The 142,463-nt window shown below is 42.6% G+C and overlaps 6 protein-coding genes across 13 annotated transcripts; 5 read left to right on the top strand and 1 right to left on the bottom strand.

Moving 5' to 3' along the window:
- The first annotated feature begins 29,222 nt into the window (after nucleotides 1-29,222).
- On the top strand, nucleotides 29,223-34,123 carry fgf8b (fibroblast growth factor 8 b). Of its 3 annotated transcripts, none has more exons than XM_020049666.2 (5): nucleotides 29,223-29,393; nucleotides 30,063-30,099; nucleotides 30,890-31,079; nucleotides 32,803-32,909; nucleotides 33,352-34,123. In XM_020049666.2, exons 1-5 carry the CDS (start codon nucleotides 29,386-29,388, stop codon nucleotides 33,643-33,645), a joined length of 636 nt encoding a protein of 211 aa, XP_019905225.1. In that variant the 5' UTR covers nucleotides 29,223-29,385; the 3' UTR covers nucleotides 33,646-34,123. The 3 variants fall into 3 exon arrangements, with proteins under 3 accessions (XP_019905225.1, XP_010871229.2, XP_019905226.1); XM_010872927.3 differs by having other exon boundaries at nucleotides 29,223-29,966; XM_020049667.2 differs by lacking the exons at nucleotides 29,223-29,393; nucleotides 30,063-30,099 and adding an exon at nucleotides 30,160-30,557.
- A 2,229-nt stretch (nucleotides 34,124-36,352) lies between these two features.
- On the bottom strand, nucleotides 36,353-38,476 carry dpcd (deleted in primary ciliary dyskinesia homolog (mouse)). Its single transcript, NM_001303671.1, is given in 6 exon segments — nucleotides 36,353-36,790; nucleotides 37,284-37,386; nucleotides 37,553-37,686; nucleotides 37,817-37,941; nucleotides 38,042-38,122; nucleotides 38,387-38,476. Coding segments are annotated over 6 exon segments (612 nt in total). The 5' UTR covers nucleotides 38,451-38,476; the 3' UTR covers nucleotides 36,353-36,685.
- A 642-nt stretch (nucleotides 38,477-39,118) lies between these two features.
- Nucleotides 39,119-44,053, top strand: poll (polymerase (DNA directed), lambda). Its single transcript, XM_010872925.2, has 7 exons — nucleotides 39,119-39,484; nucleotides 40,002-40,420; nucleotides 40,534-40,869; nucleotides 41,131-41,304; nucleotides 41,448-41,576; nucleotides 43,268-43,436; nucleotides 43,574-44,053. Exons 1-7 carry the CDS (start codon nucleotides 39,370-39,372, stop codon nucleotides 43,933-43,935), a joined length of 1,704 nt encoding a protein of 567 aa, XP_010871227.2. The 5' UTR covers nucleotides 39,119-39,369; the 3' UTR covers nucleotides 43,936-44,053.
- A 3,703-nt stretch (nucleotides 44,054-47,756) lies between these two features.
- wbp1lb (WW domain binding protein 1-like b) lies at nucleotides 47,757-70,896 on the top strand. 3 transcript variants are annotated; one of them, XM_010872923.5, is made up of 4 exons: nucleotides 47,759-48,215; nucleotides 60,129-60,231; nucleotides 63,180-63,341; nucleotides 64,203-70,896. In XM_010872923.5, exons 1-4 carry the CDS (start codon nucleotides 48,129-48,131, stop codon nucleotides 64,988-64,990), a joined length of 1,140 nt encoding a protein of 379 aa, XP_010871225.1. In that variant the 5' UTR covers nucleotides 47,759-48,128; the 3' UTR covers nucleotides 64,991-70,896. The 3 variants fall into 3 exon arrangements, with proteins under 3 accessions (XP_019905379.1, XP_010871225.1, XP_010871226.1); XM_010872924.5 differs by lacking the exon at nucleotides 47,759-48,215 and adding an exon at nucleotides 57,610-57,937; XM_020049820.2 differs by lacking the exon at nucleotides 63,180-63,341 and having other exon boundaries at nucleotides 47,757-48,215.
- A 3,039-nt stretch (nucleotides 70,897-73,935) lies between these two features.
- as3mt (arsenite methyltransferase) lies at nucleotides 73,936-80,535 on the top strand. Its single transcript, XM_010872921.3, has 11 exons — nucleotides 73,936-74,053; nucleotides 75,725-75,776; nucleotides 76,156-76,283; nucleotides 76,489-76,639; nucleotides 77,032-77,168; nucleotides 77,278-77,347; nucleotides 77,550-77,631; nucleotides 77,742-77,873; nucleotides 78,050-78,189; nucleotides 78,418-78,540; nucleotides 79,975-80,535. Exons 1-11 carry the CDS (start codon nucleotides 74,028-74,030, stop codon nucleotides 80,083-80,085), a joined length of 1,152 nt encoding a protein of 383 aa, XP_010871223.2. The 5' UTR covers nucleotides 73,936-74,027; the 3' UTR covers nucleotides 80,086-80,535.
- A 492-nt stretch (nucleotides 80,536-81,027) lies between these two features.
- On the top strand, nucleotides 81,028-139,591 carry cnnm2b (cyclin and CBS domain divalent metal cation transport mediator 2b). 4 transcript variants are annotated; one of them, XM_010872920.4, is made up of 9 exons: nucleotides 82,076-82,260; nucleotides 82,466-82,705; nucleotides 127,198-127,341; nucleotides 129,075-129,212; nucleotides 131,249-131,418; nucleotides 133,419-133,512; nucleotides 134,289-134,351; nucleotides 135,797-135,975; nucleotides 137,794-139,591. In XM_010872920.4, exons 1-9 carry the CDS (start codon nucleotides 82,173-82,175, stop codon nucleotides 138,040-138,042), a joined length of 1,365 nt encoding a protein of 454 aa, XP_010871222.1. In that variant the 5' UTR covers nucleotides 82,076-82,172; the 3' UTR covers nucleotides 138,043-139,591. The 4 variants fall into 4 exon arrangements, with proteins under 4 accessions (XP_010871220.1, XP_010871221.1, XP_034150185.1 ...); XM_010872918.4 differs by having other exon boundaries at nucleotides 81,028-82,705; XM_010872919.4 differs by lacking the exon at nucleotides 134,289-134,351 and having other exon boundaries at nucleotides 81,028-82,705.
- Nucleotides 139,592-142,463: the final 2,872 nt, after the last annotated feature.

The raw sequence follows: 142,463 nt of genomic DNA, 5'->3' as shown, positions 1-142,463 counted from the left end.
CAAACGCACGAACCCAATTAACCAACCGCGGGCAGAACGTGCTTACAATGCAAATCTTTTGAACCTTTCTAGGAGGCCATGTATGAGGACCGTGGGGAGACAGCCCCCTGGGAGCAATTAGGGTTAAGTGCCTTGCTCAAGGGTAGGGGGGACAGGTTGCCCGGCCGGATCCGACATTCGATCCAGCAACCTTTTCAGTTAACGCTCAGATGCTGTAACCACATGGCTATCTGCCAAGACGACCGCGATCAACATATGCTGAAGGGACCAAACTCCAGAACATGGGGGGGGGATCCAGGGACCCATGTCTTTAAAAAATGATTTATTATGTTATAAAGGCCGGAGTGTTCAACGCCTCTTTCTAAAGCTCCATGTTATTTTATGAGTGGGTGGGTTTGATGTGTTCATCATTTCAACATTATATTGTTCTCCATCAGACACGTGGAAATATAACTTTTCACACCGTGCAACTCAACCTCGATCTGTAAACCTGTGGTTTTTCAACTGGCCTCGTTCCACAGCATAATGCAAGGAACAAGCTCCGTTTTTCTGCCTGTAACACCTGTTTGCATTTCACACTTTTCGCAATGCAGCAAGTGATTCTAGGGTCGTTGAATGGCTTTGATATAGAAAACCATGACGATGCTATGAGCATAATGAGTAAAACAAACCTTGAGTAAATAAGCTTGATGACAATATGAAAAAGCATTATGACCACACTGTGTAACTGAACTTTAAAGGGCTTTAAATGACACTTCCGGGAAACATTACAACCAACAGGATAATATAAGCCTCAGTCATCAGTCTCAAATAGGCCATATTATTCTGCCTCTGAAACCGGCCCCAGCATTCATCCCTGTCATCAGAAAGACTATTGTGGCAAGTGCGTGTATGACATTATTGTCTGCACAATTACAGGGATAACAATATGGTAATTACTGGATGAAAATGTGATTTTAAAGTACACTCACCTAAAGGATTATTAGGAACACCATACTAATACTGTGTTTGACCCCCTTTCTCCTTCAGAACTGCCTTAATTCTATGTGGCATTGATTCAACAAGGTGCTGAAAGCATTCTTTAGAAATGTTGGCCCATATTGATAGGATATCATCTTGCAGTTGATGGAGATTTGTGGGATGCACATCCAGGGCACGAAGCTCCCGTTCCACCACATCCCAAAGATGCTCTATTGGATTGAGATCTGGTGACTGTGGGGGCCATTTCAGTACAGTGAACTCATTGTCATGTTCAAGAAACCAATTTGAAATGATTCGAGCTTTGTGACATGGTGCATTATCCTGCTGGAAGTAGCCATTAGAGGATGCGTACATGGTGGTCATAAAGGGATGGACATGGTCAGAAACAATGCTCAGGTAGGCAGTGGCATTTAAACGATGCCCAATTGGCACTAAGGGGCCTAAAGTGTGCCAAGAAAACACCCCCCACACCATTATACCACCACCACCAGCCTGCACAGTGGTAACAAGGCGTGATGGATCCATGTTCTCATTCTGTTTACGCCAAATTCTGACTCTACCATCTGAAGTTCTCAACAGAAATCGAGTCTCATCAGACCAGGCAACATTCTTCCAGTCTTCAACTGTCCAATTTTGGTGAGCTCGTGCAAATTGTACCCTCTTTTTCCTCTTTGTAGTGGAGATGAGTGGTACCCGGTGGGGTCTTCTGCTGTTGTAGCCCATCCGCCTCAAGGTTGTGCGTGTTGTGGCTTCACAAATGCTTTGCTGCATACCTCGGTTGTAACGAGTGGTTATTTCAGTCAAAGTTGCTCTTCTATCAGCTTGAATCAGTCGGCCCATTCTCCTCTGACCTCTAGCATCAACAAGGCATTTTTGCCCACAGGACTGCTGCATACTGGATGTTTTTCCCTTTTCACACCATTCTTTGTAAACCCTAGAAATGGTTGTGCGTGAAAATCCCAGTAACTGAGCAGATTGTAAAATACTCAGACCGGCCCGTCTGGCACCAACAACCATGCCACGCTCAAAATTGCTTAAATCACCTTTCTTTCCCATTCTGACATTCAGTTTGGAGTTCAGGAGATTGTCTTGACCAGGACCACACCCCTAAATGCATTGAAGCAACTGCCAAGTGATTGGTTGATTAGATAATTGCATTAATGAGAAATTGAACAGGTGTTCCCATCTTTCCAACTGAAACATTTGTAGCAAAAAAGTGTGAGATTGTCCACGCCATTCGTAAACTACTTTGTAAACTGCATGACATAACACATGACTGTGTACATGAAATACATGACGGTACCTCTTCAGGATTTAAGATGGAATTGAATATTTGTGAATGCCTTTCGCTGTGTGCCACTGAAAACCCTCAGCACTCTAAGGTTAGTCAGCAGGGCAGGCGTCCCTTAGATAGAGGTGCATTCTTCTAAATAGGTCACCAGGGTCTGCTGATTAAACAAAGGAGAACCTCAACACGGAACATGAGACAACACTAACCCTTGTAAAGTCATTTTCAAATGGCTCATTTTGGAATATTTGGAGTATTTCATAAATCTCTCAACTTGTTCATTTCTTCGTTCGGACTCTTTTCTTGCATCTACCTTGCACAGTCACCGAGGGTGTCAGTTTGCTTTTTGCAATTGGTTTCTTACAACATTTATTTGAATGTTTTTTGTTTATTGTCATTCATATAAACCTGGACGACACATTACAATTCAGAGGAGGATCAGGAGCCCAGCTTAGGAAGAGGAGGATCAGGAGCCGGAGGCCGCGCCTCAGGAGCAGGAAGAGGCGGAGGCCCTGCCTCAGGAGCAGGAAGAGGCGGAGGCCCTGCCTCAGGAGCAGGAAGAGATGGAGGCCTTGCCTCAGAAACTAGAACAAAAACATGCAGAACATAGAAACGACACAGGCCGTGGCCAGCCGTTACACTCCAAAAGCATACACGTGTATATAACCCATCTTACATTGATTAGATTCAACTTTATTATCATTGAAAAGTACAAGTACAGTACAACGAAATGCAGTTAGCATCTAAAAGAGCAGAAAATGTAAAAGTATTTACAAGTATATGTATATTATGTGAAATGTGTAAATGTGCAATCAAGGCAAATGCTGTACAAATGGCAATACTAAATGTGCAATTAAGGCAAATAGTGGATGACAGAACATTTACAAGTATTAAGTATAGTGAATGTTACAAGTGGGATGATAGTTGGCAATTGGCTATTCTAAATGGCATTCTAGATGTGCAATTGAGGCATATCGAAGGATCAAGGTAGCATGTGCAACCGGGATGCAGAGATAGCAGCATTGAGGTCACAGAGGTAGACGTGTAAATAACAACTGTATAACAACTGTAAAAACAACTGTAAAAAAAGTATGATGGCAATTCTCAATGCGCAAAGAGGCAAATTGAATGTACAAGATGCATGCAGGGACAGCAGCAATGAGGTACAAGGTCGACATGAACCTGTAACAACTGAAAACCTCCATTATCAGACTTTGCAAGGCAGTGTCAGAGTAGTACAAAGGAAGTAGCCCAACAAGCTCCCTGGGAGGCGGGGGCGTATGGCTAGTGATGGGTCATACAGGTCACAGAGTTCAGCAGGGTTACAGTAGATGGGAAGAAACTGTTCCTGAGCCTGCTGGTGTGGGAACGAAGAAACCTGTACCGCCTGCCAGGTGGGAGGAGGGCAAACAGTTGGTGGCATGGATGTGAAGTGTCCCTGGTGATGCCGCGCACCCTGCGCAGACATCGCTGGCGCTGGAGGTCTATGTTGGCTGGAAGCTGGGCACCAGTGATGTGCTGGGCGGTTTTCACCACCCGTTGCAGGGCCTTCCGGTCGGCTAAGGTGCATCCGCCAAACCACACTGTGGCACAGTTAGTCAGAATGCTCCCAGTTGTGCTGAGGCTCCTCGAAAAGTACAGATGCTGCTGCGCCTTTTTGACCAGGGCTGAGGTGTTGGGGGTCGATATGAACTTAAACATATCGTTGATATTTGTCATTTTCCCTCTTTAAACAAGTTTTTTCTTTAAGAAAGTTTTTTTTCTACTTTCCATAGTAATTAGCCTAATTTGCATAATTGCCGTTAATTAAGCATAAAAGTGTCTCTTGAACCATTCAACGTACAGACACCAAACCAACTTTGTTTCACATTTTTAGGCAATCTCAACTTAAAATGTATAAACGTTTATTGACCATGACTATACGAATTATTGTAATTGGCATGATTAGCATTAATTGAACCTCCAACAGTCTCTCTTGAACCATACAAAGCTGGAGACCAAAACAACTTTGTTTCTAATGTTTAGGCTATCCCATCCCAAATTTTGGACCATATTAAATTGCCAAATTGGCAAAATGACAGTTAATTAACACTAAAACAGTATCTCCTAAACCGCTGAAGGAATAAATAAAAAATAAAAAAGAGCAATGTTTTAGAATTACCAATTTCAAAGTTGTTTTAAAATATAAAAAATTGTCTAGCACACCTATTTTAATATTTTTAGTAGTGAACCATTTGTCCCTATGTAAAGTCTTTGAAATGTGAGTGACCTTGAAGAAGAGTAGGCTTTGGTTGTTGATTAATTTCTGGATGAGGCAATACTTGCAGGAAATCCGTTCATCGCTGCACTGCGGCTATATTTATTCCGCATGTGGCTGTAGTTCAGATTAGGTAAACCTGGCTAAAACCACTGAAATGGTTTTGTTCGCAGCCTTTTACATTTTTTGGCATGTCTGCCATGTGATTTGTTGCTGGAGGTTATTTTTTCCAAAGCTGAAGAATAAAATGTCAAAATAGTCCAATGTTGAACCTAGTAACTATTGCCTATGGTCAGGTTTTCAATACTAGACCTCCAAGCAACTTACAAAGCACATTACCCTTTCCAAAATTCCTATTTGGACTCCGGGCAAATCTTCCAGTCCTGTGACAATTTTTTTATGCAAATAAACTGTATCCAGGAGACATAGAGAGAGCTTGCACAACCTCACAAACTGTTCATGTGCAAACCATGCAGCTAGCCAAATAAAGTTCATTAATGACAATACGCTATTCACATAAGATAGAGTATGAGTGGATAACCAACAGGAAACAGAAACACAGACAGAAAGGCAGATGATTAGACAGAAACACACAGACACACAGACAGATGAATGGTTCATCTATCTGTCAATGTGTGTTTCAGTCCATTCATCTGCCTGTCTGTGTGTTTCTGTCTGTTCATCTGTCTGTCTGTGTGTGTGTTTCTGTCTGTTCATCTGTCTCTGTGTGTGTGTGTTTCTGTTGGTTCATCTGTTTGTCTGTCTGTGTGATTCTGTCTGTTCATCTGCCTGTCTGTCTGTGTTTCTGCTTCCTGTCAGTTATAAACTCATACTGTATCTAACATGAATAGCATATTGTCATTAAGGAACTTTGGGGTGGGTATGGATGCAGACAGATGATTGGACAGAAAGACACAGACAGACAGACAGATGATTGGACAGAAACACACACACAGACAAATGATTGGACAGATACACACACACAGACAGACAGATGATTGGATAGAAACACACAGATAGACAGACAGACAGATGAAAGGACCGAAACACACAGACAGACAGACAGATGAACGGACAGAAACACACAGACAGACAGACAGATGAACGGACAGAAACACACAGACAGACAGATGAAAGGACAGAAACACACAGACAGACAGATGAAAGGACAGAAACACACAGACAGACTCAGTCCAGTTGTGGGTGTTAAAAATACAGCCTACATCCAATTTCCTTCATTCTTCCAATACCCCCTCTCTTTCTCTGTCATTCTCTTTCTCTGTCCCTCCACAGACTTGAGTCTCTCCCCACCTCTGTCATTCTGTCTGTGTTTCTCCCTCCCACGCTCTCTCTTTGTCTCTCTCCCCTACTCGCTGGCTTGGTCTCCCTCTCGCTCTCGCTCTCTCTCTCTCACTCAGGTCAAATGGTTTGTGTCATATGACTTCAATCTCCATACATTGTCTGTGGCATCATGCTGCTTTTTGGTGAAAAATCAATTACACTGTTCAACATAGGGACACTGTTAACGGCGCAGATGGGGGGGTGAAGTGAAATGTGTGTGTGTGTGTGTGTTAGCGGGGTCTGTGTCTCCCCTGCTGGGACATAATGACTGATGACTGACTGATGGCCATAGGGATGTGGAACAAGTATAGGGATGACACTTTGTTTGAATTGTGCCTGGTGACAGCTGTCCCCTGACTCGATCTTGATTGCCTGCCTGGTCCCTTACGTGATTATAATACACTGAACAAAATTAGAAACACTTTGGTTTTTGCCCCCATTGATCATGAGCTGAACTCAAAGATCTGAGACTTTCTCTATGTACACGAAAGGCCTATTTCTCTCAAATATTGTTCACAATTCTGTCTAAATCTGTGTTAGTGAGCACTTCTCCTTTGCCAAGATAATCCATCCACCTCACAGGTGTGGCATATCAAGATGCTAATAAGACAGCATGATTATTGGACAGGTGTGTCTTAGGCTGGCCACAATAAAAGGCCACTCTAAAATGTGCAGTTCCATCACACAGCACAATGCCACAGATGTCACAAGTTTTGAGGGAGAGTGCAATTGGCATGCTGACTGCAGGAATGTCCACCAGAGCTGTTGCCCGTGAATTTAATGTTAATTTCCCTACCAAAAGCTGTCTCCAACCAGCCTCACAACCGCAGACCACGTGTAACCATACCAGCCCAGGACCTCCATATCCAGCATCTCCACCTCCAAGATCGTCTGAGACCAGCCACCCGGACGGCTGCTGCAACAATCGGTTTGTAGAACCAAATAATTTCTGCACAAACTGTCAGAAACTGTCTCAGGGAAGCTCATCTGCACGCTCGTCGTCCTCATCAACTGCAATTCGTCGTCGTAACCGACTTGAGTGGGCAAATACTCACATTCGATGGCGTCTGGCACTTTGGAGAGGTGTTCTCTTCACGGATGAATCCCGGTTTTCACTGTACAGGGCAGATGGCAGACAGCGTGTATGACTTTGTGTGGGTGAGCGGTTTGCTGATGTCAACGTTGTGGATCGAGTGGCCCATGGTTGTGGTGGGGTTATGGTATGGGCAGGCGTGTGTTATGGACAACAAACACAGGTGCATTTTATTGATGGCATTTTGAATGCACAGAGATACCGTGACGAGATCCTGAGGCCCATTGTTGTGCCATTCATCCACGACCATCACCTCATGTTGCAGCATGATAATGCACATCCCCATGTTGTAAGGATCTGTATACAATTCCTGGAAGCTGGAAACATCCCAGTTCTTGCATGGTCAGCATACTCACTGGACATGTCACCCATTGAGCATGTTTGGGATGCTCTGGATCGGCATATACGACAGCATGTTCCAGGTCCTGCCCATATCCAGCAACTTTGCACAGCCATTGAAGAGGAGTGGACCAACATTCCACAGGCCACAATCAACAACCTGATCAACTCAATGCGAAGGAGATGTGTTGCACTGCGTGAGGCAAATGGTGGCCACACCAGATACTGACTGGTTTTCGGACCCCCCCGGGCACACCTGTGCAGTAATCATGCTATATAATCAGCATCTTGAGGTGGATGGATTATCTCGGCGAAGGAGAAATGCTCAGTAACACAGATTTAGCCAGATTTGTGAACAAAATTTGAGAGAAATTGGTATTTTGTATACATAGAGAAAGTCCTAGATCTTTGAGTTCAGCTCATGATCAATGGGGGCAAAAACCAAAGTGCTGCGTTTCTAATTTTGTTCAGTGTACATACAGAAGCGCACCCCGTTTTATGAAGTCGGGTGAAGTTGGGAAGCTTTACACTACAGGTCACATGCATCCATACCCACCCCAGGATTAACAAGGAATGGGAAAAGCATTGGCTTACTCCAACGGATTAGCTTCTGCTCAGCCTTTCGAAGAAAACTTAAAATGAGGCCCCTTTTTCGCACAGAAAATATTCCTGAAGTCAAAGGTACTTACTCCACAGTGAAAAAGAATCCAATGTAAATAAGCAACACGGTCAGCTGCCGACGAATTGATTAAGGCCTGTGGTCAAAGGAACGAAAGCCATTCAATGCGCCGACTCTGCCCGCTCCCAGGTCGGGCAGGCGGTGTGAAGAGAAGCGGCGCGGCTTTGCGGGGTACGTACTGGGTCACGCGTGTCCCCACCCTCATCTCACGTAAGCCAGTCAGAGGAGGAAGAGTGAGGCATTGGCGGGTAAGAATGCTAATCAGAAATGACATGCTGCTGTCTATACCCGGTCTACTAACCAGTGACTATACAGGAAGGGGAGTGGTCTCACCTCTGATAGACTGTCATCCGTCAGGATTAGCACTTAGTTTCCCCGGATCTAGGGAGTAGGCTCGTTTAGTACCTGTACCAAATAGGGAAAGGCTCACTTTGGGGCCGGATCGGGGATGTCAGCCGCTGCCTTCGTAGGTGACCGCAGTGGATCTCCAAGAACCTGTAGGAACGGGTCGTTGGAGGCAGAGCCGGGAGAGGTGCCGGCGAGGACCGTGAAGATTTGGGTCGCGCGTCTGTAGGTCCCGTGACCTAGGTGCCATGGTCACAGTTTCCAGATAAGAAATGGATCTTCGTTATTGCTTGAACTGAGTGTTTCTCGATGACAATATTGACAGAAAGGACAGAAAAGGACAACCTGGGGTTTATCAGGCCATTTCCCTACAATGTCATTATTCTCGTCAGGGTCTGAACAAGCTCCCCCCTCTGATGAATTAGCCATCAATACCGGGCAACTGGGGAGGGGGGGGGGGTTGTAGTAGTGTGCGTCCGTGCCTGTGTTGTAGAAGAACCCCAAATCCCCTCATTTGTATCCTCGTTGGCGGATCTCCTCTCTCATCTCCTCCTATCCCCGGTCTCTAATCAGTCTCCCCTCGGAGCATCGGTCTTGCCCCAGTCCCTTGTGCAGTATTTAAATTCCTCATTGACTCTGTTAGTTCGGGGGAAGCGACTGTCCCCCATTGTTCTGCACTGAACAAACGGGGAGCTAATCGTGTTAAGTGCGGCCATGATGGATGACAAGAGAGGAAACCTAATATCTTCGCCCCATGCCATCGTTTAGCAGAGATATGATTAGAGAGAGAGTGTGTGAGAATGACTGATAGAGGGAAGATTTGGTCTTTTTTTCCCCCCTCTGTGTAAAAACTCTGACGCTAGGGTTGAGATGATAGGAAATCTTGTGTGTGTTTTTTTTTTTTTTCCTTTTTACTTTCAGTGGTGGTAACTGAGGAGTTGGGCAATGACTCAGTGACTAGACAGACTCCACCAGGGAGCGCTGGTGTTAACTGTTGACTGATGGACTGTCTGCTGAAAGTGATCAAAGGAAGGAGCGTGTGCACGTACGCGCGCGTGTGTGTTTGCGTGTGTCGGTGATTGAGTGTGTGTGTGTGTGTGTGTGGGTGTGTACATGTGTGAGCACGTGTGTGTGGCTGAGGTCATTGCACCGCAGACAATTCGCTCTTTTATTAACTGCGATGGAGCAACAGCGAATCGGCGGACAATGCAGCTGGTTCACTTACACGAGGCCACACTCATAGGGACAGTAGCACATGTATTACTCCACTTACACCAAAGTGTAAGACTATGTTATTATTGTTAGACACACATAGGTATATGAGACATTAAATGTGCGTTGCGGGATAGAGCTCTTCGACGGACACATATAAAAGTAGCATTTTAGTGACCCCTTGTGGCAAATGTGAGTAACTTCATTATGAATGGGTAGTGTTGTTACAGACCTCGCTGTGTTAGCAAACCTCTCTTTCACAAAAAAGCACCTAACGTTGGATGGACAGGCATCTGTGGGTGGCGTGGTTGATGAATATATGTTTAATTAAGTTGAGCCGTTGTTACGCTGTTGTGAAACGGAAATGAAGGATTATAATGCGGTTTACAGGGAGGCTAGGGTAAAAAAAAAACTCATTATTAAACATAGGCATTCATTCCAAGGGGTTATGTTAAGCGCAACAATATAAAAGAAAAGGCTACCTTTAAACATTCATTCAGAGTGGTCAGTGCCGGCCCTAGGCATAAGCGACTAAGGCGGTCGCTTGGGGCCCCTGAGCTCTAGGTGGCCCCAGTCCGCTAGTGAGTCCCGGACCAATAGGGAAGAGGGGCCCCCAAATCAAATTTAGCTTAGGGCCCCCAAAAGATTAAGGCCAGCCTTGAGAGTGGTTAAGGCAAGGTTTAGGAAAAGCTTTAAACAAAATCCTAATTCCTGATATTGATGCCGTGGGCCTTGGGGACGGTGAGGGCGTTTTTCACCCAGCCGCCACATCCCATTAGGCCCCCCCAAAGACCAAAGTCACCTGTCTCTTCCATGAGACCAGCCGGCTGGCCCTGAAGATGGCATTCCTACAAACTGCACCGCGGGCCATTTCTGAACGCTGGTTTAGGGGCGGCCTGAAAACGGAGATGAGGGTAAGGTCAAGTATGCGGCGAAAAGGGCGATTGCGGTGCGGGTGCTTGGAGGCAAAAGACGTGCGTAACCGGGTCCGAGTGACGCAGTTCTCCCGGTGTTGTCATGCAGAGCCCTTTTTATACAGTAGATAATGTCCCGCACACACAGACGCACGGCGCTCGCGCCGACGTGCACACACACTGGCATGACATAAATCAAACAAACGGCATCACAGCCCTGAAAGGGGAAACACTCCAGCAGATATACTGCTCTCCCACACAACACAGCCACATTCACAGCATAATTAATTGCAACAAATTACCTCCTCTTCCCATCCCTGTCTCACCTCCCTCACACACACACGCAGACGCGCACACACACACACACACACGCACACACGTAATGTACATAAATGCACGCGCAGGCATAGACACAATCCACACACATCCTTTCGCCACCCTTCATAAGGGCTTTAATGTGGCTTATTGCCGCGGCAGAGACGGGTCCCGGGTCCCCTTGGCCGTGGAAATATTCAGTTGACGGATGTGCTGCTGTCGCCGGGCGGATTCTATACCCCCCCCTCCCCAGACAGATCCAGCTGTCACCGGGAGATGATAACATTAACAGTGCATGTGTGTGTGCGTGCGTGTGTGTGTGTGTGTGGCATGTGCAGGGGGAACATTCGCCGATGACTAATGCCCGTTATCAGCGAACGAGGCCGGTGACAAATCGAACGACGGCACCCGGGCAGCCCCGGCGCGGCGTAATAAAAAAGAAGATGGATGGCCTCGCTCAGGCTAGGGCCCGCGTTAATGCGATTTTCCAACGCTCTCCGTGGCTCCCAATTAAGACATGGGGGAGGGAGGGAGGGAGGGAGGGGGGATACAAGGTGGGGTGGGGTGGTCGGGAAATGAGGATGGAGAGAAGAGAGAGCGAACGAGGAACGGCAGAGCGGGAACAGAGAAGAGGAGAGAGATTAGATTGAGGGAGAGAGAGAGGAAAAGAGGAGAGAGATTAGATGGAGGGAGTGAGGAAAAGAGGAGAGAGATTAGATGGAGGGAGAGAGGAAAAGAGGAGAGAGCTGAGGAAAGAGGGGAGGAGTGGTGATGGATGAAGAGAGAGCCTGGATGAGGGTGGGAACGAGGGAAATGCAGAGAAAGAGAGAGAAAATATGACACAAGCTTCACTAATTGTATTTGTAGCGCCGTAGGCAACTGTTTTCTCTCTCTCTCTCTCTTCCACATACACACACAGGCATTTTATCTTCCACTCCCTCTCTCTCGTCCTCCCTCCTCTCCCTTCTCTTTCTCTCGCCCCGTTACCGCTCAGGGGTTTAAAGTTATGATGCACGGCACCAGACGAAGCCCAGTTAAAACTGTCAGTGGTGATGAACACAGCCCACTCTCACACCCCGACAGACTGATGAGGACACACCCGGGTGGGAGGGAGCAGTGGCGCGTGGCGGGCGGGGCCGTGGCGTCGTGCCGCGCGGGGACCGACAGCCGCGGCCAGGGAGAAGACAGAGGCCTCTGCAATCGATTTTGTTGATGCAAAAGTGGGATGACCGGCACCTGTTCTCAGAAGGAGAGCGGCAAATCCACAGACAAGCTGCAGCACCGCCGAGACCAAAACACCTGCAGAAAGACCAAATTGCGATTCACCATCTGGTAAACACCGCGCAAACAACCGGGAGGATGTTCCTAAGACTTTCTGCAGTGTTCCTTTCAGGTCCATTAAAGGGTTTAGGTACCACATCATCTGAAGGATCTTCCGTGATGCTCAATAGGACTCTGCATGATGACCTCTGCATGATGACCTCTGCGCCGTGAAGTTCACCGTGTATTCCCAGGAAGCCGCCGAAGAGAATATCAGAAGGTCGTCAGGACATTCTCAAGACGTGCTACACTGGTCCTTAGGTCATCACGTGACAATCATGAGGTTCAATCGTTCTCTGGGTGACCTTTACAAGGATTCACGTGAGGACCTCTTTAAGATGTCATCCATAGTTCGTTGTATCATCGAAGGTTTTATGTAGCTCCCCCAAAACATGTGTAGGATATTCTTCGGATGTTGGATCATTGTTTGTTAAAGGTTCATGTCACAAGATTGTTCCTGGTGTTACTAATTAGATTGAAGTAAATATAATAGACTTATTATAATCAATCAATATAATAATTGACATGATCACTTTATACTGATGTTTTCATATGCCACCATCTGGGATTCGAACTAACAACTTCTGGATATACAGTGGGTGAATTATATAATAAATACACAGGGAACTTCTACAGAGTAGATGACAGATTCTTCCCACAATGGAAAGCTCGGCCAGTCCGTAGAATTCCAGGATCGTGCACGCAGGGTCAAACCGCCTTCCCTCCCAAATCTCACCTTAAAAACGCTGGTGACTGAGAAAGAGCCTGTGGGCTCGAACCTTTGTCGGTGAGATGTGTGTCTACCCAGGCTGAAGGTTTCACGTCCTCCTGTTCACGGGGACCGGTGTTGAGGCCCGTGTGGTGTAGTCGGACCAGAGAGGAAGAGGCAAGCAGTGCCACGTCCTGTGTGTGTGTGTGTGTGTGTGTGTGTGAATATATTTCTGTGCGACCGCGCACGCGTTTGTGTGTGCGTTTGCGCGTGCCTGCGTGTGGAGGTAGTCACGTACAGGGTGTGTATTCGAAAAATCACCCCAGCTGCTAGACTGAACAGGAGGATCAGTCCTAGACAGATTGCATTTCGGGAAAAAGAGAGCACATCCTATCTGTTGTTACCCAACGGCTGCTTTTCTGTCAATCTGACACTGTGTTAAAGCCCTGGTCCTCTCTGCAGCCAGAATGCTATCTATCTCTCACCATTATATTCACCTAAGGAGAAGGTGAAATGACAATGAAATATGGCTCCCTCTCACCCAAGAAAAAGCACGGGGCCTAAAGAGGATGAGTCTCCTAGGAACTGAGGCAGCCCGCTTCTAAATTGGAGACAGATGGGTCTCGGACAACACCAGCTCTATCTTCCCATGATCCCTTGCATCGTGTCTCCTTGCTTCCTTCTCGGCAGTATGGAAGGGGATGGTTGAAGGTGCCTACCCCTCGAACGTTCTTCTCCAGCGTGGCTGAAGGAAATTAGGGGAGAGCATGCAAGGAAACTGAGCGGTCCGGACAACTGGAAATACACCGCTCGGATAAGTAACTAGTTAACTCCTGAGAGAGCACACGACTGTCTCAGTCCGTGATGTACAGATATTGCTATGGAGGGGCGGTAGGAACCAGGAGGAATTATTAGAGCACTTGGGAGCGGCCCCAAAATCAAGTCCAAGGCTGCCGCGTCGTTAATTTGTCACCCGGAAGGTACATGGGGATATGACGTGAAGTTATTGCTGTAGGGCCACACCGACACACACACACGCACACACGCAAAAAAAAACACACACACACACACACACTCACACACATCCTGGTGGTGATGATCTAAGAATTACTGTACATGGATCACTCTTGGATCGATATGGTGGAGAAAGTCATTATGGTGGAGCCAGAGTTCAATGCCTCCCTCAGGCCTGGAAGATGGGAGCTGGTCACTGTATTTATCACCATGGCAATGATATAAGGTGTGTGTGTATCCGAGCACAACAAACTGCCTGGTTATATTCCGCTTGTTCCCCTTATTTCTCCTGCTGTCTAATCCACCTCTATTGATTGGTAAGGCCAGCTATATTAATGCAGATCTAAGAGACACGCGCGCTATGGTAAAATGTCCTGTTTCAGTGTGATGTGGTAGGTATGATTACTGGGTCAATTGACGAAGGCGGAGGTAATGGGTGTGAGAGCAATGGTTTTGTCAAATGTGTGTCTCTCGTGTGTGTGCCTGCATGTGTGTGTGTGCGCGCGCGTGTGCGCACGCACATAATGTTTGTGTATCTTGATCAGGGTTAAGATCGATAACATAGGACACCTAGAGAAATTAGCCATGGAATTAAATTTGGTTGTTGAAAGGCCAACGCCACAAATGTAAGACAGCTCCATCAGTGTTCGGAAATGATGCCTCCTTTTTATGGAAAGAGAGAGTTTGACAGAAAGAGAGAGAGAGACAGACAGAGAGAGAGAGAGAGAGAGAGAGACAAAGAGAGAGAAGACAGAGAGAGAGACAGACAGACAAAAAGAGAAACAGACCAACAGACACCAAGAGAAATAAACCAGACAGATGTGAGGTAGAGTATAAAGTGATACTAAAAATAGGAGAGTAGGAAAGAGTGAGATAAAGTGAGACGTACTAACAACGCGCTGTAGTGTCCTGTCGTCTTCCCCAGCTCCTCTTCTTTCTCCTGTCTCCTCTTCTTCCTGTCCCTCCATCTTCAGTGGTTTATACAGCCAGTCATCAGGGCCCTAGTGGAAGGCTGGCCCAGGGCTGAGCCCCAATCAATCAGCTCTATCTCCGCCCGACGGAGGGACGGTTGGAGAGAGAAGGCCAGGGTCAGCACCACTGATGAGAGACTATTTATAGATGACAAGGTGGATAGGAGGAGGTAGAGGGGACCGTGTGATATACCATACTGTAATTGGTGTCTGTGTGTGTGTGTATGTGTGTGTGTGCCTTTTGGGTACACCTGAAACATTTCTATCATGCAGAATGTGGATGTCAATGTAAATGAAATGTGATAAATAATAGTAGGATCAGTCCTGTCAATATATGCAGTCATAATTAGTGGCCTAAATATATTTCTATATCGTTTGGAAATATCACCATTAATAGAAGGATAGTAGGACACTAATGATCACACGCAGTTAAATGAGAATTTAGCTACTTGCCACATCAAAGCAAATAACCTGTAGATTACTTATTAAACAGCAGAGGGAGCTGACTAACCAGAAAAACTGAACAACCAGATCCAACAACTGTGTGTCTTGTCTAAGGAACTCGACGTTACCACCGTTCGACTGCTTGAAAAGACATGATACAATAAAAGAAAGGCAGAATGACAGATGTAGTGAATGATAGTTATAGAGATATAAAAGCAATACATCAATGTCACCAAGTTTCTGGAAAGGAAACTCTCGCAGCACATCGACACGGTCCTCCTTCAGCGACTGTATCCGAGCGCACTGTCGTACCCGCCTCACATTGGTGTTAAGGGGATGGCTACTGGTCGTTGAGGCTTTGGCGCTTGGCCTAACTGGCTCTGGGTACATGGTAGGCCGCAAGATAGCGGGTTGTCTTTCTCCCCGTGTCTTCTTTCTGAATCACAGCTGTTGCTTTTATGGTTTTCTGACGCTATGCACAAATGCCTCGGTTTGCAAAAGTAGAGCACCGCACGAATTCATTCATTCACCCCCCCCTCCCCCCCCCTTTTTTTCTTTTGTTGAGAATGCACAATTGTGTTTTGTCTGTAACCAAAGTTTACTTACGGATTTTCTGGGAATGTTAGACATTGCAAAAAAAAAATTGTGGATAGACTAGATCCTATGCAATTTTTCAATTAAAAACGATTATGATTGGGTTAAAAGGGACCGGGTGTAAAACTGGGGGAAAGAATAGAATAGGCTATATATGTATATATATATTGTTCCTGGTGTTACTAATTAGATTGAAGTAATATAATGGTATAATATAATAGACTTAAGCTAAGAAATATACCTATAATCAATCAATATAATAATTGACATGATCCCTTTATACTGATGTTTTCATATGCCACCATCTGGGATATATAAATATATATACTATATACAGTGGATATAAAAAGTCGACACACCCCTGTAAAGATGCCAGGTTTTTGTGATGTAAAAGAATGAGATGAAGATAAATCATGTCAGAACTTTCTCCACTTTTAATGTGACATATAATATGAACAATAACAAAAATAAAAAATAAAAACCTTACAATAAACTGGTTGCATAACACACTCTTATAATTGGGGATGTGGCTGTGTTCAGAATTAACCAATCACATTCAAACTCATGTTAAATAGAAGTCATACACACCTGCCAACATTTAAAGTGTCACAAATAATCACAAATAAAGTTCAGCTGTTCTAGTAGGATTTTTCTGACATTTTCTTAGTTGCATATCAGAAAAAAGCCATGGTCCGCAGAGAGCTTCCAAAGCATCAGAGGGATCTCATTGTTGAAAGATATCAGTCAGGAAAAGGGTATAAAATAATTTCCAAAGCATTAGATATACCATGGAACACAATGAAGACAGTCATCATCAAGTGGAGAAAATATGGCACAACAGAGACACTACCAAGAACTGGACGTGCCTAAAAAAATTATGAAAAGATGATGATGGTCAGGGAGGCTTCCAAGAGGCCTACAGCAACATTAAAGGAACTGCAGACATTTCAGGCATGTGCTGGCTGTGTGCTAGATGTGACAACAATCTCCTGTATTCTTCATATGAATGGGCTATGGGGTAGGGTGGCAAGACAGAAGCCTTTTCTTACAAAGAAAAACATCTAAGCCCAGCTGAAGTTTGCAAAAACAAATATCAAGTCTCCCAAAAGCATGTGTGAAAATGTGTTATGGTCTGATGAAACCAAGGTTGAACTTTTTAGCTATAATTCCAAAAGGTTTGTTTGGCACACAAACAACACTGCACATCACCCAATGAACACCATACCCAAAGTGAAGCATGGTGTTGGCAGCATCATGCTTTGGGGCTGTTTTTCTTCAGCTGGAACCGGGGCCTTAGTCAGGGTGGAGGGAATTATGAACAGTTCCAAATACCAGGCAAATTTGGCACAAAACCTTCAGGCATCCATTAGAAAGATGAAGATGAAGAGGAAGTTCACCTTTCAGCATGACAATGACCCAAATCACACATCCAAATCCACAAAAGCATGGCTTCACCAGAAGAAGATTAGCGTTTTGGAATGGCCCAGCCAGTGCCCAGACCTGAATCCAATTGAACATCTGTGGGGTGATCTGAAGAGGGCTGTGCATTCTGACAGATTTGGTGTGCTTTTGCAAAGAAGAGTGGGCAAATATTGCCATGTCAAGATGTGCCATGCTAATAGACTCCTACCCCAAAATACTGAGTGCTGCAATAAAATCAAGAGGTTCTTCGAAAAAGTATTAGTTTAAGGGTGTGCAACCTGGTTATTTTGAGTTTTTTATTTTATTTTTTTCACCCTCAACAGTTTCAGTTGGTTTTTCAATTGAATTGTTCACATTATAGGTTACGTTCTGACATGACTTTCTTTGTCTCATTCTTTTACATCACAAGAACATAGCATTTAACAGGGGTGTGTAGACTTTTTATATCCACTGTATATCCACTCTAGAGATCATATATATATGATCTCTAGTTGACTTGAAAAAGCAGATTGCTTTATGTTGACTAATACATCTGTGTGGGGATGTCTACATGAAGTCCTTATACTGAGGTCATAAGTGCAACTAGCCGATGTTAAAGGTCCCTCCAGTTTAATTTGTTCCCTCTGATGTTCCCCTGCGTCCCCACCCCCCTGCCCCCTGGGCCGTTAGACCATGGTAACATGAACCAAGGTGCCGTGTCCTGACCACGCACACCAGACAGCAGAGGTGTTGTGAAGACACACACACACACACACACAGACGTAGACACGCACACACACACAGTCCAGAACCACCCCTGCGTCCTATCCAAACACGACCCCCCGGGATTTGACGGACAGGGCGGCAGATAGGGACGGGTGTTTGATCGATAAGCGCCCCGCTCCGCCCCCCCCCCCCGCCATTCGCCTCTCCCTCCCTCCACTCCAACGACAGCTCCTGTCAGGGTGACCAGTGAAAACCCGTATCAAATGGATCCCTCTGACCTCGCTACCCCCCACCCACCTCACCGAAACCCCTACCTGCCCCCCTCTGAAGGGGAACTGTCAGTGAGTCACACTGTGACAGACTGTCACATAGCAGTCAGGTGCTTTCAACGCACTGATAATGTGCCATGTGGAATCCCCCCCGCCCCCCCCCCCCGCCCGCTGTTATCCAGACTGTAAGGGGGAGAGATGGAGAGACTGATGGAGAGAGATGGAGAGTGAGAGAGAGATGGAGGGAAAGAGATGAGAGATGGTTGACGTAGCTGTGATGACAGCCTGTTCCATTTTCTCCAGCCTCCTGAACTGACCACCCTGTTAGTTTATGTACACGGCAAATCACACGCGCTCACAGACCTCAGATACAGATGCACATGCACACAGACACGCGCACAACCGTGCACGTATGTGCAAGTGCGCAGAACGCCAAATGCACACGCACGGGCACAGCCAGACTGTCTAAGGCACTCCCAGACGATGTTGGAGGTTGTGTGTGATTGGGTTACGTGCCCTGTCAGCTCCTGGAGAAAATACATCTCGAGGAAAGGAGAGAGGAATCACAGATGTCCAAATAATGTTACCGAAGAGGTCAGGAGGATTCCCAAAGCACAACAGAATACTGTAAATCTGCCATAACCGCAACACAGTATTTACGTAAAAGCATGTGATGATTCCCAAGGCACGACGGAATTGTAACATTCCAGATTTACTGCTGTCACATGACCAACATTGAATTGGCCATTGAAACATACAAGGTGAATCCCAAATCATTCCCATCCCTTCAGTCCCAAAGCTCAGGGAGGAAAAAGGATCAGGGGTGTGGGGGTCATTTGACCTCCAGCAGCACTTTGCCTGAACCTGCACGGATAAAGACTTCACAAGTGAAGTGTTAACCAACAAGAAATGTTAGGCACTAGGAAGTGGAGATGTGCCTAATTACATGTCATGTCCACATGTGTAGGACTGATTGAGACCTGACATTAGTAACAGTATTCGACAATACATTGATATGAGCATTCTGACAGGAATTACCCATCGCTTCGCAGGCCAGTGCCCCTAAATGTAGGGTTGAACAACTCTGGGAAGAGGTCTGACGTCCAAGGCAGGGGGTGAAGTGTGTGTCCATGTGTGTGTGTGTGTGTGCCTGTCTCTGTTTGTGTTTGGGTGCCCGTCAGTGTGCATTCTTAGGCGATTAACACATCGACGCCTCGGCCGGCTCCCAAACTGGGCCGTAGAGCCCGGGACCCTGGGCGGGGAAGGGACATGGGGGGGGGGGTGTGGGGGGCACGTGGAAGGGCAAGAATGAGATAGTGCCGTTGACTGAGGTCTGAAGAGCGACAAAAATGCCCCCCTGGAATGTGCCAATCTATGGAGGTCTCGTGTTCCAATGTGTCCGACAGCAAATTGTTAAAAGCATTCCTCCCAGCCAGGAAGAATTCTGTCCTGAGTGTCTTCTCACGCTAAAAGAAGACTTGATTTGTTTGTGTACCTTTTAAAGAGGATGAACCGTATCCTGTCAACTAAAATTCACTAATAACCCTTGTTCTCTAGATGAAAGGAAGACTTAGACAAACTACAAAAGAAGATAGTGTTTTTTAATGTGTTGTTGTGACCTGGTGCTAGAACATTCCATTGGGATTCCATGGTGAGTTGAACCATGGCGATAGGGAGGGCCATATTTGGAAATTATATACAGACCACCATACAGAGTTATCACAACTTGATACACACAGCACCTTGCCTTTGTCTGTCTACGTCTTATTACAGAGTGTATAACTTGCTTCAGTCTTTACCCATTACTTTATCACAAGCCTTGAACAAGGCCAATTGAGAGTTTAAGGGCGGAGCACAAGTTCCAGGTTCCCTGAGGCCTTGGTGGTCCCTGAACTTTCCTGGTCGTATCCCACCGTCCCCCACCTAGGCAGCGGTCGTGCTGTGAGCCAAGGTCGTTCAAAGCCGGAGGTCAAACCGCACGTCACGGTCCAAACGGGCCCTGGTCACACGCGGCGTGATTGGTTCCCCAGGCTGTGTGGGGGGACCATCCGGAGGGGAAGACAGAGAGGGAGGAGGACAGGGACGGAACAGGCACGGAAAGTGAGTTCTGTTTCCATGGCGCATCCATCAAATTTCAATCAAACAATAAAGCCCTTTTTCCATCAGCTGTTGTCACCCAGTGCTTTTACAAAAAACACCCAGTCTGAAACCCCAAGGAGCAAGCAACAACGGTGTTGATGCAGTGTCTAGGAAAAACTCCCTAAGAGGGGCAATGTCTCAAACAGGGCAGCGACTGATTGGGGGTGTTGGAACATTATAATTAGTTCTCAGCCAGTTGATCCCCACTAAGCCCAAAACGTTCCCCTAATTCGTTTTGACTCTTGGACGTGGTTTCTGGGTAAAAAGCAACAGTGTGCGGTAGTGAAGGTTCTGGGGAGGCCGTCATCTGTATGGCTCTCACAGGATTATAATTATGAACTGGTCCTGGGTCAGTGATGCTTGTCCATCTGTGGTTTTACACTGCAGTCAGTTTAGACCGTGAGTGTAGATGTGCTGTATGCAGAGCGCACAGGGGTGGACTAGCAATCTGGCATTTCAGGTAAAAGCTGTATGGACCGATACAGATTTTAGTGGTTTTCATTTTTATATTTGGATTAACAGTTATCATCATCTGTCTAGCAACAGGAGGCTTCTGGGAAAACAATGGTCCTGTGTACAGCCCCAAGAGTAGAAATAGGCCAGAGTGGGGCCCTAAGAATAATGGGCCAGAATGGGGCCCCAATAAAAATGGGCCAGTGAGGGGCCCCAAACATGTAAAGTGGGACAGTGGGTTAGAAATGCATGAGAGTATGGCTAGCCAAGAGGACACGGCTTAAACTTCAACTCTCCTGAACCTGCCGTGGAATGAGGCAAGACCATGAACGCAAATGTGATGTCACAAAAGAGGGAGATCAGAAGCATGTCAAAATTGTCAATTCTGTCAGAGCCTTTCTACTGCACAATACTTGAAGTGAAATAATGAGCTTGGGCTATTGCCATCCAACAGTCCTGTAACTCTACAGCAAAAAACTAAACTCATTTTAATCACAGTTTAATGACTTACTGTTGTTCAAGCCCTGATACGTGCATCACTGCCACATTATACAAACAGAACGTTTTTCTGGGCATGTTACGTGCATCATAGCGTCCTCACTTTAGGTTAATCTCCCAGCCGTGTTAGCCGTCTTTCAGCGAGGCTATTCAATATAAAACACATTCAAATGTAATGACACATTTGGCATGATGGTATGTGCCTGTGGCAAAAGAAGCTTGTCAAAAACTGTCACGCGGCCAGGACAATAGCCTGGGATTCAGGAACCCAAAATTACGAAATTTGGCAGCCTACTTTAGCCATACAGCCGAGAAAGTTGTTTTAAAAGGCCCTGGGATCACCACAAAACATACCCAGAAAGTGAAACATGTATTAACATGTATGGCAAGAGCTTAGCAGCTTGGTTGCGGTTAAGCTTGGGGTTAGATTAGATTCAATTCATTAAATTAGAAATAACCGTATTTGAACTCCTCGAAACAGTGTTGAGGCTGATTCTTCAGAGGTGATTCCATGAGAGCTGAACTGCATCCTCACCAAAGTAGTTGAGAGACAGATAAGTCAAAAGAGAGGTGGAGAAGTCAAGAGAGAGGTGGAGAGTGAAAGAGAGAACATTTGGTTAAGAGACAGAGACCTGGAGTGGGTCATGAATCATGCAGTCGGTCCGTTGGTCAGCCGGTCAGACAGTCAGTTGGCCAGTCGGTTGGTCAGTCACTCGGTCAGTTAGTCAGACAGCCAGTCAGTTAGCCAGTCGGTCAGACAGTCAGTCACTCAGTCAGTTTTAGCATGGTAAAATAATTAAGCTCGGCCTTTGAAGGAGACTAAGCAAACACAACAGCACTCAACACTGGGCTGCCCCCTTTCTCTCGCTCTCTCTTGGTCTCCCAGTGCAGCTCCGAGGCTCTCCTCTGAATTCCAGCCTCAGAGCAAGGTCTCCCTTCCTCTGCTTTCTCACTTTGTTTTGCTCCCTTTCTCTCTCGTTCTCTCTCTCTCTTGCTGCTTCTCTGTCTCTCTCGTCCTCTCTCATCCTCCGTATCTCTTGCTGTCTGTATTATCCTCCTCTCTCCAGGCCCCCCGCCCCTTTTCTTCCTTCTCTCATTTTATATCTTGGACTCCCAAAGCCGGGACCCCTTGGGAAGGGAGTGTGGGGCTAGGTGAGTCACAGGTCAGTTTTTTACATCTTCTAATGTTCGCTTCAAATTGGAGGGAGGGGAAGGACTGTTGGATTACTTTGCCAGTAATCCATAACTGTTATTACACCATTAAATACCCCATCGTTAAGTGGGGTTTTAAACATGGACCAATAAACAATTTGGAAAAACTGCTATATTAGTCTTTATAGATTGTTTGGTGGGTGTTTAGCACTGGAGAGAACATAATTTGTAATCATACAGTAAAACATGGGAAAGATGGCTCGCCAGCATTTTTTTTTTTTTAAGGGCACTGTGTCAGACATTTAACTAAAATCCTGCCTCTAACGTTTACAGGAACGAATAAAAACAATGACACAACTTAGAATTAGCTAGCCCAGGGTTGTGGGGAGGATGGTAACTGTGAGTGTCGAAAAGTGAGGATGAAGAGATTACAAGTCACTGCAAATTGAAAGACAGACCGGCAAGAAGGTTAGAAATGGAAAATATTTCAGGAACAGTTTAATAGTAGAGACATTTGAAACATTAAATTAAAAACATTATTTGCAGATTTCTTCTGGTTATGTATGCTTGTATTCATGCTAGTAGTAAAAATCCTACATAAAGCCCCTTGAAGTACAAGGCCACCACGTGGTCCTGACAACAAATGTCTAGTTAAATATCAGAGGCACATTTGCCCATCTGAACTTCTGTCACACTTTTCAAGCTTTGCGAACACTGGTGAATACACTGAAGTCAATGTTTGGCTTGCTGGCGTAAAGAAAATCCCATCCTTAATGAGAACAATACAAGGTCATACAAGGCCTCTATCAACAGAGATCCTCCTCCTCACGTTTCAGTGTTGAGGAAAATAAGCAAAATTGAGTTATGGGCCAATTAGTATTTCTGGAAACCCACGGCTGCAGTAGTGTATTAGGTTCGTCAAGGGATGAAGACAATAGAGTTTTCACCTCTCCAATTTCCAGGCAAGGAAAGCTTATAGCAGCCATGGCTGCTGAACAAGACTCTGCGAAAATCCCCCAGTGACGGTCCTTCTGTCCAACACAAACAGTCCAAATGCAAGACAACCCACCCCCAGAACCGAACAGCCCCTACGTAAAGGGTAACCAGTACGGACAGGGACAGAACAATAGGATTATAAAGCCACAAGAAGTGATTTGAGTGGCGCCCAAGTCTGTGTGGATTGTGGGATTCTCACCGATTGTTTCCTTTTAAATATCCACCTCTTGGACGTGTGTGAGGAAGCCGCAGCGTGAGCTCACCGGGGGGACGGGGGGGACGGGGGGGGGGGGCCAGAGTCGATGATGGTGATGACGCCTCGGGGACATGACGTGGGGACCCAAAAACGGCGGCCTTGAAGACCTCTTTCTCATCTTTCAAGAGCTCCAAGGCGCCGAGGGCTCTAGCTGACGAAGAGGAGTACAGGGTCTGGGCTGAGGCTGTTAGCACGGCGGAGGGATCTGTAAAAGGTGCCGTCGCCGCGCCCCACTTAGGACCTGCGCAGTTAATTCGGGTAAGGGACGATTAGGGAGAAAGTGTGGGAGAAGAACAAGGGGACCGAAGGAGGAAGAGGGCGAGTGACACGAAGAAACGGAGCACGATGGAGAGGGATAACAGTGACGGGCGGAGAGAGTGTGAGAGTGAGGGAGTAGGAAATTGCAAGAGGAAGACGGGAAAAGACGTATCAGGGGAGAGGGGCGGAGCCAGGAGCCGAGAGAGGAAAGCAAGTCAAGGTTCCCTGAGGCCCATTGAATTTCCTCTTTCTTCTTTCACCCATTTCCATGGTCCTCTCCTCCCCACCAGGCCCGCACAGCTGTTCGGAGGGATGTGTGCGGCGGGGGTTGGGGAGTGGGGGGCGTTGGGGGGGGGGGTGCGCCGAGGGCCAGGGGCCACTTCTTCTCCTGTACCGAGATGAAACGCTGTGCCGCTCTAAGCAACCCTGCAGGTAGGCCTGCTAAAGCCATCGGGCCGGCTCGCTCTCCCAACGCTAAGAAATAAAGGGAGGAGGGGAGGGACAGAGAACGGAGGGGAGCGGGGTGGGGGGGGGGGGGTGGCGGAGAAGACTGAGAGAGGGACAAGAGGCAGGGAGGGGATGAGGGGGGGATGAAGGAAAAAGGGAGTGAAGGGGGAAGAGAAAGATGTGACCCCCCCCTCACCACCCACCCCCCCGTACCAGGAATTATGTCTGCTTTTATTGACTTTGTTAAACCGTTTGCAATGCTACTTCCTATGTGTTTACAAGACTGTAAATCACAGTGCCCGCTGGGAAGGGTGGGGGGGCGGGGCGGGGAGCTGCCCTGACGTCAAAGGAAACCTCACTGTCACTCCGGAGGAGAGAGTGTCCGGGCCGACGGCTACTTTCTGCCTCCACCTTGCCACCCCTTCGTCTTCAGTGAGAGGGGCTGCGTTCTAGATCCACGCGCTCCTGGTCCCTGACCGGGGAAGGACACCCGGCGCTGCAACACCAACACAATCCCTCCTGACTCATCTGCGCTGCCCTTTGCAGCTGAGTCAGTAGCTCGTTTCGAAGCGGTCGAACCGCAGAAGCAAACAGATTTGTTTCATGAAACGGCCAAGCGGGTTATTTACACTTGCACACCCTCATCACTTGTGAAGGGGCAGAGTCAGATATTTCAGGCAGTCCAAAATCCTTTCAAACTCTCAACTCCTGGGAAACCCAAATAAATGTGTCAGTGCGAAACCTGGAGTGGTTTGGTGAAAAAGTTGACCATATGTTTTCCTCGGTGTACCAGTTTTCTCAGGCTGAGGGCCGCCTAGCCCCCCCCCCCCCCCTACCCACCCCTCGCCCGGCTAGCCAGACTGCTTGCCAAACACAATGCCACACCTACAGAACTTGGTTTGTTCTCCGGAAAGCTTCTGGCCATGACCACCGCCCCCACCCCTCCCAGAGTGCAAACACATTCGGGCCCCGTCCGATTGGTCCAGGAAATCAATGGGTTGGACCAGAGCCAAGGGCGCCCATGGGTGAAACGACAGCATAACAGGACGTTATTGGCTTTGACAGTGTTTGTGGTTGGAGACAACACGACCTCGCTTACTTATTTTTGTACAGCTCCTCTCATAACGACAGAGCTTTAATTATGGCGTATTCAGACTTAAGTATGCGGCAAGTGACCGAGCACTAACTGAAGAATTGAATGTGCGTCGTCCCACCCCTAATGCTAAATGGCCACTGTGTGTGTGTGTGTTTGCTGGTGTGTCTGAATGGTCTTCTATCCAAGAGATTACCTCACTCTAATACACCCTCAGAGCAACGACCCTACCAGCAATGCTATTAGTCTCTCCTCTCTCTCCCTCTCTCTCACTTTCATTCCATTTCTCTTTCCCTTTCTCTCTCTCTCTCAGCCCCCCCCCCCCCCCGCACTCACCATTTGAGCCGGTTAATTGAGTGGCAAGCGAAGGTCAAATATTTATTGGTCGCTCTTAATGCTTCTCCTTCATGGCTGATATAGGCTTGGAGCAGTCATTTAGCAAAGGGGTGACGGCATTGTCACAGTTTTTTTTCAATTCTCTGTGACGGCTTTCAAAAGTGCTGCGGCAACAGTGCCTCATTTCGGTCGGCCGGCCGGCCCTGACACAACAGGCTGCCGTGGCAATAGCGGTGACTAGCCATCACCCTGGTCCGCGGTGTTACCGTGCAGAGTTGATATCAGGTGAGAACAGCTGGCCAGTCACAGGCATATCTGCGGTTCACACCGTTGAAACAACAGACGGCTGCAACATAATTAGAACACCACTTCGGAGCGGTGAAATCGTTTTCATTTCTTTTCCCAGTATGGTTCAGGAAACCACAGCGGGCTGGTGGCGAATGACAGTTCAGACCAGCAGATGACACTTCCCCAAAACCCCACATTTTCTTCCTTTTCCACATTGGGAAACTCTCTCTCTCACACACACACACAGACACACACACACAGTTTTTTTTCTCTGTCTCTATGGTGTCTGCCTTTCCACTGCCCCTGCCTCATGGCACTGTGTGTGCTCTATGTCTCACATTAGGCGCTGGGAATAATACCTTGGAGTGAATGGGAGCCTGCAGGCAGCAGTCTTCGGGCCTTTTCAGACATTCAGTCACTCCTCTTCTAAGAATAACCAACTGCTTTCTGGCCAAAATTTGTCACTCTTTTTTTTTCTCCTCCTTTCTTCTTCCTCACGGCCTCTGGTGATGCCGCGCTGATACCGAGGCTTTGTGTTAGAAGGCCGACGAAGCCGGGGTCCAAATGCGAAAAGCAGCTCAGACAACGGAGACTGAGCGGACTGAGGAAAACACAACTAAGTCTAGTCGAGGCAGAAGGGGTATGGTTTGGAGCCGTTTCAGCTCCTAGCCTTCTACAGCTCCTCTCAAACTCGTTATAGGCCACAACCCTTGGTCACTGGAGACTACGAGAAGTATTAGGTGAAGGCTGGATCGCCTGCAACATTTTTTGAATAAAAACTATAGCTTTTGCATGGGTTTTTAGAGAATTGAATATGTTTCGGGGTGGAGGCTGGAGGCTGGAGGAGAAGTCTGGAGAAGTTTTACCCAAAAATATCCGCCAGACCTACTCTCCTAAATGACATTCGGGTTAAATTTGTCCTTGGAGGGGAAATTGTTTCAAAATTGCAGGTAGCGATTGGATGATGATGTTATGAGAACCAGAGTCGAAGAAGCCTGTGCACTGCATTTGAGTAGACAACCATTCCATTTAAAGCAGGAAAAAACTACGAGAGAGAAACGGGGAGCGATGTGGGGGAAGGAATAACTCTAACTTTACACACTTTAGTAGAACAAGCTAGGCTGGGTAAAATCTACATTATATTGCAGGCAGTGCCAACATTCCTGGGCCTCCGGCAGAGCAGTGTAGGAGGCAGACAATGGAAGACGGAGGATTATTCATCTACTTCACAGTACACAGACCCACCTACTAAAACTCTCAGGAGGTTCTAAGGCAGTCAAGCTCCTTCCGCCCCTTGTCAAGTTGTCAAGTGCATTTTTTTGCGATTTGTCCATGAACGTAACCTGGCCACAGATCCGTTGGTGCTGCGTCCCAGGTCACTGGCAGAGAAGTTGACAAGACGGGCCAAACAGATCTGCACGCGAAATTTGGATGAACGAGGTAACATTAAACACCTGGTCCCCCACGAATTGGCCAATCAGTGTCGTTTTATAAACGACGAAATTTCTCCAGCAAGATGCGTCATTCAACCGCGTTTTTTCTAAATAATCCCGGCGGTGTCTGAGATATCTCGTATGACTAACAACTAACGGACAGAGACTGATTGGCCATAGGCCACACTCTCCACAGTATACTCCCGTGCCACAATTAGCCAATCATCATGTGGATTTCGTACATACTGGTCCATCAGTGTTTCATAGGTTACAATCCCAAATCGCACCCTATTTCCAACGTAGCGCACTACTTTTGACCAGAGCCCTATAAAAATTAATTGAAGGTAGTACATTCTATAGGGAATAGGGTGCTGTTTAGGATCACAGCCATATAGGTGGAAATACAACCCAGAGAACAAAGTTGTTGAATCATTCCAGGTGGCCAAATCACTTGTTGCGGAATCCCTCTGGAACTAATAAGGCAGGTACATTTTCACCCTCTAAATCCCTAACATTGGGCGGAATGACTGATTTACTGCAAAGAATTTGACTGAAATTCAGATAATTATATGTTTTACACTTGAACAGCTGTTGAGCTTGCTGAGCTGTTGAGGGTACAAAGTTTCCCACATTATTCACATGTTTAAGGAGAAAGCAGTTTTAAAAGCAGTAGTATTCATCTCTGTTGCTTTGCTGAAACCGGAGCATGTTTTCGTACGAATTTTAATATGCATGGCAGGGCGCAAACAGGGTAAATGAGTGTCTCTGAATCCAGATTATTAAAGTTAGGATGGGATAATATATCATAAGATGTTACAATACGAATTCGCTTCAGAGTTCATTGATTCCATTACCTTATAATGACACATGCTGAAGTTATGTTCATTGCACACACACACACACACACTCACAAATTTACAAAGAATGCAGCACAGTGAAAACATGTCGCAAAAAGGATTTTGAGTGAGAAAGATACAGTAGACAGAGAAGGCAAAGAATGTTAAGTATAAAAACCATTCCATGTCATGCGTTCACGTGGAACACATATTACTTACATAGGCTAAGCAAAAAAAGGAAAAAAGCCAGATCAAGGTTGGTCCAATGGGTCCAGGAAACGACCACTAACCTGTACAAGGGGAATACGTTAATCTAGCGGTATAGTTTTATAAGTAGATGCCAGGGAACAACATTTTTCCGTGAGATTTTTCTAAAGAAACAGATGATTACTGGGTCGAAGTTCGTTTTTGTAGTTCTGTTGGAGGATGCAGTAGAGCTTGCATCTAATATTGCGCATATATACCTGATTGATTCGCTGGTAAATACTGTAACTAATCGATGGATGCTTCATGACCGCTCATGTGTTTTGTACTGTACATTTTAGACCTGGACTGAAACATAAATCCTGCATAAACATATGAAATATTGGTAGCAATTCCAATATGTAAATATTAAAGCACGTTTACAAAAGGCCAATATTAAAAAAGTCATAATATTTTTCTGGAGTGATGAAATTGAAACCCTTCATTTGGTCAGATGTCAATCAATGCAGGCTACTGTATGCCAATCTCACACTCCAGTCTACTAGGCTGCCATCTCCCACCACCCCAGGCTCCGCCTGTTTGGTGAGGATATTGCCTTTCTCGCAAGTGAAGGTATTTAAATGTTGAGGGCAGGAGACGCAGAATTCTGGAGTTAACGGGACCACAAGAAACACGTGTGGGACGGAGGTTGACTTTGGAGTTCCGCTATACAGAACATCTAACTGCGTTTCTTTGAGAGGACAACAACACCAGTCGCTACAATTTGAGTTGTATTTTTTAATCCATGTCCATGTAAGATTCTTGTTTCTGTTATTTATTTATTTTAATGGAAACTGCACCTCATCACAGTGTGTAAAATTTACGTCAAAATAAGCTGATCTCCATGCGCGTTGTTATTCCATCCCATCAGTGCATATGGATTTATTAAAATTCCACGAAAGCAACTGGGAAATACATTATCTCTACTAAGCAACATTAAACAAGACCTTGAATTCTGCAGAGGAATGATTGACACGAGAGGGAATTGACGGATTTGTGGAATAACGGTGGTCGCTTTCCCTGGGACTTTTAATGCTGGATGGCCCCCTGAACGTCTTTAAATCGTCCCGGAACGTTTTTATTGTCAGACTGTCAATGAGTGAATGTGAATCCTACCTGGAACCGTGAATCCGACCATTGTATCGGGGTCTCAATCGCTATCAATTTCTACCTGTTACAAGAGGGGGATAAACTCCATGCTAAATTTCCTGCTGGGAAGGACTGCCGTTTCCAATAGAAATCCTGTGGAATTGGAATAGTGGAATTCATGAAGAAATATTTGACTTATTTCAAGATGAGGCTTAGAACATCGAGATTAGGCTACCTGTAAGTGAATGATCTGGCCTGCTGTCAAGATAAGTGGTTATGCTTATTTGAAAAGTCATGACATTTCAATATTTTAACGTTTCCTTTATTTTTCAGGTTACTGCAATTTGTAGCCTTGTGCTTTTACACACAGGTAGGAAGTTGCATGTATTTTTTTAGTTTGCAAAGAAAAAGGCATAGACTACTAAAACAGCTCATATACATACAGCCCCTTATAAAAGGTTTGAGTGTATCAATGCAAAATTGCGTGTATTGATTTAGCCTAAGCCAAACCCGTTCGTTTGTAGATATCTGCAGTAGGCCTAATGTCTAACATCAATATTTTATTATGAGTCCTAAGCAGTTGGCAACTAGTCAAACATCTTGAAAAGACGTAAACGCGGGCCTTAAAGGTAATAGTTAAAACATATGGAGATGGCGTATGGCTGAATTGAAAAAGAATCGTTAAGGGATATAGCCCAGGGAGATGGGGGTGAAAGATCATTCGTGGTTAAACAACCTATCGGAGGCATGTCATCTCGAATGAGGACAGCGGACTCAGTGCGTGCATCTCCCCCAAACACGCACAGCGCATAACTTCATTCTTCTTCAGTAAGCCATGTGCCCGCAATTCCCTTAACAATTTACAAAGCCATGAATTGAAGACATTTTTTTTTATAAAAAATGTGAGTATTGTTAAATAAACAAAACTAAACATCTTAGAAATGTGTTTAACTAACATTCTTGTTGTTAGTATAAGCTAAGGCCAGATTGATAATCCATTTACCATTGTGAGGCACTTTAAGTTGCGATGATACTTGATGCTTTTATAATTAAATGCGTTTACTTTTACATTGCTAATATATATATATATATATATATATATATATATATATATATTAATTTAATTTTTTTAAATGTTTTTGTCTTTTCTTCTTCGACAGAACTCTGTGCAATCACACTCTCCACCTCCTAATTTCAAGCACCATGTGAACGAGCAGTGCAGGTTGTCTGACCGAATGAGCCGCCGATTGATTCGGACATATCAGCTCTACAGCCGGACCAGCGGCAAACATGTCCAGGTTCTGGGCAATAAAAAAGTAAATGCCATGGGCGACGACGGAGCTGTGCACGGTAAAACATTTTTTTTTTAAACACACAAAAAACAAACACTATAATCTGCCTGAATTTAAAGGGGGACACTTTCAGGCCTTATGCCAAGTCTAATCCATATTTTAAATGACCTAGTCTACTTGATGGCCAGACCGACGTCAATTTACAAGTCATAGGCCCTTCTTAAAACTAGGCCAGGTCTATTATATAATTTTACCATTTAAAATGTAAACAGTTCTTATATGGGCCATGAAGAAGTTTAGGTTTGAGTAGGCGGCAGGAGGGAGCACATTCGTTCGAAATGGATTCTATATTGTTCTTGAGTGCGTGATACTCGGGAGACACCCATGAATATCTGGAAAACACATCAGAACTCATCTTACTTTCTACCTTCTCAACATTTCCAGAGTAGTTTACCCTCTTAGAAGTGGTTGAAAGATAGAAATATGACTTGCAATTATCATAACCTTGAGGCACAAGTGCTTAAATTCTAGGCCCCGTTGACCCTTGATGAACATGTGTCAAATGTATGTGTTTAAAAACTTGTAACGAGTATTGCGCTCCATTCTGTGAACAAAAACGTAACTAATGCATTAATGCACATCTGCTTGAAAAGGATAAAATTTTAAAGTGTTTTGACATGGGTTGTGGTGGTTTTAAAGACCAGTTACTTATTACAATTTTCCATGAGAATAATATCAATGGGATACATTTGACCTGAAAAAAATTAATACATTAGTTCTAAATCAATGGCTTTTAAAGTCTCAGTCACCAAATGTTTTTATCAGTGTGTCCAACCGTCTTTTTACCACCACCACCACCATCCATTTCCCTCCATGCCTCTGCCACTGTTATTCAAGGGTCCTTTTATGAGGAATTTTCATAGCTTCGCGACTTAATGTATGACTCAGTTCATAAAGAGCAGTGAAGTCAGCATCTTCATTTCATCCCTTCTGTTCTTCCTTCCCCAGTGTGCGCTCTCTCCTTTTCTTCCTCTCGCTCTCGTGCAAACGCACATACATGCGGGCAGACATACACACACACACACACACACACATGCACACACCTCGCCTTGGCCCGAGCGTGCATGTCCTAAGTGGGTGTCACTCTTGTAGCGGACCCAAATCTGACCACTGCTCAGTGCTTTGTGGCTGTGTCGCTGACCGCACTGTACTTTCACCCCTTCCCAGTTAACCAATGTCGCTGAACGGCATTTATCATCCCTTTAATGACTACGGGCCTGTGGGAAGTCAAAGCCACTCGCTGCTTTTCTAAAACACACTAGGTTTTTTCACCAGTGTTTTCAATTTCATTCATACTTGAATGTTTTGCCCTATATATAATGATTACCTTTGCCTCCTCATAGTATGAATGCATGTTGGATGTCATAATCATGATAATCACCACTGTTCTAAAATCATTATAATCTAATGCCAATCAGCTGAAGGTTATTACACCGACAGGAAGGGTAGGCCTCTGAAATAGTCTTTACAATGACTTGACACCCCTCCATCATATCACTCAAACTTGGCCTGCATGATCTGTATGGTAGCTATAAGTAGCTCAAGTCTCAAATTATGCAATTACATAGATATTACGTAAGAGTTATGTCTCAAAGTTATGAATGTATCTATATAATGTATGTTTGCATATGATCCTAAACTCATGAGCTCAAAAATATGTGCACTGTGTCTCTCCAAGATTTTTTAGCCTCAACATAAATACCTGTTTTCTGTTTTTCCAGCCAAACTTGTCGTGGAGACAGACACGTTCGGAAGCCGTATTCGGATTAAAGGGGCAAAAACCGGCTACTATATCTGTATGAACAAGAGAGGGAAACTGACTGGCAAAGTGAATACCTTTTATTTATTTATTCACTAATAATTATCTATGTTACCAGGGAAGTGTTTTTCCAAAGTGAGCCCTGTAGGTGGGTTGAGCTCAATATGTTCTGTAATTGTTTTGACCTTGACCAGGAATACAACATTTAGATATATGCACGTCCTGTTCAGCGTTCCCGTCTTGAATTATTTCTAGGAAATTCCCGGTAGGGCGCCGGGACATTTGGAGGAAACCGTTGACAGGGAGTTACCCTGAACATTCCCACTGAAGGATTGACAGGACATTAACTTGTCAAAACAATACTCTAACATCTTTAGAGACTGACCCTCTGCCACCCCTTCTGCCTCTTTCTCACTCTCATTCTCCACCTCTTTGCCTCTCGATCGTTCACTCTCTCTCAAACTCTTCCCCTCCCTGTTTCGATCTGTTTCTCCCTCTGTCTTCTTTAAAGCGAAAGGGCCGCGGCAAAGATTGTATCTTCACCGAGATCGTCCTGGAAAACAACTACACCGCGCTCCAGAATGCTAAATACGAAGGCTGGTACATGGCCTTCACGCGCAAAGGAAGACCACGCAAAGCCTCCAGAACCAAGCAGCACCAGAGGGAGGCTCACTTCATGAAACGCCAGCCCAGGGGCCACCTCCTGGGCGACACCCAGCCCTTTGATGTCCTTCCCCTTCCTGTGGTCCCCTTTCACCCCCGGAGGACTAAACACGCCCATCACCACCGCTCAGGGGCCCACTGAGGAAAAAAAGTAGAAGAAGATGAATAATAGGGATGGAAGCAAGCACACTGAGCTAAGACCATTATGGGCCCTGTGGCCAATACCACTATTACATTTCTGCTCTTTGCAAGGACATCTTTTGTAATGATTTGTACTGGACTGTATCTAAAACAATAAGGAGACTATCTAATCTGCTAGTTGTTCTACATCAGATGGAGATTTATCAGTAGGAAATACTTTTTTTGTACCAGAGGACGATTTTAGTTCAAGTACTCAATGAGATTTAAATGAATGAAAGGACATTGCGGGTTTAGTGAAAATCTTACTCAGCTATAAGGAGTGTCATGAGAAAGAAATAGTGATTACAAATGACATGGCAGCTATCTTTGGATCATGTGGCTGCATCAACTGATTGACAGTGAATACCAGTAAAAATGTTTAATTTAGGATCTCAATTTTGGTGCATTTTTGTTTTCTACTTATTGAATATATTTTTTATTGGAAGATTTGTAAAATACTTTTAAATGATGAAAATATTTATTGTAGAGTGTATATTAAAATCACTAAAGAATGTTTGGTGACTGGGGGAGAGTTAATGCACTGTTTGGTCACCGCAGGGACGAAAATGTTTCCAAAGGATCTTACGTTGCCTAAAAAACATGTTTGTTTTTTCCTTCTCTCTGGAGACCCAGATAACTGAGGGGCAATATCTGTGACAGGCTACTGCCATTCAATGTGCTTAGCAAGTGAGACTTGGGCCTGAATAGATGGGGCTATGCATTAAAAGCCGATGAGGTCAGCCCACCATTTTGGCTTGAGACAAAGGTTACCACCATGTAGTTGCATTTCTCACAATCGCACACCGTAACCCACTGATCAAATGGGCCCTTTGTGGCCCTCATATAAAAGGGCATGTTATACAATAGTTGGTTCGAATAATAACACGAGGAGGGGTCAGTTATCAAAAAGAAGCTAGTCTCACAGGGGAGGGAGGAGAGCGAGGAAGGTTGGGTTGGGGGGGTGGGGGGGGGTGGGGGGGGGGGCAAAAGAGCACCGGGGCTCTATGTGGCAAAATGTGGCACCGGCTGAAAGAGGGGGAATGGCTGGGAAGAGGCATTCGGAATGAATGGACAGGGCTGAAAGAAACCCTCCTCCCTCTCACAGGAGCAACTGAGCATGACCGGCAGAGGCCAAACTACAGGGGGAAGAAGACCCAGTCAGACTGGCTGCTCCACAGAATCAGAGGCTCTCTCTACTCCCCCACCCGCCCTCACTGTTTGATGTCTGGACGTCCAATCTGTTGTGTGTGTTTGCTAAGGGTCGGATTCCAAGTATAAGGCAGGGTTTTTCAGTAGCTAAGCTACCGACAACTCAAGCTTTGAGAAGTTGCAAATTAACAAGAGAAAACGGGGTATGAATAGGTTAATAAATCCAAAAGCATGTGAACTCTGTATAATTTTCGTAGTATTCAATGTACTCTTATTGAAAAACAAATGGATATTATTGTGGCTAAATGGCTATTAGGACAAACAGCATCATTTAAGGGTTACCTAACAGCCAAGTGGTGTTGCAGTGCACACATATCTTGCCCAAATGGTAATGGAATTCTGGGTTCAAGATTTTATTTGGACAGCAGAACATCAGCACAACCCAGTACCAACTCTCGCTTTGAGAAACAAGTTGAGAATACTTTTCAGATGTTATGCTTTGTTTGGATCCATGTCCAAAATCCCATGAAGTATCTCTTTCACTTCTGGAAAAATGGAGCACAATAGTGAGTGGCCTGTGGGTTTTTATCGCTTCTCTTAGCTGTGTTGCTCACTTGGTTTGGCACACGGTCCCAGAAATGCAAGGAATCATCGCAAGGCAGGAGGATTCTATATTTAAACGACATCGTTCATTTTTACTGCCATTGTTTTTTAACAGGCAGCATCTATTTGATGAACAGTGTTTACAGTGTAGTGGCTGTAGGTAAGCAGTTACACAGCCTACTGGGTGTCATTGATTCACTTCTATTCTTATTGTTCATTTCTCTTCTATTAAACATGTGTTGGTCAAACTCAATTATTCTTAAGTAAAAACTGTTGATGGTAAAACATAAGTCCACCACCGTGTCCGGATTTAAAATGTTCCCCCAAAGAATAAGGACGTTTTCTCACCCCTTCCACCAGTATCCAATATTGCTGTCACGCGATACCATTTATCTCCAAAGCATACAACTTGGTCACGTCCCAGAAATACTGTCCTACGGCCACCCGAGCCCCATACCTGTCCTAGGCTCTCCGAAGGGCTCATCCCTGGACAAGTCTTAGGGTTTGCGAGGCGTTTGTTGGAGGTCTCCGGGCCAATAAAATGACCCCCTAGAGGACAGGGCCAGACTCGGGAGACCTGTAAGACCTGCTAGTACTGGCTAGGTCGGCCATAATGGCTTTCAGGGTGGCCCAATCTGGCCTGCACAGTCGGAGCATAAGGGTATTCAGTTAACACAAATGGGACATGCTTGTTAGGGTGACCTCGACAAGAAATAGCGTGCGTCTGCGTGTGTAGACAGAAAACAGTGAAAAGGCATTTTGTGTTTGAGTGTTTTACAAGGACAGGGCACCAAGAATAGTGTGTGTGTGTGTGTGTGTGGGGGGGGGGGGGGGGGGGGGCACCTCTGCAATAGGAGCACTTTAACAACTAATAGTTTGCATTGTTCTGTGTAAGGGGAAATGTAGAAACAGTCGACCACGTTATGGAATTTTATTCATCTTCAAAAGACAGACACGTGTTCAATCAAAAAAAAATATTTGCAGCTCAACAACACGGATTCAGAACATTTTACAAAACAGCAGTAATACATTTTTTAATACCTTTCAATGGGACACTTGGGAGTTTACACTAGCAAAAGAACCAGTTAAAACAATGACAACCACTGAATTCACAAACTGACCGTAAAAGTGTAGACAAGGCACTGCTCAATATTCCAAGGAAGGAACCGCACTTATTCCAACAGAAATCTAGAGCAAGAGTATGGGTCGGTAAACAACTTGTTTGAGTGACATCAACGTAGATACACACTTCACTGAGTTTTGCAGTCCACGTCCCCTTCATTGGTTCCCTTCAGTTTCTTCACCTCACAGAGTAGCTCATGCTCAAGGGTTAATATCTCTTTGGGCTTCTTGTACTAGTGAGGAAAAAGACCAAATAGGTAATTACTTCTACAGGAGCCCCCATTCCCTTCCATGAACATCCTTTACTGTAATCATACTTGGGTTGGAGTGAGATAACACAGAGGCAGCCTATTCCCACTGAAGTGCATTACTTTGGACCAGATTCGGGTTCAAAAGCAGTCCACTGATGGAAGAGGGTGCTATTTTGAACATACAACAAATAAGAAACCCAATAGCACAGAAAGACTTATTATGATAGGTCTTCATTAAAGAACTAAATCTCTTTGTCAGATACTCAGTAGGGTATCCTAGTGTTTATTTTAACTAATTCAATGATTGATCCCCTGAGCATACAGGTCTGCATGAAAACTGTTTTTATATAGCTGTGGGGCTATGCGTACTTTAGTGAGTTTAAAGAAAAAATTCAGATCCAAAATAGTGTACAATACTTGAGGTGTAAAAGTCTTCCAGAGTGGGACTTCATTTATTGTCTTAAGGAAAACTCACGCTGACGATTAACGTGTTGTTGACATGGGTAAAGCTGAGAGCAGAACTATCCAAAGGCAGCTGGCTTCGATCTAGATCCGGAATATTGAACTTTTTGTAATACCTGAAAGGTAGCAAGGGACAAGAGATCAATATTTTGTCAACAGTGCCACCTAAAGGAAAGCAAACTTTATTACATGGGCATGATGAGCACTGAATGAACTCAAAAATATAGACCTTTTACAGAAGCATTACTTTATGTACAATGTTACAAATATAAAGACATATACTTTTTATTAGTTGTACGTATGACGCAGCATCGTTGATCAGGCTCCACTGAGAGGTTGTAGACCTGTTTGGGGTACGGAAGGTTCCGGACTCTCCACTGAAAACTGGTCTTTGTATCTTTACGCAAGAAGATGGGCTAAGGAAATATTAACAAGCCATAAAATGATTACATTCCAATGAAATTATTGTAGGGAGTAGATTAATATGTGGTCTATTTGAAATCAGGGCTAGAGAATACTAACGTGAGATGTAAGAATACAACTCACATTTGAACAGTTTTCCTTGATAACATCTGATTCCAAAGAGGCCACAGTAGATGACACTGGCTCTCCAACTTCTATCTCCCATGGGCCATGCCCTTTAAAAGTGCTTTTTGAACGCCATTTTCGTACTGCAAAGTAAACATAATGTAAACAACAACACAAATGGGAAAAAGGATACTTAAATTCAATTACACCTTGAATGCATTTCAGATCTTAAACCAACTTTACCAGTGAGCTCATCTGTTGTCAAGTCATATTCCTCTGCCATTTCTTTTCCGTCTGTAAATAGATAGTGTATCTTCCTTTTTCCTGGAAATAGGTTTCGAAAGCACAAACAGAAATGCATTTACATGTAAGCTACATTAGCTAACGTTTTCTAGTTATGTATCAACTTCATTTGCTAAACAGGTTTGCTAATCTAACCCACGCTAAGCAATGTGATGGTATTTAGATAGCAACTAATGCTAGCTAACCCGCCTGCTTTTTGTTGACATCTAGGCTAATTATTTTGTGGTTATTTTGATAGAAAACATATATATTGTAAGAAATTGCATATGACTATGTTTCACTTACCATCGTGTATTAAAGCTGTTTTCTTTGATGATTTTAAGAGATCTGACCAGCTTTGTACAGCCATGTTGCCAAAACAGGACGTGTAGCCATGGCAACATAGGTCATCGACCTACCAACGTCTTATAAACAACATAGAATACTTCCGTGTCACGAATTGTAGGAACATTTCCAAAATAAAAGTCCGCGACGTTTCAGCAGAACAGTGTTATAAATCTATATATTTTCATTATTTCTTTAGAATAAATGTCTAAACATTAACAATTAATCATATTCATGTGACATTTGCATAAAATACAGGTTACAAAACATGTTCCAAGATCAAATAAAAGCAACCAAATCGCTGTATTTTGGATACATATTGCCATATAGTGGAAAGGAAATTACACACCACAGCATTTGTATTCTAGCAAATTCGCAGGAGTGTATTTAGAGTAAAAAATGTTTTCACTTAATGGCCTCATAGCTCAAAAAACGATGTGCCACAGTGATTGTATTCTAGAATAGACTCTTAGAATACATTTCACTGCATGTATAATCGTATTTCATATACAGGGATATGAATAGGTAGCATTTTTTGGCCTTGGAACGTTGTAACGAATTTTTAACGTTTTTTTCAAATGTTAATTCAGTATGTTAATGCTTAGACAGTGGTATACAGGATATGACAGGTTTCTATGTCGGTGACATTTATTTTGAATTTTTCCACAATTTAGTGACCCGGGAGTACTTTTTCAAATGTTTCTCCCAATAAGCGCTACCAGGACATAAGGGGTATGAAAGTTATATTTATACAGTTTTAAATAGATTTTTTAAACCAATGATCACGAACTTAGCTAAAAATATACACAATGTAACCTATTTTAGTGGAGTGAATTTATCACAGCTATTCGAAGGGCAAATGGTTGTAACGTTCATTGGACCTTGATCAGTTTCACATTTCAAATTTTGTGTTGTTTTGTGGGGGCTTCCCTTTCGCTGGCAAAATGTCTGGCCACGGCATTATGAAAGCTTTTCCCAAAGTAAAAAGAGCAAGGGCACGTGAGGAAAAGGATGCCCCTCAAACAAAGCGGACATCTAATGAAACTCTACCAGTTGTAGGTGAGAGCCATGAATGTATGCTTCTGATTTGTTTTACATCGTGTGCAAGTTGAGAGCTACACTTATTTATTTATTAATTGTTTATATTTCAACCTAATTTTACCACGTAAGTCAGTTGAGAACCAATTTTGGAAGACGACACAGCCAAATGCCTACGATTGACTCGTGCTGTATACTGAAAATTAGTAATATAAGTAATGAATAAAGGGAAATAAACACATTAAACACAACAGATTGGTTTCAGGTTAACGTAGGCTCTGACTAAAGAACATTCATCTATTTATTTGACTTATAATAATGAGTATCAGTAGTTGTTTTTTATTATGGAAGATTAGTTATAGTAAAGCACAGCAGATGATGTTGAACAAACACAGATTTAGCTACCAGACACCTATGTGAGTGTTTGTGTCTGAGTCTTTCTCTCTGTGTGTGGGTGTGTGTGTCTGTGCATGCGCCTGTTGAGCTATCTGCAGATGGTACAGACACATAACTCTACTCTTCCCATAACCCATTCCAGGGACCACTTTCCAAGGTGTCACCGTTCACATACTACCGGCTGGTGTCGGAAATGCCAGATGTCAGATCTTCCAGAGACAGATTGTCCTGAATGGAGGAAGGACTGAGAGCTCCTTCTGTCCCAGTGTCACCCACGTTGTAGTGGATGACTGTATGGACAGTGACAGGGCTCTCAGGCTGCTGAAAGTGGACACACTCCCCCCTGGAGTTCATCTGGTGAAGTGCACCTGGCTCAGTAACTGCATTACTGAGAAAAGGTTGCTGGAAACCGATAACTATAGCCTGCTAAACCAAGAAGCAGAAACAACAAAGGAGGATGTCAAAGAAGACTTTCTCAACAGTATCCCACTGATAGCCACACAGAACATTATTCAGCCAATCCCTGATGCAACAAAACCAGATGAGGCAGAGAGCCAACAGGTTGGTTGATGATCACATGACCATGACCGACAATAACTCTGTCAGTACATTCTAACTTATTCGGTCTCTAAGGATAAACTTTTCTTCCTTTTTTGTCTTTCACGTATCCGAAGGTCTTAGACAATAAAGACAGCTTCAGAGACGAATACGGGGTTTCCCAGAGCGACCTGGAGGCTCTGATCAGTGGCCTGCACCCTAAAGACGAGACCCCTGGTCCTAGTAGCACTGCTTCCCCCCCAACAGACCCCCAGTGGAAACCCCTCCCTGGGAAGTGGGTTTGTGCCCAGTCGTCCAAGTCTAAGGTGGACAACCACAACAAACACATAACCGACAAGCTGGAGGTGCTGGCTAAGGCCTATACGCACCAAGGAGACAGGTGGAGGGCGCTGGGCTACTCGAAAGCCATCAATGCCCTCAAGAGCTACCACAAGCCGGTAACGTCTTACGAGGTACGCCGATTATGTTTCAGGTGCATGGGGCGGGGGACAACGTTCTGCCGTTTTGTATAAGCCAATTTTTCTCTCTGTTCTCACAGATTTGTTGGTCTGTTAACCACATTCAGTTATTGACTAGTTAGATTCGTGAATCGCGAGTAAGCCACAGTTCAGGTGTGTCGTTCCGATGGCCCGCGTGGAGTAATTCACCCCTTGATAGCTACTAGGCCCAAACCAATGCATGAACGAAGAACAATGCGGTCTGTACTGTTTCAGGAGGCTTGTAAGATCCAGGGGATTGGGAAGAAGATGGCCGACAAAGTCGTGGAGATCATGGAGAGCGGGCACCTCCGTAAGATAGACCACTTGGGGGAGGCGGTGCAGGTCCTGGAGATGTTCACCAACATCTGGGGGGCTGGGGCTAAGACTGCCCAGCTGTGGTACACTCAGGTGCGATGTTAGTGGCGGTATATCTTTTTTTCCATTCTCCTTCTTTCTCTCTCTCTCTCTATCGCTCATTATTTTTCATTGTGGAATGTTTTGATATGATATGAATTAATTTGACTCGAGCTAACAGTCATTTTCAACGCTAGGGGTTCCGCACTTTGGATGACATCCGCACCAAGGCCAAACTGAACCCCAATCAGATAATTGGCCTCAAATACTATGATGACTTTTTGGACCGGATGCCCAGAGAAGAGGCGGCAGCCATTGAGCAAATGGTAAAATTGTCTCAAGAACTTTTTGAAAGACATACATTAAATGTCAGTCGACGTTAACGTGTAACATTCTGCTAGCTGTAGACTAAACCGGCCTTTTTTCTGCTTTTGCGGTAAATCTTGCAGGGTTAAGAGGGTTTCTTTTGAAGAGAGTCTCTGGTCCAGTTGTTTAACCCCCTTGTGAACAAGGGATCTTGTTAAGTGAAGTGCTGTGGCACCTCAAAGCCAAGTTCTGATTTAGGTGTGCCTTGGCCCCTAAGCGGTCTGAGTCCAGTCTTTCCTTGCCTGGGTGTGTGATGGACAAAGCAGATAGACTTTTCTTTCACAGATACCTGCCGGTGGAGTGTGTGTGTGTGTGTGGGGGGGGGGGGTCCCGGGGGATGGGTACGCTCCGAGAAACTTAGCGCATAATAAGTCAGTCGACGCATTTGCTGCATTTTATTCCCAAAAGATGTTTCTCTTTTTGCCCTACTTCACTCTCCTTCCTGGATTGAACACGACTGGGTGGGTATGAAGCAACAGCTCAACCTAGATTCTGCCATACTGCTCACTTTATCCAGCCCTGATAGATCTGCAAAGGGGAGTGAACCAGACCAAAGGGGAGGGGAACATGATACTGGAATGAAATTCAGTCTTGGTCATTGGGTACAAAGCCAGTTGTTTTCATATAGTAATACTTGGATTTCCCTGTTCCTTTTGCGTCTGCCAGATAGAAAGATGACTATAGCATGTGTCCTTCTGACTTGTGGCATGTCAAAATAATATGTAGTGCTTTCAGAATGGATCTGGCTTGAATGAGGTTAAACGCTTACTTGTTGACTTGTAAGGATTTACGAGGGGGGAAAAAAGCTTTTCTTTGCTTATTGCAAGTAGGTTTGATGGCAGGACTTGCCTTGAGGACTTGCCTTGAAGACTCAACACAATTGTATGCCATTTTGAATCCAAATAACAGACAAGAAACAAAACAAAGTTTGTGATGATAGACAGCACTGAACTTTTGAATACTGTTGACAAACCAAAACTATTTTGAATCAGATTTGTCAGTGCTGATGAAGTGAACATTGCAAACCAAAAATGTTATACTAAAACAGCAGTGCATCAGGAAAACATTAGTAAAAAAGCGATTCAGTTTTGATTGTCAGGCAAACCTAGGCTTAACAGTATATTTTCATACTGTTGAACCTATGTGTAACAGTATAAAAATCTGCTGTCTAAGGGGGTTTGGTAAGAGCTCCTAAACTCGGCCTTAAAGTTAATATCTTTTTGTTTTTGAAATCAGCGAGGGGGGAAAAAACATTCAAATACAAAGCATACACTTACTGTAGGCTAGGCAGTTTTAACAGGGGCAAATGACTGTATAATAAATACCACTGACTTCAACTAGAAATAAGGAATGGAATGGTCCAGTGGAAAAGAGAGGGGTTTGTGAAAGGATGGGTCGTTTGTTGGCAGCGTGCAAGAACTGTGTGATTAAGTGAGAGACCCCCCGCCATTTTTAGTGAGAACAAGCTGTGTGGTCACATCCTAATACCACATGCCTTTGTCCACTTTTGACCTGTCCGGTGGTAAATCGGCGAGGGAGTCCCCACCATATTTTTCATGCTTAACTGTAACATTGCTCTTGTCTGGTTGCGGTAAAATGAATCCACATTGTATGTGATGCCAGCACTATCTCTCTGGACCATGTACTGTAGGTCAGGGAGGCAGCTCAGTGTCTGGACTCGGGCCTCTTGGCGATGGCCTGTGGCTCGTACCGCCGCGGGAAGGCCACATGCGGAGATGTCGACGTCCTCATCTCTCAACCTGACGGGAAGTCCCACCAGGGTGTCTTCACCAAACTGTTGCAGAGCCTCCGTCAGACAGGTGGGGTGACTGGATGGTCCGCTCACTGCACGTCTGCGAAAGGCCAAACGGTTCTAGCCACGTTGATAGTCTTTCAGGCATTGAAACACTCAACCTCTGACGATTGAAACCCGGTCCTTGTTATTATTTCCATCTAGGTTTTCTGACTGATGACCTGGTAAGTCACGAGGAGAACGGCGATCAGAAGAAATATATGGGTGTGTGTCTTCTGCCAGGACCCGGTCGGCGCCACCGCCGTCTCGATATCATCGTGGTGCCCTACAGCGAGTTCGCCTGCGCCCTTATCTACTTTACCGGCTCGGCACACTTCAACCGCTCTCTGAGGGCGTTGGCCAAAACCAAACGAATGAGCCTGTCGGAGCACTCGTTGAACAGAGATGTGCTGAGACAAGGAAGTCTGAAGCTGTATGGGGGAACTCCACTACCCACAAACACTGAGAAGGATGTCTTCACCCATCTGGAAATACCTTTCAGGGAACCGCAGGAAAGAGACTGGTGAGGTTGTGGTTGACGCTGTGGTTGAGTCAATTTATGAGATGTATTTGACAAGTATTTGATACACTGACGATTTTGCAGGTTTTCCTACTTACAAAGCATGTAGAGGTCTGTAATTATTATCATAGGTACACTTCAACTGTGAGAAACGGAATCTAAAACAAAAATCCAGATAATCACAGTGTATGATTTTTAAATAATTAATTTGCATTGTATTGCATGACATAAGTATTTGATCACCTACCAACCAGTATGAATTCCGGCTCTCACAGACCTGTTTGTTTTTCTTTAAGAAGCCCTCCTGTTCTCCACTCATTACCTGTATTAACTGCACCTGTTTGAACTCATTACCTGTATAAAAGACACCTGTCCACACACTCAATCAAACAGACTCCAACCTCTCCACAATGGCCAAGACCAAAGATCCCTGATGTCCTTACACAGCTAAAATTGTAGACCTGCACAAGGCTGGGATGGGCTACAGGACAATAGGCAAGCAGCTTGGTGAGAAGGCAACAACTGTTGGCCCAATTATTTGAAAATGGAAGAAGTTCAAGATGATGGTCAATCTCCCTCGGTCTGGGGCTCCATGCAAGATCTCACCTCGTGGGGCATCAATGATCATGAGGAAGGTGAGGGATCAGCCCAGAACTACACGGCAGGACTTGGTCAATGACCTGAAGAGAGATGGGATCACAGTCTCATAGAAAACCATTAGCAACACACTACGCCGTCATGGATTAAAATCCTTCAGCGCACGCAAGGTCCCCATGCTCAAGCCAGCGCATTTCCAGGCCCGTCTGAAGTTTGCCAATGACCATCTGGATGATCCAGAGGAGGAATGGGAGAGGGTTGTGTGGTCTGATGAGACAAAAATAGAGCTTTTTGGTCTAAACTCCACTCACCGTGTTTGGAGGAAGAAGACTGATAAGTACAACCCCAACACCATCCCAACCGTGAAGCATGGAGGTGGAAACATCATTCTTTGGGGATGCTTTTCTGCAAAGGGGACAGGACGACTGCACCCTATTGAGGGGAGGATGGATGGGGCCATGTATCGCAAGATCTTGGCCAATAACCTCCTTCCCTCAGTAAGAGCATTGAAGATGGGTCGTGGCTGGGTCTTCCAGCATGACAACGACCCAAAACACACAGCCAGGGCAACTAAGGAGTGGCTCCGTAAGAAGCATCTCAAGGTCCTGGAGTGGCCTAGCCAGTCTCCAGACCTGAACCCAATAGAAAATCTTTGGAGGGAGCTGAAAGTCCATATTGCCCAGTGACAGCCCCGAAACCTGAAGGATCTGGAGAAGGTCTGTATGGAGGAGTGGGCCAAAATCCTTGCTGCAGTGTGTGCAAACCTGGTCAAGAACTACAGGAAACGTATGATCTCTTTAATTGCAAACAAAGGTTTCTGTACCAAATATTAAGTTCTGCTTTTCTGATGTATCAAATACTTATGTAATGCAATAAAATGCAAATGAATTACTTAAAAATCATACAATATGATTTTCTGGATTTTAGATTCCGTCACTCACAGTTGAAGAGTACCTATTACAGACAACTACATGCTTTGTAAGTGGGAAAACCTGCAAAATCGGCAGTGTATCAAATACTTGTAATATTTATAATGAGTATGATAATGGTTTAGATTTTAGATTGTCATGTCAGCCATGATTTTAACCCTTGAATTGTATGATTGTACTTCACAAAATGAAAACACGTAATGCATGCTTGGTATGTTTTCATTGAGATAACGATGATACTGTAAAAATAAACACTATTTATGACTATCATTTCCATGGTAGTGTGTTGTTTGTTGTTGGTTTATTACTCTAAAGAACTGAAAATGAAACATATTTTATTCATGTCCTTGCTCTACAGGCGCTCAGGAATGTTTTTGGCCGAGTTTAGAGTCAGGCTGCTGAGTGGTGAGCAACAAAATTGCACCATCACATGCGCGCTGGAGGATAACTAAGAACAGGATACATAGAATAAGAAAGATTAAAGATCTTACTCCTGGTATTTTGGCCATTAACTGTACGCTCTCGTAACTTATTAGATCTTCATACTTCATCTACATTACCGATGAACATGCCATTATTGATGCATTTAGTCGGCGCTGTGTTTTGGCTGACTAACTGAACCTCTATTTCGGTTCTGTGTGAGGTGCACTGAAATAGACTTGCTGGCTATAGGTACTAGGAAGTACCTATAGCCAGCAAGTGTGGCAAGAATAAGCCTAGCACCCCCAGGAACGATTCAGGAAACACATCGAAGCACATTAATTGAGCCAACGGCTGTCCATCAACCAACTGCCTGGGAAGGGGTGCGATGAACAGAGCAACCATTTTTGATGAAACCCTCAATTGTTAATCGAACCCTCAATTGTTGATGCATCAGATACTGAAGGCTAATTTTATTGCTTCCCTCTTCTTTAATCAGCACAGCAGTTCTCAGCCATGCTAACATAATTGCAAAAGGGTTTTCTAATGATCACACAGACTTTTAAAATGATAAACTTTGATTAGCAAACACATTGTGCTATTGGAACTCAGGACTGATGGTTGCTTATAATGGGCCTCTGTACGCCTATGTATATATTCCATTAAACATCAGCCATTTCCAGCTAAAATCATCATTTACAACATAAAAAATGTCTACTCTGTATGTCTGATAACTTAGATGTTATTTTAATGGACAAAAAGCAAACTTTTCTTTCAGAAATAAGAACATGTATAAGTGATCCCAAACTTGAATGGTAGTGTATATGTCAACAGACACTGATAGTTATTTCATTGTCCCATACCTAGACTGTTATTGATGTATTGTTTGTATTAGGTATGTAGCATTTACATTATTATTGGGTAGGCCAGACCCTCACCAAAATTCTTTGGAGAGTCTCCTGGACATGCAGAACTTTACCCCATTAAATTCTTAGTATCTGGCTCAGAGAAATTACCACTAAAATACTGTGATAGGTCCAATCTACCAGCTTGTGTTTACAGGGACATTACCAAGAAGTTATCACTCGTACAAGTTATAACTTAAGTGTATTTTTCATACAAGCAAGTTTTAAATATAAACGGATAAACAGCATACTAAAAAAATGAAATTCTTGTTTTGACATGAATTGAGGGTTGATGTTTTTCTCTGATAAAATGTAAATACTGTAGTTACTACTGTAGGTCGTTGTGCAACTCCTATGTTGATGTATTATTCCACACCTACTCATATTCTGACATGAACCTGTCTAAGGTTGACATTGGGGGATGTCTGAGGTGAGCATTTGCCCACTGAACTAGATAATTACATAAAACTGCTGTCAGGAAAAGACCCTGGTAATGAGAACGAGTACCTACATGAGCTTCCCTGAGACTGTTAGGGAGTTCCCCCCCCCCAGCACAAGATGAACCAGTGTAATGATCATGCTGGTTTATCATCTTCTTGATATTCTACACTTGTCAGGTTGATTATATTTGCAAAGGAATTCTACACTTAGCTACAGGTATGCAAACATTGGTGTGCACACATTTGAGTTAAGAAAGCTCTTTTGGTATGGGTTATTTCTGGAATCTTTTAATTCAGCTGATACTATATGGGATCCACATATTACACGTCAGTTTATATTTTACCCCAAATACAATACATTGGGTAAATCGACTAGAAAACATTTGCTGAAAGTGCATTATGCCGTACTTTAACACATGCCGCCGTCAAGTGCAAGCAGGTAGCGCCTCCACTTGACAACCAACTGTATGAAGCTCCAGTCCTCACAAAATTGGCCTTATTATTGTATTGAGTTCACAAGCTAACCACTTCCCAGTTCCTTTCCAGCACGTCTCCAAGTACCCTAGCTTGCGTAACAGTTCTATCAGCCGGTGGCACCCAGACAACCACTTGTACCAGTGTTGTTGTCAATGTCGACATTTCAAATTAAAGCGAGAAAATTCAAGTACGTTTCTTCCATCCGTTATTGTCAAAGCTGTCTCCGTAGGTGTCGTACGTTAACGGTCAACGGAGATGACGCTTTTATAACCATTTCAGTTCGGTCGCGCAGTAGCAACGAGGCAGCGCATGCGGCGGCCTTTCGTTTCGTACAGGAAAGTTGTAGCTTAACTATTTAGATTTTTTGGTAAGATTTGTGACGTGAACAACAAACACTTACGCCTATGTTTTTACTCGAGTTCGGTAGGATCAATGAACGAAATTTTAGTTTCGGCTCTTAAAATGGGATTGTTTTTGCCCGTCGTCGCTGTCAGCCCCTCCGACGCGATATCTGACGAGGTAAGATTTGTCTGAACGGTGACAAGATTCTGTTTGTATCATGCATGATAAGGTAAATAGCTAACTAGAAATCAAAATAACTATCTACCGTATTATTAGCTAGCTACATTGTTAGCTAGACTTGGGTAAAACGGTTCAAACGTTCTTCTAGATGTTCTGCTAACTACAGGTTAACATTAGCTGTTTTAGTTACTAACGTTATCTAGCTAACTAACTTATTTATGATATATTGCTATATTTAGCTTCATATCATTTCAACAGAACTGAACTTCTGTTAAGTTATGTACAGGTAGCGTTAGCTACTATAGCTAAATACTAGCTAGATTACGTTACAGCCAGCTGACGAATTAATAGATGTTTACGGAAGTCGACATTTTATGTACTGCTTCAAGTTCAGTAGTTAACGTTACTAGCTATACAACTTTTCAAGCTATTGCAACCAATGTCAGCTGTCAAATAACGTTAGTTAGCAACATTAGTGACATGTAGCTAGGAACCAATAATATTTAAATGTTTTTATGTCAAGCCACCATAGCTACAATAAGTTATGTACTTATTTTCATGATTGTACAGTAATGTATCTCGCTAACGATAACTGCATGTAATGATTTCTGTCAATTATGTTATTCTTTGGCTTGATTAACAGTAAGACGGGGGTTACGAAACTCAAATTCCACCGGTGACAGTTTTAAGCAACTTTTCTCACACACGAATCAACTCAAACGCATTCAAGTTCAGTTATCAAATTGAAGCAGTATTTCCATATTATGCAATCTATGTATGGGGTATAAAGTTACACTGGTGTTTTTTAACACAGAGGCACAACATTGCGAGAGTTTTTAGAACTCATGCAGACACAATATACCAGGGTAACATGGTTGTTGACATGTTTATGACACCAATGATATTCGGTGAACTGCGATCATCAGTTCTCTCCATAGATATTCAATGCGGTTCAAGTCCGGGCATTGGCTGGGCTATTCAAGGACATTCACAGACTTGTCCTGAAGCCACTCCAGCATTGTTTTGGGTGTGTGGTTTGGGTCATCGTGTTTCTGAAAGAGAAATCGACACCAAAGTCTTCTTCAAGGAACTCGTTGTACAACTCCGTTTCCAAAAAGTTGGGACGCTGTGTAAATAAAAAATAAGAACAGAATGCAATTATGTGCAAATCATTTATCCCCGTATTTAATTGAAAATAGTACAATGACAACATATCAAATGTTGAAACTGAGAAATGTTGTTGTTTTTGGGAAAATACATGCCCATTTTGAATTTATTGCCAGCAGCACGTTTCAAAAATGTTTTGGACAGGGGCATGTTTACCAGTGTGTTTCACCTCTTATTTTAACAATACCCTGTAAGCGTTTGGGAACTGAAGAGACCAATTGCTGTAGTTTGGAAAGTAACATTTATTCCCATTCTTGCTTGATATAGGATTTCAGCTGCTAAACAGTTCAGTGTCTCCTTGTTGTATGTCCTGTGGTTTGGCATTGTTTTACTGAAATAAGAAAGAACTTCCCTGAAAAAGACATTGTCTGGATGGCAGCATATGTTGCTCCAAAACCTGTATATATTTTTCAGCATTAATGGTGCCTTCATAGGCACCCTAACCCCCATACCATCATGGATGTTGGCTTTTGAACTGTGCGCTGATAAGAAGCCCTCTCCTCTTTAGTCCTGAGGACGCAGCGTCCCTGATTCCCAAAAATTCTTTCATATTTTGATTCATCAGACCACAGGACAGTTTTCCACTTCACCTCAGTCCATCTCTAATGACCTTGGACCCAGAGAAGGCAGTGCCAGTTCAGGATCTTGTTTCTATATGGGTTCTTTGCATGGTATAGTTTTAACTTGTGTTTGTTGGTGCAGCGACGTACTGTGCTCACAGAATCTTCTCTGTTTTTAATGCAGTGCCGTCTGAGGGCCCAAATATCACGGCCATCCAATATTGGTTTTCGGCCTTGTCCCTTTTTCTGGATTCTCTGTTTCTTTTAATTATATTTTGTACCATAGATGATGAGATCATCAAACACTTTGCAATTTAATGTTGAGAAACGTTATTCTTAAATTGTTGCACTATTTGCCCGGGCAGTCTTTCACAGAGTGGTGAACCCCTTCCCATCCATTCTGGAATGGTCTTTTAAAACCCAGTCAAGTTACTGACCTGTTGCCGATTGATCTAATTACTTGTGTGATATTCCACCAGGTTTAGTTTTATTTAGCATTAGACAACCTTTCCAGTCTTCATTGGCCTCAGTCCCATATATTTTTCAAACGTGTTGCTGGCATCAAATTTAATGAGGGCATTTTTTTTCAAGAAACAATAAAATGTCACAGTTTCAACATTTGATACGTTGTCTTTGTACTATTTTCTATTGAGTATAGTGGTTAAATTATTTGCACATCATTGCATTCTGTTTTTATTTACATTTTACGCAGCGTCCAGACATTTTTGTTCAGTTCATCTTTCCTTCAGTCCTGACCAGTCTCCCAGTCCCTGCTGCTGAGAAGCATCCCTATATCATGATGGTCCCACCACTACGGTATGCCTCACGCTATTTACCAGGTGATGAGTGGTACCTTGTTCTCCCCAGACATAGCTCTTTGGTTAGACCACAGTATCTTTTTACCCATATTTGTTTACCCATGAGTCCTTTAGGCAGCATGCCTTTTACTCAGTAGTGGCTTTTGTCTAGCCACTCTACCATGAAGGCCTGATTGATGGAGTGCTGCAGAAATGGTTGTGCAGAAATTATTCTGTGTTTCTACCATAATTTGCTTAAAATGTAACATACCTCTTTGCCATGCATTTGAATGTCTGCTGTTCTGTACCCCCACAGTAGAGATTACTATTTTGATAAAAACTATATTATCTGGAAAGCAGCGTGATAAGGATATCTCATCTAACCATAAGACATGTCATAAGTATTTTTTTTTTTTTTTAACTAAGCCATTTGATAACAGAAAAGGCAGTGGAAGTCCCAGGAAGCTGTCATCCAACCAACCATATTTAAAGGTTACTGTTGACGGGAGTGAAGGACATCCAGTGAAGTGCTCAGTCAGCATCTGACAGAGTCATCTGGCATTGAAGTAAACATTTTGACAGTGAGAAGTGTTTGAAATAGTGGAAGAAATTGCCATCTTTGACTTTTTGGCAACTTTGTGCATGATAATGACCTCAAACTCTCTGCAAAGTTGATTGGAGTGGAAGTCTGCAGATGAAAAACTCACAGTATTAGCTTGGCCACCTCAGAGCCTTGACATCAACCTAACGGAAGCTGTGTGTGATTACTTCAACAGGGAAAAGAACAATTAAACAGCTCAAAAGTATATTTTTGTAAAGACGATTATAATTGTTTGCAAACGAGATTAACTGAACCTAAACTACGGGTTTTCATGTAAATTAACTTTAACGTCAACATGGGCATTGCCCATATCTCTAGGAACAATATTTACCAGTTGGCAGGTTGATAGGCTAAGTTTTAAATCCAGGGTTTCAAATACACCCAGACTCCTGTTTGACTGAGCATTTCTTCGTCATATAATTGTGTAGCCCAACATCTGTCTGTAGACGTGCCTGCAAATCTCCTACAAGCTGGCTCATCATAGGGGATTCTGGTGTGGTTAACCTTTTAACCATGAAACTGATTGTTTCCCTTGTCCTCTGTTACCTTTAAGAGTTTTCAAGCACTTTTTGTGGTTGTCACTGATGTGGAGTCATCGCTGTTTTGTTCAGCACTGGCTGTCCAATATTAGTTTCTTGTCAGAACATACTAGGAAAGCATTCTCAACAATCATTGGATTATTTGCAGTATGATTGTCATAAGAATCCAGAACATGTACTGCAGGGGTTAACACTTCCCGCTTCTTACGCCTTGCCTTTTTTATGTGTACGTGTCACCGGGAAGACTAAGATAAATAGTGGATCCTGGCAATGTATATTCCGAAATCCAATAAATTAAGTATTTGTAATTGTTTTTAGATAATGGAATAAGTGCTCCCATTAAGTAACTGAGAAGAACAAGCAGTGCCATAGTGACTCTATTGTTATTAAATTATATAAGTAATGAGTAATTTAAATTATGCAAGGAAATCCCAAATCTTCACATGGTTACGTACCAGCCTTCTTCTGTGTATATAGTTCTATAGCCTAACTATAATACTGTAGTAACTGTACACCACCACTTAGATTGTTTCAAGAACAGAATTGTAATTTTCTGTTTATCTTACCTACAGACTGCTTGTAAACTCCCCTTGGGTGCCAAAATAGGAATTCCTTCACTTTAGCCAACACAATGAAAGCAAAAGACTGGCACTCACACCTTGTAAAGAATTACAATTAATACAATATCAATACCACTTTCATTGGTTTTGCTGTCCGTCTGACATTCAACAATAAAGGATGATCCATAGTATTTACAGCAAAATGATACATTTTGGAGAACTCATCTGTTTAATGGGAAGCAGAGAAAGATCAGTATCAGCAATGGAGCTTGTCTTGTCTGAAGAGCTTGTCTAAGAGCGTCTAAATGACTAAAATATCAATGTTGTACTATGCTCTACTGCTACTGTGGTTTGATTATTTGTAAGTATTGCTAATGATTTATTTTGTCTAAATATGCATTTTGCCCAAAGCAAAAATGCATCACTTTTGTTAAAATTTCCCGTACGATTTGTCTGTCTTGCAGCTTATTGTTCTTTGCCATTATTCTCATAGCCATCTACGTTTTTTTTTTTAGGCAATTCACAAAAAACCTTCTGTGATGAAACTTGGTAAAATAATCGGATTAAGAAAGATCAGGATATGCTTTGGCGATGAAGGGACAATCAAATTGGGGAGAGAATAAAAGAGACTAAGATTTTGAAACAAGCCAGATTCATTTTCGGCTGTTGTGCTATGAAAGGCCCAGGACTCAAGATTGTCTGACATTGGAGAGTAGAGGGTAAGAAAACACGCTCGTTCCCAGCTGACATTTGGCACTGCTTTTGTTGCTCTAGGCTTCTATCTACAATGTACCTTTTCTCTCAAATGTTAACAGTCTATCTACCACTTACGGCATGCGTTGAACATGTAGGCTAGGTTGACTAGATAATAGGCCATGTGGTATGTTGCCCTGCTGGTCTCTTATGTGGAGTTGGCTCACACTGCCGGATTTGGACATGGCACCGTAGCGCGGCTGTGTGAGCTAACGTCAGATATGCTAAACCATTGATGTGACATTAATGTTATCACCAATGGTGGCTGTCAGTCATCGTCCCTAGGTGGTAACGTCGCCCAACCCCAGTTTGGTCTTAACCATGCATGTGTGTGGTTGGTAACAATTTGACCAATTCAAAATCTATTATTCCCACTGTCTGATAATTTATCTACGAATGGACAAAATACTGTCCTGCTCTCAATCTTTCTATGGCACTCGGTCTCCCCGGCCCAAGAGCTGACAAAAAGACGGCCAAAGAAATGTCAAAAACATCCCAGGACAACAATAAGGAATCTACGGTCTTATCCTGCCTTCATCAAGGTCAAGCTGCCTGTATCCAGTGTCAGAAAGTGGCTGCACACACTTGAAGAAGCCTCTGCTCCAAAAACAACATATCACCCAGGAAACACCTTGGTAATGAGCAAGGTTACTGGAACAATGTGCTCTGGATGCCAGTCAAAGGTGGAGTTGTTTGGCTGCAATGCAAAACGTCTGGTTTGACAAAATCACAACTCTGCTTTTGGATAGATGATAATACACTACCAGTGTTTGGGAATGTAACTTTTAAAAGTAACTAGGCTAATTACAGTTAGTAGTTACTTTATGGGAACTGTAACTAGTTATGTTACTTAGTAGTCTGACTACAGTTACCCCCAACACTGTACTCTACCAGTCAAATGTCACTTGAATACGTGTCCAAACTTTTGACTAGACACACTTACCAACCATAAAGCATGGATCGAGGGATATTATGGTTTGGGGCTGCTTTTGAAACTGAGTGGCAGAGTGAAATATAAGAGTTGACTTGCTTCCTCGTTTTACTATATATAAATATATGCAAGAGTCTAAGACCTGATGGCGTTTCATTAACTCAATTAATACAAACAAGGTAGGTGAAACATTCAAATTGATAGTGAAATAAGTCTCCGGTGGCATTTTGGACGCACTGGACTTGTCCCGTCTATTTGTCCAGCTCTCCTGTTCTACCATCCGCAACACATAAGACAGGCTGTTAGCACTCAACTCAACTCGTCCATTCTGCCTCACCTGTATAGCCCCCCTTAGCTATTATGAAAGGCAGGTTTGGAGTGGTGCAGAGTGTTTCTTCAATCTGCTTCAAAGTTTCACCCTTTGTGCATTTCGAGATGCCCTTCTGCATGCAACTGTGAAGAGTGGTTATTTGCCACTATTTTTGGCCTTTCTGTCTCCTTGAATGAGTCTGGCCATTGTCCTTTGACCTTTCTAATTGCTCACTGATGTTTTTTGTATATGCATTCTATGTAAACTCAAAAGAGTGTGGAGTGGAAAAATCCCTGGAGGTCAGCTGTTTCTTAGATGCTGGTATTTGGTTAGATTAGATTCAAGTACAGTACAACGAAATGCAGTTAGCATCTAACCAGCTGTACCGATAGAGGAGGGCAGAAAATTTGAAGTATTTACAAGTATTAAGTATATGTATATTACCAGTGTAATGTGTAGATGTGCAATGAAGGCAAATGCAGTACAAATGGCAATACTAAATATGCAATAAGGCAAATGGAGGAGGGCAGAACATTTGCAAGTATTAAGTATATGTATATTACCAGTGGAATGTGTAGATTAGCAGTAATAAATGTGCAATAAGGCAAATAGAGGAGGGCAGACATTTTACAGGTGTTGGGTATAGCATATGTTACAACTGGGATAATAGTTCAGTTCCAAAAGCAATTTCAGAATGGCATTCTAGTTGTGCAAATGAGGCAACTGAAGGAGGGATGTATTCAGGTAGCATGTGCACCCGAGACGGCGATAGCAGCAATGAGGTCCTGAAGTAGACATGCGTGTGTAACAACTGTAAAATTGCAGGCACAATGGCAAATTGAATGTACAAAGTGGTGGGGCAGGAGACATTTTGGTGTAATTTGGGAAAAACTGTTTTCAGATTTAAATGGTTGAAATCCCCTGCAATCACCAAAACACCCTCTGGGTGTTCTGTTTGCTAATGGCAGCCTGCAATTCTTTCCTTGCAAGCTTAGCATTAGCATCTGGGGGTATGTAGACTGCCATAACAACAATAGATGTAAACTCTATTATAGGCTGGGGGAGGCGTATAACTACATCTGGCACCAACAATAATACCACTTTCAAAGTAGCTTTGATCACTGTCCTTCCTCATTCTAATGTTTAGTCAAACAAAAACAAAATATCTTAAACTTGTTTGCCTGCTTTACATGTTGCATTTCTGCCACGTTATTTGCTATTTCCTTTAACAAGTTGGTCTACCTAATAGTGACTGTGTGCGTGTATATACATATACACACACCTATAAAGACAGACAGACGGGTGGCAAATTAAATGAAATCCCTGAATGAATGAGTGGAGGAACATAGAGAATGCAAATGCTTCCATACTGCATGATACAGTTAAGCAATTAGCATCCCATCATGCTCTGTGGCATGTATAAAAATGCTTAGCAGGCCCAGTTGACCTTGGTTTTGGATCAAGATGGCTGGAGGAAAGAATGTAAGTGACTTTGAAAGAGGGTTCATTACTAAGTGTCTTCCAGGATGACAATGCCCCCATTCACTCTCCATGAGGGGGTCACTGAATGGTTCATTATATTGATTGATTTATAGATATAGTTAAATAATGCAGTCTCAGAAGGTTCTACATTCCAGATTCACTGGCCCTATCATATGTATACAGTTGAAAATCTGCTTAGCTGCTTTTAAACCACGGTCCAATAGAACCATGTTTTGATGGCAAAGTGGTGATGCCGGACTGTTCTTGTGTCAGGTGGTTTCAACAGCTTCTCATTATGGCCGATTCGTTTTAATTAATTTCTCATACGCCAATGGACTCAGGCACAGTAATACAATCCACTAATCCTTTAGACTCACGTTATTGTAGTGGGAAATTGAGCTGTTGTTCCATCAAACTAGCAGCCTCCTGATGAAAGTAGAGAGAACGAAAAGAATCCCGTTGGGTCACTCGTGACCCAATTGTCTGATTTTAGCACGGCCGTTGTCTTGCGTGACGTCATTGTGATGGAAAATGGAGATTCACTAAAACTTTATTAGGCCTTACCCTAATATTTTCACGTGTTGGTAGGCTATGTTTCTGTTCAATGTAGGCTTACTCCATTCACACGGTATGGCTGTGGTTTGTTCCCTTTCGTGTGTGGTGGACTGGCTTGCCTGTATTCCGCTTATTGGTCTGGATTGGATCCAACATCAGCCTCCACATACCCTGAGGAGGCTACGATGATAACTGAACTTTGTATGATATACTCAAAGGCCAGGGCCAAAGTGTTTTAAGAACTGTGTTTTTCAACAACAGCCCAAGGCCATCTGAGGATAGAGGTCTATGACCTAGACCTCAAGTCTCAACATTGGTTTCTCTGCAGTTTGAAAATTATCATCCCGAATTGGTTATGCTATTTAATGTTGGTGATGTCATGCAGCCTAGTTGTATGGTGTAAACAGTTTGTGGGTGGTTGTTTAAAAAAACTGTATGCTTAGACCTTGCCAAGAGAATGCATAAGCTAGTGCTGAGAACCGTGAGTCAGTTGAAAACAACCATGGAGATCTGATCTCGACAGAAGGGAATGGGACATCATGTTTTCCTGACATCAGGAATTCATTGTTGATGTAATGAAGGGGTTATGAACAACCGCTGAAAGAAATAGGTAAGTCATCCTAGAAGAGGTTTGGGAGAGGCGTGGAGGAATTTGGAGTAGATGTAGGATGGGAGGGGCGTGGATGGGTTTGGAGTAGATGTAGGATGGGAGGGGCGTGGATGGGTTTGGAGTAGACGTAGGCTGGGAGGGGCGTGGATGGGTTTGGAGTAGAGGTAGGCTGGGAGGGGTGTGGATGGGTTTGGAGTAGAGGTAGGCTGGGAGGGGTGTGGATGGGTTTGGAGTAGAGGTAGGCTGGGAGGGGCGTGGATGGGTTTGGAGTTGAGGTAGGATGGGAGGGGCGTGGATGGGTTTGGAGTTGAGGTAGGATGGGAGGGGCGTGGATGGGTTTGGAGTTGAGGTAGGATGGGAGGGGCGTGGATGGGTTTGGAGTAGAGGTAGGATGGGAGGGGCGTGGATGGGTTTGGAGTAGAGGTAGGATGGGAGGGGCTTGGATGGGTTTGGAGTAGAAGTAGGCTGGGAGGGGTGTGGATGGGTTTGGAGTAGAGGTAGGATGGGAGGGGCGTGGATGGGTTTGGAGTAGAGGTACGATGGGAGGGGCGTGGATGTGTGAGGTCTGTGTGACTAACGTTGACCTGTTGCTGTGCACAGCCTCTGTCCGTCCTGGGGCGTAGGTTTTGAATACAGAGGGAGCACAACTTCTTATTACCATGCCGTCCTTTTTCTCTTGCTGGCAGCTCCTACTCTGCTGATGCTTGGAAACTTCCATAGAGCAATCCCTGTCCCCGATTTGGGCTTGGTGTGTTTGTGTGAATCCTTCTGGGGACCGGACATTGACCCTTGAGCTGAAAGGACTTGCCTTCTTTGGGATTTAGAAATTCTGGACCATGATGTTTCCAAAGCGGGTAAATTAACTTTTAATCTGTGGGAATGTCTTACCTTTTCTCCTCACAACTTCAGCTAGAATGTCATATTTTCAGCAGAAACTCCATGACCTTGTTATTAAGAGCTGGGTGATTTTAGGAAATATATTATATTGTTTATATTATACTGATAATTTGCCTTAGTTGATGCAAAACAGGATTAAGCAAAATACATCTATACATTTCTAACTTTAACGTGCATGTGCGTCGCCTTATTTCGGATGTTATGACCCTTGTAACTTCTACTGTAGCTATCTATTGTCATAATAACAGTCAGCTAACAAATTAAATTTGAAACCTCATGGTTCTGTAGAATCTGCCACTTAGTGTGTCTTAATGAACAGTAAAAGCCTGCCGCAAGAGGTCTGAATGGCCACTGTTGAGCTTTTTGGTTGTTGTCCCAGCTGTATAATTAAATTACTATAATTGATCCACAATAACGCTACCATAATTACACGTTAATGTACAGTTATACATAAGATGTAACATACTGTTAATGAAAGGGTAAAGTATGCTACTTTATCTCTAATCTTATGTTGGAGAAAACATGTAGGGTTTCCTGATGAACACTTGGGATGAACCTGATTACTTTTTAACCATGATAAAGAGGATATTTGACATAGGTTGAAGCCTTCTGAATCTGTAGGGGCCAGTCTGTTAAAACTAGTGGAGAAACGTTTTAGGCTACATCATGGATATCCTTTTTGTATTGCGCTACATTTAACTGTTGCTAACACAAGGAATAAGAAATGAATACTTTGGGACAATTTGAACAGAACAGTTTGAAAAGGTTAGGGAAAGTATGAGACCAATGGTGAGGACATAATCACCCGACATGCCTAAATCCAAACATTAGCTTTCAAAAGGCAATGTGAAATGGGATGGTTATTTTCGTGCTCATAGATAGGAGTCTTGATCGCATTCAGGTGTGTGTTCTGTTGTTACTTTTATTCACAACAGACACAATTCTGTTCGGTTCAACCCAGGGAATGTTGCCATTCTGGCCTGGACTTCCTGGTCAAGCAAGCACTGTGATAATAACCAGAAAGGCATCGTATGTGACTTGGAATGCAAAAGTTGGGCAATCAGCGGGAAAGCTCCTTCTTGTACACTGTTCTCAATTTTCAGAACAGCTGTCAGTGACACCCGCACATTTTAGTGCCTCTGGTCGTCAGCTTGTGGTGGTGCACACTGTACAAGGCTTCTGCCTTAAAATCATATTAAGTATTGATATGTGGTGAGGACATTTGACCCATGAGCAGGTCAATTTAAAAGCATTACACCTTTGGTTTGCGCAAGACACCCAGATACAACTAGGCTGTGTCTAATGTAACTAGAATATTGTTACTACTCATTATATTTGTTATGCAATTTGAGGCAGGTAATAACACAGAAATACTCCTAATGGAAATGACTGGTATTTAATGACAGGTTGTGCATTTTTACAATTGTTTTTATATCCTAGCCTTTAAATCAGTGGACTGTGGTTGTTTCTTCACTGGTTCTTCACTGGTTTTAAAGGTTTGTGGATGATGGTGTGGTTGTTGCATGGAGCCCGGGATGAGTCACATTTGGATGAGTGGCTAACATCTACGTTGTCATTTGGTATACTTGTTCTCTGAACTTGCGAATGTACCCATGATTAACGTTTTAAATCAGCCAAGTGTTTTTCTACGATGTGAGTTTTTGATATCGTTATTGGAGACATCGAAGAAAAAAAAAAAGAAAAAACGTATTTATAGGAATCAAGTCATGTGAATGCAGACGTGTTCTAATGATCCAAATGTGATTTTCTTTTATACATTTTGGTATATAGATTGACCAAACCACTATGTAGTGTAGTAGTCTAGAGCCAGTCTACCTGCTGTATGTGTCTGAACGCCTTATCTTCTGTTACCGTGGGTCATTGATTCATAAAGCTATTATTCTTTCATATGAGATGTTGTTTCAATATTTGTTCTGTTATGTCGATGGTCTGAGGCTCAGGTGTCTGTGCAGCTGGCGACGGACCTGCGCCGGCATCAAAGACATTTACCGGGCAGAGCAGGACAACCCACACCGGGTCATTCCCGGAGACGCACCTTCTAATGAACTCTTGCCAAATGCTCGGCCACACTGTGCCCCCAATGTGTACGAGCCGGGTCGCTACTGACATGTTTCTTCCTGTTTCCAGAGCCTTCTGCGCTGTGAGGGGCTGAACAACCAGAGCTACGTCTGTGAGTCCGGGCACTGCTGCGGGGAGTCCCAGTGTTGCAGCTACTACTATGAGCTTTGGTGTAAGGCGTCTTCACCCACATCACACTGACACACCGTTTGTGCGGTCTGCTCCACTGCTCCGTTGTTTGGCTGATACTGTAGACCTAACTGGTCGACCCAGGTCTTAAAAGCAAACCAGTCAACTTATGTGTCCTCCTGTCCATATGTATTTGGACAGTGACGAGTTTTGGCGTTTTGGCTCTACTCCAGCATGTTGGATTTGATTTGTAGCAATGTTTGTAGCAAGGTTAAAATGCCGCCTGCTGTCATTTGAGCTTATTTAGATGTGGAACCGTGAAACCATGCAGGAATTAAAGCTTGTTTTCTACTTAGTCCCCCATTTTAATTGACCAAATGTAATTGGACAAATGAACATTATCTTAAATAAATTGATCATAGTGAGTTTTTTGCAAACCTTTTGCATTTGATGACGGCCTGAGATCGGCGACGCAAACATCACCAGACACTGGATGTCTTCCCTGTTGATGCTCTGCAAGGTCTGTACTGCAGCCATCTTCTGTTCTTGTTTTGTTTTTGGGGAATCTTTGCCGTCAGTCTCATCTTCGACAAGTGAAACACATGCTCAATTGGAGTTAGGTGAGATTGGCCTTTCAAAAACATTTCCAATGTCTGGCCCATTGTCCTGCTGTACCGTCCAGTGAGTTTTGGGATTGGATCCAAGCGGTTAAGACGTTCCTGCGCCCTTCAGAATTCATCCTACTGTTGCCGTCAGCATTCACATTATCAATGAAGTCAAGTGAGGCAGTTCCAGTGACAGCCGCACATGGCCAAAACCACTACCCCTCCACCTTATGTCATAATTGGTAGGTCAGGTACATTGTTCTCATCTCTCCACAGACCCTTTTGCAGAACTCTGCTGGCACTTACTGTGTTTTTAAGCCATCCTGTTGTTGGGGTAGCCTTGTGTTTTTGCACCTTGCAGTCCAACCTAAATAGTTTGGCCGACGATGATGTCTTCTGCCAATGGTTGTGGCTGACATCCACGCCTACCTCCTGGAGAATGTTCCGGATCTGTCAATTATTATTATTTTTTTTATTAAAATTCCCATTCTTTGGTCATTCACTGTAGAAGTCTTCTTCAATCTACCAAGTAATTTGCCATTGCTGAGATTCTTCTTCTGGCATGCCTTATGTTTTGGCCATGTCTGTGATTGACCTCTTCTGATTCATCTTCATCATGATGGCCAGCTTGACTTGTTGACAACTTCTTTGTTCCTCATGTTGTCAGATACAAGCAGCCGACTCCAAAGACTAAACCTAGAATCAGGACTAGACATAAGCAGCTCTCTTGTACATGCACTGATATTGCAAAAAAAACACCCATGTGAGACAGCTGTGAATCTTATTTTCCCCCAAAAAATGTTTACCCTTAAATAGTTCAGCCAGTATAACATGCTCTTTTTTTCAAATTGGTTTTCCCTATATGGATGAAACGTAGCTTCGGATTGAAGCTGACAGTATGTACTTTAACCCCATCGTCATTGTGTCATTTAAATCCAAGATGCTGGAGTAAAGAGCCAAAATAACATTGTGTCACAGTCGAAATAGTTGAGGACCCCAATGTACGTTCCTCAGAGGAGTCTGTTTCGTGCCTGTATCAGTGGACCTATTCATTGTGGAGGCCAGATTCTTGGCCCGGGGTTCCTAAAACGGGGAGGTCCTAAATCACAAGACTGTTTTCAGCGGTCACTCGCAAATGTGATACTGAAGGAAAAATCTAAAACGTAACACATTTTTAATAGGATATATATGACTTTAATAAGACAACTATGAAAAAATACTGTCTGTGCTTTGCTCAGAAACAGAATGTTGCGCATCTTAACTAGACGTTAGCGTTGAGGTGCGTATCTAGACTAGTGACCAGAAAGCATAGCAGGACAAAACCACATTAGACCTTGTTTTATAAATGCAGTCTACTACGGACAAATCTTTGGCAGAACAATAATATACTTTGAGTTAATGGATCCTTTTCTTTCCATGTCTGTGGAGAATTATACTGCCTTCAATATTCAGAAAACATGAAAGATATTCTACAGTCTCTTAAGATGTTTGTGAGGCAGAAAGGAAGCCTACCTGTTGGTGACAAGCACTGCTTTTCAAAGTAAAAGTGTGTGGCGAAATGCTGTTTCCATCTGATCTTTAAAATCTCAGCTGTGATTCTACTAATTCTCGAACATGATATCCCTAAATAATATCCTCAGAAAATGCAGCACCCAAACATTCCTGTGTTATAAAAATGCAAACCTATTTTTGCAAACCAATAATAGGTAAAATTTGAGCTGAGAGTTTTTTATTTTCAAAGCAGTGTGTCCGCTAAATTACTCATTTTAAAATGTCGACCAATTGATTTACCTCTCTGCCCCCTTTTCACCTTTGCTCTCTCTGTCCCATCCGCATTCATGCTGCATTTCTTGAAAACACCAGTCAGTCCTGACATTCCTTTGAAGCTTGTTTACCGTCTTTAGGCAGCTCGCCTCGTTCCGGGAGCTCTGCATGCTTGTATGTAATTGTTCCTGTGAGGAACGAACAACGTCATGAACGGGGAACTCCGTTGGGCATGTAGAATTCCTTATGACCAGATGTTCCAGGAGGGTTACATTTTTGCTAATGGAACAATGTTTAGATCAAACCTTGATGGTAGTTGACGCAGTATATGACTCAGTCTGGTTTTGTAGTGCAGTGGAGCAATGATTCCCAATCAGGGGTTCTTGGTCCTCTGGTGGTACTTGGTCTATCCACACGGGGTACTTGAGAAGACCCATGAGACTAGGCTTAATGGTAAAATCTAAATGACCGGGGTACTTCAGGGGTGCTCGGTGCAAGTCAAAATTCAGTAGGTGGTAGTTATCGACAAATGTTGCGCACCACGTGCCCCTCCCCCAAAGGGAGATGGTTTCACTGTGTTTCCCAGTCTCTCCACTGTGTGTCACTGTCTGTCTCCTGGCAGGGTTCTGGCTGGTGTGGGTCATCATCCTCATCCTCAGCTGCTGCTGTGTGTGTCACCATCGGCGCACCAAACACCGGCTCCAGCAGCAGCAGCGCCAGCACGAGATCAACCTCATCGCCTACCGGGAGGCACACAGCTACGCCTCGGTGCCGTTCTACTTCAGTAAGAGTCCCGCCGTCACTCCTAAGCAATGGAATGTGTTGACAGGAACAGGCCGGGTACCGTGTTGAACAGACACCCGCCGAGCGGGACACGGCACCGGGCTTCTAGTTCGCTTTATCCGCACTGCATTTTAGCACCGCGTTTTTTTCCGTTTCGGTCGGGCTGTCAGTCGTAACAGCGGCGTCTTAAGGCATTGTATCTGAGTGTGCGGGAGGATGCAGTCCCAGGCTGGTTCTCTCTGCCCTTCCGACTGCATCTCATCTGGCCGTTGCCGAAGCGTACTCGGATATGGGGTCTTGTTATGATTTTTGTGCTTGTTTTTGTTGGCCGAATGGACATTTCAATTGCCACACAGAGGCTCAGTTCCCGGTAGCTCTACCTCAACTAATCTACTACTTTGTTTGAACTGAGAGTTGCGCTTTTATTTTGTGGGATGATGCAGCCCTGTTTACAGGGCCCAGATGGCCTGAAGCCTCGCCCACGCCAGGCCTTGGTTCCAGGCCAACGTTGCAACACCTTGGCTCATGCCTTGAGCTGTAATGACCTGTTGCTGTTGACTTTGGGGCGTTTTCTCTCCACTCCATTGCAACTCGTCGCCCTCTGGCTTGACTGGGTGAGGTCACGGCGAGGCCAGTAGGTCACGTGTCATTTTCTGTCGGTTGCTGTTTGTTTTTTCTGTTCTCAGAATCGGTCACCCGGTGAACGTGTCCGGTCTTTTGGCTGCACCGTGAGATGGACACCTGGGGATGTTGCTCACCTCAGTGCTGAGCAGTTCTTCATGTTTCCTTCATCAATTCCCTCATCAAAAAAAGGAGAATAATTGTAAAAAAAAAATTCCATTGCTTTCTTCTTTCCTTCCAGGGTTTCTTCCAAATTACCTCCTGCCTGACTATGAAGAGGTGGTGAACCGGCCTCCCACTCCCCCACCTCCCTACAGTGTCTCGCACACAGGCACTTCCGCTGTGGCCAGCCCGCTGACCTCTGACCCACAGGATGTGATGGGACACTGCCTGACCATTCAGACCACTCCCACTGCGGCGGTGTCTGACGCCCTCCCCCCCAGGCCGAGCTTGGAAGAGCCCCAGCACATTGGGACTCCCAACATTGGCTTCAACCGAAACAAGGCTGCCTATAAGCAGGAGGAACCCCTGGACGGAGGACCAGGGTTAGGGCCCCAGGAGGCCCTCACCGAGGGGCCCGTGAGCCCAGTGAAGAACTGCAAGGAGCCTCTGTTTCTCAGGGACCTGGGGCCAGAAGCTGAGAACGCTGCCCAGGAGGACAAAGACAGGGGGGCCCTCGGGCGTCGCCGGCGCTTCACGGGGGACTCCGGCATCGAGGTGTGTGTGTGCGGCCGCGGCGGCAGTACAGGCAGCGGAAGGGAGATGGAGAGCCTGCTAGGGGAGGACGAGGACGAGGACGTCGAAGGGGACTTCTGTGACGGGTGCGCTCACCGGTCCGCGGATGTACCGGTGGAAGAGCCGGCCCCGGCCCTGGAGGGCCCCGTTGGGAGGGCGGGGTGCATGCCGGAAACGGGGTCCCCCACCCTGCCACCACCCGCCATGGCACAACCCCCCCACCCGGCTATGTGTCTGCTCACCATCAACGAGCAGGAGGGGCCCCCTCACCCTAGCGCCGAGCCCCAGGGCTGAGACACGCCTGGCTAAAGCTAGGCTAAAGCACACCTTCACCGAGGTGGGAGAGAAAAAGAGCTCCAGGAGTGTGAGTCCAGACAGACGTTAGTGTGTGTGTGTGTGTGTGTGTGTGTGTGTGTGTGTGTGTGTCTGTAAGCGTGTGTGGTATGAGTTTTTGTGTGTGACAATTAGGAAGCATTTCCAAGTCTCGACTAAACAGCCTGATGTTGATAAAGCCCCTTAGCCATACTTTCAGTCACGGAGGCCTTTCTGTCGGCTAGCAGACAGGAGAGACTAGCCCCTATTCACTAGACTGGCTGCCTACAGACTGCTAAGTGCATCCAGCTCTTAATGGCGCCTGGCAATGCCTCTCTGTGCCCTTACCGAGTGGGCCCAGTCTCCAGAGATGTACATCACGTTAGGACCGGAGACTCACAGTCTGTAGCAGTAAGCAGTCGATGACTCTACGTTTGTTTTGGCGCATGCAGATACAGTACACACTGGTGCAGCTCTCCACAGTTGCTTCCTGTCCTGTTAACCAACCTCAAGTAGCGCAGAAACATTGTCAGGCAGTGCCGTGTGAATCGTCGTGGCGACGACGCATGCTTGTGCAATTTGACACTGTACAGGAAAGAAAGGCTGATTCAGATGACTGCCTGTGAATGCTGCCATCGTTTTCCACCCAAGTGCTTTTTTTAATGGGAACCGTATAGCCTTGTGGTTTATCTTCTCCCAGTCTTCTCACAGGGAAATAAGTGCATTATCAAGTTTCATGTCACACAGATTTTTTTTTTTTTTACTTTGCACATGTGTTTAACTAGTAATAGAGGTGTAGAAACTATATAAAGAATGTATGTAGCAAACCCACAACATTTTGTATCAGTGTAATAAGCCCACCAAGGTCTTTATCAGTTTAACAAGCCCAAAAACGTTCTGTGTCAATGTAACAATCCCACAAACTTTTTGGTGTATGACATTTTTCTCTTTGGTTTGTATCAACAGTGTTTAATCATTGAGATTAATTCTGCATCATTGAGATTCATTCTACATAGGGAAAAACTCACCACACATTACCATTTATAGACCTCTTGCAGAGTCAAAGAACAGTATAGGTTCTTAAAGAAATGTTGCTCCATTTATAAAGTGCCTAAGTAATATTAAATAGGCCTAAGTAATATTAAATAATATTACTCAGGCCTATAAACTGGTAAATTGTATTGTGCGTCTCCAAAGCATGTTTGTTATGGCACACCACGATTGTCCGTTGCGGAAAGCGGTGTACAAGACAGAGTTTAGTTACAAGAATCAAGCTATTAGTGGCACAAAGTGAATTCTAGACATTTTTGTTTGTCTAACTTTAATTGTACCAACCTACAAGTGCAGAAATGAATTCGATGTACGTTTTTACATTTATGTAGTTTGTGCACTTTCAATTCACCATTTTCATGCCACAGTCTAGGATTTACGACCGTGGCGTTCCATCAGCCCCCACGCGGACAAAGGATCCGGAAGCTTCTGCCTGTGTTTGTTTACATCTACTTTACTAAGGTTGTTGTGGTCTTACTCTCTGGTGACTTGTCACTCTTAAACCCTGAATGTTCATTTTCTTATACATTTTAATGTTAATTCTTACCCGGGAAACATCTGTGTAGCGTTGGCATGCTAACCTTTTTTTGTAATTTGCTCTCCATTTTCCTGAGGATATGGATTTGGGAATCTCCTTGGGTAATGCAGTGTTTTTGAATATCCTACAGCGTGGGTCTAAATGATGTACAGTGAGCAAATTTAAGAGCAGCTGTTAAAGTATAGCATAGGCATGACCTGTTTTTTGCCTAGTGAGGTGCACTGTTGGCTACAGAAGAGAAAAGGGGTGTGTTTTTTTTTATGCCTTGGGCTACTGTAAACGTGATACTATGTTATTTTAGTTGGATCTACAATGTGAACTATATTATTGTGATTTTTCAGACATTGAACAAGCATTAAAATGTTTAGTTTTTTTATACAAACCCTATTCGCCAGAGTAGGGTTTTATGAAACTTTCATGTCAAAGGCCCCTGGATATGTTAAGCCAAGCAAACCCCTATTAATAAAAAAATCAATTCTATTTTCGCCCTGTATGTTAGATGTACATGTATAGGCCTATATAATATTACTTACGCCTATAAACAGGTAAATAACTGGCTTCAGGGTTCATTAACCAATCAAATTCAAGTGCTTTCAAGGACCTCATTGTAATATTCAAAAACCTTTATTTGATACATTGTTGGTTTAATATAGAAACTTCCCCCAAACAATGGGAGTAAAATCAGGGAATCTTGAAAAATCTGGAAGAGCCCTGTCTGCCAGAAGTTTTTTTTACTGCTGAAAACAAAATGTTGTATTACTAAAACATTATTTAGGGAAAATTAAACATAAAGATAGTCGTTTTGTGAATTTAAAAACAGTGGCTTTCAATATTACAAATATTTTGTCTTTTCAACTGGAAAAGTATTTAAAGTCTCCAGAAATATCTGCAGATTTGGTTAACAGATTTGTCTAAAATCCAAAATAATTTGCATATTTTCTCTTATGAACAAATATTTATCCGTTTTTTGCAACATGCTCAAACTATTGACGAATTTGCTGTGCAAGACCTAAGGGATAGTATTTGCCTAATAAATTAATGTTTTATTTTTTGTTCTTCTGCATCTAGAAAAACATGTCAAAATGCACACACAAAAAAAAAAACATGTTATGTACTGCTGTACAACAAACAATACATTTGGATATTTCTTTTCAGATTATTGAATTTAATGAGGGCCTTTAAATAATTTTTGGACAATAAATGTAAAATAGAGCGACTTTTAGAGTGGCTGACGGAGGTGACGTTACTCCAGTTAATTGCATTTTATGAAGGAATCAAAAGCACTAAAGGATGTGTGTATATATAATGTGTTTATATATTTTTTATATTATAATTTTAGGTAGAATTTATTTTGGTCCCGATTTTCAAGAATCCAAAAAAGTGTAAATTACCACTTTAAGAATAAAGGGGAGACCGAAAATGTGATTGTATCACCAACTTGATCACCAAAACTGCATGTTTTACAGATGCAGTGTAGGCAACTGATAAAAAAATGCATGTCATTTAGCAGAAATTTTAGCCTAAAGGTGTTTTTTTTTCTGTTTTAAACTGCTTCAGGGGCAGCAGTTAAACTGGTTTTCTGCCCATAGAGACATTATTTGGCACAGGGTTTTCCGTCTTGAGTTTGGACAAGGAAAGATCTGGGTTTCCTGGAAGATTTCAAGATATTGTCGGGCATTTCAGTATTCCTATTTAAACTGGAAGGGCTTTTGAAAATGATAATACCAGTGAAAAAATAAAAATACGATCATGTCCACTCAGGTCACAAAACTATTCATGTTTAAAGCCACTGTAGGCCTATGAAGCACAGTTGGTCTACCTGCTAAATGTTGTGGTTATATGCTATTACTGTAGTAATTTTTGTAGTAAGTTTTGTTTTAGCCTACATTAAACAAAATGTCAGACACTCTGTCCTTTTCTCTTTCCTTGCACTTGGTTATCAAGGGATTTATCATTACTTCATAATAACCAGTTAATTACGGTGACTTTGTTATAGGGGAGATCCGAATTCTGCACTAAGTAGCTAGTAAGTAAGCAATTTAATTTATATTATAGAAGCCTACGCTATGTTTTTCTTTTGCATTCCCTTCTCTGCACTTAGTGGTTCCCTGATTCTTTACTTAGCAGCAAAATACACATTGTAGTATGCTTGCAGGTTTAGTGTTTCGCCTTGTGGCGGTTATTTTAGTGAAGCTCTGCCACAGCAAACGATGCCGCCAATAAGTAGGTGTGCTGGTGACCCTACTGTTTTTTTTAATGTTTGTCTTCTACAATGAATCCAGTTTGTAACAGTTACTCAGTTGGCATGCCTAAGATACTGGAATGCTGCTTCCAGGTGCAGTTTTTATTCCCAAGGTCTTGAACTACAGCATTCACCCAAACAATTCTTACTTCTAGTGTTGAGTACAGGCAGGCTGTGTTTTGGTTATGTTTTGGTTTTACAAAGCTGTGTCAATCGATAACATTCAACGAGTTCTTTGAACAATCTAATGCAGTGACTCATTCAAAAAGGACATCATGTCACCTCCCTACACCAGAGCAGAGAAGGATATATTAGGGAAGCCCAATTTAAAAACGGTATATAAGGTAAAGGGGAATAATGGCGATTATTAAAAATGTGTCAAGTTTGATGATTCTCAAAGTCATTGCTGGGCTGACAAATGCGTTGCTCTTGCTCCAGCTCCCCCTCCCCTGCAAGGCACGTTTAAACTCCGCTGTACTGTGGAGTGGAATTGCAACACCCCCTAGCAGGTTTAAGTTTACATTGTGAAACCGCCGCCAAAAACACATTCATATTTACCAAACTCTGCTTCAGGGTAGCCAGACTCCTTTAACAGAACAGGATGTTATCAAATCATAAAACAAAATGAATATGAAATACCCAATGGCTGCTATGCAAATTTATATTGCCATTTATATGTCTTTGCAGAGGTGTCAGAAAAGATTGTGGTTATGAACCTGCGTTCATGAGGTGAATGAGGTGGAAGGGCATCTTAATCAGTTGCTCTTCCCGAAAGACTGAAATCTTGGGTGGTAATCCCCTTCCCCGTAAGCTTTTCTAGCTTGGCCGTACATGCCCTGAGTGAAAGCTAATATTTGCTGTTATTCCCCTTTAACTGTTTTATTTCACGTCACATGCTGTTCATGGAAATATTTCTTGTTTTTAATTAAAATGTTCTTTAACTGCAATAGGTTTGTGAGGAAGCCTTGAAGGATACTTTGGCAGCACTGTAAAACCATAGTACAGGCTGAATGGTTGAGCACAGGAATGGTTCTCAAGAATCCTAATTTTGATTGTGCTGGGAAAATACTTCAATAACTGCAAATATTGGGTTGAAATTAGTTACAACCACCTACAAAGCACAGACATTTGTCATCATCCCCTTTTATACACTCAAAACATATCAGCTACTGTCTTGCGAAAGACTTTCATAGTTTAATTGTTATAATGAGTGAGGTAATGTGGTGCTTGTGGCAGCATATTACAGCATATGTCACTGGATGGTTTAGATATATTCTGTTTAAGCCTGGGTATATTGAGGATATCAGTGGGCTTGTTGTTTTTTTTTATCCGCACTTCCAGGCTCGTAATCAGGCACCGTAGGAGTGCTGATCAACGAAACGTTTTGACTTTTTCTTTTTTAGATCGTAACAAATAGAAGTACATTGGCAGGCAGATCTGATTCTAGATCAGTAATCCCACACTGAGACAGTTTATCAATATGTGCCTAAACACAAGTGATTTTGATGTGTATTCGTTTTCTAAAAAAAATTAAATAAGATACAACATTCTGTATTTGTGGTACTATAAGGGTAAATTATTTTATCCAAGCAATGCCTTCTGTTAACTCATATAATGAAATTGTAAAGCTTTTGAACCACTTATTAGTCAATGGTGAATTCTAATATTCTTTATTGCAATTGTAAACCAACTAGATACTTAAAAATCTGTCAATAGCAGTCAACAATCAGTGTTTTAGTTATTCAGCTTTTTTGTAATAGCATAAATAACTTCATTTTGTTTTGTTGAGTAAATAATTGCTACTCTCAGTACACTGAATCTTCCTCAGTTGAAGAAGTGTGAAGGAAAATATACAGGTAACACAATGTACACTACACAGACCTGTTGAATGACCAGCCTGTTTTCTTGTGAATGTGGGCCTCATGCCAAAGATATTGTTCTGTTTCCACATGGGGATGTAAGGTGGTTCTGCACATTTGTTCTTTGTGTTCATTGGTGATTTAATCATAAACAGCCAAATTGACACATGTTCAATAAACATGCTTTTACAGACAGAAAGTGTGTTCTTTATTTGACTCTTCCACACATGCGGCCAAGTGGAAAGTGGACAAATTCATCTTGTAGATGAGGTAAGGTGACTTGGATAAGACAAGAGGGGGCTAATTCTGTCTCGTTGGTACCAGTTCACCCGGATCACACCGGCTTTGGGGGTCACAGGCGAGGTCAAAGTGGGATGAGTTCAAAGGCCTATTCACATTATTTGCGTAAGGATATTGCTCCATCGAAATACATCACTTTCAGTGAGGTAATGTATTTCAGTGCCACTAACGCCCCATTATGTTAGTGGCCTGTATCAGGTGGGAAAAGGCCAGTCTTAAACTAGTTGTGTCCTTTGCTGTGGCTTTGGTGCGAGGTTTGGGGAGGTCAGCGCAAAACGGTCTGATTGGAAATAAGCTTGTGGAGACTTATTCGAATTGACTCGTGATTGCAGGCCAATGGTGCCTCTAGCAAATATGAACTGAAAGGGGCGAATGCTCATGCAATCATTTATGTTCTCATTTGGATTTGCAATTAATTTAGAACAGTTTGGAGATTTTATTTTCCGTGACATGGACTTCTCTGAGTTCATAAGTGGGAAAAACACTTAATTGAATACATTTCGATTTCATCATGTAAACCAAGATGAATAACAAGTCCAAGGGGGTTAATACTTTTGAGGGCCACTATACTGTATATAACTAATATGCCATGCCTACCTGCTGTTTTTAGGTGCAACGTGAGATGCAGTGCCTGAATACAGCCATAGCCCGGTATATTGACCATATAACGGGTATTCTACCGGAAGTAAACAACCGAGGGCCCAAAGTCCCTGGGGTTCTGCCTAGCTACTTAATGGGGTTCCTTGGGAAGACCTCCCAAAAGTATGAATTTAAGTTGTGTATGTATATATATTTTTTAAATAACGTATCATTGGACATTATTTGTGTTTATTTGGTTTGGCTTAACCTTGAAAATGGAAAAACTATTCTGGGTATATAGCGAGAGATTTTTACTGAAATAACTACTGAATGGTGTAGGGGAAGAGAACATGGATTTTTGTTTTTCAAATATTACTTCAAATGAACAAGGGATGGATTTTCAGGGACAAATATTGTTTCGGGGAATATAATATTTAATATATTTTAAACAATTTATCTGTACCATTTAAAAAAAACATTAAAAAAATTTAATCCACCAGAAACCGTTGCAGTATAAAAGTAAACTGTTTTATTTCAGGCTTACTATAATGTAGATACTAACGACTTTAGCCAGCAAAATGTTTGTTTATACGGAATAATGTATAATGCGTACTTCGCGTCGGCTGTGAGGAGATACGAACTCAGGACCTGTAGTTCACAAGTCCGCTTCTCTAAAGTCAGTCAGTCAGTCAGTTGCTCTTTCGCTCGCTTACAGTGACTGCAATAATTAATAGTAAAAATATTATAAATGGTAACATTGAGTTAATTTAATTATTAAAATACAGCCTTAGCCTGGTATATTGACCACATACCAGGGGTTTTCTACCGGGAAGTATTCAACCACGGGTACGACTGATATATTTTGTGTGTTTATTTCTTTAAATTGTGATAAAACTAATAAAAACCCCAAATTCAGTATCTCAGAAAATTTGAATATTGTTAAAAGGTTCAATATTGAAGACACCTGGTGCCACACTCTAATCACCTAATTAGCTCAAAACATCTGCAAAGGCCTTTATATGGTCTCTCAGTCTGTAGGTTCTGTAGGCAACACAATCATGGGGAAGACTGCTGATTTGACAGCTGTCCAAAAGACGACCATTGACACCTTGCACAAGGAGGGCAAGACACAAAAGATCATAGCTAAAGAGGCTGGCTGTTCACAGAGCTCTGTGTCCAAGCACATTAATAGAGAGGCGAAGGGAAGGAAAAGATGTGGTCGAAAAAAGTGTACAAGCAATAGAGATAACCACACCCTGGAGAGGATTGTGAAACAAAACCCATTCAAAAATGTGGGGGAGATTCACAAAGAGTGGACTGCAGCTGGAGTCAGTGCTTCAAGAACCACCACGCACAGACGTATGCAAGACATGGGTTTCAGCTGTCATATTCCTTGTGTCAAACCACTCTTGAACAAGACACTGCGTCATAAGTGTCTCGCCTGGGCTAAAGACAAAAAGGACTGGACTGCTGCTGAGTTATGTTCTCTGATGAAAGTACATTTTGCATTTCCTTTGGAAATCAAGGTCCCAGAGTCTAGAGGAAGAGAGGAGAGGCACAGAATCCACGTTGCTTGAAGTCCAGTGTAAAGTTTCCACAGTCAGTGTTGGTCCATTGTGTTTTCTGAGGTCCAAGGTCAACACAGCCGTCTACCAGGAAGTTTTAGAGCACTTCATGCTTCCTGCTGCTGTCCAACTTTATGGAGATGCAGATTTCATTTTCCAACAGGAATTGGCACCTGCACACATTGCCACAGCTACCAGTACCTGGTTTAAGGACAATGGTATCCCTGTTCTTAAATGGCCAGCAAACTTGCTTGACCTTCACCCTATAGAATATCTATGGGGTATTGTGAAGAGGAAGATGCGATACGCCAGACCCAACAATGCAGAAGAGCTGAAGGCCACTATCAGAGCAACCTGGGCTCTCATAACACCTGAGCAGTGCCATAGACTAATCGACTCCATGCCACGCCGCATTGCTGCAGTAATTCAGGCAAAAGGAGCCCCAACTAAGTATTGAGTGCTGTACATGCTCATACTTTTCATGTTCATACTTTTCAGTTGGCCAACATTTCTAAAAATCCTTTTTTTGTATTGGTTTGAAGTAATATTCTAATTTTCGGAGATACTGAATTTCGGGTTTTCATTAGTTGTCAGTTATAATCATCAAACTTAAAAGATATAAACACTCAAAATATATCAGTATGTGTGGAATGAATGTATACATTATACAAGTTTCACTTTTTAAATGGAATTACTGAAATAAATCTACTTTTTGATGATATTCTTATTTTATGAATATAATATATCTTTTATTTTGAAATGAATTATTTGACCGATAGGGGGTGGTACAGACTGAACCAGGAAGTAAACGTTTTGATACGACCGTGTGTAAAATATACTCTGATTTCAAAGCTGAAGGCATTGTTAAACCTCAATTTAGAACACGATGACTGAACTCAAGAAACAACACGGGTAAAGTCCTAACGCAGTTACTTGTCATCAATCGAGACAACATTATTTGAGAAACTGTTTGCCACGACTCTTTACAGCAGAAATGATTACTTTAAATGTAATTTAGAAAACGTTCAAAGGCTCTCGGTAATTAATGAGGGGACACACAAACATGAGGTCAATCACCCTCCTCCAGTAAACTGTTAGCCAGTGGAGTTCAATTTCATAAAAATAAAAGTATACTTATCATAGAGAGAAAATTGCTAAACATTTGCAAGACAGATATATCGAAAAGGAAGTGCTGTCGGAAAAAAGTTCTTGCAGAAAGAAACAAGCTTCAGAAAATACTGTGGCAGTGAATGTTATCATGACAACAAAATGTACTAAAATAATCGATTTCTAATATTAATGAAGGGTTTATTATTGTCCGTTTATTGCACTAGGTCAGGTGCATATGAACCAGCCTCTCACACATGCCCTGTTGAATGTCTAAAAAAAACCTTATTCACAATGACGAAGAACGTAGTGTATTTATAATACAGTTATAATACAGACAGTTATTGTGTGCCTATGGTACAACTCCATCTCTGATATTAAGTTAGGCTTAATTGTAGGGAAGGTAACATAACTGGATGCAACATTTTGCTTAAGTATAGTCACCAAGGGCCAGTTTTGTGGATACAGAATAAGTCTTGTGCTCCACGAACAAGAAACCAGGCAAGCCTAGTTCAGCCGTCCCGAAATAGAAAGCGTTGATTGATTGAACTGATACAATCAAACTGACTAACGTTTCTTTCTAAGTTTACCTCCACCACAAATGGCGTCTATGTATGGTGTTTGCCACTGGCTGTTTTAACAGCGTATTAGCCAGTTATAAGCTTTACCGGTATATACTAACTTACTGGAATAGTCATAAGAATCGAGCAATTGCTAGTGAGTCTCCCTAAGCTATTTCATTTCAAGGCATAAGAATGTATTATTTTCTTTCATGGTAAAACAACATACTTTTTTCTTTCATTTGTGAATGACATTTTCACTTATCATTATTTTGTAAAAAATGTAGAATTGTTTTTACATTGTCATATTTTTTGTTGATTAATCAATTTTTTAAATTTTATTTAATCTATTTGAGTGACACTTCGTAACAAAACAAAAATTCCAAGGAGGGTGCGTAGTTATGCTATGGACTGTAGCTTGTGGTCTGAAGAATGCTGTCAGGGAAGACAGTGCTGCGTGTCAGGAATCCTTTGTGGCTTGAATGCCCCCACAGCTAGTCAATGGTAATGGGTCAACCAGCCTTAGTTGGTCCATTACCATGATCAGCTTTACCAGCTGTTTTATTTTTTGCCTCAAAATACCTTTGTACTAACAACGTATTAGTACGTTGTTAGTTAATGAACACATTGCCTGCCCTGCCAGAAAATGCTGAGCGATAAGGTTTTTTATGATTATACTTTAGGACTCAACACAGATAAGAAGTACATGATGTGCACCTAAAGGCAGAAGCACACAAATATATCTAAGAGCAAAATGAAAGTAGGAGTATTTTAATCATAACAAATAATTAACGGTTCACATGACACTTTGTAAAGACCTGTTTTCCCAGTATGTATATCTAATATAGAAGACCTATATTCTGTATATATGTATGTATGTGTATATATGTAGCTAAATTATTTATAATTTTTCTAGTGAATGCGGGAAAGGCTGCATCAATGACACAACAATTCATGTGGATGTCAAGGTAATATTTAAACAAGTTTTTGTAAAAAGAAAAAGTCCTGTCCAAGTGAAGGTAAAAATACAAATGTTTCTTTTATTAAAAGAGTGATTTTTCGTATATATTTGTGTTCAATATTGTAAGGCATTGCATGCTTTATTGGAAAGGAAGGCTGTGAAAGAAAGAGGAGAGTTCCTTGCTAAAAGAGTAAACAGGCATGCTACAGCAGTATGACCCATATTTCACTTAGCCCAGGTCTCCTGTTTTGATATTTTTATTTTCCAATTGAGAATGGATTGAGATACAGTATGAAAAATGTGAGCATCATGGTCTTTCAGTTTTCAGTATTTTTTTTTTTTTTAAATGCCCAAGTCACTCTTGAACTTTGTGAGCTTTCCCTCAGAACTACTATGGGAGGACCCTGAAGAAGACTTCAGACTTAAAGAGCAAAGCCTGTGTGACCACATCCCAGCCTATCCCGGCCTTCATCCGCCAGGCTCTGGCGAAGGTCCACCCCGAAGTCACAGCCAGGTTGGTTCCCAATCAAGTCGTGGTTTCAGCGTTTCGCTACTTCATTATTGCAATAACGTAAAGCTGCGCCTCGGCTAGCATGTGTCGGCATGTATTCCCAATCTTGACTCAGGAACCCTTTGTTATTTGCAAAGGTATGTAGATTCCTACATACGTCGGGTTTTTCACTGCCGAACCGTCCTTGATTCGCTCGTTTGTGCCCCAGATATTATGGCTGCGGGACGGTTGTGCCAGAGTGTCTGGAGGGCTGCAGGCTGCTGGATCTGGGCTGTGGCAGTGGAAGGGACTGCTACATGCTCAGCCAACTGGTAGGGGAGGAAGGACACGTCACTGGCATCGACATGACTGAGGACCAGGTAAACAACAGTGTGCTGTTGACCGTCTGCAGACATAATGTCGTTTAGCGCGGGCGTTCTCAGGTCTCTCCTCAGCTAGCGGCCGCCGTTCCATGTTTTCGAACGTGTCCAGGGCGAGCACACCCCGATCGAATTATCACTACCTTGACTAGGTGAATCGGATCAGCTGGTTAAGGGCTACAACAAAAACTTTACACGTCTGCTCATCCCAGGGGAGAGGTTTGAGAATCGCTGATTTAGTAGATATCGCTGAACCTGTCACTTGGTTATGGTGCTTGGGTTGTGTATGTGAAAACCGAATATATATATATTCTGTTCCATTTGAGTTCAGTTTGGGTGTATTGTTTGATGTTGTATTTCGGTCCTGGGTACTTGTTTCTCTCTCTTCATAGCTTGCAGTGGCCAGGAAGTTCTTAGACCACCACATGCAAGAGTTTGGATACAGGAAGCCGAACGTCAGCTTTGTTCAAGGCTACATTGAGGCCCTAACTGAAGCTGGACTGAAGGAAAACTCCTTTGATATCATCATGTGTGTGGTCATTGTTTCTGTTTGCGTTCACCCTTGAAAGGCTGCATGTCATCGTATGTTAGTGATTACTGAATGTCACTGTATGTTTTTTCCCCCCTTTGATTTACAGATCCAACTGTGTAGTGAATCTGTCCCCTGACAAGAGACGTGTACTGAGTGAGGCTTACCGTGTGCTAAAGGTATGATGTGTCCTGCATTGTGTCCTGTGGAACTCAGGAAATTACAAATAACAACATAACAATTCACCTTTAAGACTTGTGACAGATGCTGACATGTATGTCAGTGAAAAGGAATTGCAAAGGGTCCTCACATGGTCATCTTCTTCATATTATACTATGCTAGCACACTGAATATACATGCATTTCTTCCTCTGGATGTCAGGATGGAGGAGAGTTGTACTTTAGTGATGTCTATAGCAGCAGTAGACTCTCAGATGAGATCAAGAATAACAAAGTTCTATGGGGTACGTAAGTAGTATAACCAGGAAACTGCTTTATATTGGTTATAGCTACATTTCCAACCTGCAATACCATCCACAGCTAATAAGCTAGGTTGTTGTTATTATCTCGCTAGGTGAATGTTTAGGTGGTGCACTTTGGTGGGAGGACCTAGTGCAATTGGCTCAGGAGGTAGGATTCACTCTCCCGCGATTGGTCACTGCCAATATTGTCACCGTGGACAACAAGGAACTGGAGACCATCATAGGTGAGATGTGTTGATGGACAGAATAGTTTTTGAATGGACACTCACATTGCCCTATCACCTCATGTCAGTTAACATGGCATTGTTATATCACGCTGTGTTTATAAAATGCATACTTGGACCACTTATTTTTACTCAATTGAAACAGGGCCAGGTCATTGTTTCTTCTGGAATTGCAGGTGATTACACGTTTGTCTCTGCCACCTACCGTCTCTTCAAGATTCCCGATGTTTCAAACAACGGCTGTATGGTCATTTACAACGGAAACATTACTGGTTTTGAGGAATGTTTGGATTTTGATGCTTGGTACACGTTCAAGGTTTGTAGAACATGCAGTTCTGTGTTTTTCTGCCAAATGACAGTTAGCTTTACTCTTTTAACATATGTGTATGTTTGTGTTGTATAGGGAAGTAAAGAAAATACATTTCCAATGTTTGCCAATAAATATTTATTGAATCATGTTGATACTCTTGTCTATGCCTAAGTAAGTTTACACAGGGGTATGTCATACACAGTAAGTGTGAGTGTGTGTGTGTGTGTGTCCCAGGTACATGAGATAGTGGACGTGGATGAAGAGGTTGCTAGCATCTTGACCCATTCCAGGTTTGCGGATGAGTTCACTTTCCAACCACCAGGGACACATGCTGAATGTAATGTACAGAAATCCAAGGTCGGTACCAATTCTAAGACCGGTGCAGCTATTGTGCCAAAACTCTGGTGCGTAGTAGACGTGGCTGGAGTGTGTACTAAATTCACAACACATTGTGTGTATAAAGTTTGTGAAACCCACGCTGACACCCTCCCACTGTGAATCCCAAATTGACCTCTAGACCCCTCTAGGGTCAATTCGGAATTCAGCTCTGCCATCTAACACACACACACACATATATGCCAAGGTCAAGCAGATGTGCTGCAGTCACAACTAGACTGTGTTGGAGTCCTGGTGGGAACCTTAACCAGGATGGAATGCATGTCCTCCCCTCAGCCAATGGAATGTCTCGAATGTCTTCTTATCATGCTCTCTCATGGTCTCTGAACAAACACATCCTCACGCACACAAAGGAAGACTATTTTTAGTTTGTTTATATTTCCAGTATATTTCCAGTTAGATTTTTTTTATTCATAATCCCTGCATATTCTTCAGTATGTGGTGTTTCAGTTTAGTCTTGATCCTAAGGAGGTGGACTGTCTGTGGGGTTCAGTTCAGTCTTGGTCCTAAGGAGGTGGACTGTCTGTGGGGTTCAGTTCAGTCTTGGTCCTAAGGAGGTGGACTGTCTGTGGGGTTCAGTTCAGTCTTGGTCCTAAGGAGGTGGACTGTCTGTGGGGTTCAGTTCAGCCTTGATCCTAAGGAGGTGGACTGTCTGTGGGGTTCAGTTCAGTCTTGGTCCTAAGGAGGTGGACTGTCTGTGGGGTTCAGTTCAGTCTTGGTCCTAAGGAGGTGGACTGTCTGTGGGGTTCAGTTCAGTCTTGGTTCAAAAGGGGCTGAGGCTGATTGAGGTTTCATCCAGGTTCTTTTGTCATGCCAAGTTTTACAATGCTTTATAACAGTCCTGACTTTTGTTTACTTTAACATTATCTCAACCTTTGGACTGTCTGTTGCAAGTGAACTTAACTCAAGACCTTTCAATCATGTGGCATCCAGATCAGGTCATGATGAACTGTTTGGAAAGTACATACAAGCTACAGCTACCGACAATGGTGATAAGATAAACTGATAACAGACAAAAAATATTGCATAGTCACAAATTCCAATTCAGGGTTGTTGTCTGCATTTGCATAAAAATAGTTTAGATGGACATTTATACATTTTATGTGACCCAAATGTGACATTTTTTCAATCATGAAAGGTTAAGACACTATGAAGTTTAGTTGACAAATGTTTACATAGAATATTGGCATGAATGAAAAATATGTTATATCCCCTGAAACCTTACCAAATTCTTAGTTTTAGGTGAATTCTGCTGTATTCATGAATCGAATAGATACTAACCTTGCCAGGTTTAGCACATACCACATTACCGTGACTTTGTGTAAATATGACCCTACAGCTCCTTTTAGTGATATCCAGGGAAACCCTGTGCTCTCGCGCTGTGTGTCATTCCAGGTGGGTACGGTGAATCCCTTTGAACTGGTGCTGCAGCTGGATTCCACAAGCGCATCTTTCGGCACAAGGGGGTGCTGTGGCGCACAGCCGCAATCATCCTGCAGCAAGTGATGGGATACCGTGACCCAAGACTGCAACACAGGACATGAATGAACGTCCTATGTATGAAGATGATTGCAATTTATTGGAAATTAATTGCATGGATTTTTTTTGCAATGGCTTAATTATGGATTTTGTTTTAATTTGACATTTGGGCAATATCGTCACAATCATAAAGCGTAAAATCGGTCTGTGTGGCCGGCCTCCGCATAAATTGTATTAAAACCTGACGTGTTTACATTGGCCTCAAAGTACTGGCACAACAGGTGGGCCTATTAAAATGTCTTACACTACTACGTGTGCCCATTGGAGAATACATGATAGTTACCCCGATGCAACGCACTACTGCTACATACACATAGATTTTGAAATGATGGCTCACATTGTAAAACCGTATAGAGCCTAGTAGAACTAATTGTTTTCACGTGTACCGCATTTAAATAAAAATATTTCCTCATGCTCGTTATTGGCGTGATTATCTCTATTAGTTAGGAAAACTCATTGATATTAGGCTACCTGAGGTGCACATCCTCGTCATCATAATTTCCGAACAGGCTTCTTAGGTCTGGTTGGTCACCTACCGTTAGAACGCTCTTAAATGGCATATATTCCATTCATTCAGTCCATTGAAACCGCTCTCCCTCCGCATCCTCGTCCTATTCCACTCAGTGGAGACACCGGGCATAAAGTTACCCACCCCACAAACAAACAAAAATATGCATACATACATTACGTTATCAAATGATATCCACTCGTGTATTATTTGATTTCATTATTTATTGGTTGCCTCTGAAATCCATCTGAAGAAGTCACGAGGAAAGTCCTGTCTTAAGCTTTTTTGCTTGAGGTGCGCTTGTTTTGGGTTTTCATTCGCTGGAGCGGCAGAGAACACCCCGCCCCCGTCCAGTTGCCGCACTGGATTGGGTGCTGCGGTCTCCTGTCTCGGGGACATCAGCAGAGGCACGAGTTCGCTCATAGCCTGCGCTCAGGAGTAATCAGTTTCGGACGCGTAGTGGAACCAAGCTCTTGGGTCCCCGATGCTGCACATGTCACGGCGACCCTCGGCGGAGATGAAGGCGGACTCCGATTGGCTCTGATTTTTAAAAGCCCTTTTCATTCAGGAGGTTGCCCATTATCAACATGGCAGAACCGTCGGCCCCAGTACCCACTGCAAAAATGGCGTCACTTAGCCGGGTTCGAGCTCTGACGATGATTTTCTTAACTGTCAGCGGTTGTTTGGTCACCCCGACAAGTGGTAAAGAAGGAGGGGTAGACTCGGACACGGTTATCATCGGGCTCCGGTTGGAAGACACGGACGACATTTCATTTATGGATAGGGGTTACCTGCGGGTGAGTGAACGGTCCCGTGTGAAATTGAGGGTCTACGGGCAAAACATAAACAACGAGACCTGGTCCAAAATTGCATTCACTGAACACGAGCGGATCCGACCAGTCGGGGACACTGACAGCTCGTTGGTGGACAGCGGAAGCCAGGAGGATACGTCCGCGCATCCCTGCGGTATAAGGACCTCGGATATAATCATTTTGCCCAACATAATTTTAAGTCGCAGAACGTCTGGAGTAGTTGAAATTGAGGTCAAACCCCTACGAAAAACGGAGAGGAGTAAATCGTATTACCTGTGCATCGCCACCTCGACACCCGCACACCACGCCGCTGGCCTGCACGACCCTTGGACTGAGAACACCTGGATTTACCACGATGGAGATGACACTAAAGTGATAGTGGTAGAGGAGAAGAAGTTCCTACTACCGTTCTGGCTCCAAGTCATCTTCATCTCCATGTTGCTCTGTCTCTCGGGCATGTTTAGCGGTTTGAATTTGGGACTGATGGCACTGGACCCAATGGAGCTACAAATAGTTCAGAATTGTGGCACCGAGAAGGAAAAGAATTATGCCAAAAAGATAGAGCCTGTTAGGAGTCAAGGGAATTACCTGCTTTGCTCACTTCTCCTAGGCAACGTGCTCGTGAATACAACTCTCACTATCTTATTGGATGATATTGCAGGTTCTGGTCTTATTGCAGTGGTGATGTCAACTATTGGAATTGTCATATTTGGAGAGATTGTCCCTCAAGCTATATGCTCAAGGCATGGCCTTGCCGTCGGTGCCAACACCATTTTCCTCACCAAGTTTTTCATGCTGCTCACCTTTCCGGCGTCATACCCAGTGAGCAAACTATTAGATTACCTTTTGGGCCAGGAGATAGGCACCGTGTACAACCGCGAGAAGCTCTTGGAGATGCTCCGAGTAACGGATCCGTACAATGATCTGGTCAAAGAGGAGCTGAACATCATTCAGGGTGCCCTGGAGCTCAGGACTAAGACCGTAGAGGACGTGATGACCCCGCTAAGAGATTGTTTTATGATTCCAGGTGATGCCATCCTCGACTTCAACACCATGTCCGAAATTATGGAGAGTGGCTACACGCGCATCCCGGTGTTCGAGGGCGAGAGGTCCAACATTGTGGATCTATTGTTCGTTAAGGACCTGGCGTTTGTTGATCCAGATGACAGCACACCGTTGAAAACCATCACTAAGTTTTACAGCCATCCTCTGCATTTTGTGTTCAATGACACCAAGTTGGATGCCATGCTGGAAGAGTTCAAGAAAGGTGAGCCATGTTCCTAATTCTGAAAATCATATGAATACAACTATTTTATTTCCAAATATGTTGGCCCAGGCACGCTGTTAATGAAATTAGCATGTGAGTTCAAGCAATCTATTATCTTAAGTTTCCGTCATTTGAATTTAGTATAGTAGCCTAACTATTCATTTAGAGCAAATGAATAAATAGAGTTGAATTAACCCACATACTTATATAATAGCCTAGGAGTGTTGCTATGCATTAGTAAACAGTCTATTCACATCTACACTGTATACTTTTGTTTGGCTCTTCAAATGAATAAACGGTTTTGTCCTATCTGATTGATAAGAATTGTTTTGTCTTATCTTGTTTTTCCATGTATTTGGTATTAGCTTCTGAAAATATTGCCCATTTGCTTGTTAGACTTGATTTGAAGGTGTCTTAGTTAAAGAGACATTACAGAATTCCTATGTATTTGTGAACCTTTTGTTTTTCTCTAGATGTGTCAATTTGTAGTCCATACATGCATATTTTTTTTTTTTTACATATACTTACTGTCATACATCAGTTAGTCAAAGAATCCCGGGTTTGAAAGCAATTGAAATGTTTAGCTGCATGGCTTACATTTTCCCCAGGTGGGCCCGGTGTCAACTGCAATTCAAGTGACAGCCTATAAGCTTCAGCCCATCCATTTAACTGACAGCTAGCAAGATGCACACACAGCACATACAGAGAGCAATGACTAGTGCACTCACCTGCACATATCTGACCTAGTATGCTGTTTTCTAGGACCTTTTAGTTGCTCTCAAGCACTACTGAGTAAACTGCTGGTGTAAAACCCTGGAAATCTGCTGGAAAATCTTACATGTCATTTAGGCATGGATTTAAAGTAGGCTAACCAGTGACAGGTCATACTCAATTCTCTTCCTTTGAACAATCCAGCAAAATCTCAAAATGTTTTAAAAAATATATATATATGGAGTTGCGAAGGAAAATTGGTGTGACATGCTGACGTCACACTGATGTCACGCACTGACATACACACATTTTGGATGGACATTGACCATAGCCATTTGCTTCCATTCAACAAATCCTCTATTTGTGTAGTTATTATAGCAACTACAAAAAATAAAAATAAATAAAACGTATTTGGTTTATCATTTCCTTACAAGTTAGTTGTTGTTATTGAGTGCACATCTGGTGAGATTATTGGTTGCAAAAAAAAATACTTGTGCTCATAATGTACTGTACTGTAAGCTTTGTAAAAGCAAGTCAAAGAAACGTTTTACTGGTTGAAATATTGAAACAGTTGTTGTGTTGGGGATATTCATAACACAGTTGAAGTCAAATATGAACAACTAACACGTTGTTTAATATTAACTCATAAACTCCATGTAGACGTAAAGGAAGGCTTATTATCTGTCAGTACCCCCCCCCCCCCCGTTTTCTGGAAACAACTTGTGTGCATCACCCTCATGCGTCAATGTTTGCGAAAACCCCAAATGGGTCTATGGCATCCTGGGTCTATGGCATCCTGGGTCTATAGCATCCTGGGTCTATGGCGTCCTGGGTCTATGGCGTCCTGGGTCTATGGCGTCCTGGGTCTATGGCGTCCTGGGTCTATGGCATCCTGGGTCTATGGCATCCTGGGTTTATGGCATCCTGGGTCTATGGCATCCTGGGTCTATGGCATCCTAGGTCTATGGCATCCTGGGTCTAAGGCGTCCTGGGTCTATGGTGTCCTGGGTCTATGGCATCCTGGGTCTATGGCATCCTGGGTCTATGGCTAGAGATGGGAGGGTGTACTCTTTGTCACCTCTTGGTTCATTTCCTGCCAGGAGGGAGGAATAGGAAGGGGGACTGTTCATGTTATCTTTCACCATCACTTCCATCCTGCATTAGTGTTCACACATTTGTTTCTTTTTCTTTCTCTCTCTCTCTTTCTTAAACTCTCTTTCCCTTTGTTTTTCTTTCTTTATCTCTTTTCTCCCCTACACCTCCTACTCTCCCCCCCCCCTGTCTCTTTCTACTTAATTCTCTCTTTTCGTCCCTCCACTCTGTTTCTTTGTGATTACTGAATTGCCTTAGAACATTCATTAGGTCCTTCATTCATGGGAATGTTTCAACCACGTCGTGCTAAGGTTATCAGGTGGGGGCATCTCAATTGAGAACCTGCTTAATGCCCCTCCCCTCCCTCTTCCCTCTTTCCCTCCAGTTGTGTGCTTTGCCTTTGAGTGATGGGGGCGATAACCCCTTTTGTCCAGCCCACTGGAATGCAGTCGTGTGGATAATGAATAACAGCTCCTTCCTAACACCCTCAAGCCCCCTGAGTGTGTGTGTGTGCTGCATGTATGAGTGTCGTATGTGTGTGTATCGTGTGTGTGTTTCAAAGATTGTGTGTGTGTGTGTATGTTAAACGTGTTTGCTGTGTGCGAGAGAAACCAAGAAAAGGTGTTTTTGTGTAGTGTGCGTGCATTGCACATTCAACAATACATTACCCTCTAATTTACAAAGGTGGTTTGAGGAGTTAGCAAGCTAACTTTGGTGGAATCTGACTTTGAATCTGAATTTAAATCTGAATTTAAATTACAGTATGTCATAAACATGTGTTGTGATAATTATTTCACCAGCACTCATTGTGCATATGTCAGAGAAAATGTCACAAACTTGATACTCGTTCTTTATTTGAGTGCTTGTTTTTGTATATGTTATATTATAAATTAATGAGTAGTAATCACAGATACATTTATGAATGAATGATTGAAAAGCTTTGGTTTTAGAAAAAAAACATTTACAACCATGCATGAAGGTACATTTATCAATTTGGACTCAGTAAACAGATTAGTTGATGACAAAACATTGTTGTATCTCGGATTAAGTTATTCTGATTTGGCCACTTGCACATGAACTGACACTTTAGTCTTCATGTTGTCAAACACCAGCAAGACTCGAAAGGCAAATGCTACGCTTAGAATCAAGACTAACCACTGACAGCTCTTTTGTGCATGTACAAACGATGCAAACAAACAGCAAATTGCCTAAAAAGAAACAACTGTGAAGCCAATTGTACAAATTGATTTGGGAATCTAAAACTGGGGCATTTCGTACCAAACCTTCTTTGTATTTGCAATGGTTCTTCTTATATGGATGAAAATACCCTCTAATTTAAGCCCACAGTCTGCACTTGAAAATGGAACTGAAATGATACAATGATGGTTTGGTTAAAGTACAGACATTCAGGTTTAGTTGGAGGATATTTTAGCTCTAGCCCAAGGGAAACCACAGCTTTTGTATAGCGATGGAAACTCTGCTTTGTGGGTAGTGGAAGCAAAAATTTTAAATTGGTGCCGTGTCCCGGATCACTCACTTGGGCTCTGCCCAGCTGGTCCGGTTGGTGCAGAGAAGCATTAGGTCAAATGGGGTTGATTGTAACAGGTGTGAAATGGCTAGTCACTTAGCAGTTGGTGCTGATGGCATTTTACTCGGTTACGTCACTACTTAAGACCCTTAAGTACTGTATTTCTGGGTTGATGGATGTTTTCTGGGTGTCAGTCATCATTGTGTTCAGAGAATCGGTGGTTTGAGCGACACTCGGGGCAGTTGCAGCAGAACTGTTACTTCAACAGCCAAACTACACTGCACTGTAAAGTGCCAAAACACTAATTTGCCCCCAACGGGTTTTGGTGATTGCAAGAGAAGTGTGCAGAAAATAGCAACTAGCGTACCAACTTATCTGTGAAATCAGGTAAATAGGGTTATGTTTTTGGTATGTATGGCTGCCAGTGATGATATAACTTCTGACGGATACAGTAGGATGAATTTTGATGTGTCCTGGTATCTTCACCAGGGAAGCTACTCACTTTTGGATGATGTATTTTGGAGGATGATAGACTTCATGCAGTCATTGAATGCAAAGGTTTCGCAACAAAGTACTATATATGGGGACTTATTTAATACAGTTAATGTTCCACATACTTTTGGTAATCTAAAATGGGGGCACTAATAAAAATTGCTGTGATTCATACAGAGTGTATGGTTTATGGTTGTAAATAATAGATGCAGTACCGTATCACTACCCCCCCCCCCCCCCCCCCCCCACAAATGCCAGAGTTTTAATCTCAACTAGAGAGTTGATGCACCGTGGTTAGGAAAAACGTCCTAGTAGGGTGGAAACCTAGGACGAAACCTTGAGAGGGACCAGCCTCTTAGGGGTGGCCAGTCCTCTTCTGACTGTGCCAGGTGAAGATTATGACCTTTTGGGACACATCAACATTTTTGCATGATCAGTAGATAAGCAGGTTAATACATGCATTTGGGCTGTGTCCAGAGCCTTTAAACAGAATCCAAGTCAGCTGCATAACCAGGTCAGCAAGGACAGGGACACTCAGGTGGGGGTGGGCAGTGGCAGCAGGAATCGTCCGGCAGCAACTTGATCTGAAACACAACTGGGGGGAATCGGACAGGGACAGCTTATGGGTCATTAGGGCCAAGGTAGTCCTGAGGCGTGGTCATAGGGCTCATGTCCTCCCAAGGTTAAACAGGACACCAGGAAAGTTTGAGAGAGCAAAAGGATGCCTCATGAAGTGTTTCAGACTGACCCCCTGTCCGTCAGTCTGAAACAGGTGGGTCTAGAGAGACCGTGGCCCCATCCAGAGATAGCCATGGACAGAGACAACCAGGCAGCAAGTAATTCCACCCACTTGCCAAGCATCAGACCAAAGGGACACCAACCAAACCGCAAACACCCTGAAAAAGGGAAGAGTATAGCCCACAGAGTTCACTCCAATTGCACATGGATGGCAAGGGGGAACAAGAGTAAACCGGGGACTACGACTACATTGTGATTGCAGAAGAGTTGATAAAAAAATGTTTTTCTACTAATGTTACAGCTTTGAGGCTTTCAGTATTCAATTGTTTTAATATGGTTGGGACCTGTACGAGTGTCTTCAGAAATATTCAGACCACTTTAGTTTCTCCATGTTTTGATGTGTTATGAACTTAATTAATACTTGATAATATATATATATACACTCACCTAAAGGATTATTAGGAACACCATACTAATACTGTGTTTGACCCCCTTTCGCCTTCAGAACTGCCTTAATTCTACGTGGCATTGATTCAACAAGGTGCTGAAAGCATTCTTTAGAAATGTTGGCCCATATTGATAGGATAGCATCTTGCAGTTGATGGACATTTGTGGGATGCACATCCAGGGCACGAAGCTCCCGTTCCACCGCATCCCAAAGATGCTCTATTGGGTTGATATCTGGTGACTGTGGGGGCCATTTCAGTAGAGTGAACTCATTGTCATGTTCAAGAAACCAATTTGAAATGATTCGAGCTTTGTGACATGGTGCATTATCCTGCTGGAAGTAGCCATCAGAGGATGGGTACATGGTGGTCATAAAGGGATGGACATGGTCAGAAACAATGCTCAGGTAGGCCGTGGCATTTAACAATGCCCAATTGGCACTAAGGGGCCTAAAGTGTGCCAAGAAAACATCCCCCACACCATTACACCACCACCACCAGCCTGCACTGTGGTAAAAAGGCATGACGGATCTATGTTCTCATTCTGTTTACGCCAAATTCTGACTCAACCATCTGAATGTCTCAATAGAAATCGAGACTCATCAGACCAGGCAACATTCTTCCAGTCTTCAACTGAAATTGTAGCCTCCTATTTGTAGTGGAGATGAGTGGTACCCGGTGGGGTCTTCTGCTGTTGTAGCCCATCCGCCTCAAGGTTGTGTGTGTTGTGGCTTCACATGCTTTGCTGCATACCTCTGTTGTAACGAGTGGTTATTTCAGTCAAAGTTGCTCTTCTATCAGCTTGAATCAGTCGGCCCATTCTCCTCTGACTTCTAGCATCAACAAGGCATTTTTGCCCACAGGACTGCCGCATACTGGATGTTTTTCCCTTTTCACACCATTCTTTGTAAACCCTAGAAATGGTTGTGCGTGAAAATCCCAGTAACTGAGCAGATTGTGAAATACTCAGACCGGCCCGTCTGGCACCAACAACCATGCCACGCTCAAAATTGCTTAAATCACCTTTCTTTCCCATTCTAAAATTCAGTTTGGAGTTCAGGAGATTGTCTTGACCAGAACCACACCCCTAAATGCATTGAAGCAACTGCCATGGGATTGGTTGATTAGATAATTGCATTAATGAGAAATTGAACAGGTGTTCCTAATAATCCTTTAGGTGAGTGTATATATATATATATATATATATATATATATATATATATATATATAGCCATTAATCATAATACCCCTTAATGACCAAGCAAAAGTGGTTTTAGCAATGTCTGCCAATTTATTGAAAATGGAAAAACTGTAATATCTCATGTACACAAGTTTTCAGACCCTTTGCCAAATTGAGCTCTGATACATCCTGTGCCCTATGATCATCTTTGAGTTAAGTGGCAAATCGTATTCATCTAAGCCTGTTGGAGAAAAATTATCTGCAAACTTGTACCAAACTTAATATTCAAGAAAAATCCAACAACATTGCTCATTTGCTTTATGTGCACATCATCAAATCAATGCATTTTGATGACATCATGAATTAATCAAACATACCTGAGCCAGAGAATGAATGCAGCGGGGTTGAAATATTGAGTGCTTCTTCTCAGAAAGCCTACTTCAAAAGTGAATGGTAGTCTAGATAATTAAAGAAGCAGTGTATTGTGCAAATATGGAGTGAGCAGCGAATGTTTTTCAGCATATAATTGATTCTAATGTCATTCCAAAATGCTTCTCTAAATGAGTTGAAAGACAGGTGCTGTTTGGGCTCTTTTCGTGTGTATGTTTCTTTGACGTTGAAAACCTTTACAATGCTGATAAGTGGCAATTGATTTCTGTGTTTGATTTCTGAGTTCTGTGTTTGCTATGAGGGCAATATCTCTGAAATTGCCTTTGAAATGCATGTACAGTGAGGACCAAGCATTTGTTTTGGCGATATACCAAGCAGTGTGTATTTTAAATTGTAGATTGGCAAGGTTTTACGTAAAATGTCAGTTTATTCTTTTAATTATCTTATTTTCTATCTTTCTATCTTTATTTTCTTCAAGGTTTTGTCCATATCAGTTAAGCCTTTTAGATGAACTAGTTCAATTTTGTACATTTGAAGGAGCCAAAAGAATTTGGATGAATTAAGAATATTTATATTAAAGTAGTAAAATGTTTATCATTGCCCAAAATGTGTATGTGAAGCTAGTTAATGTATGTCTCTAAACACTTTTACATTAATGTGGATTCTGTCATGATCCATTCCTAAATGGATTGTGAATTTGTCCAAATATTTTTTATTTCTTAAAATGGCGGTACTCTACAAAAATAACGTTATTTGTAATTGGTTTCCCCAATATGGATGAAAATACAATTTCATTAAAGCTTAAACTTTATGTGGGCTTTAATTTTATACTGATGTGGTACGATGACAAAACAACTACATTTCTGTTCAAATATTTTTCTACCACTCTAAATGTACGGTAATGTTACATAGAATGGCCTCCACAGGTTGTAAAAAGTACAAAGTAAAAGTACATGGCTGTGTTCCAGAATTTGGACCCCTGATGTACAGAGGGTGTGGGTTTTCACTCTTCCTTTTTATATGATTGATCCATTAAAGTAACTGGTTAGGTTCCTAATCTGTAACTTTCCTCACCTGCTGAACACAGCCAAGAAATTTTACTTAGTACCTTTTATGTCTCTGTTTATCAAAGTCAACAAACATTTGTTTAGTTTTACTTGCGTGTTCACTAACCTTTCCCATGTTTTACCCCAACGAAACAGGAAGTCACCTCTAAATAGTTCCTAACAACTCATATGAACTTTAACAAAAATATATATCATTGGGAATATATGTATTAAGTTCATAAGAATTTCTAAGGGTGGCCCACGTTTCTGAAGAAAGTATGTATTTATTAAGAACTTCTAGATATTTGCAGATTAACGGCAATTACATTTTTATAGCCTATTACTGCTCATGTTGACCAAGGTTGCCCATAATGTGGACGGCACTTTATGTAGAAACTTAAGTGTTCTCGAAGGGTTCTTTCAGGGGGACAGTAGAACAGGGCTTTTTCATTACAAAACCTACTAATTTACTTATGGTTAATATTGTGAGAGTTGTAAACTATTGTGTAATATTCGGAAATATTACTCTTCTTATTTTATATTTTGTTGCTTCATTAAAGCAAATGCATTGTTTAGCAGCTGAAACAAGACATTCGCTGCAGCCTCAACAACATCTGCTATAATGTATCTGGTCAATAAAACCCTTGAAACATCTCAGTCCAGGACTCAGTAGGGTCCATGGGTTCCTGTACTTGGCCTGGTTCCAGAGGGAACTCGCCTTTTCTTCCATACAACCTTTGTAGGGGTTGTAAAACCTACTGATTAGAACTGAGGAGGAGAGGTCAAAGTTTTGTGTCAATCTGGCTCTAGTCGCGGCACCACACTTTGTTCAAAGTGCTTTGTATTGTAAGTCATTGTTAATTAATTTGACTGCCTCTTGTGGAGCTGGTTGCTGTACAGTCATCTGATGTTAGGTTGAAGAAAGAATGAACAAACCCTCTTGCCGCATTGCTTGAACACTGATTTATTGTAAACTTCATTTCCATTGACTTTGTTAGTTATAATGAAATGTATTATTTCTTCTGTACTTTTTCACATTACTGTATTTATAACTGAGTATGTGTGTGGACAATGTTTCACATTCCCTAGGAAGGTGATGTTTGGTGATTTATATTTTAATCCATTTACACCAAAAATTTCACTCAGAGTGAAATCTCACTAAGAGTCATCTAAATAAAACGATCAACCTGTAAAATGGATTAGAAAAAGTATTTCTGAACTATAAATATAAATCCAAATGATTTGCATAAAGTAACATGGGTTTAAATTATAAATGGATGAACAACCAACTTTATTTACAGTGCACTGAATAAGTACCAACCCCCCTAAAACTTTTTCACGTTAGGTTGCCTGAGAAAGTCTGACTGAAATGGGTTTAAATGTTACCTTTTTTCCCCAAAAAATATCCTCAAAATATGAAGAACAAAATTAATCAATGACAAATAAATCTCTTATATACATTGTTTAGATTGATTAGACACCCTGAGTCACTATTTGTCAGAAAGGGCTTTGGCAGTGATCATGTCTTTTTGGTCTTTAAAAAGTCTTTAACATTTTCGCCCAACTCGATTTTTTTTACATTTGTTTCATTATTTTATTATAACTCTTCCGACGCTGAAGGTTTTGGGGTGATCACGACAAATAGATATGTATGATTCATGCCGTATATTATTGAACTGATGAAGTGTTAGATGAAATTATGACACAATGTTCTCAATCATGGCCTAGGAATGAGAATGTCTGTGCTGTGTCCAGACCAGTGTCAGTATCACAGTAATCAACTGTGGCGTTCTTAGAAAGAACATTGACGTGGCCCACTGAATACAGTACAATGTATGTGTATATTTTTTGTGCATTGATTTGTTAGTTTGGTGTATATATTCTATCATTGAATTTGCAAAGGACTAAATGGAAAAAGGTCAAATAAAGTTTGTTTTTGGATATTCATGTTCTTGAGTGATATTCTTTCTGCGTTGGTCATCTTTGATAACATCTTTCGATAATACAGCCCATGCTGTGATAATATGTTTGCTTGTCTTTTATGGTACAAATGGTAATTATGGTATAAAATGTTTTATAGACATACAGAAGAGTGTCTACCATGTTAGTATTTGTTGGGCAACTGTGTAATGATTGGTGTCATATATTTTACTTTTTATACGTCTTTTTATCAACGTCATTTTGGCCAACAGCACATTAACCATTTTGCGAAAGTGAATTCTTTTTTGACAGATTTGGTGTGGTATTGTTAGCTATTGTCCCGTTGAAAGGTGAATTCTGTTATCTGTGTCCCTTTATCTGAACCCACTGCAGCAGGGATTTTGGCCCACTCCTCCATAGAGCCCTTCTACAGATCCTTCAGGTTTCGGGACTGTCGCTGGGCAATATGGACTTTCAGCTCCCTCCAAAGATTTTCTATTGGGTTCAGGTCTGGAGACTGACTAGGCCACTCCAGGACCTTGAGATGCTTTTTACGGAGCCACTCCTTAGTTGCCCAGGCTGTGTGTTTCGGGTCGTTGTCATGCTGGAAGTCCCAGCCATGACCCATCTTCAATGCTCTTACTGAGGGAAGGAGGTTGTTGGCCAAGATCTCGCCATACATGGCCCCATCCATCCTCCCCTCAGTACGGTGCAGTCGTCCTGTCCCCTTTGCAGAAAAGCATCCCCAAAGAATGATGTTTCCACCTCCATGCTTCACGGTTGGGATGGTGTTCTTGGGGTTGCACTCATCCTTCTTCTTCCTCCAAACACGGCGAGTGGAGTTTAGACCAAAAAGCTCTATTTTTGTCTCATCAGACCACATGACCTTCTCCCATTCCTCCTCTGGATCATCCAGATGGTCATTGGCAAACTTCAGACGGGCCTGGACATGTGCTGGATTGAGCAGTGGGACCTTGCGTGCGCTGCAGGATTTTAATCCATGACGGCATAGTGTGTAACTAATGGTTTTCTTTGAGACTGTGGTCCCAGCTCTCTTCAGGTCATTGACCAGGTAATTTTTCTAATAATTGTGCCAACAGTTGTTGCCTTCTCACCAAGCTGCTTGCCTATTGTCCTGTAGCCCATCCCAGCCTTGTGCAGGTATGTCCTAACACAGCTCTCTGGTCTTGGCCATTGTGGAGAGGTTGGAGTCTGTTTGACTGAGTGTGTGGACACGTATTTGAAGGAAGAAGAAGGATGAGTACAACCCCAAGAACACCATCCCAACTGTGAAGCATGGAGGTAGAAACATAATTCTTTGAGGATGCTTTTCTGCAAAGGGGACAGGACGACTGCACCATATTGAGGGGAGGATGGATGGGGCCATGTCTCGCAAGATCTTGGCCAACAACCTCTTTCCCTCAGTAAGAGCATTGAAGATGGGTCGTGGCTGGGTCTTCCAGCATGACAACGACCCCGGGTAGGGCCAAAGTGTCACCGGACCCCCTCGTCTCAGTTCCAAGGTCTTACGCTGCTATACTATTGTGCTGGGGGATTGTGTCAGTTCTCCTTCCCCACTAAGTTCTCCTTCTCCACTATAAATTGTTGTTGATATGAGGAATGCATTTTCTGAGTTTTCCCAGTCTCCTCCCGTTTTAAACTTTAGGAGGACAAGAGGTCCTGGTCCACACCTGCAGAGTACCTGGTTTGGGGGACCCATTGCTGTCCCTGTCCTTGTCCATCTGGTCATACTTCTGACCTAGTCTAAATTTAAATAGACTCTGGATTTAGCCCACATGCATTTATTAATTATTCCAATTGGCCTCTTAATATCTCACCCGGCACAGCCAGAAGAGGACTGGTCACCCCTCTGAGGCTGGGTCCTCTCTAGGTTTCTTCCTAAAATTTGGCCTTCTTAGGGAGTTTTTCCTAGCTACTGAAATTCAACACTACTGTTGTTTGCATCTTGGTGTTTAAGGCCGGGTGTCTCTGTAAAAGCACTTTGTGACAACTGCTGTTGTAAAAAGGGCTTTATAAATAAATTTGATTGATTGACCCGAAACACACTGCCAGGGCAACTAAGGAGTGGCTCCGTAAGAAGCGTCTCAAGGTCCTGGAGTGGCCTAGCCAGTCTCCAGACCTGAACCCAATAGAAAATCTTTGGAGGGAGCTGAATGTCCGTATTGCCCAGCGACAGCCCCGAAACCTGAAGGATCTGGACAATGTCTGTATGGAGGAGTGGGCCAAAATCCCTGCTGCAGTGTGTGCAAACTTGTTCAAGAACTACAGGAAACGTATGATCTTTGTAATTGCAAACAAAGGTTTCTGTACCAAATATTAAGTTCTGATTTTCTGATGTATCACACTTATGTCATGCAATAAAATGCAAATGAAATACTTAAAAATCATACAATGGGATTTTCTGGATTTTTGTTTTAGATTCTGTCACTCACAGTTGAAGTTCCTATGATAAAAATTACAGACTTCTACATGCTTTGTAAGTGGGAAAACCTGCAAAATCGGCAGTGTATCAAATACTTGTTCTCCCCACTGCATTTTTAAGCCACCACAATTCATACATGCAGCCAGCACCAAACATTTACTTTTAAAGAGACAGCGTTACATCTAAAGCCTGCACCAAACATTTACTTTTAAAGAGACAGCGTTACATCTAAAGCCCGCTCTCCCTCAGTTGGAGCACAGACACCTGTTTGTTTTTATGGCCCTCACCTGTGTTCCACACTGCAGTGCCTATTTACCTTCTTTCTTCTCTCTTGTATGTTGTTGTCCATTATTTGGTTCACGTTTCACTGTGACGTCGTACCTGTTTAGTTTTTTTTGTGTAGTTCTGTTTTTGTTACTTCTTAGTTCTTTTAAAGTCATGCTTGTGCCTTTGTCCTGCCTCCTGCCTATATAGCCTTACAGACATTTAGTCACTGATGTGTCTTTCGGGGTTTGCACTCAAGATAAAGCCTTGGATATTAAGTGCATTCCACTTAATTTTTTTGTTGCAGTATTGCCATAGTCCCCTTTTCTACTAAGGATGCGTGGCATATTTAAATTCTGTATATGGGTATTTTCCTTTTTCACTCAGCTGTTTATGTCAATAGAGTCACAACTACGCTGTTGATCTATCCTCAGTTTTTTCTTATCACCACAGTTGAACTCTGTTTCAGAATCCCAATAGGCCTCACAGTGTTATCCCTTAACAGGTTCCTTCCTCTCCTGCGGCTCAGTTCAGACGAAAAATCTGTGGGGTTTATACATCCTCCACAGCATAATTATTTACTTGACCCTGAATAAAGAGAGACCCATTGTCTGATTTGATATTGTCTCACCCATCTACCAATCACTGGCCTTCTGTAAGACTTTCTTTAATGCTCCCTGTCCTTTGTAATTAAACAGCTCCTGCTCACCGATTAGCCCAGGGGTCCCGCTGTGCCATTGGCGAGCGACATCTGGGATTGGGGGTTATCAATCAAATATGTTTGCCTTGCAAAACATATTTTGTTTGTTGAGCTCCAGTTGACTCTTTGTTGTGGTTTGGCTGTGAGCACAGTCGAGGTAGAGGGCTCTGGCGCATAGGGATTCCGGTTTAACCTTCTTGGTTGAGGGAACAGTGTGAGAAGAACCAGAACGGCATTGGATGTATCTTGATTTATCTCGACTGTCAGCAGGGAGTTGCTGCAATGGAGCTTTAATCACGAATTGGATTTAACAAAATTCCCAAGAAAGAAATTGGTTAAAACAATAATAGTAAAAAGAATTTCACACATAGTGTGTCCATGTAATTTATTTATGATTTGTTATGCCTTGCCTGAACAAAGGGGGTAAATACATAAGTATTTTAGCAATTGTATTTTAGCATCTCATTTTCACTTTAATGCAAATAATATTCAAATTATTTAATTATTAAATAGTCATCATATTAATCAGTCATAAAAAAGCTACTTCAAATCCATTTTAATTACACTTTGCCCAGTTGCATAATTAATGCTCAAACCTAGAATGTTTGGCCACTTGCATGCAGTGCCTTAGACCACCACAGCACTATAGTCAATCTATTCTACAGTATCAGACAATCCATCTTTTCATCAATCTACCTTTTCTAACTATTTGGAATTAGCCTACATAAACATATATTTGACTGAGAACCATATGCAGTTGTACTCATAAGTTTGCATACCCTGGAAGAAATCGTGAAATGTTGGAATTGATTTAGAAAATATGACTGATCATGCAAAACAAAAACATATTTTATTTAAGGATTGTGATCATATGAAGCCACTTATTATAACATAGCTCCTGGCTCCTTTTTAAATCATAATGATAACACAAATCACCCAAATGGCCCTAATCAGAAGTTTACACACCCTTGTATGCCTTCTTACAGACACACAAGGTGACACACACAGGTGAATATGGCAATTAAAGTTGATTTAAAAGCCACACCTGTGGCTTTTTAAATTGCAAATAGTGTCTGTGTAAGAATAGTCTGAGTTTGCTATCTCTCACGTGGATGCACTGAGCAGGCTAGATACTGAGCTATGGGGAGCAGAAAAGAACTGTCAAAAGACCTGTGTAACAAGGTAATGGAACTTTATAAAGATGGAAAAGGATATAAAAAGATATCCAAAGCCTTGCAAATGCCAGTCAGAACTGTTCAATCACTTAAGTAGAAAATTCAGGGATCTCTTGATACCAAGCCAAGGTCAGGTAGACCAAGAAAGATTTCAGCCAAAACTGCCAGAAGAGTTGTTCTGGATACAAAGAAAAACCCACAGGTAACCTTGACGATACTTCAACAAAAATGAGCAGCATGGTCGTGTTGCCAGAAAGAAGCCTTTACTGCGCCAATGCCACAAAAAAGCCTAGTTACAATATGCCTGTCAACTCCTTGACATCCCTCACAACTTCTCGCACACTGTAATTTGTAGTGACGAGACCAAAATAGAGCTTTATGGTCATAACCATAATCGTTGTGTTTGAAGAGGGGTCAACAAGGCCTATAGTGAACAGAATACCATCCCCACTGTGAAGCATGGTGGTGGGTCGCTGATGTTTTGGGGGGGGGGGGGGGGGGTGAGCTCTAAAGGCACAGGGATCTTGTGAACATTGATGGCAAGATGAATGCAGCATGTTATCAGAAAGTACTGGCAGACAATATGGAGTCTTCTGCACGAAAGCTGTACCTGGGACGTTCTTGGACTTTACAGCACGACAATGACCCTTAGCACAAGGCCAAGTTGACCCTCCAGTGGTTACAGTAGAAAAAGGTGAAGGTTCTGGAGTGGCCATCACAGTCCCCTGACCTTAACATCATCAAGCCACTCTGGGGAGATCTCAAACGTGCAGTTCATGCAAGATGACCCAAGACTTTCCATGACCTGGAGGCATTTTGCCCAGATGAATGGGCAGCTATACCACCTGCAAGAATTTAGGACCTCATAGACAACTATCATAAAAAACTGCACGCTGTCATTGATGGTAAAGGGTGCAATTCACAGTTTTAAAAATTAAGGGTATGCAGACTTTTGAACAGGGGACAGTTTGTTTTATGATTGTGCCATTCTGTTATGACCTACAGTTGAATGTGAATCCCATAAGAAATAAAAGACCTGGGTTTTGCCTGCTCACTCATGTTTTCTTTACAAATGGTACATACTGTATATTACCAATTCTCCAAGGGTATGCAAACTTTTGAGGACAACTGTATACTGGTTACTATTCAATATGTTATAATATATCAATAAGTCAGCATATTTTGCGCCCTCCGAGAATGAAAAACTAAAGCAATTCGTTTTGGTATATTATCGTGTTGTAAATTATTCCAAACATCTTGCAGGAATTAGTCATAACTGGTCTTTTGATTTTGGCAGATTTGTTTCCTTTTCTCTGTCCAAGTGATCCCACTGAGCTTCAGTTATGTTAAGGTTAGGGCTGTGTTGGTGGCCAATCATGGTATCAATTACCTGTTGGCCAACACAAACCATTCTTGTTAAGCTGTATCATTCGCATCTTTATTTCTTTTTGTTGTTTATACAGTGTTTTACCGGCAGATTAACATGAACTACCAACATAAACACAATTAAACAACTGTATTTTCTCAGGTTGCACTGTGCTCAAGTCATATCTTTGTATAGTACAGTGCTTTTTCTAGCTTCTGTTCTGGACTTGGGGACTGAGAATAGACCTCTGGTGGAATGTCTTCTTGGGAATGTTTGGGTGTCTGTGCTGTGTGTCAACTGATTAGACAGGAAGTTTGGTACTTTAAACACGTCAATACCTCTCAGAAAGATCACTTGTAATGCAGTCAATCTCCTTTCAGCCAGGAGATATTGATGCTGTGGCAGAACCCAGAACTAAACTTTCTGGTGTACACAATAAACATGACACTAATTAGATGGAACAGCCACACAAAATAATACATCATAAGTGAGTACTGTGTGTAAAGGTGTCAGCAGACTAGATTTGAGTTACACCTAGACAAATGTGGCAATGTGAAGTGAAAGTCTATGCCTCTTACAAAATACGATGGCTATTACATTCTTTTACCTTCTTGAGGGGCCATAGCAACATCATAGCCATTAACAATTTCTGAAAGCATTTCAGAATAAATCTAAATTACATCTAGAAATGTGTAATTCATTTGTATATTTTTGTGGGGGAACATTCTTATTTGCACAATTTACTAAGGTATTCAATGCAGTATTTCTCAATAAACAAATGTTTTCATGAAATCTACACTCAAAAACTAAAAGATAGTTAGATGATTCGTTTGGAAATCATCACAGGGAAACTATGGGAAAACCCCTATAAGTTTTTTGAAGAACCCTTTTAACAATGATATTTAATCAAACCCTTTTTAATGGTTCTTCGAAGAACACTTTGCATAACCTTTTGGGGTTGATTTCTGAGGGCTAGGTTATTAAAATGGTTCTTTGAGAAGCATTTAAAAGGATCCTCCAATAACCTTTTCTTTTTAGAGTGTACTGTAGTCCCTCGCTGGACAGCAAACACTTCCTATCAGGAGAATTACAGTTTAACAATCACCATTAGGGCATAAATGTTGGCAACTGGAGGCAACTGTCCAAAAAAAAAACCAAAAACGTAACCTTTACACCAAAGGATTTTGTGTGTATTCATAGTCAGTTCTTTTGTGTTTTGTTACTGTTTGCTTGAGTTAACTGAGGCAGAGTCATGCCTCTATATAGTAGTGTGTATTTCCCAGCTTCTTTTCTGGACTGGAGGCTTGGAAGAGACCCCTCGTGGCGTTTCCTGTGTGGTATGTGCCGTGAGTCTGAGCCCTGTGTTAACTGATCGAACAGACCGCCTCGCCCTTTGAACACGTCAATAGCTCTGACAAAGGCCAATCGCGATGCCGTCAATCTTTCCTCTACTTTGAGCCGCGAGAGGCTGATAGGCGCGTTGCGGGAGTACTATGCCCCCCACGCTAAGCCTCAGGCTGGTTGCTTGACCTGAGCTGGCTGTCGTCATCCTAGTCATTCACATCGAGACAGACATCCCGTTGGAAACTTCTGAACTTCTTTGTTCGTCTTTCTTTCTGTCTGACCGAAACCATTAGTGACTGGCGGTTGTACAGTGGAGGAGCTCGGTGGGTCAATCAGCGGGAGTGGTGCGTTAATGAGCCAGTCACTGCGTGCCGCCTGGGACAAACCCAAGCAGCGTATACAGGACGCGGCAGGTCACACTAGTGTTGTTCTCTGTGCCTGCGCTCGCCCTTTACGTCTCACCCGGACACGTTGCTGGATTTGCAAAGGTGTATGTCAGCGTTCGCCTGAACTCCGTAACCTCCCAAGAGTGTAACTTGGCCCAGCGCCAGTCAAGATCATTCCTTTCATTCCTTAAGTGATGTAATGTGTTTTCGGTTTCTATTTCTGCTTCCTCCCGCTCGTGTGATTTTTCTGTCTCGTGTTTAGCTGTAGAGAAGGCTACTGTGCACATATGGGGCTTGTTTCGGTGGGTTGAGAAAGAGGCTTCTAATCTCACTACTGGAGCCTACATGAGCCCTGGCACGTATTCAACTAGTCCCCCTGCTTTCCTGCAATATAGGCCAATCTACGCTTAATTCAGATTCAGCTGCCTCCACGGCTGCCCCTTCTCCTTTCTTTTTGTCCCAAAGTGAAGCTAACCCACAGTAATGGATATTTACATATTTTAACACTGTGATATTTTTTGGGGAGTGGTGTAGCGGGTGCTGGTTGATTTCTGATAATTTCACAAAGGTGGCTTTTATTTCTGAACAGCAAATTAATCTGTGGTTGAGCGTTTCTTCACCTTGGCAACACTGCCTGTGCTTTATAATCCCGAAATAAGAAGTTGGATTAAATGGCGTCATGTTGGCAGTGGAACAGGAATGGGTCCTGTTGAGGGATACCCCTTTGAACACAGTGTGACTTTTCATTCAGGCCTTTACTTTATCCAGACTGATTACATGCTTCACCTGAAAGTGGGTTGGTTTCCTCGCTTTTACTACCTCTGTTTCACTGAAATAGAGGCAACTTGCACACGTTTTGAAAAGGTTCAATGGAAGCGCATAACGAGTAGTACCTACCGACTGAGGGCGATGGTTTTGAGGTTATTCAGGGTATCAGAGCATAGTTCAAATGCTATTTGAAATTATCATTGCACTTTGATAATGCCAGGCGGGTGGGTTATAAGTTATTGCTAATTAATATATTGGTTTCATTGCACCAATCAAGCTCAGTCAAACCAAGGGCCAAAGCATAACTGTAACAGTTAAAATGGACATCTTTTATTCATATATATATATATATATATATATATATATATATATATATATATATATATATATATATATATATATACACAGTATATCACAAAAGTGAGTACACCCCTCACATTTTTGCAAATATTTGATTATATTTTTTCAGTGAGTGTACAGCTTGTATAACAGTGTACATTTGCTGTCCCCTCAAAATAACTCAACACACAGCCACTAATGTCTAAACCGCTGGCAACAAATGTGAGTACACCCCTAAGTAAAAATGTGAGGGGTGTACTCACTTTTGTGAGATACTGTATATTATGGCTAGGCATGTTATGCCGGGTTGCATATACACCCTTGTTTACATGGTTACTGTTTAACCATTTCTGGTTGGTATTGCATTAATAAAGTGGAAACAGATATCAACAAAAATATTCATAGCTTTCACATTGTTCTTTAATGTTGATAACCTATCAATGTAACATAATCTGATGAAGTACTTTCTTCAATATAGCAATGTCGGTATAATTTCATGCAATATTCTTTCAAGTAAATGCAGATAATCTAGGAGTGGATGTCCAGTCAAAGGGTTAAAGGGGAAGTAACATGTGAAAAAGCATATAGCAATAGCGCTGTCTTTGTATCAGTGTTTCTACGACTTTATCCTGAATTCAGATTCATATACGCTATAAAGATACAGCCCTATTACTGCATTCACTCAACCGTGACTTAAAGTTGGGGCAACCGATTAACTCACTAGTGGTAAATATGCCTTACTCCATGAAGTAGCAAATTAAGTGCTGGAAAAATGTGACGCCAATTCCTTTATTTGGGAGTGTGACTCCGTTACCACAAAGCCAAGTCTTGTCAAATTTGGACAATACAATACAGTGCAGTAATATACATTACATTACAGTACTAATATGGTTTATACAGATCTGTGATCAGTTTGTTATACCCATCTGTGATCAGTTTTTTAAACACATCTGTCATAAGTTTCTTATACAAGTCGGTGATCATTTTCTTATAATGGCCTGTGATCAGTTTGTTAATCACATCAGTGATACATTTTCTCATAATTGTAGGTTTGTTATAAAGGTCTGTGATCAGCTAGTGACACACATCTGCGTTCAGGTTGTTTGAGCCGGTGATGTTAAAAGCCAGACTTTTAAAATGGGCTACATTCTTCAAATTCTGGTACAACAAGGAGTGGTCATGTTCAAAGCGATTAGCATTGCAGCAGTTGAAGAGTGTGGATCCAGCCTCCTGCTTCATTGTGTTCTAACCACAAAGTCTGTCTGATCTGTGATTACAGCTTTTCTTCACGTTGTGGCTGACTTCTACTACGGCGAATGTGCAAAAACAAACACGTACTTTTACTTGTATTCTTTGTGGTCACGGTTATTTATGGTCTTTCCTTGAAAAGTCGAAAGGTACTTTGAGTACTGTTACACTGTTGTTGTTTTGAAATATTTCAGTAGTTATTTAATGTTATTAATGATGCAACAAGGCATTACTGGTTGCGATACACCCGTATAAACAGTCGTTAATCAGTTGTTAACCTGAGAAATTTGGCATCGGTCAAAAATGCGTGGCACTCCAAATTTGGCCTACTTGGCAGGCCTGTATTAGAAGCTGTATTAGAAAATAAACATAATGCATTAGTACTTCCATACCATTTCAGGCTTTTGGGAGGAGTGAGGTGCTCTTGTTTGAGTTGAGAAGAATTGACAAAGGCATAACATGACAGCCCTCTTTTCCTAATATGCTTATCAAAGAAGAACAGAGAGATGCAAACAATATTGCCATACAGTTTTTCCCACAAACCAACTGTACTGAACCCGTGGCAGTCTGTCTTCAAACTGCCTTTTGATCTGTGGCCTTTCCTGAAATTGCGTCCGATCCTCAAAAGAGTAGTATTCTGATTCTGTTCTTTCTGATTCTTTTGATGCTGCTCTATCAATGGAATTATTCTTTTTGAATTCTGGGAGTTATAAATCCGATATTGTTCCAGTTGAGTGAGGGGGATATTAGAAGAGGTTTAGGAAATCTTCAGTAGCTTTTCTGTAGCACACTTTAAACTTTTAAGATGAGTATTATGAAGTCTTTTTTGGCATGATCGAGTTAGACTATAGCTCTAATTGAATTGAGCTGGCACAATGGCATTTCTGCTAAAGTTTTATACAACTCAAACGTTTAAAACTAGCACAGTGCCGTGGCGCTGCTAATGTCCGTATCCTTTTAAGGTATCAATTAATTCAACTCTGTCCATGTCATATTCAAAGAATTGTAAAAAGATTGCCTATAGACTTACAGAAAGTTACCTGGAGAGAAGTGGTCACCATTGCCTTGGGATGTATGGAGGTGTTGTCCACAGGTTTATTCTGGACTTGTTTATTACTAATTTCTATTACTTATTTCTCTCTAGGGACTCCCTCAGGCAGCTTGGGTGCCTGCAATGCTGAAGTCGCCAGTACTGTGGACACAGAATTAGCATTGTGCCTTTTAATTCTACTGTTTCAAAGATGTGCCAATATGATGCCCCGATGACAGTCATACAGTACATCATGGAACTTGTGATTTACGTCACTCTCTCTCGTTAAAGGAAGCTCATGAGAATAACAAAGTTAACTCACTCCAAATATGCACTGCAACTTTTCAATGTACAACCAACCTTTTGGCACTAAAGGTGCCCTCATCGGGTTCACCGCACAACCTTTCAACATCTTTCTTAAATGCCTTCCTCAGGGCGAAACCAACCTTCTGGCACTAAGTGCCTTGCCCAGGTGACAGTTGACCCTGAGGAAAATGCTAGGTCCCGAAAGGTTGGTTGTACATTAAGTCGTTTTAAACAGTTTGGATTTAGCATATTTACACATGATTTATTACAATTTACCTTCCTTCAGCTAGCACCTCTACAAGCACATTTGGTATGTGAGTCAGCTCTAGCTTTTCAGTTACCAACCTCATGACATTCATTCCAGTAATGTAGCTTATAAAGTCTGAGAGAATGTGGTTCCCAGAAGTGTCTTTAGCAGTGTTGAGTCTGATGGCGTGTTGGCTAAGCAAGGAAGCTTGATTCCCACACACTATGTAACTCACGTCCATGTACATACAGAATATGCAGCCCTTTCTTTGCTGCTATTTTTCATTTCATTTGTTTTACCAGTTAGGCCAATTGACAACCAATTCTCATTTCCAGTGAGGACCTGGCCCGAAAGCACATCAGGGACTAGACAAAACAAAGTTACACATATAGTACTAAAAAACGATATACAATACGGTAAATTCAAAAAAGGGTCAAATCAATGAATTACGGTAAAAGACCTCCCTCCTTGCAAGCAGCCACTTCCAGAAACGGTGGTCATATAGATTTTCTTCAACAGCTTCAGCAGCTTCAACAGGCTGTGTACAGGAGACTTACAGTGGTGTTTAAAGTCACATCCATCTTATGTCTCCCACCATCAAACCCGTGTGTTGTTGTGGGTATCCACCCACTCTGCACGGATATAATAACCTAATACTTCTGATAATAAACACAAAGCTCTGTTGACAGTCTGGTGCTTGTTTCACAGTGGAACTTTTGTGTACTTTGTATGTTATGGTTGAGTCTTCCTAGTTGTTTTTACAGGTCGCAGAAAGCTACATCTGAATGACACGAGCCAAATTAATATCCACCGCTCGACATTAGCTGGTGTGTTTTTTCAGTCTCCCTTCATGGTTGTGATTATTATGATGTTCAGACACTTAAGCACCACAGCAGTGTTTTGGAAATTCTGCGTGACAAATGAGGTCATTGGTTAAATAAGCTTTGCTGGCTGATCTAAACATAATGGAGTCATGTTTTGTAGCAATTTTTGAGGCCTTTGTGTTTTGTTGATTGCTTGATCAATCTAGTGGCAGTTAGATCTGTTTGTCCTTGCCTCTGTAGAGCCATTGGATTCAACACTTTCCCTGTTGGCCACAACATTGCGCATGTTGACATATTATCCCTGTTTTTATAAAGACTACAGGCTGTACAAAAAAAATTGCATACTAGCTATACTGAGTGTGTCCTAAGATATGAAAACACTACATGTTATGTCTAGAAACTGATATCTAGCTAATCTGTATATCATTTAAGGTCTTACTGATTTGAGAACATTTTTTAAAGTGAACTGAGCCTGTCCGGTACGTAACCTGTCAGAACCATCAGCATTCTAGACTAGCTAATGTGATATACATAAAAATATATATTTTAGTCAACTGTCTTGTTCAAGGACAGACTGGCTGATTGTTCACAGTGTGGCTTCATGGATTTGGTCTATTTTCTCTATTCAAAAAACCTTTTTTCCCCTGGCCTTGATTGGCATAGTCACCGTCATTTTGTCATTCCTAACAGGGTAGAAAGTCAACCTTTGAACCAATTACAACAGGGAAGGGATTTTTTTCATTGGATACCCTTCACACATTCTTCTCCTTTGCTATATATTTGCACCTTATACACAGTTGGTGATCGGAGCAGTAGTAGGGTTATTGTGTGTGTTAGAATGCCTGTGCTAGACACACAGATACTGTTAGCATACTTTTACTGACTTGTCCCAAACATTTGTTCACTGAAACCGGTGAATACTGGGATAAGTCCCCAATATATCTAGTTTTGTAATGGAAACCTTGTTTTCTGCGTGTGTGTACCACACACTGTCTGTACCACACACTGTCTGTACCACACACTGTATTTGGTCAACTACTTTAACTTTATTTTCTTGCTCATAAACCAATACCAGGTCCATCAGTACATGGTTCCTCTGCCCCTTCATATTCTGGCTGTGTTTGTTTCGTTCATTGCATTGTGACACAGTCAATGTTTTTCTGAGCCCATATGGTCTTTCATTGCAGGTTTGACATTCTGGATCCCTGATATTTTGGATTCAAATTCCACATCGAATGGCTTGATCTTGTCCCGAAAGAGCTTTGTTCGTGTCAGGGATTTTTGGTAGGAAATTTTTGTGTGCCCTTGATTAAGCTGTAGCCTGGGGTTGGTCTCCGGAGTAAAGATGTGGACATATGCTTTCTGAATGTATTTATGAAGGAATCCTCATTATGTTGTGGCATCTTTGATTTCACATCACTGTTATCAAAGATGGAAATTACTATTACAATTAATATAATGGTTATGCTGATTTTTATTACGTTTTATTATTATGAATAATATTTAATACTAATCTCACTTGATTTTGTGGATTCCAAGAATCACATTGATTTGCTGACTGTCATTGTCTTGTTTAATGCATGTTCTGCTTCTGGTATCTAGTGGTGTTAAGTGACTAAGTACAATACTTTTAAGTAATTTTCAATGACAGCCGGAAGTTCTGGTAACATTTTGAATGCGTAGCAGAACAGAAAATACTTATTCTGACTCTTACCAAAATAATTGATCCACTGATCTGGCGGTCTCAATGCAAATGCTTGGTTGTAGGTGTTGAATGTTGGTCTGTTCCCCTAGCCACCTCCCAAAAAAGTAAAGCAAATGCAGAACAAATTATATCAGGCCATTTGGTTCTCTTATAGGAGACAATTCTGGTGGTACATGCAGTTTTCATGTGTTTCACCACAAACTGTCATAAACTAATCTCATGTATCAGACAAAGCAGGCACTCAGCTATTATCTAATCAAAGCAACATTGACATTATCCGACCTCTGTTATACCTCGATTATTGGCTTAAAAATCCAAGCCTAACACAATATCTGTCAATTCATTTTTAGCTTGTCTGTCTGTGTGGCGAACATGCTTGATCACTCAGTTGCTAGTAATGATAACCATATATTGAGGGTTGAAAGAAATACCTTAAGATTTCCTCAAAACCCTCTCAAAACAAGTCTGACCTGGCAGAAGAATCTATACAGTAGAATGAATAAGTACATAATTTGTATCTATTCTTTGTTATTTTAATTAAATAGCAGAAGTAGTAGGCTATAGATAAATCCAAGACCAAAACATTCCATTGTTTAATAAAGTTAATTACACTAAAACAAATTTTTCTGTTTTTCAGACCCAAAGGGATTTAACATGGACTCAAAACATAAAATTCTTTCATTGCAAATAATTACAAAATTGAGATCAAAAGTAATCTAAAAACCAGGAAAAATATTATTTAGGAATATATTTAACAGAATTCTGTAGTGCTGATAAATAACATCAGAGCTGTTTATGCACAGAGTGCCCCCAGAATGATTGCCCCTTTTAAAATCCGGCTTTAAAAAAATTTAATTTTAATTTACAGTGGATATAAAAAGTCTACACACCCCTGTTAAAATGCCACGTTCTTGTGATGTAGAAGAATAAGACATACACTCACCTAAAGGATTATAAGGAACACCTGTTCAATTTCTCATTAATGCAATTATCTAATCAACCAATCACATGGCAGTTGCTTCAATGCATTTAGGGGTGTGGTCCTGGTCAAGACAATCTCCTGAACTCCAAACTGAATGTTAGAATGGGAAAGAAAGGTGATTTAAGCAATTTTGAGCATGGCATGGTTGTTGGTGCCAGACGGGCTGGTCTGAGTATTTCACAATCTGCTCAGTTACTGGGATTTCCACGCACAACCATTTCTAGGGTTTACAAAGAATGGTGTGAAAAGGGAAAAACATCCAGTATGCGGCGAAAATGCCTTGTTGATGCTAGAGGTCAGAGGAGAATGGGCCGACTGATTCAAGCTGATAGAAGAGCAACTTTGACTGAAATAACCACTCGTTACAACCGAGGTATGCAGCAAAGCATTTGTGAAGCCACAACACGCACATCCTTGAGGCGGATGGGCTACAACAGCAGAAGACCCCACCGGGTACCACTCATCTCCACTACAAATAGGAAAAATAGGCTACAATTTGCATGAGCTCACCAAAATTGGACAGTTGAAGACTGGAAGAATGTTGCCTGGTCTGATGAGTCTCGATTTCTGTTGAGACATTCAGATGGTAGAGTCAGAATTTGGCGTAAACAGAATGAGAACATGGATCCGTCATGCCTTGTTACCACTGTGCAGGCTGGTGGTGGTGGTGTAATGGTGTGGGAGATGTTTTCTTGGCACACTTTAGGCCCCTTAGTGCCAATTGGGCATCGTTTAAATGCCACGGCCAACCTGAGCATTGTTTCTGACCATGTCCATCCCTTTATGACCACCTTGTACCCATCCTCTGATGGCTACTTCCAGCAGGATAATGCACCATGTCACAAAGCTCAAATAATTTCAAATTGGTTTCTTGAACATGATAATGAGTTCACTGTACTGAAATTGCCCCCACAGTCACCAGATCTCAAATACAGTGGGGGGTCAAACACAGTATTAGTATGGTGTTCCTAATAATCCTTTAGGTGAGTGTATATAAATCATGCCAGACCTTTTTCCACCTTTAATGTGAACAATTCAATTGAAAAACAAACTAAAATCTTTGAGGGAAAAAATTTTAAAACTCACAATAACCGGGTTGCATAAGTGTGCACACCCTTTAACTAATACTTTGTTGAAGCGCCTTTTGATTTTATTACAGCACTCAGTCTTTTGGGGTAGGAGCCTATTAGCATGGCACATCTTGACGTGGCAATATTTGCCCACTCTTCTTTGCAAAAGCGCTCCAAGTCTGTCAGATTGTGAGGACATCTCCTACACAGCCCTCTTCAGATTACCCCACATATATTCAATTGTATTCAGGTCTGGACTCTGGCTGGGGCTGTTCCAAAACTTTAAACTTCTTCTGGTGAAGCCATGCTTTTGTGGATTTGGAGGTGTGCTTTGGGTCGTTGTCGTTCTGAAAGGTGAACTTCATCTTCATCTTTCTAATGGGTGCCTGAAGGTTTTGTGCCAAAATTGCCTGGTATTTGGAACTGTTCATAATTCCCTCCACCCTGACTAAGGCCCCAGTTCTAGCTGAAGAAAAACAGCCCCAAAACATGATGCTGCCACCACCATGCTGCACTTTGAGTATGGTTTTCTTTGGGTGATGTGCAGTGTTGTTTTTGCACCAAACATACCTTTTGGAATTATGGCCAAAAAGTTCAACCTTTGTTTCATTAGACCATAACATATTTTCCCACGTGCTTTTGGGAGACTTGAGTTTTTGCATATTTCAGCCAGGCTTGGATGTTTTTCTTTGTAAGAAAAGGCTTCCGTCTTGCCAACTTACCCCATAGCCCATTCATATGAAAAATACGATTGTTGTCACATGTAGCACACAGCCAGTACTTGCCAGCAATTTCTGCAGTTCCTTTTTTTTGCTGTTAGCCTCTTGGAAGTCTCCCTGACCAGTTATCTTCTCATCTTTTAATCAATTGTGAAGGGACGTCCAGTTCTTGGTAATGTCTCTGTTGTGCCATATTTTCTCCACTTGATGATGACTGTCTTCACTGTGTTCCATGGTATATCTAATGCTTTGGAAATTATTTTGTACCCTTCTCCTGACTGATATCTTTCAACAATGAGGTCCCTCTGATGCTTTGGAAGCTCTCTGCGGAATATGGCTTTTGGTCTGAGATGCAACTAAGAAAATGTCAGGAATATCCCACTAGAACAGCTGAACTTTATTTGTGATTAATCAGAGTCACTTTAAATAATGGCAGGTGTGTAATGACTTCTATTTAACATGAGTTTGAATATGATTGGTTAATTCTGAGCACAGCCAAATCCCCAGTTATAATAGGATGTGCACTCTTATGCAGCCTGGTTATTGTAAAACATTTTTCCCCCTCAAAGATATCAGTTTGTTTTTCTATTGAATTGTTCACATTATAGGTCACATTAAAAGTGGAAAAAGTTCTGACATTATTTATCTTTGTCTCATTCTTTTACATCACAAAAACCTAGCATTTTAACATGGGTGTGTAGACATTATTCTCATGAGGGCAAAATACACTTGGGTCCCCTTCCAGGTAGGTTTGTCACAGATTCTGTTTATTTAAACTTTTAATAATAATTCTCAATTGCTAGGATACTTTTCTTGAAACTGGTGTCCTGTTGATCTGGGTTATAACCTAATGAGCACCGCAATAATCTTTTTTTTGCAAAACAGTTATTTCTCATTACTTTAATTGCAATTGCTAAACATGTTTTGCAAAACAATAAACACAATTCATCACAACACAACAAAACCCTCCAAAGTCAGCGTTTAAGTTTTGGGCTGCATTCTAACTCTTTTGAAAAAGTAAATTCTGGTTGGACAAATACTGCTAAAGCAATCAAGAATAACTGTAATTATTGCCCTAGTGTTGGAGATTGGTATTTTAAGATATTGGCTAGTTTCAACAACCAGTCTAATTTACAAAGGTTAACAAACTTTTGTCTAATGTCGTTTGTTTTCTGACCTTCTGATAATAGATGATTATGCATATGTGACGCCATATATATTTACCCCAGTGAAACAGGAAGTAATGGATGACCACTTAAGAGTTTCTAATGTATCACAGGAACTTGTAACGAAATCAATGGGAAGGTACTTCAGGGGTCCCAAGAAACATGAATTACATCTTCCCTCTGTCATTTCTTGTATTTCTTGATTAAGAATCATTTTTGTCTTTGAATAAATTGGTATATCTACAGAAAACATGGTGCTGTACTTTCTTTTCAACAATAAGGATCTAGAGAATATATGCAGAGAAGAGGACATTAGAAGAATAAAAGTAGCTCTCTTGGCCAAAAACCTTGCCCACATTTTTTTTTTATGGACTTGCTGTATAAACATGATAGGGATTCAGAATAATCCATAGACAGAATCGTCCATCAATTACAACGTCTCAACCAGTGATGGGGAATGTTATTTTTAAAAGTAACTAAATACAGTTAGTAGTTACAGTTCCCATAAAGTAGTTAGTTATGATACTAAGTTACTTGCTGTGTGATGTAAGGCTTTAAGTTATTACCTTATTTTAAGATAAGTCCTTTTATTCTATATTCACGTGTTGGTCACTTATGCCCAGAAAGCAGACATTTATTGGGATATCCTATAATTACGTAGTCATGTATATACCATTGTCAGTCACCAGCATATAACATTATCAATCATTAATCATTATACAGCAAGAGTGACCAATCTTATTATCTCAAGTAATCATAATGAGAAACAATAATTTATTTTGTATTGGAAGTGCCTCCATTTTCAGGCCAGGTTTGTTCAACAGTCTATATTTACAGACTTCAATACTAAATAGATCAGTTGCAGTTAACTTGAAAACTGATAAACATACTTTCTCAACAAAAATAAATAAATAGGCAAATTGCAATTTGAAATCACTTGCAATAATGTGCATAATCTTTTCTGTTTCATGACTTTATTCAGAGGTGAGTAATTACTAAATTAGTTTTAAATTGATTCAGAATAATCACATTTAGAAACAGAACATGTATTTAATTTGCCATCAACTTTGGTTGAACAACAGAGGATGATTTGAGATTGAACTTTGGTTGTCCAACAGGCAAAAGATTCGAGCAAAACAAAACAGCAACCTCTGTGATTGGTAATATGCCAGGGTAATAATGACTTAGTCAAAATAGTAAACTTCTTCCAAGCCTGAATTGCGCAGCTCAGCCTTCGATTTTAAATGAATGGGAGCTGGGCACCTGCCTTTGGTTCAGTGCTGGTGCTCCCATCTTTGCATCCTTTTGTTGCCACTTGCTATTGGAGAAAATAGCTACTTTGGTTTCACTGAGGGAAATTGAGTAACGCGTTATTCATTTTAAAAATTAACCAGTAAGTGATTATTTAAATTAATTAACTAACGTGTTACATTATTTGTTACCGTTAAAAAGTAGTAGTAGTTAAAAAGTAGTAGTTTTGCCTCTACATTCATTTAAAAGGAGGATGTTCTGATAAAAAAATGCCAGAGTTAGTCAGACACAGCAGAGAACCTGTGTTTTGGATAGGAAACTTACAGGCCTAATATGGCTGTAAACTTTGAGTTTCAGGTCACTGTATTGTGTATTGTCAGGTCTTATACTGTTTAATGACAACAGCTCTCATGTGATAAAGGCCACAGGCTCAAAAAAATAATGAATGCAGCTACAATGTCTCTGGCGCTAACAAACACGGTCATGAGCGGCACTGGTAACAAAAAAAAACACTGAAAAGGAATCCTGGGAAATATGCAAATCAAGCTTAAAAACCATACAACAGGGCTATTCAATTTCTCTTCTGGATGGTCAACACATTCCTGGTTTGGAATTTTTTGCATGGTTCTTCAAAGACCATAAAACAGTTCCTCTATCGCATCACTCTCAAGAACCTTATTTGGTTCCAACTTGCACATTTATTCTTTCCTTTGGAGTCAGCAAGCATGCAGGGCTTCATGGGAATCACTAGCTTTAAAGAACGTGGTCAAAGTGCAAAGTCTTGCATGGTGACATATTTTGACGCAGCTATGTGACTTCTGGAGAGACGGGGTGTTTGAACTTCATGTTGCAATAATATGCTAATTTATTGTAGACCTGAGGTAAAGTTCTCCTATAACTTTTTATAATGCGGTTTGACCTTTTTTAATATGATTATGATTATAGCAATGTAATAAATATGTTATGGTGCACAGTCATAGTAATAGGCATACAGTAGTAAATTGTTAGGTATTCACCTTTGCTTGAGTCATTTTCCATCATGGTGTCTTTACTCAAGAAATGTCAAATGAGGTATGTTTCCCATGGAAAATATATATTCCAATATATACTTCCATCACACCAACTACTAACTGAATTTTCTCACAAGACTACTTGTGCTTCATTCTCATTTTTAGTTGAGCAGCGAGCGACAGTCAGATTTGGTCTGCCAGTTCTCTCTAGAGAGTAGAACAGGCCACCGTTTGCACTTCACTTCAGTTTGTGTGAAACGTACTCTCCCTCTCTACCACAGCCACTTGCCTTGCCTTGAGATTTTGCAACTTAGCCCTTCTCTCTCTCTCTCTCTCTCCCCTCCACCCACTCCCTCCATATTGTCCTCCTGCCCGTTCCTCCTCAGTGTTGTAAATTACAAACGACACAAACCGCGGCCTAATGCCCTGCCATGGATGCCTTCCAAGCTGCAACTTTTTGGAAGGAACCAAGGGCCCTGGTTCATTGATAACACCAGGCACACTCTCTTTCTTTCTCTTTCTCTCTCTCTCTCTCTCTCTCTCTCTCTCTCTCTTTTTCTCTCTCCCTCGCTCGATGGCATGCTCTCTGCCCCTCCCGTTCTTTCTCTTTTTCTTTCTTTCTCACTCTTGCTCTCTCTCTCTCTCTCTCTCTCTCTGTCTTTCCCTTTCTCTCCGTTTAGAGGAAAGGAGGAAAAACACCCTGAGCAGACAACGGGCACTGGGGAGGGCCAAAAGACATTGCTTTAGAAATCAGCTGAGAGCTCAGAGGGCCTTTCTCAAAATGAGACGGCCAACTATTTTAGCAGTGAAACAGCACTATCCACTGGTCCACAACATCTTTGTAAAGGACCAGCAGTGTCCAGTAGTATCACGGCACAATCGCGGATTGAAGGAATGCACAACATGCTGCAGCTTTCATTCTTGTCTCTATACTGCTTCAGTGTATTATTTTCTGCATTTTGGGTCTGTTTCCTGAACAGGAGGCGCCCAGTAAACACAGGTCATGCAAGATGGTCGTGCTCGGATCCAAGGTTATTATTTGCAACAAGCAGCTACATTCCCCACTCTGCTTAGCACCCACGGCCATGACTGGGAGCTTTTTTTTATTGGTGCTTAGCTCCTTCTGGATTTAAGGATTTCTGACACGGCTAATTGTTTTTATTGAGGTATTAATTATTATTACAGAATTATAAAGCTGTAAACAGGCAGAGCCAAGAAGGTGCATGTTTTCAAGGGTCTACCACTGCCTGTGTCAGCATTAGCTTATTGAGAGCCATGAAACTGACTTTGGTGTGCTTTAGCCCACAATTGCAATGGTTAAAAAGGTGTGCGTTTACGCTAGATCGGTCATAAGTGTTTTCTGCGAGTCACAGAAGCAACAACAAATATTTTTGCTTGAAGCAATTAGTAAGGTATTAGTGTTCCCCAAGGTGGAAAATAGTTGTATGGTCATTATGAAGAGTAAGGATCTTGTAATGGAAGTTTCTGTGGAAGGAATCCATTGTTGTGAGTCGAGGAATGTTGTTCGGAAGAATGGATGCAAGAGAGAGAGCTTCTGTTATCCCCTTACTGTCACGGATAAGTGCAAAGACTCTCTGTACACCTATAATTATACAAAACACTCTCTGTGAGGGATTCTCTAGTCTTCATAGAGACATCTTATGGAGTATAGGTTTGTGAGGTGACAGCGTAAGCTTCATCAACATTGGCCAAGAGCAATCTCTGCTTGAGGGGTCTGCTTCCACCAGAGTCTGGGAAGAGAAGAGAGGATTGGTGCTTCTCAGTGGTAATAGTGTTAGGGAGTTGCTGTCGGTGAGCTCACTGGATCAGACGATGGTAATAAATGAGGCATAATTCTGTTGAGTAATACTCACCTCAGTTTAAAATGTTAAAAAAAACACTACTGTCTATTTAATCTGAAAAGTCAAAATTGCTACTCTGCTGCTCACTAATTCAAAACGTTGTAAACCAGCAGATTCGAATCATTTTCTGTTGAATTTCATGATGCCCATGTTGCGGTCGTGGCCATGCTTCATTGCAGCTATTCCCATCAAGCTCAGGCAGAGTCAATCAGGACATGTCCTCCTAAGCGCATCTTGCCAAGTCGTTCTGCTTCTTATAACGCTGCTCGCTCAAGCAGGAAGTTTCTGCTGGAACCTATTCATTTGGAGCAGAACGCAATCTCTGGACAAATACCACAACTGAGCTTGCAGGACACAGACCCACCCCAAGGATTTGCCCCACGACCCACCTCCATTTGTGCTGCCCTTTGTCAGTGTGCCTCTATTCGCTAGATAGTCAGATCCATTTGACTATCTAGCGGTCCATTCATTCGTAGTCATTCATCTCTCATTCGAGGTTCCCTATTGATTCTTCTCTGACCCCTATGGCTGACAGACCTTGGAATCTTAACACTTATCTTAGGGTTGTTCTGAACAACAAAGGCTGCAACTGCTTCTTCTCCTGTGAATGAACAACACTGCCAGTTTACTGTGCTCGGAGTCTAACTCCACCTATCACTGCTGCCACCACGATATCCAGAGAGAGAGAGAGAGAAAGAGAGAGAGTGGGAGATCTTGTAACCTCCTGTGTCCCAATAATCTCACAGCTGTCCCGAAGTGTGTACTTACGCCCTTCCCTTTATGATTCCAATGAAAGAAAATGTCTGGTAAAATAAATATGGCAGAAAACCGCCTCTATCCCACACCAATATATTTGTGAGGAGGAGGGAACAATCTCACAATCCAGGAGAAAGGAGAGATTGTTGGGATGCAAGGGAATGTGCCCCTCCTCGCTCCCAAGGCCCCTTCATGATTAAGAGGCTGTGAGTGCCAGCAGTCTTACCCAAGTTAATCCATATCATGCCGAATGCCAGCATGTTGTTGGACAATAAAATGAAACGTTAGCCAAACGTAAAGAAATGTAACTAATAGAGTTAGTTTCTCCAGACAGTGTTTTTTGTTTTCGTTCTTGAGAGCATTGGTATAGCCACTGTTTTTAAGGGGAAAATATAATTAATAGATTTTCTCATTTGTAATTGAAGCTGGTACCTTAACTGCAGGCCCGGCGTCACGGGAGGGGGGGGGGGGCGGTGCAAAATGGGGCATTGTCCCTCCAGATAGGATCTGTACCCCCTCATTTATGAAAAATGCCCCCTTAGCCAGTACGTTCTGCGACCGTGCCGGCTTATTTGTAAATTAGTTCCTGACTTGCATCTGCTATAATGAATGCAGTGTTTAAGTCATTAGGATAGCAGTTGTTTCACGTAGCCATAACTAAAAATGTGCCACGCCTTGTTGGATGACTGGATAATGTTGGAGTGATGGCTCCCATCGCAAGGCTTACTATCGGATGTGACATTTCAGGAAACCTCCTACCACACGCTTGTTGAAGGTGCGGTAAGTGTTGTATTCTCGGATCTCATCTTTGTCATTTACGTGTGTTTTATATCTAAGAAGAGGACTGCAACAGGAATGAACAAAGTGCTTTGGGAAAACGATTTACTCAACTTTACAGGGCCTGTTATATCCTCCAAAGTCCAGTCACACTCACGGACGATTTACCTTGCAAATTATTTACCTTATTTATTTTTGACATAAGCGAACGGTTCACCACCAACACGGCATGCAGCAAAGTATTTTGATAGGGTTTTAATTGTTTGTTTCCGGACCCGTTCTTACACCGCAATTAACGATGCGGCTAAAGTTACTTCTTGCCAGGTGGTTTGAAAAAATATGCAAACGATGGTCAACCCAAAATATAGAGTGGTTCTCAAAAGCATTCACCCCTTGTTTTAGGTCTGGCGGGCAACTCCAACTCCAACCTCAACAGTATAACACAGCCTCCGAATGCCAATATCCCAGCTTACACAAACACACCATTCCTCCCGATTCTCAATCACTGGAATTCTAAGCACCTGTTTCTCATTACCCCTTCAGTATATATCCTAGGTCTGAACTCCTTTCTGTGTGAGGTATTGTTTGTGACATACTCAGCCCGTCCTAAATCTGAGATATATAACAGTTTGACCCTAGTCTGCATTTGTTTTAGTTTTTTAGTCCTTCTGTACTTTTTGCCTGAGCTTTTCCCATGTATCGACCAGTTCATAGTTCTTGGACAGTCTGCCTTTAGCTCACTCCTTTTTGTACTGCTGCCATGTTCTTACCTGGGTTACATGTTTATCGACCACTGCCTGTTCTCCGGACCAAGTCTGTTGCCCTCCTCTGGATGTATTTTTTAGAACTACCTTTGCACGCTCTGCAATTGAGACCAAAACATCTGCCTCCGAGTGGTATTCTTACACCTTGGAGTTTTTCCACATTTAACAGTGTTATAACTGATTTAATTAGGAGTCTTTGCCAATGATCATCCCATAACAGCAGTGACAAAAAATCTGTCTTAAACGAAACACAAATCTAAAACAGAATTCGCTCCCTTTGTATGAAGCCAGTTGTCTTTTGACGTCATGTGACAAGCTGAATCTAGTCCACCTGTGTTCAGTAAAGGTGTTTCACAAGATTTCCCATAAAAAAAAAAGCCTGCCTCTAGGAGGCCCCACAGTTAGTCTGTACAATTCCTCAAAAGACAGCATGAAGATGAACATTTCAAACAAATTGCAAAAGGTTCTTCAAAGTCCTCAATCAGGGGTAAGATTTAAGAACATTTCCAAGGCATTGGATATATCCTGGAGCACAGTAAAGACCATATATGGCACAACTGTGAATCTGTCTAGAACAGGCAGTTTTCAAAACTGAGAATGGAGGGCATTAGTCAGGGAAGCAGTTAAGGGTCTTTGGCAACTCTGAAGGAGTAACAGTCTTCCACGGCTTAGCTGGGAGACACTGTGCACACTACAACAACAGCCTGGGTGCTTCATAAAATGGCGTTCATAGAGTGGCAAAAACAAAGCAAGACATAAAATCTTGAGGAGACTTTGCCAGAATCAATGAGTCAATCACATTTCGCCCTTTTTACACTAGTCCTGAGGTGTGGTCCTGGTAGTCCTGAGGTGTGGTCCTGATAGTCCTGAGGTGTGGTCCTGATAGTCCTGAGGTGTGGTCCTGGTAGTCCTGAGGTGTGATCCAGGTAGTCCTGAGGTTTGGTCCAGGTAGTCCTGAGGTGTGGTCCAGGTAGTCCTGAGGTGTGGTCCTGATAGTCCTGAGGTGTGGTCCTGGTAGTCCTGAGGTGTGATCCAGGTAGTCCTGAGGTGTGGTCCAGGTAGTCCTGAGGTGTGGTCCAGGTAGTCCTGAGGTGTGGTCCAGGTAGTCCTGAGGTGTAGTCCAGGTAGTCCTGAGGTGTGAAATCTGAAAGGTAGCGGTTGCCTATAATTACTGTGTCTTTATGTCAAAATAAAGCCTTTCTCTATGTATACAAAAGTGTATATAAATATAGCTAAAATTATAAACAAATACAATTGCTTTTCCTTCATACATTCCATACTTTTTTAGTAACATTATATATGAATGTAAGGTGTCTTACCAGTATCACACAGTATCTGCCAACATAAAAGCTATTCTCTATATGTAAGAGTGTTGAGAATACTTAGGTAAACACTAAACCTTTAAATTTTTGCCAGTAAGGCTTTAAATCCAAATTTGACAAAATGATCATCATCATGTTGTTGATGTAGAAATACTTCCCATACCAGCATTGGATTTTTCTGTCTATCAATGGAAAAACAACCAATAGGCTTCCTAAAACATTGCATTTTGAGATGCCCAATGTTGTTTCCAAAATATATTCCTGACAAGACACAAAGATGTAAAAAAAATTCCATTTATAGCTATTACTCTGGAGCTTGACTGTCCCCCTAACTATCCATGTCAATGGAAAAATAGGTCAAAACTCAAGATGGAAACTCTTATCTTTTTTCTAAGGTGGATTTAAAAATGTTGTTTGTACTATAAATTCACATGGCCTTGGGAATTACACTATATTTCTGTATTTTGAAAAAGATGAGTCTGATAAGTTAAGAGAAAGGTAAAGATAGAAAATGTGAATAAGAGAGATTGAAAGCGGAATTGCAATACTCTTTTTAAATAAATGTGTAAGTTAGAGAAACTAAATACGTTTCTCATAAGGATCCATTTAAGTATCTTGAAGAAATGTAAATTGTATGGTTCTTTCAAGAAAATATACCAATCTAATTCAGAAACGTTTTGGCAGTCCTACTTATTTGAGTATTTCCCAGGGTGCCTTTGCTGCATTTCAAAGTTACCAGTACCCAGTTTCAAGTTTCACGATTTCTTTGTCAAATGAACCGAACAACACGTCATCGCGTCACCCTGCACAATGAAATTCTTGTGACATGGCATCTGACAACTATGTAGTGAGAGTCCAGAAGTATATATAAGCAAAAATATAGCCAGACAAAAAAATAAAGCAACAATATATGTAACATTGTACACTAGCAGCAGTTTAAGTAAAAAGTGCTGTTAACTAGCAGCAATCTGGGTATTATTATTGAACATCATAGATATGGCAAGAATGGCAGTAATATACATAACAATGTAAACTAGCAGCAGTTGGTTGAATTATTGAATATTATAGATACATATGAGTGTAATAAGCTTATAAATGGTGGCATAGCACACTACGTAGTGTGAATTAAGAAGAAAAATTCAGTACACAGCAAAAATCTTGCAACACCATGAAGCTGTAACATACATAACACTGTACATAGCAGCAGTTTTAAAAGAGTACTGTAACTTAGCAGCAATATTGGTGGTGGTATTGAATATTATAGATATGGCAAGTATGGCGCTAATATACATAACAATGTAAACTAGCATCCATTTTTGGAAGAGTAGGATGGGGAGTATGAACAGTATGTTAGAAGTATTGAGTATTATAGGTTCACATACAGTGGGGAGAACAAGTATTTGATACACTGCCGATTTTGCAGGTTTTCCTACTTACAAAGCATGTAGAGGTCTGTAATTTTTATAATTGGTACACTTCAACTGTGAGAGACAGAATCTAAAAGAAAATCACATTGCATGATTTTTAAATAATGAATTTGCATTTTATTGCATGACATAAGTATTTGATCTCCGGCTCTCACAGACCTGTTAGTTTTTCTTTAAGAAGCCCTCCTGTTCTCCACTCATTACCTGTATTAACTGCACCTGTTTGAACTCTTTACCCGTATAAAAGACACCTGTCCACACACTCAATCAAACAGACTCCAACCTCTCCACAATGGCCAAGACCAGAGAGCTGTGTAAGGACAAATTGTAGAACTGCACAAGGCTGGGATGGGCTACAGGACAATAAGCAAGCAGCTTGGTGAGAAGCCAACAGCTGTTGGCGCAATTATTAGAAAATGGAAGAAGTTCAAGATGACGGTCAATCTCCCTCGGTCTGGGGCTCCATGCAAGACCTCACCTCGTGGGGCATCAATGATCATGAGGAAGGTGAGGGATCAGCCCAGAACTACATGGCAGGACCTGGTCAATGACCTGAAGAGAGCTGGGACCACAGTCTAAAAAAAAAACATTAGTAACACATTACACCGTCATGGATTAAAATCCTGCAGCGCACGCAAAGTCCGCCTGCTCAAGCCAGTGCATGTCCAGGCCCGTCTGAAGTTTGCCAATGACCATCTGGATGATCCAGAGGAGGAATGGGAGAAGGTCATGTGGTCTGATGAGACAAAAATTTAGCTTTTTGGTCTAAACTCCACTCACCGTGTTTGGAGAAAGAAGACGGATAAGTACAACCCCAAGAACACCATCCCAACCGTGAAGCATGGAGGTGGAAACATCATTCTTTGGGGATGCTTTTCTGCAAAGGGGACAGGATGACTGCAACGTATTGAGGGGAGGATGGATGGGGCCATGTATCGCGAGATCTTGGCCAACAACCATCTTCCCTCAGTAAGAGCATTGAAGATGGATCGTGGCTGGGTTTTCAGCATGACAACGACCCAAAACACACAGCCAGGGCAACTAAGGAGTGGCTCCGTGAGAAGCATCTCAAGGTCCTGGAGTGGCCTAGCCAGTCTCCAGACCTGAACCCAATAGAAAATCTTTGGAGGGAGCTGAAAGTCCATATTGCCCAGCGACAGCCCCGAAACCTGAAGGATCTGGAGAGAGGGCCAAAATCCCTGCTGCAGTGTGTGCAAACCTGGTCAAGAACTACAGGAAACATATGATCTCTTTAATTGCAAGGTTTCTGTACCAAATATTAAGTTCTGCTTTTCTGATGTATGAAATACTTATGTCATGCAATAAAATGCAAATTAATTACTTAAAAATTGTGGGATTTTCTGGATTTCTGTTTTAGATTTAGTCACTCACAGTTGAAGAGTACATATGATAATTATTACAGACTTCTACATGCTTTGTAAGTGGGAAAACCTGCAAAATTGGCAGTGTATGAAATACTTGTTCTCCCCACTGTATGCTTATGAATGGTACATGGAAAGGAATATGCTAATTCCCAATAAAGGTACCTGAAAGGACATCAGAGCATCTGGAAAGTTCGTCTGTGATCAGTATGATCATGGATCAGTGGTACTGGTTGAGGAGCCTCATGACACTGTTTGCTTTGGTGTTCATTCATTTCCATTAATCTGTCTTTTTTCCGTGTGAGATTATAAGTGATTATTAGATTGTAATTGTTTTAGAGGCTCCCAAATGGCATCGCAGTCCAATGCCCATCGTGGCAATAATGTCTCAGGCCCTTTGTGGCAGTAATGTCTCAGGCCCTTTGTGGCAGTAATGTCTCAGGCCCTTTCTGGCAGTAATGTCTCAGGCCCTTTGTGGCAGTAATGTCTCAGGCCCTTTGTGGCAGTAATGTCTCAGGCCCTTTGTGGCAGTAATGTCTCAGGCCCTTTGTGGCAGTAATGTCTCAGGCCCTTTGTGGCAGTAATGTCTCAGGCCCTTCGTGGCAGTAATGTCTCAGGCCCTTCGTGGCAGTAATGTCTCAGGCCCTTCGTGGCAGTAATGTCTCAGGCCCTTCGTGGCAGTAATGTCTCAGGCCCTTCGTGGCAGTAATGTCTCAGGCCCTTTGTGGCAGTAATGTCTCAGGCCCTTTCTGGCAGTAATGTCTCAGGCCCTTTGTGGCAGTAATGTCTCAGGCCCTTTGTGGCAGTAATGTCTCAGGCCCTTTGTGGCAGTAATGTCTCAGGCCCTTTGTGGCAGTAATGTCTCAGGCCCTTTGTGGCAGTAATGTCTCAGGCCCTTCGTGGCAGTAATGTCTCAGGCCCTTCGTGGCAGTAATGTCTCAGGCCCTTCGTGGCAGTAATGTCTCAGGCCCTTCGTGGCAGTAATGTCTCAGGCCCTTCGTGGCAGTAATGTCTCAGGCCCTTCGTGGCAGTAATGTCTCAGGCCCTTTGTGGCAGTAATGTCTCAGGCCCTTCGTGGCAGTAATGTCTCAGGCCCTTCGTTGCAGTAATGTCTCAGGCCCTTCGTGGCAATTCTGGCCGATCTGATTCTAGCATCGTATATTTGATTTGATGTTAATGAAATTGTTTAAACTCCACTATTTTTAACGTTAATATTGAATTGTTTGAAAGGTATATGACGTACAATCCAGTCAGAATGATGGCAATCACAGCACGTGTGAACAAAATGACAAAGTCAGTATTGGATTGGTTCTCGACATCTGCAGACACTTACAGTACAGTCTTCGGAACCGGTATCACCAATGTGCCACTACTAATTGTGGTCTATTGTCAAAAGAACGTTGTCCTTCAAGCATGTCGGGCCCATTGTCTTCCTGGTTGAGGGAGCAGTGTGTGAAAGAGCAGCGGATCGGGGCAGGGTCTTTTTGAGGGCCTAACCCAATACAGTGGCCCCTGAAACTCATCGTTTTCAAGTCCCGTCAGACCTGCTGGTCACATTACGCTGGCTTGCAATTCCAGCCCGAATAGGAATATCCGACATATTTATCCTCCTCCAAAGACAATTCCGAATGACTGCCGGGGTTGGTAGGCTAAGTATCCAAACTGGAACAATCTGGTCTGACCAGTGTCTGAGACGGACAGAAATGCCCCGCAGCTTCACGCCATGCTATTTATAGGGTTGAAATTACGCTATGGAAAAATATGAAAAACTGCACATTCCATAAATAAAGCTGGGAAGGGTGGAAAAGAGCACACAATCAGTCTCGGAAGGCCCGAGGAGAGGTTCTCACAGACCATGGCGGGCCTAACACTGTGGGGTGGTGGGAGTGCCGGCCTATTCGTCCCTGGGTGGCCATCTTGGGGACAGCACAAGCCCACGGGCCCGAATAACTGGTCAGTCTTCAGGTTTGTCGTTGTCTTAACTCTGACACACCTTGTGGGTTGTTGGTTGAGTTTGAAGAGGGGAGGCCAACCACTCTTTCTGAAGAGCCATGGCGCTGGTTCCAGCTTAACTCAGAGCAGACCTGCTTCACAGGACCTCGATTGGCTGAATCAGGTAAACCGGTCGTCACGGCGACGGCCGAGGGAGTGTTCTTCTATTGTCATCCCCCGGCGGAGTGGACTTGATAGGTAGTTTTGCGGTTATGCAAATGAAACGACGCGTTGATTGTGGTGCTTTCCCGTTTGTGTGAGGATGTGTACGGTATGTTTTGTCGGCCTGTGTATGTTGTCTTATTGGCATCGTTCACGTGTTCCTCAATGCGTGCGTGCGTGCGGGCCTCTGTTGTGTCGCGAGAAGTTCCAGTTCTTGGAGTTAGTTCGTTCCATCCTCCTTGGCCACTAGGTGCTGTCCTGTGTGTACGACAATCATCGATCTGTTCACTTCAGACAGCCTGAGCCAGATCCACACACACACACAAACGCTTATGTACAGCTGTTGGTTATTTGACCCAGGCATTGACAGCCAGTCTCCACATATAAAAACATATGAAAAACGATTTAGCCTGTTTCAGGCTACCTGGAGTGCTGCCTGGGAGGGTCTTGCAGTTTGTGGACTTTTGTATGAGGTTCAGTGGACAAGCAAAAAGATGCCCACGTACAGTATTTTCCAACAGTACTTTTCACAAAGGTCTTCCCATAAACACAAAACTCTGAGCGGTGAGTCTATCACCAAACCACTCGGGGTCAACGGGTCAGCCTCTGTCCCCAGCACCACCCCCAGCTCCTAAACCTGAGTGTACCATGGTAATTATAGCAGCCAGGGAACTATGAATAAACAGTGTGTATTTATTTTCAGTGTATTTCTGGAGGACGCTAGTCAAAATCTTAGAGGGCTGTCATTCGGTGGCGGGGGGGGATTAAGTGGAAAATATGTGTGGGATAGGGATGAAGTGTTCTGCCTGGGTATTTGCTACTGTTTAGGTAAATATGTGCATTTGTGTGTGTGTGTGTGTGTGTGTGTGTGTATGTTCCACAGAGACAAATGTTCACATACGTGAAACCTGTTCAACCATTTCAATACAATCCTGTTCTGATACCTGGTAGTGATATTTTGTGATCTAGGCACAAAACCTTCACATTCATATACTGTACTCCTCACCTGCGTTGTTATAAATGTTATTTGAACAGGAATAGCACCCATCGTCTCATAGGCTAGTAATAAGCCACAGAGGTCCAGAAGATCATGGAATACATTGTTCTGGAAAATAGTGAATTGAAGAGGAAATTCCAAATCTCTTAAAGTACTGTGGAAAGTGATGAATTTCCATTCAATGTTATACCATGTTAGCTCCCGTGGGAATTCCGTTTCTGCAGTAATGACAATTTGGAACTTGTACAAAGCGTTGTTTTAAATTCAGAAACAAAGTGAGCTTCTATGGGGCACGGGGTCATGGGGCATTAACATCCCATCAGACAGAGGACGTCCAAAGATGTAATTGGTGTTTGCACTGATTGCTGCCATGGAATGGAATGTAGTGTCATTTAAACACGTCATAGAACAAAAACCTTAAGGGCATAGTTGGGGTTTGAGCTCTTTAGGGTTTGTATTTAATTCTTCTGTAGAACAACTGTTGGAAACCATTCGCTCTGCCTCTAATATAAAGGAATTTAAAGGTAATTTATCGACCCAATGCTAAATAGACTCAGCACACCTATTCCCATAGAGTTGTATTCATTGCGCTGACACTAGATAGTAAGTTCGCAAATGCGCAAACCTTCCTTGAATGTCCCAACTATTAAGCTAAGTATATAGCTTTGAGTTGGACTGGTCCAAAATCTGACCGCACTGTACTGCGTAATGTCCAATAATGGCGTTTTAGCATCTGTTCTTCTGTTTGCCAACGACTTCAGGTGTTCAGAGTGCTTGTTCAGGTACTTCACTTAATTTACACAGTCAAGGCACAATTTACATTTTAATATATTACGGCCTCAGAGTGCTACACATGTTGGGACAACAGAACTGCCATTATCCTTGGCATCAGTGCATTTTAGTTTCTTTTTTCATTTTACTCTTTGCTTCCTCCACACTGTCCACCCATTGTTAGCTTGACAACAACAAGTGCATCAATTACAAACAGTGCACCAGTGATGGACTAACTGTGAGGCTTAACTCACTAGAGAGACAGAGAGAGAGAGAGAGAGAGAGAGAGATGGGATAGACAGAAAGGAGGGATAGAGGAGTGAGAGATGGGAGAGCAAGAGGGAGGGAGAGAAGGTGGAGAGATAGCGAGAGAGGGAGAGTGAGATTAGAGAGGGACAGGGAAAGCAGGAGAGAGAGGCTACCTAGCACGCTATGCCCTATCTGCATCTAAATGACCCACTAGCTCCAAGACAATCTTTCTGATCACACAGTAGGGCATCGGTCGGTGAGAATATCGTCCGGGAGGGCGGGAATGGAAACTTCATTTTCTGGGCTAATATTAGCCTGGGCCGAGCCTCCCCTGGAAAATTCCTTTTAAATGATCGCTCGCTGAGAAAAGGCAAAGAATTTGTTTAGCGTTTTGGTGACAGTACATAACATGGAGGGGCTTTTGCAAACTGTGACCATAAATCGTTTCTGGGAAAGCAGATGTCGGTTAGGGTTTCTTCCCATCAGATGACCAATGGAGATTCTTCATTTGAATATTGGACATCGGGGTGTGCTGTGTTTTTGCGTCTGTAAAGTTTACAATCAAGACAGTAAAATCCTTACTTGCATTATAGCGATTGACTTGATCAATTTAGTCAGGGGTGACACCATTTAAATGTAGGCGTCCATTTTGATCACACTGGGGTACAGTGGATGTCTTCTTACTGCTGTCGCTCACCATTGTATTCACTTTTCCTGTCTCTAAGTCTTCTACTGGTTTTCTAAGTTTCAGGCCTCAAATCATGTGTGCACATTTTAATGCAACCAGTCCCAAAATGAATGACACAGTTGGCAGAGCAAAAAGGGCTAAAGATGAAATTCAATAATATCTGTATTGTATGGCCAAAATATTGAAAGAATATATACTTCACTGAGTGACATAGATTTTTATGAACTTGTTATGAAAACAATGTCAAAGGATTAGGTCAGAGTCGTTGGTAGCTCTGTTTTCAGTACCTTTCAAAAGCTCTGTTAGGAGGATACTGGCCCTGATGATTTTTTTCCTCAGTTCGATTCACAGGTCTGTAATGAGGTTTGGGTCTAAAGAAGGAGACTGTTGTTGCAACATGTTGATTTTCTGGTACTACATTTATGAAATTGTAAAAGAAAAAAAAAGTGTTGTGGATTTTGGTGTGTACTTTGGGATATTGTACATGATCCACTTGCAAAGTGTTTTCAGCCTCTTGGCAGAAGCAACCAGGTTTTTGACAAAAGTGTCCTGTAGTTGGAACATTTGCCCATAACAAGGACTCCGGGATAAGTGAAAGACAAATCGCTCTGTAATAGAACCAGCAGCTTTTTTGACAATAAATATGACGTTTCAGGGGCTATTGTACCGGTTCCAGTGAAAGTGCTGATGTTGCGGGATTAGATGAGCTTTATGGCCGTGTATAGCAGTGTCGGGTTTGTCGTCAAATCTGACGCCAATGCAGAAAAGAACCACACTGCCACTGTAAAACATGGTGGCGGATCTTTGATGTTCGATTTAGCTTCCCCTGAACCTGGGGCCCCTTGTTAAAGTAAACAGCGTCATAAACTTTATCAAGTGTCAGGAGTCTAAAACTTGGCTACAAGTGGATCTTCCAGCAACAGGAAGACAAAACAATTAAAAAGATAGAAAAAGTGTTGGAAAGTCGAGGACCGGCGAAGGTCAAAGGTCTGTGAGATGGATCGGAACCTCTGTTGACTCGTCATTGCGAGCTCGGTTCGACGGCTAAGCCCCGTCGCTTTAAACATTCAAAATGTCCGCGTCGGCATTATTGTTTACAGTTTATTGTTGCCGTATTTTCTTTTCGTCCACCTTTGCTGAGTGCCGGTCAGTTGGGAAGTGAATGTCCGTCATCCGGGTACATCCTCCTTTCTCAGGTGAAACGTTTCACACCTGACACTGATACGTGGCGCGGGTCCGATTCCCGCTGTGGACCCGAGTGCTAACACCTGAGTGTGTACCACCCGTCTGGGGAATTTGCTGCACCTTCCCATGTTGACCGTAGCTTTACGACCTCTTTAATGTGGCTCTCACTCATGCTCTCTCTACCTGTGTGTGTGTGTGTGTGTGTGTGTTTGTGTGTGTGTGTGTGTGTGTGTGTGTGTGTGTATGCGCGTGCGTGCGTGCCTGCGTGTTAGGTAAATCCCACTTGGCCATAGTTCAGAGGGTAAACAACGAGGGCGAGGGTGACCCCTTCTATGAGGTCCTGGGGATCGTCACTCTGGAGGACGTCATCGAGGAGATCATCAAATCCGAGATCCTGGATGAGACAGACTTGTACAGTAGGTGCCCAAACTATCCCTTTACCTTTACCTCCTATAGGATATCCTGTGCGTACCATCACATACAGTTAAGGTCCTTTTTTAGCATCCTGTCATTTTAGATTGTTTTTATTGTTTAGTCTTATGTCCAGGTTTTGCCCAATTAGTTATCTTCAATGGTTGGATCACTGAGCGTAGTAAAATAATAAACTTTAACTATTCTTGAATTGCTTTGGATTACTAAAGTTTGTTCACCCTTGAACCTTGGAAAAGTCAGCTTGGAATCTCTGTTTTCTTACAAGCCTTCTGTAACATTTCACACTGACTATATCTCCATAATGTATTCATTACACATTTACATGCGGTTTATGAACATATCATAACAGGTCCCGACCCCATTATAAAAGCTTGATTAAACACATGCTTACCGTCTCAATTTACAGCCTTCATGTTTTTTTGTTAGATAAGATGCATACCAATTTCTGACTAAATTATTTTCTGAAATGAACATGCCCCCACCGCTCCTCTGTCTGTTGCCATGTTACTACACCACATAGAACAGGAAGTCCCCATTATGCTGATAACAAATATAAAAAAAACTAGCTATACACATTTCTGTCTGTTTTATTAATGCCATACCCATAAAATACATGCGACTGGCTGGCAGTCTAAAGGCAGTGGTCCGTGCATGAAGTAGTTAAACGTATTTCTATAAAGAAATAGCCAGCTGTTCCATTCCATCTGAGCGGTAGTAACGTTAGCTAGCTAACCAGCCAAAACAACCAACCAAACTTAGGCTGATAAATAGCCTGTGCCAGCCTAATTTCCCCCAACGGCCATCTTGGCCCATGCCATTTTCCTCTCACTAAAGTCAGTGGCGCATGAAGATCAAAATGACGGTTGGTCCCACTGATCTATCAAGGGAAGGTGTGTGTACTCTCCGCAGTCAAAGTAATGTCATATCTATTTTGTCATAAGGGCATTTATAGCTAAGCATGTCAGTGTAAATTGCCGTTCAGTTTCCATCCTGATCTAAAGCACCAACATTTAAAAACAAGAACACGGACCACACACATAAAATATGAACATTTCCAAGTAGCACAGAGAACTATTTCTGGTGGCGCAAGGAGGTCCTTTGCCTCTGGTGCTCATGTGCCAGTGCAGCATGGGTTTGAATCCCTCATACTGCTATTTCCTCACACTTTGTCCTCTGCCTCTACCACTTTCCTCTGCAAGTAAAGCAATGCCTTGAAAATTATTTGGCAATCATAATTTCTTCAGAAAACATTAGGTTTCATTAAGATTAGTTGTAATGCAGAAAATGAATACCGAACTGATTCCAATGTTTTCAATTCTTAGAAAAGGAAATTAGAAACATTATATTTTACTTTCAGCATTGCTTTTTGTCAAATAAACCCAAGCCAATTAAGTCCTTCTGGTTTTCTATGTTGATTCAGTATGGGATGATTAGCTATTGGGTTCTAGTTAACCCATCTTTTGGGTAAAATATCTACACGATCCATCGTGTTACCCCAGGGTTACTGGTCGGGTTGTTTTTAAACCCGTTTGAGGACAGACATGCTATGGGTACATTTGGTTAACCTTCAATAAACCTTCAATAATGCTCCTGTTATGTTCACGAGAGGCTTGGAGATGTGTAATGAATGTGACACGGATACGCAGTCAGTCGTTAACAAGTCTGCCTCTTCCTCTCTCACCCCTTTCCCCAATTCTGTCTCTCCGCACCACCCCAGCTGACAACAAAACAAAAAAGAAAATCACCCATCGTGAGCGGAAGCAGGATTTCTCGGCCTTCAAGCCCAACGACAGTGAAATGAAAGTTAAAATATCACCTCAGCTTCTGCTGGCAACCCTGCGTTTCCTAGCAACAGGCAAGTTTGCGCACTGCATTGCTGCTTGACTTCCCCCAGTGTGTGTGCCCTCAGAACCCTGACTGTGAAATGAACGTGTGTGTTGTCTGTGTATTTGTGATGTGTATGTCTGTGGGTGTGTGTTTTTGTGACAATAGTGTGTGTGCGTGTGTGTGTTTGTGACGTAGATGTGCGTGTGTGGGCACACGTGGGTGAGTGTGTGACAGCAGAGGAGCCGCTAGGCCTCTTGGGAGCATGGCACTGGGATGTCTGCACAGACTTTGTGCGTCTCAGTCTGGAAACATGGCTGACTATTTGCTTGCGTGTCATGATCTCAGCGGTTAGGAGTTGCGACAGTAGAATTAGCTAGGAAAACATGTCACTATTTGTTTACACTGCTTTCACAATGACATCATGTTCTCCAGACTGCCTGGTTCTCACAGAAAGCATGTATACATGTCTGCGTCCCGGACGCGTATTCACATTTTTTAAATCTTCTAAATTCTCGATTGAGCTGTGGTTTGGTTGCCTCAGGAAGTTGTTTACACTAATGGAATATTACCCAAAAGCACACACATAGAAAACACATCCGGCTCCCTGGGCTAGACACTAAAAGCTTGACCTTGATGTAGGATCAGTTCGCATTTCACATCAACCGCTTATCTGATCTATGTTGAATGTGGACACCCATTACATATTGTGTCTTCTTCTCAACTGCCCACCAATTATCTCAGCTGAGCAGCGATCACTTCGAAGCATTTTTAGATGAAGTTAGAGACGTATGTGCATTAATTAAACTAATTAACGCTCCAGGTGTTAGCTGATTATAAAGCTAAGGCTTTAAGGCTGTTTCTGTGACAGCGGACAAGAACAGCTCAAGGCCAGGACAACAGCAGCATAAGTCAATGGGATGGACAAGTCGGATGCCAGATAACAGTAGAATGTTCATGGTGATGTTCAATGCTGAAGACTAAAATGAATGGCAATGTGTACTCATCGGACACTTTATTAGGTACATCTGGTATCGACTGGGAGACCCTTTTGCCTCAATCCGCTTAAAAATTTGAGGTATTGTTTATTCAGTGATGCCTTTCTGCACACCGATGTGGTGAAGACTGATTATTTGTGTATTTATATCTTGTCTGTCAGCCTGAACCAGTCTGGCCGTTCTTCTCTGACCTCTCTCATTAACAGGGTGTTGTCCGAAGATGTTCCACTCACTGAATGTTTTTTGGTTTGAAAGGAGTATAACAAACAAGTAGCATGCTGATAGTTCAAATGCCTTGTTTTACGTCATACCTCATCACACCACTGGGCAAAACATGGTTGACCAACTTCCTGACCAAAATGGCTGACCTCTAATCCCATCATAAGATCATGTCTATCCTAGTGTACTAATTCTCTGGTGCCAGCTAGCTACCAGTAGTAGAGCACAAATTATTGAAATAGGTTGCAGATATAGTGGATTTGACGAGAACTTTGACCCGGCGAGCTGCTAAGCATCGCTTAAGGCTTTGGACCCGCTAAAGGAACTTATGTTATTAGGAGGATCAGTCCCCTACCATAGAATGGTGGAGCCAGCTGCCAATTGACACATCATCGCCGCCCGGTTGACAGGGCCAAAATGGCTGACCGTCTTGACCTTGATCAAGGGGACTAGTGATAGTATGTGAAAAATCGGATTGAGGCTGTTTGCATTCCGTGGGATTATAACCAAGTTACTGGAGATAGGGGGATGACACGGGCATGTTTCTGAATGTATTCTATGGTAATAAAGTATTGTAGTGTTATGTTATATGTAGTGTTATGTAGTTATAATGTAACACTACATTATATGTATGTACTGTTTTATAAACCCTTTTCCAAAAAGTGCAACAATATAGTACAGTTTTATATCATACTGTTTTTAAACTGGTCAACCAAAAGTAAAAGTAAGAACTGTGATTCAGTTAACGTCCCCAAGATATTCCCTTAAAGTACAGTACAACATTATAGTACAGTGTTATATTGTGCTTTGTGTTTGGCCTTTCTGACTCTCCTTCCATCCCACTCTCCAGAGGTGGAGTCGTTTGGGCCGGTGCAGATGTCAGAGAAGATTCTACTGCGTCTTCTCAAACACCCCAACGTCATCCAGGAGCTGAAGTACGACGAGAAGAATAAACGAGCCCCAGAGCACTACCTCTTCCACAGGAACAAGCCTGTGGACTACTTCATACTCATCCTACAGGTCAGAGCCAAGCTACGCTGTCGGGTCAGGGGTTAACACTGGGGTGTGCTGTCGGGTCAGGGGTTAACACTGGGGTGTGCTGTCGGGTCAGGGGTTAACACTGGGGTGTGCTGTCGGGTCAGGGGTTAACACTGGGGTGTGCTATCGGGTCAGGGGCTAACACGGGTGTGCTGCCAGGTCAGGGGTTAACACTAGGGTGTGCTGTCGGGTCAGGGGTTAACACTTGGGTGTGCTGTCAGGTCAGGGATTAACACTAGGGTGTGCTGTCGGGTCAGGGGTTAACACTGGGGTGTGCTGTCGGGTCAGGGATTAACACTTGGGTGTACTGTCAGGTCAGGGGTTAACACTTGGGTGTACTATCGGGTCAGGGGTTAACACTTGGGTGTATTATCGGGTCAGGGGTTAACACATGGGTGTACTATCGGGTCAGGGGCTAACACGGGTGTGCTGCCAGGTCAGGGGTTAACACTTGGGTGTACTGTCAGGTCAGGGGCTAACACGGGTGTGCTGCCAGGTCAGGGGTTAACACTGGGGTTTGCTGCCAGGTGAGGGGTTAACACTTGGGTGTACTGTCAGGTCAGGGGCTAACACGGGTGTGCTGCCAGGTCAGGGGTTAACACTGGGGTTTGCTGTCGGGTCAGGGGTTAACACTTGGGTGTACTGTCAGGTCAGGGGCTAACACTGGGCTGTGCTATTGGTTCAGAACAGGAAAAAAAATATGTACTCATGTTTTCACAGATTTCCAGTTTTTAAAACAAAGATTTCACTTGAAGTGATTATAGGCTTAAATACACTAATGTTGAAAAGATTCTGGTGGATTCTGGTAAAGGACAAATGGTATGCAGAGAACAGGGCTGGCCATCAGGCCACGGCCACTAGGCCAGGAAGGGGATTGGCAGGGGATTTTCCACAAATAGTAAACATGAGTGAGATTTGCCCTTGGGTCGTCGTGCCAACAGGAGGGTAATGCAGGTCGGAAGTTATGCTGCAAATACCTGCTTTTAGAGGGAAATGAACTGTCTGGAATGATGCTGGAATGACACAGCTTTTTTAGGACCTTTGATGACATAAACTTACTTTACAGACTTTTGTACATTTGGTCGTCTTTGGAATGCCGAAATGTCAATTTTTTACTTAATGAATATATTGAGTGCTTTGTTTAGACGCTTTGTTTGCGTCATTTGTGGGACTGAGCGGAATGTGAGAGACATGAAACTATGTCACTAACTGGTGACCATGTACTACACTGTTAAAGTTGTTGTAAGTGTCAGTTTTTTGGTTCTATTCCCTAACCCTTGGACAGTGTGCCTGGTAATAAACACCTCTTTGGTTTTACATGCAGTAAAACAGTCCTGCAGCAGGAGGATTTGGTTATATGTATACATATCAAATCCAGAATCGGAAATACAATTCACCTCTTGGTAACGGGCAGCCTTGGTTCCAGTTTACTGGATAAATCACTATTTCACAGGGAGGGGGCAATTCGTGTACCTGTGATTTGCAAAAAGAGAAAAGGGATGGTGCTCTTCGTTCCGGTTTATGTTCGATCACTTCCCTTAACAGGTGGGGACCCAGAACTTAATCAATCATCTGACCAATTGCGTGAGAACTTCTAGGTTAACTCCGATCAGGCTACTATGGGCTATGGTTTACCGTAGGTCTGAGAGTACAAGGCTCACTTCAGGTTGTACCACAGAGCTTTGACTGAGATTGAAAGTCAGCGATTTCACATTAAACGCTATGAATGGCATTAACACTGATGTACGTTAGCTGGCGTCGCACCTTGCTCTTACCAAGTTAGGTTGTTTCAGTGCTGGTTTTCAATGGATCAAATTGAGATGTCGCATATGCGTGTACATTTTGAATGACCGGGGCTGAAATGTCAAGTACTCTAATAATGCATTTAATGATCGCTCTGTTATAACATCAGGAAAAGGTCCTGCTTCCAACTCCTGGTGGAAAAAGGGTGATTGATTGATCTGTGCTTCGTTCCTCTGCAGGGGAAGGTGGAGGTGGAGGCGGGAAAGGAAGGGATGAAGTTCCAAGCCGGAGCGTTCTCCTCCTATGGGATGATGGCCCTCACAGCCTCGCCAGGTAAGACGTGTGCTGACAAAGTCTCTCCCAATGGCTGCGTCTGAATGGTTGTCCTATTCCCTAGGATTTCCAATGCACCACTTTTTCCCCCCCGGAAGCTCACAGACTCGTTAAAATAGGACACGGCGCATTTGTTTGTGACGAGGCCTCTGTGTTTTCTCAGTTCATTGAAAACTCCCTGGTACTAGTTAATTTGATGCCAGAGACACCTGCTGGTGAAGAGCTACAACTACAGCCGGATATTGCAGTAAATAAAAAAGCTATATTTTGAGTGGCGCAGTGCTCTGTGTTACTGCATCGCAATACAGCGAATCAAGCCCCGCCCAGGGTGGACGGGTGGACGCGGCGACAGGGCGGACTCTCTGTAGCGGTGCCCACGTTGACCCCTCGTGGTAAGTCGGGCGCCTGCGAGCTCAGCCGTGGCTGTGGCGTGTGCTGGTGCATTGGGGAAGCAGCGCGGCTCAGAGGGGCGATTCATCACCGTACACCCTAAACCCGCTGTGGCGTTGTTTGTGACAAGGCAAGTCCATAACGTTGAACTGGACGATTGAAAATAAGGACGGGAGAAAAGGAATAATACTCATTTATGTGTGTCTTTTCCCACAAGAGAAGGAATGCCAGTGTTAGGTCCAATGGGTGTTATTACGATGGAATATCACATCCTGATATGCACACCTTCTGGTGACAAATGTTCTCTCCCTCCTTTTGGCTCTACCCTCCTCTCCTCCTCTCTCCTCCTCTCCTCCTCCTCTCCAACCCCCCCCCCCCCCCCCCAGTCCCCCTATCCCTGTCTCGCACCTTCGTCGTGAGTAGGGCTGAGTCACAGGCAGGATCTCCAGGTATTGTACTATCGTTTCTTTCCGTCCGTCTGTCCGTCCCCTCCACCTCCCCTTTTCCGTGTGACAATCACTCCGTTACCCCTCCGTCGTCCGCCTTGGACTTGGTGTAGTGGCCGTGTCGCTCTCGGTTGCACGGCGCTGCTATGGCTGGATGCCTCACCTGCCTGTTCGTAACTGCGAGGCTTTGAGGGAGGAATTCTCTGGCGCTGTATAGCCGGCATACTTCTAGCCTGTTTGTGTGTTAATGTGCATGAATATAGTTAGGTTGTACTCACATGTCTGCTACGCGTCCATGTCGGCTTTGCACATCAACAATGTCTCGCACGAACACCTAGCGCAGCATGACTTACTTTTTTCTTGGACTATCTGAAGTGTGTGTGTGCGCGCGCGCGGGGGTGCGTGTGGGGATGGATGGGTGTGTGTGTGTGTGTGTGTGTGCCATAACTCAAGCCACTGAATGGTGTAGTAGAGGCCCCGTAGCGAGGCCTAGCCGCCACTAGAGACAGACTCCGCCCCTCCAGCCCCTTAACCCTCTGACTCCGTAAACAAGACCATGAGTTACCGCCTCCCGCAGGGCCACTGACTGCAGCGCTCACACGCATACACACACACACACACACGCATACACACACAGACACACACACACACAGCTGAAGACTCTGATCCAACCCCGCATTTACTAGATGACCTCCTCCACCTCCTCCCTCTGGTTCCAGTTCCCTCTCCTCCATTACCCCTTCGGCCCCTAGAAAGTAGAGTACTAATCTCCCAGGGTTCACATGCCTGGGCCCCGGCCTACTGTGTGGGTCGGGGGGGCCTTTATGCAGACATCCAAACCCAGGATTACATACATTCCAACCATAGTGGTAGCATTAACGGGCCGACCCTTCTGAAGGCCGAGTCTTTTCCACTCTGTTTTTTTGTCGTTGTCGTCGGCTCCTTTAAGAAGTGGAAAACATAAGCTGACTTTAATTAAAATAAAGAGAAAGTGTTCTCATTTCTGATGGGGAGGGGGGGAGGGCTGCATTAATCAAGACCACCGTCTCAAAACCAGTGAAGCAAATCCCACCCCCCTTAAGTGAGGTCTTAAATATAGATTAGGTTTCCACACATCGCAACATGGATTCTTAGCCTCTATGTTACTTGATTGTTCCTTTAAGCAGATGTATTTACGGTCTGTGTAGAAATCTGTAAATAGCTGTTCACTGCTCAGTCATGTTGGGTCAATCTTGACAAACCTTAATGGTTGTGCAGGTAAAACCCAGTGTGGATGGCTTGTATGTTAGCACATGTGTCCTGTGGCTTGAGTTCTGCTTGTGAATTTCTCCTACATCATGTTATACACCCCAAAGAATAAGAACCCCCCCCAAACCACACGTTCTCAGACTGAACCACTCCCAGCTTCTATACGGCTACTTGCTAACGTTATTCTCTCCTCTTTGCAGAGAACAAGTCTCCCCCGCGGCCGTTTGGTCTCAACCACTCCGATTCGCTGAACCGGAGTGACCGCATCGACGCCATCACGCCGACACTGGGCAGCAGCAACAACCAGCTCAACGCCTTCTTACAGATCTACATGCCGGACTATTCCGTCAGGGCAGTGTCTGACCTGCAGTACATAAAGGTGAGAGAGCGGTCAGGACATGCCACCTGGGCCATCTCAGTGCGGACATCCTAATGTTCTGCCCTTAAAAATCCTTAACCTCACACTTGAGCCGAAAAAGAATCGTTATTTTCCATTAGGGATAGCAAGAATATCCCCTGTGAATTAGAATTTTTTGGGGGGTTCACCAGTTTGGGAAAATGAATGTTCCTATTGCCATATTTTTCTCCCTCACACGCACACAAACACAGAGAGATACACGCATACCCACCACCAACAATGGGAAATAACAAAAAAACACCAAGGTAGACCTTCGTCCAGGGAACAGTCTTTTTTTTTAGGGAATGGGGTAACAGAGTTCACCGCAGCGTGGGATAAACACAACCAAAACAAAATCCTAGCTCCTCACAGGGCCTTTCTGTCTCCTTCTTCCGGTCCCTCTCTGAGACCGGACAGCTAAGCTGTTTACCAGTGTGTTAAAACAAAACAAACAAGACTTGTAGGCCTGTAAGGTCCTGTAGGTCCTGATCCAGCTGGGTCAGGTTGGGTGTCCCTCTCAGTGCCGGAGAGCCGGTCTGGTTTTGATCCAGAGCAAACAGAAACGAAAGACATACATCTGAAAAGGCCAGGTTAAATAGTCACCACCAAGCCTAAAAACAAACTGTTGTCAGGTGTTTTCAATTACCCTTCCGGGAGACAAATCAGCCCTCCCACCCACAGCGACACACCCAACCTGTACAGACACACAAACAGACACGTTATATACTGTAAATAATGGAACCCCCCCCCCCCCCTTTGACCTCTTCACATTTGTATAAGATCAATCTTTATATCAATTAAAAATAAAACACTATACTTTAAGATATGTATTTTCCCTCTGTTGTCTCCATGTTAGAAACACCAGTTATTCTTGGGCAAGTCTCTAAAGGCTTTGCATACAGTATGTGGACTGTGCAATATTTGTCCTGTATTCTTTCTAAAATGATAAATTTTTTGTCAAAGTGTCATGTCATGGATTTTAAGATAGATTTAAGTAAAACCTGTATTTTGGCCACTCAGTATTCAACAAAATGCCCTGTATTCCATTGTAGATGTGAACTCTTGTTGTTAGTTATTGTACTGCAGGTAATTCCTCTCCCAGTGTCTGGTGTAAAGCAGACTGAAACACGTTTTCCTCTAGGATTTTGCCAGTGAAGTGATTATTTGCATCCAGTTTTTTTATCTGAAAAAAAATCCACATTTTTGCAGATGTCAAGCAGACCCATAACATGATGCAGCCACCACTGTATGGTATGTTATGTTTTGGGAAGACATGGTTGCTACGGGAAAAGCATCATTGATGATGTAACTACTGATAGCAGCAGAATTAATTCTCTAGTGTACAGAAACATTGTCTGCTCAGCTCCTACCAAATGCCTCTAAACTGATTGGATGGTTCTTTATGCTGCATGGCAATGACACCAAAAGCACTGCCATAGCCAGCAAGGAAGTTTTTAGGGCCAAAAAATTGAATGTTCTTGACTTGCCAAGTCAATCAGCCAAGCGGAATCCAATTCAGCTAGAGACAAGACGTCTGAAACAAACAAGAACCAAAGTTGTCTGCAGTAATGGCCTGGCAGAACATCACCAGGGAAGACACCCATCCATTGTGTTCCCAAGATTATTGTACAGATATCTATATTGATGAATGTTAGTCAATTTAATTCAACCAATGCCCACCTATACAACCAATGCCCACCTATACAACCAATGCCCACCTATACAACCAATGCCCACCTATACTTTGTTTTACTCTAATACAATCTAATTTAATGTCCTGTAACTATCACCCTCCGACAGGTGACGCGTCAGCAATACCAGAATGCTCTGATGGCGTCGCGCATGGATAAGACGCCCCAGTCGATGGACAGCGAGTTCACCAAGATTGAATTGACTCTGACCACTGAGCTCCAGGATGGTGGAGGCACGCTGGAGACGACGCCAATGGCCCACCAAGAGACGGCCAACCTGCTCCACCTCAACACTCAGCCCCAGAACTGTCTGGCCCACAGGGTCAACCACACTGCCCACAATGAGGGGGCCATCTAGCCCCCCAGTGGGGTGGTGGGGACGGGGAGAGTAGATGGAGCAGGGATGCTCCCCCTTCCCCCAGAGAGGGAGAGGGGAGGAGAGGAGTGATGGTGGTAGTACCCTCTGGGCCAGGGCCTAGGCCTAAACCTCCTACACCCAAGGACCTCCAACCCCCACCCACCAACGCCTTGTAGCTGGTAGACACCAGAGGGATCCGCGGGTAGAGGGGCTTTCGGAGCTCCAACCTGAACCTCTGCTCTGTATCCACGACCGTCCCTGGACTGGCAGCTTCAACAGCCTGGTGCAGACCACCCTTTGGGGTAGTGGGGAAGGAGGCTAAAGGAGTAGCCCTCCGGAACCTCCTTTACATCGCTCAACCCTGGAGGACCACGCTAGGGTGTGTTCGGACCAACTTTCGGAGAATCCATCCACTTCCATTACCCGGTAACCTGGAATTCCGTAACTTGGACAGATGGACGGCCGTGTGCATGTCATCCAGCCCCGCTCGTCAGGCCAAAGACTTTGGTCCCCCTCGTTCCCCTGAACACACACACACACGTACACAAAGTGCATACACACACACACGACTTCCTGTCTGTTCTTGTTCAGGGATGGACTATAGGACCACTGCACCACTACAACGAAGGACAAGATGGTTAGTCAAAGACTGTAGCAAATACCGCTTTTAAGGACAACCATGGAACCATGAACCAAGAATGTTTTCGTGTATTTATTTATTTTATATATATATATATGTATATATGTATGTGTGGAGACAGATATGACATATACTAGTGCACAAACATGCATGGGCATATACACAGGATGTGTGTGTGTATATGTGATATCAAAACACATGATGCATATAAATAGTTACACATTCATTCATCTATATGAACAGGTGAGGGTCTTTTACAGATATGTATATTACAGATCTTGTTATTTTTTACTATTCTCCTAATTCAGGCCTATGGTACAGTATCTTTTTCACCTTTTTAAAATCACACTATTGCCTTTAAAAAAAATCATATTAATTATTTTAACAAAGTGCAATGAGAAAAAAATGTTTATTTAAGATGATTATGATATATAAATCACTGTATTGTAAATTGAGACGGATATATTTGTATGTATGTACTGTATGTGCGTATGTTTGGTTTAACGATGCTGAGTTGCAGGCGTCCATAAGCAAAACTGTCCCGAAGCCAGTTTCTTTTCTGTTATTGCCGATTTTCGATCACAAGCCCTTTGACCTCAAAATATATACTTTTATGCTGTTATGGGGGTTATCCAGACTTAAGTTAACAGACTTAAATGAGAATAAAATATACAATCCAGACTTAAGTCTTAACGACTGTAGTTTAAAGTGAGACCGGGATGTATTGACATTGAAAAGTGTTAACTTGGCACTTATAAATGCATGTGGAAATGTGTCTTTATTGTTTTCCAATTTGATTATGAATAATCCAACTTGATAATTGCACAGTATTAACGACCTCATCTAACATGTTGAGCATCATGAACTTCACAAATACAACCTCGACATTAAACTATTGCCCATGAGTGACTCTCTTGTATGATGCTGTACTTTCGTGTCCACTTTGTGTATTGTGTGTGCGGTGTGTGGCATGATAGGGTTTGTTCAGTCGCATTTAGCTCATGTTGAGCTTCGAGTACAGATCTATTTCCTTCAAACTCCTTAACTGGGATTTTGGCTAAAAGGTGGATGCAATATAACATTATCATATACAATGGGGCAACTTCCTGCTTCAGAAATCAACAGAACTGAAATTGACTAATGTGAAGTTATGAATCGTTGTGTGCCATAGCAGCCAGCCTAAACAGTAAGTGACATTTTCAGTAAGCAGGAAGATGCCACATTTGAAATTAGGCCTATTTCAATTTTAGGGGAGAGCACCTTTAAGATACAGATAACATTCTTCTTGCAATGCGATAATGTAATGAAAAACATTGTTTACTGTGTGAAACAAAGATGATAATGCTTCAAACATACTTTCAGTGTATTTTTTTTTTTCAGAGAATGTCCCAAACAACTGGTTATTGAGTTTGAATGTTATGATCAGTGTGGGCTTGGACTGAAAGCTTGTTGATGTTTAACACTGGATACCTTTTAAGTTGGTCACAGTTGGAGATTAACAGAAATTGTCGTTTTCCTTGAGAGATTGACTATCTTTTTTTGATATCCAATTTAAAACATGAAAACATTGCAAAATTAACACATTTAAGTGCTTGCTTCCCTGCCCTGCACTGGCTAGTATTTCTTCTTTATAACATTTATTGATTGAAAGACCATGTGCCCTTTAAGCTTAAAAACATAACAAGCAAATGCTTATTATTATTATTATATGTGTATTACATGAGGAAAATATAGGCTTTGCTCGTTACTATATTATGCTAGTTCTCTGAATCATGATGACTTGAATCATAGTAGACTAATGCTTAGTTTTGGGGAAATGTAAGAAACATATTAAATAATTCTCACTATTGATGTACTGTATTGAATGTATGCAATTACAGTAAGAACTACTAACATTTTTTTAATGTATTTTAGCCACAAATATGTTGTATATTTCTTATCACAATCCTTCTACAAACCTGTAAACAAATTATTTTTTGTTTTACATTTTCTTGATGGATCATTCCATATTTGATTATTTTCAGTTATTTCTTGTGAAATATGTATGAAGAGCAAAGCCAGGGTTGAATATATGTAAAATGCATACATATGTCTTCTCTTTAAAAAGGTATAAGTGCAAAAGCATTCGTTGCAGCGGTTTTTATAGCAGTGCGCAAAATGGTTTTATATCAATGAAAGCTGAACATATAACTCCTAAAATACCTGTCCTTTTTAAATCTTTCTAAACGCAGCCACTTTTGACCACTGGTGGTCGCCAATTCTCTTCATGTCACAGTGTTCCCAAACAACTGTGAGCATAAACGACTTTATAAAAAATCTAAACACGGGGTAGCAACCTTCTCACATACAATGGGGTTTTCATGGTGAAGCGATCAGGCTGTCGAAGAGATTAATAACACTGACCAGATGTTGTTGTTTTTGTTGTGTTCTCGTAAGTGTTCCTATGCATCAGGTGAACTCTGCTCTGCAAGGACAATCATTCCAGTGATAAGCAATGATAATATAATACAAATGTATTTGTACTTCACTATCAATGCTTTAATCACTCTGCAGTATATAATACACTGATAAGGAAAAAAAGTCTCTCTTTCAAAATAAGAGTCCTCCACACAGAGATGAGGATCTTTCACATGTTCACGTCTCACCTGTTGAAAATACGACTATACATTATACTAATGTTGGATTTCTTTTGCCTTCTTTTGGCCTTTACCCATGCTTTTTAATCACCCCCCCACCAAACAAACACTTTCTCTGAGACCTTTCTCCACACTAGTGATAAGACACACATCACCAATTAACTACAACAGTATTTGTCAAGACACTGTTTGGCAAGTGGAAAAGCACCACTCTTGAAACTTTCCATGGGATCATTATCAGAGTCACTTGGACCATGTCTGTCCCTCCACATGCTGCTATGTATATGTGCCTGTCCACATGTTTGATACCCAACACAACAAAAGCATTCCCATATTCCGCTCTGGTGGGTGATGGTGGTACAATAAAAAGTGAATGATTAACAGAAAGCCTATTAGTGACGGAATACGTTATTTCCCACCTCTACTTTCATGGCTTTTGGTGAATATGCAAAAATGAAATTCAAGAGATTGGCAATTCAGAAAAATATACACTAGGCAATTCAATTTCAGGACAGAACTGAAAAGATGAATTGCAGCAAGTTTCTTTTTCATTAGCTGTATCGAACTAGAATTTGCATATTTACTGGAGAAAATATTTGTAAAAGTTCTCAAAAAGTCTATATATTCAAGTGTGACCATGTTTAATTTACTTGTTCACTTGGTGTAGAGTATTGCTACATAGTACATAGGCATGAATAGCTGTCAAAAATGTTGCTTGTGTTATAGAAATGTCCTGATGGACATAATAATTGCCCCTATTTTTCATACTATTACAGCAGAAGAGGGGATTTGTGTAGTTAAATATATATATATATATACACACACATCATACATTTCATTATGGAATAGGATTTTCTCCCTCCCAATTTCCCCAGGTATTCCATTATTGAATCATCTTTTGTAGCAGATTTTTTGGAAGCCCAATTGGCAGCCCTTCCAGCAATGAGTGGAAATATTTCCCTATTTACTTTGTTTTGTGAAACACAAAATGTCCTTTACTATATTAAGAACATTATTGTATTCACATTGGAGATGGGACATAAGTTCATTCTAGTGTTCTGTTTTTGGGTGACATTTACACACACAAAAGGCCTTTCCTTAATCAAATCATCACTAAATACATGAGGTATGCTGAACATTTAAAA

This window comes from Esox lucius, chromosome 9 (assembly GCF_011004845.1).
Source record: "Esox lucius isolate fEsoLuc1 chromosome 9, fEsoLuc1.pri, whole genome shotgun sequence".
Lineage (NCBI taxonomy): Eukaryota > Metazoa > Chordata > Actinopteri > Esociformes > Esocidae > Esox > Esox lucius.
This window is presented reverse-complemented; position numbering and strand designations above follow the sequence as displayed.

Coding starts and splice junctions, on each gene's coding strand:
- fgf8b (XM_010872927.3), top strand. CDS start 29,908: ATGAAGAAATATTTGACTTATTTCAAGATGAGGCTTAGAACATCGAGA. Junction 29,967..30,062: donor ACATCGAGATTAGGCTACCT/GTAAGTGAATGA, acceptor TTTATTTTTCAG/GTTACTGCAATTTGTAGCCT. Junction 32,910..33,351: donor GAGGGAAACTGACTGGCAAA/GTGAATACCTTT, acceptor TCTTCTTTAAAG/CGAAAGGGCCGCGGCAAAGA.
- poll (XM_010872925.2), top strand. CDS start 39,370: ATGTCTGGCCACGGCATTATGAAAGCTTTTCCCAAAGTAAAAAGAGCA. Junction 39,485..40,001: donor TGAAACTCTACCAGTTGTAG/GTGAGAGCCATG, acceptor AACCCATTCCAG/GGACCACTTTCCAAGGTGTC. Junction 41,577..43,267: donor CGGCAGCCATTGAGCAAATG/GTAAAATTGTCT, acceptor CATGTACTGTAG/GTCAGGGAGGCAGCTCAGTG.
- wbp1lb (XM_010872923.5), top strand. CDS start 48,129: ATGAACGAAATTTTAGTTTCGGCTCTTAAAATGGGATTGTTTTTGCCC. Junction 48,216..60,128: donor CCGACGCGATATCTGACGAG/GTAAGATTTGTC, acceptor TCCTGTTTCCAG/AGCCTTCTGCGCTGTGAGGG. Junction 60,232..63,179: donor CTACTACTATGAGCTTTGGT/GTAAGGCGTCTT, acceptor GTCTCCTGGCAG/GGTTCTGGCTGGTGTGGGTC.
- as3mt (XM_010872921.3), top strand. CDS start 74,028: ATGACTGAACTCAAGAAACAACACGG. Junction 76,284..76,488: donor CACCCCGAAGTCACAGCCAG/GTTGGTTCCCAA, acceptor TTTGTGCCCCAG/ATATTATGGCTGCGGGACGG. Junction 77,632..77,741: donor GAATAACAAAGTTCTATGGG/GTACGTAAGTAG, acceptor TTATCTCGCTAG/GTGAATGTTTAGGTGGTGCA.
- cnnm2b (XM_010872918.4), top strand. CDS start 81,214: ATGGCAGAACCGTCGGCCCCAGTACCCACTGCAAAAATGGCGTCACTT. Junction 134,352..135,796: donor GTCACAGGCAGGATCTCCAG/GTATTGTACTAT, acceptor TCCTCTTTGCAG/AGAACAAGTCTCCCCCGCGG. Junction 135,976..137,793: donor CTGACCTGCAGTACATAAAG/GTGAGAGAGCGG, acceptor ACCCTCCGACAG/GTGACGCGTCAGCAATACCA.